Below are 144,179 nucleotides of genomic sequence, written 5' to 3' on the forward strand. Positions count from 1 at the left end.
ATCACGTTTATGTTACAAATACTGAAATATACAATATTATTAAAGTATAATGTTAGCACACTGAATAAATGTATGTATATAAATGTATCAAAAAGAGATCTATTATGTTTAAACGTAATCTCTCTTTTGGATGTATAGTAAATATAAAAAGTAAAGATGGGCTTTATAATCTTAAGCTCATATATAATAAAATGGCGAGCTACAGTAATAAATAAAAGATTGATAGTTTTTTTTTTTTTTTTAATATTTCCATTGAACTTTTCAGTAGAATAAGAGAGTGATTACACCTAGACTTCAGACAATTTTTGTCAAAATTATCTTATAAACTATCGCATAGAAATTTTTTGTATTGGATCCGATTTTTGAAATCGAAATTTTCAACATATCTTTATGGTAAGAACAAAGCACTAAGGCAAAAACACCAGATTGGAGAAGAAGCATGTGTGTGTGATATCAAAATGATATCCACTTCGTTGAGGTGTCGATCGAAGCGTTTTAAAGGCAATACGATCCGAAAAGAATTTCATAAGATTCAGTCGAGTCGGGCGAGTTTTATTAAAAATGTCGAGTTATTATTATTTTTAAATCTTTATAACTAGTTATTATGCTGGGCAGTTTTAAAACGTGTGAACCTCAAGGGTCGCACCAGACTCTATCCACGAGTTGTTTTTTTTATGAAGCCGTTCAAACTCCACTTAGACAAGCCTTAGGTATGGGCTTTCATCCTCGATTTTGTGGCAGCACCTATGGCGGTCTCATCAAGAGCTAGAATTGCTTGAGTTATTCTTCATTCTAGATCGATGCGATTTTTGTAACATTGTAACAGTCGATTAAAGTCGAGCCCGTTGATTATATTGGATCTTGTGTTCCTAATTACTTGCCTTGTATGCCTTCTCTACTAAAAATCTGGCGTGGGAGTCTAAGCCTAAAGCTTGCTTAAGCGTGGATGGAGCTCACTTTCTACTTAAACAGATTCTTTAAAAAATACGGAAATTTTGACAGTGAATATTTATTTATTTTCACATAAAACTCTATCACTCTATGAAACCCATCACTAAAGAAATCATTTCACGAACATTTAATATATAAAATCATCTCCGCTTAAAGGGTGGATGGGTTGAGGTATATTTGAACATTTTTAAAACTTATAGTGAGAATGAGTTAGGGTAGTTTTGAACATTTTGATGATTATTATTATTGTTATTGAACAGAATAAGGGTGGACATTTATTTCGATATATCATTATGCAATAGCACCCTTTTTTAACCATCACTATATATGCAACAATAATAATACTAACATTGTTTGCATTTATATTCTTACCAGTTTTTTGTGTTACGTTGATAGTCTAACATGTAGGAGGAGGAATATCAGGAGGTAACTTACAGTATGTTACAAAATTAAGTTAATATGACAGAAGTTTAAATTTTCGTTAAGTATCGACTCAATCAATATAAAAATTAATAACAGTATGTTTCAAAGTCATCTTTCTTTTTTCTCCCTTTCATTCCGGTCGCAAAATGACGGTGGCCGTAAGCTCACAAATGTAGTTTAACAATGGTCGCGGTTAGACAAGGACGCTCTCTTCGACGTTTAGCCCAGAAATATATCAAAAATTTATTTTACTACAATCTAAGCAGTGGATTCTAAATTTCTGACAAAGCCTAACTACCTCATCAAAATCACCTTTTCTATCACCTAACAATGATTTGTCATTGATAATATGTTCATCAGTCAGTAATCTGTCAACGATATGAATTAATTTTGAATATTCATTTTTTTTTTTATTTGAAGCATCGTTAAAATCATTTTTTAGTAGTTCTATGAAAGTCTGATCACTTAAGTTTCAAGATCAACGAGTTTTTTTCCTAGTTATAGGTGTATGGATACAATTTAGAAATTGGGAGAGTAATTTGATTTTCTGTCAGGCCAATGTTTAAAGAGGTTGTTTCCTAGCGCTGTCATAATATAATACATTTTAAAATAAGACGCGCAAACCTTTGTTATTAAATAAGGGTAAAATTAGGTTAGTAAAAAATTTTTGTTGTTTGGTAAATTTACCAAACAACGTTTTGTTATTTTTCAAATTTTTACTTTGGTAACGTGTATTGATTCAAAGTCTATAATTATCTCTTAAATCAAAAACCAATCATGAAAATACCAGATAGTTTCCAAATCTAGACCAAACCTATAGTTATCTTAGTCTTGGTTTTGATTTTGAATCTTGGTATTGGTCTAAGTCTTTGTCTTGTAAAAATATGTCTGGGTCTTACAGAATCGAGTCTTAGTCTTGCAGAGTTGAATCTGAGTTTTGCAAAACTAATCTCAGTCTTGGTCTTGGTCAATCACATCTTATTTTTAATCTTGCATGAATCATGTTTTGAGCTTTTAAATTTCGATTGAGTCCGTATTATTTTTGCAGTCTTCCTTTTAATTAATGCAGGACCAGACGGAATTTGCAAGACCAAGACCAATAAGTAAGACAAAGATGCTCTTGGCCTTGGTCTCTTTCATCACTAAAAATGATAAAAACCGATAATAAAAGCCTGTTAGGTGACTATGCCGAAATAAAAGATTTTTCTTGATTTCTCTGGTTTTACTTAAAATGCGAAAAGAAAATTTACTCAGGTATAATAAAAACAATCAAAAAATTCTCTTGGGGGTTCATGAATTATTTTCAACAGTAAGCTTGGTAAAAGTCTTGCTGGTCTTGCAGAGTTTGGTCTTGGTCTTGATCTTAATTCAAATGGTTAGGATCTTATGGTTAGGTATTGGTCTTTTCGAAGTGGTATTATATTGATCTTGGTCTTGAAAAATTTGATAGAACAAGAGCAATATTTCAAGACCGAGACTAATTTTGCTCATCACTAATAGAAAATATGAAATTATTTCTGTAATTAGTGATTTTTCTTAAACACTGTTGATTATTATTATTTTGGGTGGTTTTAAATACTGTAGGACTCTGTACATATATGAATGGTAGTGTGTATTCCCTGCTGAGGCTTTGTTCTCTATATAGTATACATGTATATAAAAACACGGGGATCATTATCTACTTTGTAAATGATATCTATATAATAGTTGTTACGTTCAATAAACAAACACACACTAGTTGATTTAAAACGAAACAAACATAGGAAAAATAAAAAAAAATTTACACATACTAAATGAAAAATTAAATGTGGAAAATTTATTTACTAATCTAGATAATGTACATTTTATTTATTATAATTGGGTTTACGCTTTTAACACACGAACATTTATCTTACTTTACATAATTTTTAATTTAGGGTTTCTTATTTCATAAAATATTATGATATTTTTTACACGTATTTTTAATCATATTTACCGGTATCGATACTTTGTTTTTAGTCCCCAAACTAAAAAAGAGTGGTGTTATAAGTTTAATGGCTATGTGTGTGTGTCTGTCTGTGGCATCGTAGCTCCTAAACGCATGCATCGATTTTGATTTTTTTGGGTTTTGTCTGAAAGGTAATTTAATGGAGAGTATTCTTAACTATGTTTCAAGTGAAATCTACAGTTCCGTACACGAAAAAATTCAAAATTGCCGGTGATCTGCTAAATCGGCTCATTTCGAAAAAGGCTTTAAGGAAAAAGGAAATTTAATTGAGAGCGGGTTCTTAAATTTTGTAAATTTTACTTGTGGAATAATAAGACCAAAAATGTAGGCTGCCTCTCAATATGGTTTGAATGAAAATCCAATTAAAAGTACGAAATGATCTGCCAAAGGACGGGATCTAATACCATACTTATCGGATTTCGAATTATTGAAATTTTCCAAATAAAGTATATATTCCAAAAATGAAATCACAGACCAATCTCAATGTCTGTACAGGGTGGCTTTTTTAAGTTGACATATGCTTGAAACTCGAAAATAACTTTTATCGAACATAGCCTAGGTTTTCAAGCTCAATGAAAAGCTTACCCTACTCCATAACTGGTAATCGATAAATGAACACTTTAAATTAGAAAGTTGTAATTGATTAAAAAAGTAACATTTTTTGTACGAAACATTTTTCCTCAAACCGCACAGTTTAGGCAAAAAACGTACTGAAGATTTTACTCAAAATTGTTTTTTGATATAATTGTTTCTGCGAAAACTAGGCACTAGGCGAAAAAAAGTTCCTAATGTATCCAATAAAAGTTGTTTGTTTTTTGTTTAATTAAAAACCATTTTTGTTCAAATTGAATGAAAAACGCACAAAAGGTGCAAAACAAAGAATTTTACAATGGTTTGTGTATTTATAAAGACTAACTTTCCAATTTAAAGCCAGGTACTTATCTTAGTACCTATCTATTACATATAGAGCGAGTATTTAACCTCTAAGCTACACATACCATTTTCCTAGATAATAATTAATATTACAGGGTTTTAGGCAGTTAGGAAAAGTTATTTTCATCATTTGGGAGGTTAAATGTGAGGACCATAAGGGTCACACTTAAATGAACATTTTGTTTTATTTCTATAATAATAATTACTTTTCAGTTGAATTTTCTTCTAGCTCTAAGATTTACTATAACTTCAAAAGAAATTGGATTGATAAAGAAATTATATTCAAGTTCACTTAAACCTCATATGTTTTCTATTTTTTATCAAAAACGTTACCACTTAAAGTAGAAGTTTGTCTTTGGATTTAGTGCAATAGAAAAATTCAATATAATTATTATATAACAATATAGACCAACAACATGGAATGTAAACAAACAATATATTTGGCTTACATATGTGCACAGGTTCTTATGTACAGAATGCCACATAATAGATATTTTTAAAGAAACTATTTGCAAGATTAAAAACCTCGCCCACAAAATAAAACCAAACCTTTAAAAACAAAAAAATACGATTTGATGAATGTTTATATTTATTTTTGAAAGTATATTGCTTATTTAAAATTTATAATAGTAATGCTTAGAATGGCTTAGCAGACAAAAGACTACGAGCAACTCGACATCGAATTTTCATGGAAAAGTTCCAGTGTAACGAGATGCGGAGTTATCGTTTGTTATTTAAAAAAAGCCTCGATAAATATTGGTTAAGGTACAATAAAAATTGAATCAGAAAATAAAATAGAATTTTATGAAAGTTGGAAACCAGAAAGTCGAACCTTTCGGAGCTGCAGACCAAAGAATTTTTTTTATTTGTAGCGAATGTGTTACTTTTCCGAAAAAATGCTTCGAACAAAATTTGTTGGAATTTTTATGAGATTGATTTTTATATCTTAAAATTTTGCTTTATTTCTAACCGTTTAATAAGGATAGATAATTAAAATACCAACAACTTTTGTTCAAACATTTTTTGTTCAAAACACTCAGTTAATACAGACCCGGTATTAACTGAGGTTCTGGCGGTCCCCTTTGGAGATAGAAATCATCTCCGAAGGAGAAGGTTTCCGGACACATGATTACTTTACCAAAATAGTTTTTTGACATACCGACCCTATTAGCCCCTCGAATATTGTTTACAGTTACGATTGACATCATTCTATAGGTTTTTTTAATGGTTGCAACTTTTGTTTCAAAGATTTAAATAATGGTTTTAGGTTTAGTGCTTACAACTTTTTTTTGTCACTTCAATCGCTTGCCATTACGTTTCTGGAATAATTTAAAAGAAGGAAAAACATCTATTTGATTATATTTTAATTTATTTTAATCTTTTGATCATAATTTTCCAGGATTGAAATTGATTTCTGTTATACGATGTAAAATAATATTTTTGAGATGATAATATTTAATTCTCCAATGTACACAAATAATAATTCATGTTTTACTTAGTGATGATATTATTCATACATTGAATAAAATAGAGATTGTATATACAGGATGATTTTTTAAATAATTATCAGCTAATTTTTTTTTTTACACGAATTGGAATATCAAAAAACGATAAAATACAGCTCTCCTTATTTTTGTGAGGAATGAAAATGCCTAGTTTTGTTTTTTGAGGTTGCCTTTCAGGTCAAACGATGGTCTAATTTGTTTTTTTAAATGGAACAATTTAATTTTTGTTCTATTTTTTGTAGTAGATTCTGATTTTTGCCTCAAATAAATTAGCTTTTATTTGAAAAATTTATTTGTCAGAACTCAATTTTCGGTATCTGTTTTTAAAAAATGACTTGTTTGATAAAAAATACATATCTGTACAAAAAAAAAAAAAAAAAAAAAAATATTATGAGAATTTGATTGTTAAAAATTTTGTAATAGGAAACTTTTTAACTTGATAATACTTGAAATCAGGTGCCAAAAATTGATGTTTAAGAAACAAATTTTCACGTAAAACTTTCCTTTCGTAGGAAAGAATCAGAATCTGTTACAAAAACATTTTAATTAATTAAAAATAAAAAACGAGGTTTTCTTAGGTTTGACCCGGAATATGTCGTCAGAAAAAAAAGACACATTTCTTTAATTCTCCCCGAAAAAGGAAAGGGCCACATTTTACCGTTTTTTTGATAATCCAATCCATTTTTGAAAAAATTAGGTAGAAAATCACCTATATACTATATGTTGTAAGTATATAATAAATAATAATATACATATTTATAACAAATAACTTTGATGTGTAAATAACTACATAAAACCTCCTTCTGTACTGTATACTACTTATATGCTTGGTACATATACAGAGCTATAGAACAATATAGAAGAGCTATACATACAAAGTGAAGCGTAAGTGGATATACAGTTTTAAAAAATATGAATTTTTCTATTATTTATCATTTGTAACGTGTCTCAGTTCTTTCGATTTATAAACTCAATATACTATTGTGTAAGTATTCTATGTTTGTCTTCCTTGTACCAACACTAAAAATGCGTATTATATCTGCAATCCCAGGAAAAAATTTGTTTTTAATATTAATTTATTATCGTTATGAACATCCATTGGGCCATATTTAGATAATTTACAAATTAATGAAGCCAACACATTTTTCAAACCAAAGACCAAAAAAAATGTAAATACTTTTTATTAAAATATATCCACTTTTGCCTCTCTTCGTGTGTAGCATATCGTGTATCAAGACCGAAACTTACTCTTTTGTATGTAAATATTACATAAACTTTAGTCATATACAATATTATCTGTCTTATATTTAAATATTGTTATACATTATTTCTTCTTAGATATACCAAGTGTGTACATTTTAATTTTTGAACGTTAAAATTTCATTAAGCATGGAAATATCCAACTTAAAATCACCTCTGTAAAATATTCTCGTTTAGTCTTGAATATTTACAAGTTCTTGACTTTATCTATTTCATTTTTACCTCGAATTGAATATTTTTTTAAAAGTTTGTCTCCATCTCTCCCCGTTTGACAGTTTAAGCCCTTACAACATTATCAACATACTCAAATAAGTTGTAATATTTACGATGTACTTTATATCGTTGGAAGATTGGTGAAAATTTATTTGAAAATGACACTAACTACAATTGAAGAAGTATTAAGGGAACAAAACAATACAGAAATAAGAACACTTTTGAGAAATAATATATAAATATTTTTAGATTTCTTGAACAAAAAGTGAACCCTCGTAGCTCAGTTGGTTAAAAGATAACCAATTTCGTTCGCGGTATGCCTAGGGTAACGGATTCGATTCCCGACGTCACAACAAGAATTAGTTTAATTAATAGTTGTGATGGGCTAGTGTAGTGCATGGTATATGCAAGAAGGAGGTGCACTCAGCCTCTCTAAATAATTGAGGAGCAGATAAATGAAAATATCAGCGAAGGGTGATAAAACACATAAAAGTCACAATGGGTTTTATTGACTAAATGTGTCTATAGTGCTCTTCGTGGACAGCCATTATAACCTAACCTAACCTTTTGCACAAAAAAAATTCAAAATTACTTTTGGACGGGAATGCTTCTTTATGATGGCGTAAATTGTTTCTAGGGAAAAAATTACTTCCGTTTTTACATGCACATAGACTCGAAACGAAATATAAGGTAGAAAAATTTAAATTTTTTCGTAAATAAAGAGTGTTGGTAAATTCAAATTGGGCGCAACGAGGAAATGAACTGCTACTTTATGAAGATATAAATTGTATCAAGAAAAAAAACCAATTTGTCCGGTGTTACTTCGCATATAAGGAGAAAAAGAATTTTTCTATATCAAATGTCCCGTATCCCGTATCTTGGGTCTAATTTCTCGAAAGTGTAATGTGGTAGAGCAATTTTAAGTTCACAATCAAATTTAGCCCGTTTTCTTTTCGAAAAATATACTTACGCCTATTGGCAAAACAAAAATCAAATTTGTTATTCAGTGTTATTTAAAAAAAAAATCACTTAAATCATTACTTTATTAGAACCACTCTGTATATTTATTTAAATAATATTGTACATGGGGTAAAAGTTTATAAGCAATATAATATTCATTTCTCGTATAATATTAAGACTATATAATATAGTAATAAGTCTTTGATAAAACATATAAGCAGGCTACTGCTACTGTTACTGCCAGTTAATTTACAAGTTTATTAAATTTATAATATTTTTATACCATGCATATATGTAATATCAAGGTATACTAAGTTTAGTCCCAAGTTTGTAACGCTTAAAAATATTGATGCTACGCATAAATTTTTGGTATAGGTGTTCATAAAATCACCTAATTAGTCCTTTTTCGGTTGTCCGTCTGTGGACAAGCTAACTCAAAAACAAAAAAAGATATCAAGCTGAATTTTTTACAGCGTAGTCAGGACGTAAAAAGAGAGGTCGAGATCGTAAATGAGGAACATAGGTTAATTGGGTCTTGGGTCCGTAGGACCAATCTTGTAAACCGTTAGAGATAGAACAAAAGTTTAGACGTAAAAAATGTTCCTTATAAAAAAATAATCAACTTTTGTTTGAAACATTTTTTCGTAAACATCACTGTTTAGCCGCGAGGGCGAAAATTAGGCGTAAATTTTATAGTATGTATTAGATGGGAATATTAGATATGTATGTGTGACATGTATGTAGGTATGTGTAATGCGATAGAATAATCATCACTGTCTATGCATGGTATTTCAACAATTAACTCCGTCAATTGTTTGTTTTTACTTGTTTTTTAAATAATTGTTTTATTAAATAAACATAGCTAACATTTTTAATTCATTTTATTTTTCTTACCCTAATAGACAGTATCTTTTTGCATGGCTACGTGTTTTACATAAATTAACAATAACTATTCCACCATATTGTAGCATAGACTTTAGTAGTACATCAGTATTACTACATTAAAATGGTAAATATAGATTTTTATAGACGATTTACGAATTGCAAAACATTAATATTTTATCTAAACAATGTTTTTTAACACTAGTTACTTGTCCAAAAGTATGTTTTGTCTATATTGCCTGTATTGTCAGTTCTCACTGGTAATTAATTATCAATCTATTAAAGATATTTTTGTGTTAATTAGATATTCAGAAAAATATTTCATCGCATTTTTTGTGTAATATAACTTCCTTCTATTCATAGAATTCTTTCAATATATCACCCTAATGTTAGTACCGTGACATGACATGTCCATTTCTAGAATTTTCCTACAAATTGTTTTTTTTTTCGAAATCAATTCAGATAAATAATCACACAAATTTTAATGTATATGATTAATAATAACTCAATAACTTAAAAATATGAACAATTTTGTTTGTCAATGTATTAAGTTAACATTGAATTGCGATTAAATAACTTTTGTCTTTAAATTTAAAAGAGTTTTTGAATTTTAATTTTAATCATTCGGCGGCCATCTAGCTCGAGATTAATGAAAATATTTCTAAAGTCATGTTAAAAGTACCTACGTCAACTGAACGATGTTTACAAACATCCATTCCAAAAAAGTCTTTGAACTTTTCCCAACCCAAATATTGAGAGTACAAAAAAATTTTATTCGCCAAAATACCGAAAGGTACTTCAAGAGACTGAATTGAACCAAAACCTAAACCCAATTTCCGTCCGCTGTGCGAGATATCAATGGTCAAAAAAAATAGTCCTACAATGGCCGTTATCTCAGAGAGTCGTACAGAAAATAAAAAAATATGAAGCTTAAAAAATTGAGTCCATGAGTTCTTTTTTTAGAGCCCATGAACACTTAACTTCGCGCTATTTTATTTGGTTGCACCGAACATAATCTTCAAACTAATTATTCTTTATGTTAAAACTTGATATTTCATGCTTGAAAGTGCCTTTGATTTCTTCTCGATAAGATCGTTATTATCGAAGGTGCAGTTTTTAAAAAATCTAAAAAATAAATTAAGAAAATTCCCTCCTTTAATGCACTGAGTGAGTGTCTCAAAAGGCGAATTGCTGATGAACTAAATTATTTTTTAGTTTTTGAGATTGTTTAAAGACAAGCTTTTATATAATAATTAAAAGCCTCAGGCACAAGGGATCAGATATTAAACGAAAAATTCAATTTTAAACCTGAACCTTTTTTTATGATCACATGAATGATAAAATTAATTGAAATCAAAAGAAATTTTAAATGAGAAATAGTATTATTAATATTCAATCAAACATTTTGTTATTTCACTTGAATTTTTCTTTCTGGGATAGTATGTAATCAAAATTTGCTCAAGAGGAATTCGAAAATGTACTATTAGGTATCCATTTCTATAATGGCTATATTTGCTATCAAATGAGGTTCATCAATTTTTACTTGTATTTTTAAGGTTGATATTTTACATTTCAAAAATCAATTATATCAGAATCTATCAAAAGAATTTGCATATAAAAGAATGATATATTATTCAATTTTGATAAAACTTTTCATTCTTCATCAAAGAAGTAATTGACCCCTTACTTTTTCACGTTCATAATAAGATCCAAGGAATATATTTTATTCTGCATCATTATTATACTCCTTGAGACATCAAACAGAACTTTAAAAATATATTTATATATAAAGACTTGTTGTCATACAATAAAAATAATTAAAATATCAAATTACCATAAAAATAAAATAAAAACACAATTTTTTTTTAAAACAAAATGATAAAATAATTTGTAATAAGAGAATATAATAAATATAATAAATAAAAGGTATAAAATAATAATAAATAGAGTAAGTAAATTGATAAAATTACATTCGGAAATTTGATTAAAATGAAAACAAAAATATTATATAGATTGAATTACACAATACATATTAGATACTATTATTATAGCATAGAGCTCTGATGATATGATGATGATAACTTTGTGTACAGAATGTAACAGGGAGTTTTTAAAATCGATCAAACTGGATTTCATTTTTAGAAAATTTCGTTTTATCCATGTTTTCAGGAAAAACTGAAACAAACTGCAAAATACGACTATTCCTGACATCTGTTGATGTTTATTGTAGTTTACGAAATAAAATACATAAGCGCGACATTCAATTTGGTATTTGTTTTGAGACATTTTAAACGGATCTTACATTAGTGATAAAATTTGTGTCTTTTTAGCTCATAAAATACCTAGCAAAACTCGTCATCCAGGTACTATTTGATTATTAAACAGATTTTTTTAAATTTGATATAATATGAATATAATATATAAAGGTCTTTAAAGTTCTTAGCTGATATGGACGCTTTCTCTATAACGGACGGTTTCTCCATAACTTGTGTTGTATATATTGGAGTTTTACAAAAGTAATGATTAGACTGAATTTTCAGTTGTTATTGAAATTTTCTAACGTATTAAATTGAGAATTCGGTCTGTTTTGAACCTTATTTTGACATTAAACCGAGGAAAAGTTTTTAGTGGAAACATTACTTTTGTAAAACTTGTGTGCACACAACGATCTGTTAAAAGAAAATAACCTATAACAACTGAAACTGTAAAAGCTGCGTAATCGATCTATATACGTCATCTGTTTCTCAAGTACATGATGTAAGCGCAGGGAAGCAATAAATTTTAATCCTTTTTTAACAGGATTTAATTTAAAAACTCACTGTACATAATTGTTAATTGTGCTTTAGCCTTAGATATCTTTCTTAATTTCTTGATGGTAGATGAAGGTAGACGTTATTCATTGTAAAACTTTCTTTCTTATTTTTACCTTTCTTTAAGTTTTATGGAAATAATTCGTCTGTTCATCATGATCATCTGTCAAATAGTTTTATATTTTTGAATATTTTTCTTGCGGGTTTTGTAGAAATAATGTGTGATGGTGTTGGTGCTGGGAAGTAAAGAAATTTTTTAATAATTCGGGGTGTACAGAACAGTTATTCTACCGATTCACTCTGTATAAATATAACTTTAATTCTATTTTATATTATATATAAAATATTAAATGAAAATGTTTTTTATTGTACATTGTTTGAATCGTTGCCAGAATATATAATATTTTTGCGCTTAAGAATTTTATAATGAGCTCAAAAACTAACCAAACCAACATTTGCTATTATAGGTCTAATATTGGATGTACACGAATAACACACCACATTTCAAAAAACATAAAAGTGTTATTTTATAACGAATAAAGTTACAACTTTATAATTTTACGAACTCTCAATACATTGGAAAATTTACATGTATGTTTTTTAAAACAATAGCTCTTAAAATGATAATAATGAATATAATTTTGTTATTGTTGTAAAACTTCATTATTTGAAATACATTAAATTCATACATATATAAAGTACATTAATTAATATTATTTGAAAACTGTAATTATGATTAATGATTATCACCATCATAAAATTAGTATATACTATAATATACAAAATGATTCAACTATGTAGTTGTGTCAGGCATGCGTCTATATTATTGGAAGTGCAAGATTTTACTAATGGATCAATGCAGTTTAATTCGATTTTGAGGAATGTGTTTCTCAAGCGCTGATTTAATTTTGAGGAATATGTTTCTAAAATCAAAAACGGTATTATTATATTTCGAGACGTCAGCTTATGTATAAAATACACGTACAAAATACTGTTTACTTAGTATTAACATTAATTCACTTGGTTCAAACAGTAAAATTAGACTTGATACCATAACAAATCTTCCAGGAAGCATCGTTGTAAATAATAACAAACCTTTAAGGACTAAATGACGTTAAATATTGTTATTTAAAGGAATATTTTTCTTATTAATTGATAAAATCTAGATCTCTAGATATATTCATGAAAGAAAGAGAGTATTTATCGATCTTAAAAGATCGAAAATGGCTATCATATATTACCTTATTTTCTTTCTTTGTTCAATTTACTATAATAAAACGTTGTAAAATCATACCAGCACCCAAATACAAATATTCCTTTATAACATCCTGTAATAATTAATTCATTTATTGTAATTATCAACAAAGTTTTTGGAATTTGGTTTACAAATACGCATCTGCTTGCTTTCTAAAATTATTCTTATTTAAAAAAAGGGCAATTACAATTTTTATGTAGAAAGTTAGCATTTATTTGAAGTTTGCACAAAAGAATTTTTAACTGATTTATTATTAAAAGGAAGGTTTATTTATTTAACTCATTTGTCTGAATGTAAATTCAAGCCCGAAGATCGCTAGATAGAAGTTACTTATCAGCTATATAAATGGGCTATAACTCCGACGTGATAACCTAGTAAGAGTTTTCAAATACTTACTCAGGGAGTTCTCACTCAGCAAATTTGTGGTTCACACCATAGGTAAAAGATGGTTTACATAGACGCTTTGACGAAAGATGGTTCACATAGATCAGAGGTTCTCAAACTTATTTCGTCAATCGCCCACTTCTAAAAACTATTGGATTTCATATTTTGGACAATTTTCAGCATTTTTTTTACCCACGAAATTTTTTACCAAACTTCACCGTTTTCGATATATAAGAATTTGTAAAACAAAAATGCAGATTTTTGCCAAGATTTGATTTTGCTCACATCTACCTAAATTTGTCGTTATGCCATGAAAATTTGTGACCTTAAACCAGGAAATGAACAAATGAAATAAATAAAAGAGTAAGTATTTTAAGAGATTCGTTATTCAGAGTCACTTAAAAAAACTATGTCCTAAACCTCGATGGTCGTAGCAATCTCTTTTATATTTTTAATTTTTGAATAGATACTAGTATATTGTCTATTGTAAAAAGTGTTTTTTTATCCATTTCTAATTTCTCCGTACATAAAACTTTTCTAAATGTATGCAACATATATGTATAACTAACTACAATACTATCATTCTATAAATAACCACACCGATTTTCTTGTTTTTGCACGGTCATCAAATTGTACGCAACATCAATAAAATAGTAAAATGCACTTTTGTTAAATATACTACACACCCTGGTATAATATCTATAGTGTACTATAAAAAGTTGTATGGAGGGAAGAGGATGATGCAAGCATTAGGGATTATTTAAAACCACCGTTATATTATGCACAGGATATTAAATGTATTAAAAATATACAGTGTGTTTTTTTAAAGTACAAAAGAAGAAGTAAGTAGCAGCGACGGATTTACGTTGAGTGCAAAAAAAAAAATTGCTAACTTCTAACCGAGGAAATTTTTTAATTAAACGCAGTGTGAGCCTTTCGCCAGGTGTTTTTTAATTCAACTTCTGGCGAATCTACAACATAACCTCATTGTACAAATCGATTTCAAAAAATCAATCAGATATGTTTAGAATAACATGCAAGTAATTCATATACACTCCGTTTTTGTACCATCTAGGCATACCAATATCATTAGTATGACAGAATACATACCTTAAGCCATGCATCTAAGTGAGAGGTATTATATACTTGTGTATATCAATTAATAATATTTGTATGCAACAAAACTCCCACTCTCTCCATGCACACAACCGAATATCTGTCGTATCGTATTTGTAGAGGCAATTACATGCTAAACATATATATATATAATACCTCTCACTTAGATGCATGGCTTAAGGCATGTATTCTGTCATACTAATGGTATGCCTAGATCGTACAAAAACGGCCTGTATACCATTCAATCTCCGTCTCAGATGTTGAGATATATCTCAAACTTAGCTGTTTATACTAAAGAAGGTGTTTTTTTTAATCCCTTCCAGAGATTTTTTATGGGCTGCATTGTGAGTGGCGTGCAATTTTCTATTAAAACATATAATTTTCCTAAACATAACAATTTTTTCAAGAAAAGGTCTACTCTCTAATATACCGTAATTTAAATTGATTAAAAATTTCGGAAAAAGAAACATTTAATTTCTGGTTCACTAGTAAAAAAACACATTTAACGGATAGGTATCAAAAAAAATTTTACTAGGGATTTCCTGGAATAACTTTACCTATAACCAGTTTATTAAATAAAGAATAAGGGTAAATATTTTCTTTAAAACATCCCGTATGAAAAAGTATATATCTAGCATATTTGATTGTATATCCAGACTATATCCTGGAGTATTCATCTATACTCTAGTACTGAGATAGACACATACATATACCCTTAGTAAGTTAAAATTCATGAATGAATGATCCCGTTGGAAGTTCTCAATACTTTGATGTAAATCTGTTATATATATGTAGCTTATAGGAAATGTATTCTGTGTCCAATTTTCATTTAATTAACAATTTTTTAAATTATAAGGACATAAATCGATCGCATCGCTGTCGTCTTAAAAAATTAACAATAAATCATGCGTTTCATTTAAAATGTGACTACTTACATGTAAATAGTATAGAAAATACCAAATTAAAACAAGTGAAAACAAACAATTGACTGAGTTAATTGTTGAAATACCATGCATAGTCAGTGTTAAATTCTTTATCACATTGCACATACAAACATGTGACACATACATAACTAATAAAGTATAGTACATATGTAAATGACTTTATAGGTTTCTGCATTACCGACCGACATTTAGTGTATAGTTTGTACACATAAAATTTCCGCCTAATTGGCGCCCTCACGGGTAAACAGTCATGTTTACGAAAAAATGTTTCAAACAAAAGTTGTTTAATTTTTGATAAGGAACATTTTTTACATTTAAACTTTTGTTCTATCTCTAACGGTTTATAAGATGGGTCCTACGGACCCAAGACCCAATTGACCTATGATGCTCATTTACGAACTTGACCTCACTTTTTACGTCCTGAGTACGCTGTAAAAATTTCAGCTCGATATCTTTTTTCGTTTTTGAGTTATCGTGTCCACAGACGGACGGACGGACGGACGGACGGACAACCGTAAATGGACTAATTAGGTGATTCTATGAACACCTATGGCAAAATTTTTTTCCTAGCATCATTATTTTTAAGCGTTACAAACTTGGGACTAAACTTAATATACTATGTATATTTCATATATGCATGGTATAATTATTGAAAAATAACAATTAATTAAAGTTGTTGCATTAGAAATTGTGAAAATAAGAGACGAAATTGCTTAAATATTATTGTTTAATGTAAATTAACAAAATTACTTACTTTAATTTGTTTAAAAATGTTATTAAATTTTCAATGTAAACCTTATATGCAATCTACAGAATTATATATCCATCCATACAATTATATTAAGAAAGTAGTATATCGTAACCATGGAAATCTCCTGATATAAAAGTCATGTACGCTATCAATAGTAACTTGTTGTTAGTTTATTTTTCCCACACTATAGAGAAAATATTTCTAAAAACTTTTGCAGCATTAGGGACGACTTGTTTCGAGTCCCGTTTTGGCAATCCAGAGAGAAATGACCATTGAAATTGAGTGACTTCTTGAAGATTATTTTTTCTGTCAATGGGAAATATTTGTTTGCAATATATCAAATACTATACAGTAATAGAAACAGTTCGACTTTCAGTGGGAATCTCAATTTCAAATCAATTTTCATTTTTTGGAATTTTGAATGATCCTTAAAATTGGACACATAGTGGTGGTTATAATATTACAATGTTATAAACCAAAGTATATAAAAGTTTCAGTATGAAAGGAGTTCATTAGAGCATTGCGGTTTAAAGTGAATGATATTACTGATATATTTATGGGGTACATATACTACGTCGACCCACCGTGAAATGCGGTTTTCACTACTACGAACGACTCCCTTTGCATATCTATATCAGTGACTTACTGTTGTTAAACCTTTCCTTCTACACTGATGCTACCAAGTATATAAATAAAGTTACAAAATAAAATTCTTTTACATAACACAACAAACTATTAGTTTATAAAACTGGATATATAGATATGAAAAGAAAATTACAGTGAAAATTGTTTACAACAATTCAAGAAGGTGAAAATGCGATCGCTTTTTCTGCAAAGGTTTTCAAGATATGTTCTTTATTACACGGATATCTGAACTGTTTATATCGACTGAAAACATAATATTACAAGCTTTTATTTATTACAATCAGATGACAATACATCGGATACCATGGAAAGCAATTACAGAAATATGATGGAATTATTGAAAAATTTAAATAATTTCACAATTTTGTTTTAGTGCATTTAGATTTTAAGTAATTAAATACTTTTTCAGGTAAATTTATTGAATAAAACTAAAGTACTAAAAACTACTGCCGAATAACATATTAACGCAACTTAAAGAATTGAACCTTAAGAAATTTTTAATAATCAAAATTCCTCCGACGTAAAAATTTAACCTTTTAAAACCAAGAAATACTCTTACATTTTTAAATAATATATGTATTAAAAAAATTTAATTAAAAAATACTTTTTAAGGACATGCATGAATTGAAGCGCTCAATATAAAATTGAGTTGCAAGATTCCACCCGAACAATCATAGTTACATACATATATTGGGGCATGGTAGAATTAGTCAAGGTAGGTATGCCCTTGCGCAGGTAAGGGTCGGGTGGAGGCATTCTCTCACTCTCGGTGATCTATCTCCCACGATACCCAGTCACAGTCATATTGATTACTTATTAAACCGTGGGGTGCTAAATTTCAACTATTGTTAATATTTTATAGACAGATATTGGTAAAAGTAAAGTCATTATAAAATATCTTAAAAAGCACTCCACGGTTTTTTACGATAAAATGATTTTGTTTAAATCAAAGAAAATATTTTTAGGCTATTATTTATTTATAAAAAATTCAGTATAAATATAGTGTGAGAGCAAATAAATGTATATATTTTAAGATATGGAAATCCTTATTCCTGAAAATCCGGATAAGGATAATCAAATAAACTTATTAGGATAAATTATTGTATTGGCATTAATCCTTGATGAGTACACCAAATTTCGACGAATTTTCTCGTTTTAAAGGAGAACAAAATCGTGTTAAAGCTAACAAAAGCGTGTTAAAAATATTAAGAAATCATTTACTCTCCTGGGTCACAATAAAAAAATAATTGATAATCTATTAATTACGAGTATCACAAATAATTTTTATCAGAAAATTGAAATCATTTGCATTATCATTGAAATTAGTATAGCAGCTTTGAAATTGTGGAAAAAATTTCGAAGTGTCAAAGAGTTGCTATTGTCGTTAAGTTAAGTATAAGAACGTTATATAAATAGGGTACACTGTATACACGTATATTATTTTATATATAATGCCCTTAAAACATTTTATTGTGGAAAATTTTAACAAGCAGCCCAACAACAAAGTTTTTTGAGGCATTATTTTTTGTTATCAATATAGAAAAATAATTGTATTTTTTTTTGTCATTTTAAACCGCAAAAAAATGTTTGCTATTTTTATTTTGTTTTCATAGGTAAGTTTATTTCTGAGAAAGAATTTAAGTATGTGATTATTTGATAAAAAAGGAAACAGTTCTGTTGCTATTAAATTTAATGTCTTCTTCAAAAGCTTTACAAACTTTACATAATACTATTTTAAATTTACAGTATGTGCACTTTTGCCAAAAACAACTAAATTTTGGAAAGTTCTACTATAGATATAGAGCTGGATTGTGGCAAAATTGATTTATTATATATAGTTATTTTAAGATGATACTCTTTTTTGTTAATGTAAGCTTTACATAAATTAATAATCAAAAATTTTATATAAGATAAGCTTTTGAAATATTCAATGCTTGCTTTTCAGTTGAAGTTAAGATTTTCTTTATCCATTAGACTCAATATTGATTTTTACAGCGTGCTTAGGACGTAAAAAGTAAGGTTGAGTTCGTAAATGAGCAACATAGGTAAAGTGGGTTTTGGGTCCGTAGGACCCCTCTTGTAAACCGTTAGAGATAGAACAAAAGTTAAATTGTAAAAAATGTTCCTAAAAAAATAAACAACTGTTGTTTGAAACATTTTTTTGTAAACATCACTGTTTACCCGCGAGGGTGCAAATTAATTGTAAATTGTTTAGTATATATTATATGGGAATATAAGTTGCATGTGTGTTCCTATCTAAAAGTGGATATCATTCTTTATTTACATGACGTAAAAAAAAAACAAACGATTTGATCATTAACACTGTCTATATATGGTATTTCAAAAAATAACTCAGTCAATTGTTTGTTTTCACTTGTTTTTAAATTAATTTTTTGATTTCCATTGTAAATTATTCAACATAATAACTCCTTGTTAAGCACCTATTGCAGTGTAAGAAGACTGAAAAGCCTGTAAATGACATAAACCAACTAAAAATTATTTACAATAATCATTCATTATGTCACAAAAGAACGAAATTTATGGGAAAAAAACAGTGTTTCCGCACAGTCTAACGACCAAAATTGATATATAAACAGTTTCTTTTAGTCGCAAAAGTATCTGTGAATTTATAAAAGAAGTGCTATTTATACAAATTTCTAGAGGGTGTAATTTTATAAATTGAACATGAACAGTTCCTAAATTGCTTTCTTGCCTTCTTTATTTAATGTTTTACAGGCAGGCGATTCAAATAACTAATAAGTAACTTCTAAAACTTTTAGTTGATATGTAAAACGAAAAAAAAAATTCATCTAAGGTTGATTAATAAAAAAATTTCCCCATATTTCTACGCTCTAGTAGTTTTAGAATCAAAAGCAGAACAATACGATTTCAAGTTAAAATAAATCATACTTACACATATTACAATATTTTTCATTTGTTCCGAGTCATAAAATTTGTTTTTATATTCTATATAGGAAAAATAAAATGATATGTTTAAGGGTTCTGTATCAAAAAAAAGGTACAAGAATACAATAGTAATAGTGGGAAAAATTCCTTAAAATATGTTAAAGAGACGCATAGGACAGACGCAAAGACGAATATACCTCAGTATTTGCGTGAGAAAAGGGAGCGAAGAATTTTTATCAAAGCGTCGGACATAGTAAATTCAAACGTGGCGTATTTATAGTGAAAGGATAAAAAATGTATTTTTCCAAATTCTCAATTGTCTAAAAATGACATACAAGCGGAGTTTGGTCCAAAAATTAAAATTTTGTATATGATTTTTCTATATTATACAGCATGGCTACGCTAAGGCTAGTATCTAATTCAGCAGAAATTATAATAATCCCCCAAAACCTCGCAAGCCTCCAACAGCAAAGATGTCATACTGTACATCAAGTTTACAATCAATAATGTCGAAAGCTTTCTAAAACTTTTTTTTGACGAAACTTAAATATTTACTACCAACAACAGAGTTATTTCTAGTTTATCAGTTTAGTTTTCGAGAAAGTCATTCCCTCATTCAGCAATGTCATAAACTAGTTAATTATATTATAAAATTCTTAGAACATTTGGGCTTTAGTAAACCTCAATATGCAGTAAGACAAAGTGTGACTAGAGGGAGTGCTGTATAAAATAAAAAGAAACTTTTCGATTCAATCATGCCTCCTACTTTAACCTTATTAAATCTGAAGTTTCACAAGGCAGCGTATTAAGTTCTTTTTTTACTTTATTTACACATACGACATGCATGTCAACCAATTATAGTCACAATTACATCAATATAGTCACATTTGAAAATAATCCTACAATCTGTTCAGTAAATGAAGACCCAATTCCGAAACTCAATCTTGACTCACTTCTGAATTGGCATAAACAATACTGAATATAAATCAAGTGGGAAAAGTCATCTCAAGTTACCTTTGCTACCCGACATGACAGGTGCCTTCAAAGATCAATAATAAAACCGGGGGCCTATATAAGGTGAACAATTTATAATAATATAAAAGCGTCACTGTAATTTCAATAGATCTTATATCTCATAGTTTGAAATTTTTTTGTTTTGCCTCTATTTAGGGCTTTTTTCGTTCTTCGAATGTCCAAAAAGCATCTTAGCTCAACTAGTGGACTATTATATTTCATAATCATTGGAATTACAGTAAATATATGAAAAATTTTTATGATGACATAATAACCAAGTTTTTCTAGAAGTGTTTATTTTCAATATTTTTTTCATGGAGACTTCTATAGATACATATAGTATTCATGCTCGTCAGAATATTTTTATTTCACACATATCTGTAGTTAGCTCTCATATATTAAGGAAATAATGCTATATATAAAACGGTAATCATTTCTAAACGGACAAAGTATAATATGGGTTGGTAGAGAAATAGACAAACTGACAGAAAAACAGACAGACATTATGATCTGTTGTTTGTGCATTGTTCCGTTATAATGAGATATTATTATCTCACTCCCATATCGTCATGTGTGGAAAATATAGGAGTTTTTCCGTGTTGATTACATGTCGGAGGATATCTGGTTATTGTCGATAAGTCAGTTATACATTTTTTTGTATATAAATTTGTTCTAATTCATAGACATTGATTATTATGTTTTTAACGCCGTACTTCTAGAATCCAAGCTTATCCGAATTCTGTCATTGTAGTGAAGGGATTTGAATATTTTGTTTTTATTGAATTCTCATATGTCAGTCAAATTCTACAATAAAATCACAAAACGCGAAGTAAAGCTGCTTTTTTTGGAAAAAATATTTTCATGTATTACGCAGGCAGCACAACATTTTTTGTTTGCAAAACGTAGTTTTATTCTCCCAAAAAACATTTAAATAGCAGCTTTGCATTGTAAGTTTCAGCTCTCTAAAACTCTCTAAAATAACATACTAAAAAAAGCAGCTTTACATCGCGCTTTACGATTTTAGTTGTTTTCTGGCGTATCAAGGCATTATTGAGTTAAAGTATGTATTATGTCGATGTTCGAAGACAAAAATTGCTTTAAGTAGATAATTATGATACAAATTGAAGAAACTAAAATCAAACACTTTTTAATCATCGAAAACGATAAAAATGGACAAAACTTGCAATACTAGATATATGTGACTCTGTCAAGTAAATCATTTTTATTGAATTTGTTTAATACATAATTAATACATAAGGCTACTTTTTATATTAAACCCAAATACCATTTTTAAAATCCTATAAAATAAATAAAATAATTACAAAAATCAAAAACCTGACTGTGTTATTTATAATCTGAAAAGAAAGAAACAAGTTCAGAAGTTTGCATAGCGACTTTAACAGTCGGAGCCTTCTATTGGGAAGATTTGAGCCGGTCTAGTTTTCATTGGGCCCGAATGTGAAACTCGCTATATAAACTTACGTACTAAACTTGTATCTTTCTTTTCACATTTTATTTAACATAGTCGGGTTTATAATTATTTATTTTATTTTAGATTTTTGAGTGCTCCGGCTTTTAAAAAACGCTATTATTAAACTATATTAAAACTTTTTATACCAATTTAATATTTCTTTAACATATAACCTATTATTTTTGTAGTCCCCTTTTAATTTCTTTTATTTTGATATCCTACTCGATAGGTTTGGTAAAGTTTTTTTATTAACGCAATACTATTTCGCGTCAAAAATCCGCCATTTTCTCTTATTTTTTAAACATCTATCTAAAACAGGGTAATCCATTGGACCTCTGACTCATCTGGTTTCCGAGTAATTTTCGACTTTTCTGAACCAGCTCTTAAATCAACGTACCTACAATAATTTAACGCACAGTTATCTTCTATTTTTACTAAATTACTATACTAAAGATTAAGAAATATAAAATTTAATTTGTAAATAACAAATTTAATTTACCTAATAACTCATAAATTTTATCTTTTTTTACAGGTGGTTCAAGTAACAAAATTATGGAACCATATTATGGTCGTTTAATTGGTAACTTTGAAGAATTTGCGCATGGTGTAAGTGGTATCGTGTATGCAGTGGATGAAACAACAATATTTATCAAAGGTTTCAAGTATGATGGTATGGGTCCAGATGCATATTTTTGGGTTGGTAACTCACCACGCCCGTCACCTGAAGGCTATATCATACCATATCCTGAAGATTACGTTGGAAGGTAAATTATTTTTATATGATACCGATTGCTAATGTCTATACGTAATTTCTTTAGTTTCTGTTACAATTCTTATAGTTTTACAAAAATTGATTTTTAATTATTTTGTAAACTAACGCGTATCAATTGTTAGTAAATAATTTCTACAATGTTCGATAGACTATAGTTCTTCTGTACTTCGTCATATCTACTGGCATTAATGTCAAAAATTCCATTTGGCTCCTTAACAACCACTTGAGAAAGACTAAAATCCCTTTAAAAATAAACTGTAAACTTTCCACTAACTTTCAGCCAACTTTGTTCAGAGAAAAATGGGAAATTCGTAAGGACTTCAAACATATTTGATAGAGTTTCGCCCATTTGAACTTTTGACAATATCAGCCTGTATTTAAAGTTTCATGACATTTTTTCCAATTTTCATAATTAATTTTCTTGAAAAGTTTTAAAACAAACGAAAGAAATTTTAATTAGATTCAAATTTTTTAATTTCTACTTCTACTATCTATTTATAATTTCTACTTTAACATACTCTGAGGAAAGGGGAAAACAAAATGGTAAAATAGTACAATAAACCGAAAGTTTAATATCGGATTTCAGAAATAACCAAATGTTTAACCATAAAATACTACTGTTTACTAAAATATATTGACATTAAAAGCAAACAATAATAATAAATAAAGACAAAAACATATTTAATAGCCACATCAAAAAGTTAGTGAACAGCAGCAACTCTAATCTGAACTATTTTCTCTTTCTAATATTAATTATAAAAATATATTTACAGTGCGTTTCAAAATAATCATTCATTCAAAATTTGGTGTGCAGTCCGCCACCAAATTAGCAGCGAGTAACATACATAATAAGAGTAATTATGATTAGCTAATTCATACTGATGATGACTACTTGGTAGTCGAAATAAGTATTTATAAAATACATAAAACTGATCTAGGAAATTGAGGCAAAAATCGAAATTGTTCTCATTTATTATCTTCGATAATATTTATATTTAGGTCGCTAATTAGCTTAATCAGTGCTGGATTTACACTAGGGTCAGTCGGGGCTAGCGCCCAGGGCGGCAAATTTTCTAGGGCGGCAAAATTTGGAAAGTGAGAAAACATTTTCTATACAATATATAAATAACTAATTCTTTTAAATAAACATTTGATCTTTCAAGAAATATAATTGCATTATGTATCAAATTAAAATTTTGTATATTATAATATATTAAATTTAAGGGAAAACTATATTAAAATAAAATTAATTTATTTCCATAAAGGTTTGAAAAAATAAAATTTGATATTTTTTTTTCTGGAATTGATAAATATAGTTTTTTTTTTGAAGAATTAAAAAAATTTTTTTTTCTCATGTTTATTGAGAACTTTGGACATAAAGCTGAAGATTTGCTAGTTGCTGTATTAACTGTTCAAGAGTTTTTTGATCTTGATCTCTCAGATTGTCAAAGTCAGTCATATGATAACGCGAATAATGTATCAGGGATTTATTCGGGCTTACAGGCAAGAATTCATGAAATTATATCTTGCAGAACATGCTCCTTGTGCTGCTCATTCTATGAATTTAGTTGGAGTTCACTCAGTAGAATGCGCCCCAGAAGCTGCTTCATTCTTTCATACAGTACAAACTTTATACAACTTTTTTACTGCATCGACGCATCGCTGGGAAGTCTTACAGTTTCATACTGAAAAAAGAATTGCGTTAAAATCTTTATCTGCAACCACATAGTCAGCTCGTTATGAAGCGGTTCTTTTTTCTGCAATTAATTAGTTATTCTAATTCTTAAAAAATAAGATATCAAAACTATTAAAATAAAATTTCAGTCATAGGGCGGCATTCTCTTCAGTGCCCCAGGGCGGCAGAAATTTAAATCCGGCCCTGAGCTTAATTAAAGTAATTTTGAGAAGGCTTGAAAGCACTCTGCAGTTTATATATTAAATTTTACATTGAAGTTTACAATTATTCGGTAACTTTTAGCCGATATTTTAAGAAAAACCTAATTACGTGCTTTTTTTAGTTTCAAATCAATTTAACTTTACAATTAATTTGCAACCCGATTTAAACCCCCATAAAACACTGTATACAATCATATACAACCGATTGGTAAAACAGTAGTAAACAATTTTTGTGATTTTGTGGCTGGAAAATACATCAATATTACATATATTACATATATCCGTATCCTGCCTGCCTTACATATACAGTATATTTCAGATGTCCTCATGGCACTTTAAATAGAAATTTGTAAGGATGACAGGTTACGGATAAATGTTTTAATTGAAAATTGGTGGGCTTAAAGTAAGTAATCTCAAAAATTTTTCAAATTGGAGTTTGAACTTCACGGTCATCTTAATTGACAAAAATAGACCGCCTTAAATTCTTAAATTAACTAACATTCTTTGTTAGTTTCTGCTGAATCTTCAGATCTTTTCATTTCAATTGCGATTCATTATTATTTCGGACAGACAGTAATAAGTTGGGCAAAGATACAAGATATTTGTTATTCATTTTATCTCATTAGTTTTTTAACAAACTGTCCGAAACAAAAGGTTATTACTTTTTAAAATGAAAAGGTCTATTTGATTTTAAGTTACAGTTGAATTTTAAGTGACTTTGGAGTTCAAAATCATGTCAAGTCGATCAAGATATTCCTCTTCACTTTATCGTATTTAATTTAGCCTACAAGAGATTTCTCATTAAAAAGTGGCCCATTAAAAAGGAATTCTGGAACATACCATGTAGAGGCAAACAAAATTCGAACTAAAATAATGTTTACTCTAATCTAACAATGTTAGGTCTGGCCTTAAGACAGCTTTTAGAATAATCATTTCAAAGATATTCTTAAAAATTTCAAATAATGGTCATAACAGTTTGGAAAAATCACAAATTTGGCTTCCTCTCAAACAAATTGTACCTATATTTTATTTTCCCTCTCACTTTCAAATGTTTACCTTTATATCATTTATTTACATATACATATAATATTATAATATTGTTACTATAGCAACGATAATATATAATCCGCTTACAAGCTGAAGTGAGCTATGTAGGTATAGTAAGGCCCATATACACTTACACATTTAATATTACTATTTTAACTAAATAGTAATATATACTATACCTTATCTAAAGTATAGAAAACATATATGCATACGACTCACTGTTTAGTGTGCTCACTAGAAACACTGGTATGCGTTTGTAACCATGGGAAAAGCTTCAAGCAACTAGTTAGAATTTCTCTGTGTCTTCGATATCAACAGCAAAACGTAAATTGTTTAATTCGTAAAGAAAAAAAATATAACAAATTGACCTGTGAAAATATGAAATTTTTGTAAGTCCTCGTTCTAATTTTTTTCCATATTCACTTTTGGAAGATGTCTCTGAATTATAAGAATGAAAAGTTTTCCCTTCGAAATTTTGTACGAATTTTCTTAAGACTAACTTGCCTTGGATCCTATTTTAGGTATTTTGGGTCATTCATTACACAGCAGAGATGTCTTGTAATTTTTTCTTGCATCGTGCTTGAGAAAATGGTTTATTTCAAGGTTGAAAAATATCAAAATTTTAATTTTTCCAAAATTTTAAAATAATCTTGAAGAGTATAAACAAAGTATTACTAATCACTTAAGGAAGAAGCTCAATAATCGGTATAATATTTTTGTATTAAACTTATCACAATTAAACTTTTGTATTAAACTTGACATCAAAAATATTACAACATTTTTGGTGTAACAAAAATTTAATAAGTGAATTTGACCGGCACATATGGAACATTTGGCGGATTTCAAAAATCAAAAAGTTTACAAGTTTTCCAGATCTACATCGGTATCGGTATTTAATATACCAGGTGACCGTTTTTTGACGCTTCACCCTTTTTTTTCTAAGGGTGTGAAATTTGGAAAAAATAAAGTATACGTACTTACTTTATCATTTTTAATATAATTCTGTTTAATGTCAATATTACTGTATTTTTTTAAACAATTTGTTCAAACTAAGCTCCATCCGCGTTTAGGCAAACTTAAAGTTTATATAACTTAAAAGTGCCATAAACACATGATTTTGCAATGCAACTTTTCATTGATCATTTCTTGCATCCAAATAAAAATAATCCCGGTGAAAAAGTTTCCCTTGGATTTTTTTAAGCAGATCGGCTGTTTTTTTTTTGTCTTATTTCTCTGTGTTAATAGTTATATTTCTAAAAGCATTATCTGCGGGTTATTTTCTGGGTAATTTTAGTTTTTTAAATAAATTCTTAATTAACATTCGTGTTGCACCAAGACAAGAAGATGCGAGAGTAACATGTGACTTACTCTGCCTTGGCTTGTAAATATTTTCTATAGCTTTATCTTATCTCTTTCCATCTTTGAGTGTTTTCTATCATCTCGTATCATTATTAATATTCGTCAAACCGTTTTTTAAGTTGAACATGAATTCTAATTCAAAAATTAGAAGAGCCTTATGAGTTATCTTCTGCTTATCCGATAATTATTAAAAAGCAGGATACTCAAAATTTGTCGTCTTTCATAGCATCACTTAATAACATTTAAATTAACCTTCTAGCTCAGCTTTTAAATCTATAACTTCACCACTTCTGTAGTGCTTAAAATTTATCTGTTTATATATGGATCGAAACATTCGTCAATTACAATTAATTCCTGATAAATAAAGTTCTAAATTTAATTGAATTCCTTCTATTACTTTTAGCTATTTTTAGTAGGACACAAAAATTTGTATTTACATTTCGATAAAAGGATTTAATGTCATAATAAATAAGAGATGACATCTTTATGTGTGTTAAACGGTTCAATGTTAAATTTATCCGGGCTGACAGGTTTGTGACAGTCAACTTTAGGATAATATAATATAATATAGGCTTTTATATTATATGTACATCAAAAAATTACAATCTGTACAAGAAATCGAGATATGAACATTTTAAAAAGAGAAACGAATTAAAAATTTTCAATATGTTATTATTCATAATGTAATTTGGCCAAATTTTGAATGCAACAATTACACAGATTCAATTCAGATTTTTCAAATCCTCAATGTTAAGAAATTTATAAAGTGAAAAAATTAGTTAGTTAAACTTGTCCATAAAAATTTGACAGCCAAACGGGTTGCAAATCCAGATCGGTTTAAATAAATTTTTGATCAGCTTTTTCTAAGGATTAGGCGTGAAAAAGAAATTTTTAGTGTGTCGTAGAGTTTTGGCCAAATTAATTTTCGTCGTAGAGTTTTTTATTTTTTATTATATAAACGCCCAATTTAAAATTTGGCACAGTTAATAATTTGAACTGCCACTTGTTATATGTTACCGGGATATCTAAAGACTACATATATGTTTAACTCGTTACAAATAATAGGCTTTTGTCCTAAATTTGAAAACGTTACGGTTTGTACGTTACGTTAGTATCTGATCTACATCAAAAATGTATTATTTAAGAAAAAAAATAAAAATAACACTATTTGCATTATGCATTTTGCATTATTAAAAATCGATTCATATTTACTTCGAAAACAACTTGAACGTCTTGAATGACATCACGACTTGACATACAATGATTTTTGTGTATGCAAGTTTAAGCAGTTGTAATCAAATAACCTCCTTCGTTCTATTAAAATGTAATGTTGTTTATATTGCGTTTATCATGTCGTGTCGTAATACTTTCAATAAATTCTGATTGGTGTTTGCTGTCACGTGACCGAATACCAAAATTTTTTTATAAAAATAATAATATTCCTTATTTTTTTTGAAAAATAATATTGTGTTTCGTTATCCACATATCATGATTAAATGATACTTTTTTCCAACCGATTTATTAGTGGACAAAAGCATGTTGCAAGAAATTTACACTAGTTTTATACCTGCGTATATATGCATGAAGCAGGTGCACTTGGCCTCTGAAAATAATTGAGTAGCTGATAAATGAAATTAGCATCGAAAAGGGTGGTAAAACACATATATGATATCACATTGGGCTCTATAGCCTAAGTGTGTCCTTCGTGGGCAGCCAATATACTTGACCTAACCTATACTTGCAAAATATATAGAGTTGAAAAAAACCACAACGGGTTGTGTATACACCTTAAAATAAAAATAAAAAGGCGGACTCTTATTTCTATTACACTATACAAAAATATACCCCTTGTGTTCTAAGCTATTTAAATGCAAATGTTAACAGCAATGAATAAACTGAACGATATCTTTAGCTCATTTATCTATTTTGTCTATGCCCTCTCTTTATGTATCGCTCTGTAAGCTATTCCCTCTCTGACACAAACGTGAACAAGTGACAACAAAACAACCCCATCCTTAAAATTTAGTGTAGCGTTTTTTTTTTTTTTTTTGGTGTATTAAATTCATGGGATGTCATTTCCTTAATTATTTTCTCTTATTTCACAAAAGCATTTTATTTTATTTTTTTGTGTATATTTTATTTAATGTAAAAGATAGCGTACGCTGCAATAAGTAAGGAAGCAACAATAAGGCATTAAGTTAATTGGAATTGTTAGTTTGTATGAGAAAAACTTACATCATGTACTAGTAATTTTGTTGTCTGTGCGATGTGTATCACATACTGCCTCGTCTTTTCTTATTAAACACCCAAGAAAACTCTAAAAGCAGGCCGATTTGATTTAATTTTCCTCAAAGGGGTACATCGCACACTGTATTAAAACTTCATCCTCGTGTTTAATTTAAATAGAGCAAAGGGCTGATACACATTTTTTAAAGAATATCTCGATAAATATTAGTTAAATTGACATTACAGTCAAACCTCGATAAGCGAGAGTTCAAGGGAGCACAATCGCATTCTCGCTTATAGAGAGTTCTCACTAACCCGAGTTTCTCGCTTATGCAGGTACATGGGTAGCGTTTCTCTCTTATAGAGGTACGCAGCAATAACAAGTCACAGAAGTAGGAATGTAGTAAATATGTAATATGATAAAATTATATTTCTCCTAAATAATATAAATAAATAAAGCTCGACTGTCGCTTATAGATAGAGGTTTGACTGTATTTATTATCCTACTTTAAAAAAAATTAGAGCTTCTTTTCTTTACACAACAAATTTTTAGTTTTGAACCATTGAAAGGGAAGTTAGTTTACTTTTGAATATTTTTTCAACGAGTTATCTCGTACATTCACATATCTTGAGATATGTATTCGTTTTATGTACATAAATTGTTTTGTACATTTAAACTCGTGTTTTCTTAAGACGTTAGAAAAAACACGAGGAAAAGTTAAATTGATTTAAAACGTTATTACATTTATATTTTTGTAAGGCAAGTACAGTTAATATACAGGATCCGTCAGTAAAGTTGAACCAACTAGAAATGTATGTGAGGAAATTTAATTTCATCCTTTTTTTCTTGCCTTTTATTTAACGATCATTGAAAGATTTTGTCCAATTGTCGCCTTTTTTGATGTGTTGTAGCTTGCAATTATTAATAGAGTATAGGCAATCTATTATTGAATTTTTAAATTGATAATAAAATATTACACATTTTTCTAAGAGACAGCTTCTTATCGATGAAAAAACAATATCGTTTTTCAAAATGAAAGGAGTATCATTCATTTATTTATATTAGGCTTCAATTTTTTATGGAATATATCTCGTATACTTTCGTGATAAGTTTCAATAAGTTAATCTCAAAGCTCATAAGACTGCTATGTCGAAAAAGTTAATTTTATGTTATTTTTAATATACACTACCTTTCATATTCAATAAAGATTTTCGATATTTCTTTACGAATTACCATTTTAGAAACCCAACAGTAAACTCTATAGTTAATTTTATCTATTTCGATTTATTGTTAATGAAGTCCTTAATAGATCAAATAATTACACAGTAAAAAGTGTACCTATATCTTCTTTGCCGTATATTTACACAAACTTGTCGACCCTAGTGGCTCAGTTGGTTGCAACGTAACTAACTCCGTACACGGTATGCCTAAAATAACGGGTTCGATTTCCGCCGTCACAATAAAAATTATTTTAATTAACAGATACGATGGGCTGGTGAAGAGCATGAAGGAGGTGTACTCAGCCTCTGAAAATAGTTGAGGAACTGATAAATGAAATTATCAGCGGAAAGGTGGTAAAACACATGATTTTATCACAAAGGGCCCTATGGCCCAAGTGTATCCTTCTGAGACAAGCAATATAATCTAACATAAGCTTGTATTTTAAGCTTGTAATTTAGTTTCCCAACACTTATACTTTCTTTCAGAAATTTATTGTTTTCTAATATTATCGATTTATAAAACCATATTTTTCTAGACCTTTAAGAACCATTTTATACGATTATTAAAATGTTTTTTAGAGTAAAATTTTTTGAGATTTGATACCAAACTCTATGTTTTCTATAATTAGATATCCTTTTTAGTCACCAGACTACAGGAGTTCGTTTGAATTTTTAAGTACGTAATTCTATATATAAATATAGAGAAAATTTAGAAATAAGTGGTTAAATTATTCAGCGTAAAAACTCATTTAAACTAGGGTTAACTTTATTCAGAATAGATTGAAGTTTTGTATTATTCTAAATATATTGATATATCATTGTGTTGGAATTTTATATTTTAAAATACAAGCTGGTTTGTGTTCAAACTTTCTTAATTAAAATCAGTATTAAAAACTTTTTATTTTGTCTTCACTTATGTCTTCAAACTGCGTACGAGTGCCTGAATTATTATATATGATTTCAAACAGAATGAATTGCTGCGCTGCGTATTTTCTGATCGAAGTAGGATAGTTGCCTTCTTTTCATTTTACTGGCTAAGGGTGTTTTTCCGTCAATTAATTTTAATACTTTTTCATCGTTTGTGTAGCCTACTTAACTTGCCTGATTTGTCGGTAACACCACATTTCAAATGCGTACAACAAAACCTCTGTAAATACAAAATTGTAATAAATTTTCTTTTAATTTTGGTTATCATCAAAATTTCAATATAAGTCGAAATATTTCCAAAATTACTACCAGCTTTGGGACATCCCTTCTACCAGTTTTGGGACATCCCATATTTAATAATAATAAGGCAATGTAAAACCAAATATGTTTTGCCTATACTTATTTGAGAATATAATCAGGATATATGTTGGCGCATCGATCAAATGAAATATCAATTTATGTTTATTAATATTTTCTATCACAAAATATCGCTATTTAAACGTCTGGAATAGAAATACCATTGAAAAAATAATCATAACTGAAATATCTCTCACTTTGTTCTATCCTAAATTTTTCAAGAGAGTTTTATGTCCTAATCTCAATTTGAAATATGTGCCACTCTTATATAGCGAGCTACCAAAAAAGACACATGTTTACCAGCTCAATTCATGCTAGATCAATCTTCGTTTTACGATGGTATATTGTCCGGTCATTTTACCCTTCCATCAGTTGTGCATGGATAATCTATCTCTTATTCATTATAAAATGGGAGATATAAAATGAGAAAAAATTGAGATGCACATAAAGAGAGTTGTTCGATATGACGGCATCAAAAAACATGAGTAAATTGATAGCCATAAATCTATGGTCAACATGACATCCATGCATGCAAAAATATAGCATATGCCAATCTAATTTACAAATACGTATATAATTATAAATTGTGGTATTTATAAAATTACTAAATAATCAACCAATCAATCAATAGAATTAATCAATACTAATATAATGAATATCCAATTTTGATAGCTAAAATTTTTATTAAAATATATTCAATAAAATTGTTTTAACAACTAAAACAAAAGCATAGAGATAGATAATTGAAATATGTTTTTTGTTTCGAACAACAAAATACAACAAAAAAAAACCTATATTTGCATATTTATAAAATAAAGTCATTATCTATTTTTAATATACAGGCTGTTTCAGAAATTATAATTAAAATCAGTTGTTATTATGACGAGTGAAGTCCCTCCTATACGAGGCAGCAATTTTTCATTTATTTCGCCCTTTTTATAAAAAAAAATATTGAACAATCTTTAAATTGAAAATAATAATTAATATTAAGATCTAAGCAGAAATTGATAATTTTTTATGTAATAATTGAAAATTATTTTAATTTATAATTGTTTACATTTTAATCCAAATTTTAATCATAGCTTGTTTGGTTTAAATAAGATAAGCTTAATTATTAACCATGCTTAACTCAGTTCGTATTTTTTTTAAGATATTAAGGAGATGCTATTGAATATGAGTTCGTTCTTATGTTCTTAATCTTTTGTAAATAGGCATGTTTATAGCGACTTATACCCTTATAGTTTCTTAAGCACTTAAAGACAGAACTACGCATGTTTCTAAAAATTCTCTTGAATGCACAGCAAATTTCCCTAATTTTTACAAAACCTTACAAGCCTTCGGTTAGTTAAAAAAGAAGAAAATGAGTATTACTGGGTTAAAAACTAAGTTAAAGAGTATAATTTGATAATACTACGGTAGCATTGACATTTTAATAATTAATTTCACCTAATACAGAAGTAAAAAATAATGTTTTAATAAACGCGCGAACATTTACAACAAAAAAACCTGTGTAAGCAGAAAAAAATCTACTATACACAAGGATTATAAACACAATGTTATACAAGGTGATTACTCAAAAGTTTCCACCTTAACATTTTGAAAACAAAATTGTATTAGATTTTCATTTTCGAAAACGATTCATGGTCAAAAAAGGTCAACTTTTTTTTTAATGGAACTACGTTTTTTCTTAGCAGATTACTTCTTATTGATAATAAAAAAGCTTTTGTTTGGAAATTTTTTTTTTCTTAGACCCCAATTTTCGATACATGATTTATTATATTTCCACAAAAAATAGTAAATTCTTATTTTAAGTATTCTCATGGTGGAAACTTTTCAACCTGAAAACAGGTCTCTACCAAAAATTGTGGTATAGGTATAATTTTTCCAAAGTTTGTTTTTTTTTACGACAAATAATCTGCTAAAAAAATATGTTGATCCATTTAAACATATATATACATAGTTGATTGATTCCTGTTTGACCACGAAGATCCCACATAAACATTAAATGCTGTATTTTCATTCCCTCCCAAAAAATAAATACACAAATGTTTTTCTGGTTTTTGATTTTCTAGTTCATTTTCCCATTATTTGAGTTGAAACTTTAGAAAAAGTCATCTTGTATATTCTATAATAAAAACAATTTCGTTTCATTCTGGAGAACAGGGAGAGGGTGACTGGTGTGTTAATGGGGATGTAGAATAGAATATAGTAGTATTTTGTTTACTAAATAATGTTGATCTAACTAACATTATTTTGCTTAATGGTGAAACATTGAATTCAATTTTAAATAGGGGAGTGACAATATTTAAGTATAGGAAAATATATATAATTAATATTAAATAATCATTATTTATCTTTAAGGATTATGTTATAATATGTTATAACCCTTCTGTATAAATCTTTAATAGCCCTTTAACTATTCAAATATTTTAGCTTAATTATTTTTGTAGAAGTTAAAAAAAACTAACCATTTGTCAATTTATCGCTTCTTTCGTATTCTTAAATATCGAGAGACTTATGTCAGAAACCCCCGCCAATTTGCCAATTTTGAAATATTTTATTTAAAAATTGTTTAATCGGCTTTTCTTATAAGTTTTGTTTTGGCGGATAAGCCCTTCTGGTATGAGGATCTTAATAATATCAAGTGGAAGTATGCGGTAAATTTTCTTCACGCCTATTCATAATTCGACTCACAATTGTGGAGAAAGATATCCCTGAGTTTCCCTTTGATGATTGAGTTACGGTTACGGATCGCTCATCGAGTTACAATACCAATATCTGTATCGTAGGTGGCAAAAGGATGATGGCAAATTTTTAAGATAAAATGGTGGAGGCGTAAGGAAGTAAAGAAAATAATATATATATATATATATATATATATATATATATATATATATATATATATATATATATATATAAATTTGAAAATTAATTTAATTTGACATTACCATTAATTACAGATTTCTGTAAAAATAGTTATTTGATATTACCATTAATTACAGATTTCAGTAAAAATAGTCATTTGACATTACCATTAATTACAGATTTCTGTAAAAATAGTTATTTGATATTACCATTAATTACAGATTTCAGTAAAAATAGTCATTTGACATTACCATTAATTACAGATTTCTGTAAAAACAGTCAATATAAAATGTTTCACGGCCATCTTCTCTGATATACTCAATGAATAATTACTATTATATATTTAACAAAATAGAAAACCAGACATATATTTTACCTGTGTAAAACAATCCTTACCATTATTTCGAGTGTTATAGAAAGGGGATAAGTGAGAGCAATCTTTATCAATCTGTACATTTAAGCCCAGCGAAGCGGGTGGACATCACTCTAGTAATATATATTTACTTACAAAATTAAATTCGCTGAATGTAAAGTAATAATTCGAGTTTGAATTTTTCCAAATAAGTACCTCTTATCTATGCAAGAGTAGGAGTATTTGGTAAAAATCACTCTCAAGCCCAAATCTTAAGCGCTAAAATGTTTCCAAATATTTTCTAGTCAAATATTTTTATTAAATTATTGAAAAAAAAAACTTTCAAGAAAAGTTGTTTGACCTCACCGTTTAAATGTTTTCAATTTTGCTCCTGTAAACTTCCTTCCCTCCTCTTGATTTTGCATTTAAAAAAAATTTTTAAAACTAGTATTATCTCTAACATACGATTTCAGCTCGAGTTCGAATTGTGGATGATTTTTCTTGACTATACATCGAAGTATTCAAAAAGAGTGGATAGTTTATAAAATTGGTAAAGGGTTAAACAAATATAACTGATAAATTTTGTGGGATAAAATCAAATACGAAAAATTAAAATTAAAATTTCTTTTTTTTAAAGTGATAACCTATTTCTGGTGTCTTGTGTTAAGTTGTCGATAATAACTACTCATAGTTAATTAAACCAATGTGCATTGTGAAAAAGTATTAATTGTGAAAAAGTAAAGTTCACCCAAATTTTTTAAATCTAAACAGAAGAAAAGGAATTTTAATCCGGTTTTTTTGAATACAATTTGTAATAAGTTTAAGTACATGTAAATACTTTCGTGAGACTATTTAAAGCGTATATACAAAAGATACATTAAATATCAACGAACCGAGCTAGCTGTGTGGTAGCGTGCTTGAATGTGATAACAGAGGACCTGAGTTCGAATCTGAGTGACGTTGTTAATAATAGTTATTTATTTTTATTTATTTATTTTTTTATTAATAATCGTGTGTTTGCTGTTGTGTTTGTACATTTATTTGAAGTATCAATCCAATATATAAACTATAATACGCATTTTTTTTTTTTTTTTTTTTAATCAACAATGGCCTCATCACTAAGTGAAAATAACCAAATTCTACTTGAAGCAATAACTAAATCTTTCAATGAAAGATTTGATAGCACTGAAAGTAAACTTATGCAGGAAATTCAGGAGTTGAAAAATATGAACCAGCACTTGCAAACCAGATGTAATGAACTAGAAATGGTTGTTCATTCTCAAAACGAATCTATCTTATTCTTAGAAAAAAAGCTAAATGTAAATAATATAATAATACATGGGCTGGAAGAATCAGGTGATGATCAAGAAGCAACCGAGGAATTTGTTTTGGATCTCTTTAACACCAAACTCCAACTGAACGTTAAAGAAAGCGATATCCAGCAAGTTTATAGAATTGGAAGAAGGCATACGAACACAAAAACTAGACCAATTAGAGTACAATTATCGAACTTTAAAATAAAAAAAGGCATTATGAAAGAAAAAGCGAAACTGAAGGGAACCGAGATCTATTTAAATGATGACTTGCCAAAAACTCTCAGAATAAGAGAAGCCGAAATGAGAAAAAAGAAACTAGAAATGTCAAGATCTAATAAACGTCCGATAACCCAATCCTCAGAAGAAGGTGATAGCTCACCTAATATTAAGATTATGCAGGATTTAAAGAGAAAAAATTTCAGAACGGTTATGAACTCAAAGGATTCATTAAAAAAGTATTAAGGGTAAATTTTTGGAATATTGAAGGGCTTAGAAATAAAATTAGTAATAACGAGATAGTGAAGTATTTAAAGCAATTTCATGTAATAGGATTAGTTGAAACATGGGCAAGTGAACATGAAACATTTTATATAGAAGGCTACGAGAGCATAACAAAGAACCACGAGAGGAAAGCCGAAAAAGGGAGATATCCTGGAGGTTTAGTAATATTTTATAAGTCGGATCTAAAAAATTCAATCTTCGTAATTCAAAATAAAATGAAGGAACTATTGTGTATATTGTGTACATTTGGAAGCAGGCAAACTTTAGTTGGATTAATATATCTACAACCAGAGTGTTCAACTTATACTAACAGCCGTTTTTTCGACTTATTAGAAGAAGAAATTGGAGAGATAATAGAAAAGTTCCCAGCTGCGGAAATTATGATTGGTGGTGACTTTAATTCTAGAATAGGGAATGAACAAGGGATAATCGATGGCGATAATAGGAAATTTAGCTGTGGTATGAGTACAGAAAAAGAAATCATCACTCCTAGACAAAGTAAGGACGTCAGTAAAAACAATTATGGCAAAAAATTTATTAAATTTATTCTACAAAATGAATTAATTGTTTTGAATGGTAGAACCCTTGGTGACTCAAATGGGGAATGGACATTTGTGGCTAAATCTGGGAGAAGTGTCATTGATTATGTCTGTGTTTCTACCGAGTTGTTCAATTGTGGGGTCGATATGAAAGTTGGCAATGTTATTGAATCCAGTCACTTCCCTCTAGAAGTCGAAATTGGTATTCCTACAATGGTTAGTCCAGGCCAAACCTCTCAAAACTCCTATGAAAACAATGACACACTTATTAAATACCGATGGTCTCACTCAAAAGTAAACAATATTATGAATAATATAAATGGTATTGAAACAGATTTATACCTAATGGGTATCGAACATATGTTGAACACAAACAGTATTGAAGAAGCGGCGGTAATTTTACAAAAGTGGCTAAGATTTATTTTTAGCGAAATGGAAGTAAAAAATATAAATAATAGCCAACAAAGTAAAACCTCTTGGTTTGATTATACTTGTAAACAAAAAAGGCGAGAAGTTAATATTAAACTAAGGAAAATGAGAAGACTTAAGAGTGAACAAAGTATGGCTATTTACCTAAAGTGTAAAAGGGAGTACAAATTATTGTGTTCAAACAAAAAAATTGCATGGGAAGATGAATATACTTCCAGAATTAATTTAGCACTAGAGAATAATGACTCTAACCAATTATGGAAGTTAATTAATAGTAGAAGGCGAAAATATAAACTAGTGGACTATATAGAGGAGAATGACTGGATCATGCATTATACCCAACTCTATGGTGAATTTATTGCCACAGAAAGTGGAACACTCGTAAGAGATGAGGCTGAGCTCCCAGAAATAACAGTCGAAGAAGTTCAACGAGCGATTGAATTAGCTAAAAATGGCAAAGCGGGTGGTTCCGATGGCATTCTAAATGAATGTATTAAGTTCACAGCTGTAGCATTGCAACCATTTGCGATAATTTTAACCAAATTATATAATCTAATGTTAAAAAACAAATTTTTTCCCAAAATTTGGTCGAATGGAGTCATTATCAATATTTATAAAGGTAAAGGACAGATGATTGATCCAAATAACTACCGAGGGTTAACCCTACAACCAAATATTAGTAAAATATACACCAAAATTCTTGCTGATCGTTTGCAACAATGGATTGTGGAAAATAATATCATAAACGAATTCCAGGCAGGCTTCCGCGAAAGTTACGAAACAGTCGATAATGTTCTAATAATTAAATCGATTATCGACAGAGCCCTAACAAAGAAGAGAAATAAAATTTATATTTGCTTTGTAGATTTTGAGAAGGCCTTCGATAAGATCGATCGTAGCCTTTTATGGAAGAAATTGGAAAACATAGGACTAAATGGGAATACTATTGATGTCCTAAAGTCAATTTATAAAGATACTTCGTGTTGCGTTCGTGTAGAATCTTGCTTCCTCTCCCGAACATTTCAAACCTACCAAGGATTACGGCAAGGTTGTCACTTATCCGCTCTTCTATTTTTATTATATATAAATGACTTCAGCGAATGGATGGAAAAAGTAAATTACACGGCACCCTGTATTCAAGGAAAAGAAATAAAAAACCTTTTATTTGCTGACGATTTAGTTATCATGTCTGAAACCGCTGGAAGTATGAGAAGAGCCTTGAAAGGATTAGAACAATATTGTAGCAATTGGAAATTATCAGTGAATACTAACAAAACTAAGATAATGGTAGTAAGCAACGGGTGTAAACGGTCAGTAAATGAGGTATGGTCTTATAATGATTGTGAAATTGAAAATGTGAAGTGTTTTGAATATTTGGGAGTTACATTAACATATAATGGCAAATGGGGAGCTCATGTCCAGAATATGATTGACAAAAGTAAAAGAGGCTTAATTAGTATTAAAAGATTCATGTATCAAAATCAGAATCTCCATACAAAAATTATCTTACAACTATTTAATACTTTAATTGAACCTATTTTAACGTATGGCTGCGAAATTTGGACACTAGATAGTAAAAACAAAGAACACTTTAAATCAGTGGATACAATTGCCTACAACTTTTATAAAGAGCTACTGTGTATTCCAAAATCATCCCCCAATAGTGCTGTTAATATTGAACTGGGTGTAACTGCCATCCGGTATAAGTGTATCAAAAAAGCGTGGAATTATTCCTACAGATTGAGTGACAGTACTAAAGAGCTTCAAATACGATGCTTCAAAGCATTTGAACAAGTATTTTTTAACAACTTTGGCGAATTTGGTCTATGTGACCCTATGAATAATACCCCAAGAACTATTAAAAAAGCTCTATATGAGCATTCACTTTCAATTTCTCTGCAAGATATAAGAGCAAAAGGCTCCTTAAGCTTCTACAGTGGCCTAAAACATTATGAAGCTGGTGCGCGTTACATAAATGTTGCTAATAGAAGTGACAGGCATGTATTTGCCAAATTCAGACTTTATACTTTCAAATGGAGAAGTATTAAAGTAGGTGATGTACGTATATGTGCCTTGTGTGGTGAAAGTGAAAGTATAAAACACCTCCTAGAAGATTGTCGGGGTACGAGTGGTAAAGAGCGAAATGTTGTGATCCATCAAAATATAGTCACTGCTGAGGACATGCTTAATACTACAGACAAAAAGACTATACATGATGTAGCCAATTACTTACGTTCCATTTTGAACAAAATTGAAAAATATTTAAATTAATTATCTAATGCTTTTAATATTTTGGTACCTGTTATTTGTAGTGTTGTAGATATGTCATTCATAGTTTTTCTGTATTACATTAATTTCCTATGTTAGAATATTTTTATTTTATTTATTAATTAATTAATTTTTTTTTTTTTTTTTTTATTTCTGATTATTTTGGTTATACCTTTTCATTTTTTAGTGTTGTTTTGGAAATACCATATAATGTGATATATAATATTTTTGTTATTGTTTCTTTTTGTAAGACGTTTGTAATATTGATTCTATGTATTGATTCGCTCAGTAGAGTACATCAATTAATTAATAAATTCATAAATTCAATTCAAAAAGTTTGCAGGAAATTTTACAAAAGAGCTCACCACCAACTATTTTTCAATATTTTGATTAATATTAAACGTTTATTTCGGACATTTTTATCTTCTTATAATCCAACCACCACTAACAATAGATATTCTCAATCTGAGATTTTTGTAGGTATGATATAGGTCACAACTTCCAATTTTACTGGGATTCAATTTATTTTAAAAATATATATATAACAATTTTGTAATAGTAATTTTAATTTGTTACAGAGAACCGCCAATTTTACGTGCGCATAACAGCACAGATGTGATTTTACGATTACCAATGGGCAAACGCATACGTGATATTCGATGGCTTTCTGTCTGGTGTCGGCGATTTACAGTAAGTAATATTTATCGCTTTTAATAAATTATATTTCTTGATTCTTATCAGCTATAGTCTAGTGATTCCTCAGATCCAGTGATTCAGCATCACTGATGGATAATATATTTTATCCATAAATTTTATTTAACCCGCACACCGCTCTATTTCTTCTAACGATACCTCATATGCCATATTATGATAAGTAGTTTAGAAGCTAGATGGGAACAGACGAAAATACATCCATTTTTAATTATTTGGAAGTTATAATTTCATAATTAAGTATAAGAATATGTATATTTTTGAAATTTGCTAATTACGCCGTTTAATTTAATGCGACGCCACATTCAATTTAAGCAAGACACTTCTAAAGATACCTCCCTCATTTGTCAAATTATGATAAGTATTTTAGAAGCTAGGTGGGAGCAGATTAAGATACATAATATGGGTCAAAAACATAACCCACTCCATTGTATAGTCGGGGTAAAAAATAATTTTGTCCGATACTCGATAGAAGTAAATGTCCGTTGCCCGACAACTAAAAAATTGCAATGTTCAAGGTGTCAAATGACGGACCCCTCTTGAACTTTTGCTGAAGACAAAATTGTTAGGTACGAACTTTACAAAGTCTCTAAAATGTTCAGAAAATCTGACTGTCGAATACACTGACCAAGGCTATACATCTTATTACTACTTCTTACTCGCATCAGAATTTGAGGTTAAATGGGGAGCTTATGTAAAAGGAAAACAGCTATTATTATCATTCATGTAACAATCTCATAAAATATATTTATTCATGGCGTAACATACGGTACATTTGGATAGTGTTTAAAGGGAATTAGATTGTAAATCATAAATGAAACCAGCCAATAATGGTTTCATACACGTACATATACATATACAGGTTGATATTTTTAAAGTATCCTGCTACATTTTTCTAAAATGAATTGGAATATTATAAAACTGTAAAATATAATAGGTTTTCTTTTTTTTGAGGTGAAAAAGTGTACCTAGTTTCATTATACGCCCGCGTCATCTGGGTCAAACGATGGTCTACTTGGCCTTTCTATATGGAGTTATCAACTTTTTTGTAGAAGTTTCTGATTTTTTACGTTAATATAATCAATTTGTTTGAAAGATTATTCCTATATCTCAATTTTCGGTACTTATATCTCAATTATACGCCATTTTATGAGTAAAACTGTAGGAATAATATTTTTTTTAAATTTTATGGATAAAAATTATTTGTTTTTCGAGAAAAAATAGGAATCTGTGCTAAAAAATTTAATTTTGAAAATTTGTAGGCTAGAAAATTTCCAACAAGAAATAACTGAAATCATATGCCAAACCTTGAGATCTAGGAAGAAAATTGCAGACAAAAATTGCTTTTTGCGGCAAAGAACCAGAATCTTCTACTAAACTGTATATAGTTCCATTTAAAATACCAAAAGTTGATCTCTGTTTAACCCGGAAGGCACCGTCGAAAAATCAAACTAGATACATTTTTTTCTTTCCCCCGAAAATAAGAAAACCCGTGTTTTATCTTTTTTGAACTGCTAATTTAAATTTTTTAAATAGCTGGAAACATTTTAAAATATCAGTCTGTATACATGTGTAACATACGTACATTGTTCATAGGCAATCATCATAGCTCTTCTTGTGTATGTATGTGTGTGCATGGAGCTATTATCATTTAATATAATGTGTTATGTGATATTATAAGTTATATGTCTAACATACCAAGGGGCAACTAAAGAGACATTCAATGAAGTATAGAATATATCTTAATATTATTAGCTAGGGATGGACTGGAAATACATATATACAAATTTGGCGATTAAGGAAAATTCATTAACGATGTTCCAGCATGGTATTTGCAGTTTCTATGTTAAAGCAATGGTACAATTTTTTTTTCGACAGAATTTAACGAAAAATTAAATTTAAGAATTTAATAATGCTTACTATTAATTCCCAAAGTTTCAGAAATTTTGACCGTTTAAAATGGGAAATAATTATGCCAACGTCCCAATTTCGATCAATTTACGTCAAAATTAATATCTCGAAAGTGAAAATTAATTTCTAAATTTTTTTTTTTAGAATTGTATTGTATAAACATTTTTTTCTACTTTTTCTTCAAAATATAATAATATCATAAAAAATAGTTGGAGAGACCGGACATTTTACATGCTTTAAATGGGACATGAACCTCAAAATCGCGAACTTTGTCTTTAAATATCTCGCGATCTACACGGTCAAAAATTATGAAATTTTAGGAATTCATAAATAAAGCTATTATAAACCCGAGAAAAAAAATTCGGCCAAATCTGTCGAAAAGTGATTTCATGCTGGTACTACCTTAACAAGATTTTAAAAAAATACGGTAATAAAAGTTTGGCGGCCTAAGGCTATTAGAAGCTGCCAAATTTGAATTTCTCTAATTTTAACATTTTACCTAGCATAGAGATGTTTTTCAAACGAACATTTTTCTAAAAGTATCATACATGACTAGCAAAACTTTTGTATGGGAAGCATACTTCTAATTTGTTATTTTCTGTCGAAAAATTACTAATTTTTGTACGAAACAAGGTTGTGTGCTCTCCCCCAATCTTTGAAATATGGGGCTAAAAGAGCATTTCATAAAACTGGGTGATTCGGGATGCATGAAAATTGCGTATGCAGACGATGTAGCGATAGGGGCGAGAAATTTCCTGAAACGTCATCAAGTATGATATAATTCATGTTAATAGATTTAGCACACCTTGAGGTGAGTCCGGATAAAACAGAGCGATTTTATTTCACAAGGAAATACAAGATCTCCTTCTTTATCTTCCAAAAAATTATCGGTCTTAACCTATTAGAAAAAGGTAAATAATATCTAAGCATTATAAAGAAAGCTTTTATGGGGACCCAAGATCACCATGCATGACTGTGCAACATTCAAATCGTTCACCTCAAAATATAGAGGTGCGTTCATCTTGAATGTAGCAAACTGAAAATCAAAAAGATTCTTCGATCTATATAATTAGTGTAAATATTAAACAACTCACCTAAATGAAGTCCTGATAATATCCAATAACAGTAATTATTAACCTGTTCCACTAACGTATTACATAATAAAAATATAGGGAAAATTATTGGATTTATTACAGGATATGAAAAATAGCTATTTTATATATATGGTGTTGTGAAGTACCTCGGCCAGATTTTATCTTGAATCACATTTCTACATTTTCTCAATAACTATAAGATAGCAACTACATGGACGCAAAGTTTATTAGTAAAGTTTTACAAGCAATCAAGAGAATGATTATCCATGTGTTCCAAGCAAAATAGAACAATATTTTTTAGTATTTCAAAGTATACAATTTTGCGTTCACTGTTCATTTGTACATTCTTAATTAGTCGGGCACAACGGGTTTTTTTTCAATACTTTATTAAAGTTTTAACTTTAATTTAATTAGTTATTATTTTATTTCCACATACAAGTTTTGGAGAAATCTATGAAAACATATCATCCATCTACCTTTGTCCCATAAGACCAATGTTAAATATGCCTAATTTTGAATTCATTTATTTATTTAAATAATCGGGCCACCTCGCCTCAAAAAGTTTCAGAATTGATTTAGACTTAATCCAACTTCATATAAAAAAAAATCAAGCCTTTTATTCAAAATTGACCTGCAATCGAACATTCTTAAATAGACGAGGTATCCTATTTTCTACTTTAGCATGGGTATCATTCACCCAAAAAAGAGGTGTCATTCACCCTGATACAAGAACGATTCGGGGAAGAGGATGTATACAAAAATTTAATTTATATAATTTTCAATGACTTAATAACGTGCATTTTATGACACCTTCAGGGGCAAAGTATGATCCATTATGATTATGATATTGTACCATGGGTCACAAGTTTTTATCGCTTAACGGTAAGGAATTTTTTTGTCATTTTAACTATGTAAGTATAAGCGTGAACGCAATACTGTACTAATACTGCTAATGTAAGTGGCGCAAAGATTTTTATACCATACAGTATTGTAATTAAAGCCATAGTTATGTATGCCATAGAGTATTATCCGATACTTTTTGAGGATACCATACTAGCATTTTAATAAGTGAAGTTGTTATTTGATTGGCGTGACACTTTATAATTTTTTTAAGGCTCCCATTAAACATTCGTTGGTGGAAAAAAATGTTTATATAGAAAAGCGAATTTCCAGATAAGAATGGTTAAAGTTACAATTGAATTTCAAGCACTGCGATTATACCCTTTACTTTACTCTATCAATTTGGATAGGTACTCATATTCTATCTGCCCTGGTTACTTTTTTTTTCGAAAATCCTGTTAATTTTCACAATTTTCTTTGTTCATACTTAGGTACTTCTTCGTATTCCACTATACCTGGATGTGAACAATGAAAATTGGGAAAAGTAACAGAATTTTCGAACAATAAAAGTAACCAGGCAGATAGAATATGAGATACCTATAACATATTCAAATTTCAAATCGATAGAGTAAAGGGTATAATCGCAGTGCTTGAAATTCAATTGTAACTTTAACCATTCTCAACTGGAAAACCGCTTTTCTTTATAAATATTTTTTTCCACCAATGAATATTTAAAAGGAGTCTTAAAAAAATTATAAATTTTTACGCCAATCAAGTAATGATAGTCTAAGATCCCAATTAGGATCGACCTTCACCCATCTGTTTACCGGATGAAAGTTATTTTTTATGAAATATAAAATGTTAACAAATATCCCTGCAATGGGTTGCCTAAAAAAATGTGGTCCAGACTACTTTTAGTGAAAATATCAAGAGTAAAATTTTTAGAAATTTTTCACTGACTTGCAAATCTTACGAATTTTGATCTACTCAAAAGTAAAAGCCATAAAGAATATGCAGCAGCTATGTTGTCTGCCTTTTTTCGTTCACTATAATCGCATTTATACAGGTTGTGAATAGTAATTACGTTCATCTGTTAATTCATTGACTCGCATATATAAATAAAGATAATTTTATTGCAAATACGGTGCTATATGATTGTCCACAAAATCAGTCAAAAAATAATGTTTACAAGCTTTCCCAGTTTTGATATTTTTATTAAAAGTTGTCTGGACCATATTTTTTAAGGCAACCCACAACAGGGATATTTGTAAATATTTTACATTTCATAAAAAATAACTTTCATTCGGTAAGCAGATAGGTGAAGGTCGACCTTAATTCGGATCTTGTACTATGATTTCACACCATTGAAAAATGTGTATAGAACCGTCAATGTAAATTTTTGTCTTTGGTACTACACTCACCCCTACTTCACCCTCCCCTGTAATATCATAGTCGATAGATATATAGCCTGTCGTTTTCTTTTTATATTGCAATGCAAAATAATTTTCCTTTTATGACATAATATAAATCTTTATATAAAAATTATTTATGGTACTTTTTTTTTACACTGAAAATTTAATTGGAAATTATATGAAGCGGATCTATATATGTGTTTTAAAATCTTTGACACTCGCAGTTTGAATGAATTCGATCCGATGTACAAGTATCAAGATGAGTCAAAGTTAGTTAGGCCATTTCAAAAATTTTTTATAAGCAAATGAAAATTCAAATTTTTATAAGAAGCAAAGTTGAAGAACATAAATTATAGATCCCTTATCTATCCCTATCCCTATCCTTATCCCTATATATTATAAATGTGAAAGTAAGCATGTTTGTTTGTTTGTTTGTTACGCTTTCTCGCTAAAACTAGTGAATGGTTTTTAATGAAACTGTACAGCAATATAGCTGATATATCAGAATAACACATGAACTATAATTTATAACAACATATTGAAAAAAAAAAAAAATTAAAAAATTAAATTTAATTTGACATTTACCATTTTATAAATTTTTACAGAAATCATTAATTTATGGTTCAAACTGATGAAATAAGAATTCTGTATAAAATTTAAAATAGTAAATGTCGAACAAATCATTTCCAACTATTCTGATATACTCAATGAATTATGACTATTTTACATTTAACAAAATTGAAAACTGTGTATATCTCGAGAGGGTGGAGGCTATAAAGCGGTGGTTTATACTTTTAAGCCCAGTGAAGCGGGCGGGTATCAATCTAGTTATCTAATAATTTTTCTCTTGCAGTTTGGTATATACATGACACTAAGATATTTACTTCGTAGTTTTAAAATGCATTTTAAATAAATCGAACAATTTTTAGATAGTCTGAACTTTTGAAAGCAAGGATAACAGATAAGGGCAAATATTGAAGGGAAGGACTTGTTTATTCTGTTTATTTATATTTTTTGGAAAAAAATTTAAAAAAAACAGAACAAAGCTAAAAAAATAAAGGAAATGACTCACAAATTAAATTCATTTCGAAATTTTGTTAAATAAACATTTCAAGTTACCTTTTATTTAATTAACATTCGTTTGGTATGAAAAAAGGGCGAACATAGGTATACGTAAACCTATAATAGAATACCTTTCGTGTAGAGGTAAAATTGATTTGTAAGCAATTTAGCACACAGTACGAACTGTGGTTTGATTTGTTGAAAGGATATGTTAAAATGTTTCATCGATTCACCTAGAAAGTGTATAGAGGTAATGTTTCTATACATGTGAATAGTAAATGTTTCTATAAATGACAATAACGATTCAAACCGATTACCTAAATGATTGATAACAAAATTATCGAATACTATTCAAAAGTACTTTGGATTCCAATACAAAGTTTTGCATACATACTACTTTACTTACGAATTTTTTTATTATAAACTTAACAAGTGAAATATCTAAACTACAAATGAACAATATTTGACAGAACTGGTATAGGTAAAAACATGTGCTAAATAAAAAATAATTTTTTATATTCTGAAATGCCATTTTCAGAGTGCTATTTTATTATCTTGCACGTACCTAAACTTAAGAGAAAGAAGACCTAAGTCTTGATGTAAAATTATTACTCTGCAACACTGCAATGGGAATAGAAATAGAAACTGCAGGAGACTCGGGCAAACTGTCTTATTAAGGAATTGTCGATTTTATCTCGACATTCAGGAAATTATATAATTTTGTAAGATTAAGACTAACTGCTCAAAACAATACTCGCTAGTTACTCAGGTATTATGACCACTGCAGTAATGGTTGAAATGACTACTGAAGCAGATTTGATAATTATTGCAGTTAAAGATACCACCGCCGATGATGATGTCATCGATCATATCAAATATCTAAATAGTTTAGTTAGAATCTCAGTAAAACTTTTGGTTGTACAAGAATATTAGATTACCTAACTACGCTTCTGGCTAAATCATGATCAATCTTGCTTATATCTTTGCAAGAGCAATTTCTATAATAAGGCTATCATTGACATCAAGATTAAGAGAAGAAGACTGTAAATATAAGTCAACATGTTTTAGGTGCCATAATCGCCTTTATAGTCTGGCACATTTCGATGCCTCCGTTATCCTTACCTATTAAACTTAACGTAACCTAGCATAACTTATTAAAACAAACGAGTGAAATTTTTATTTTGCTTCGAAGACGTTCCCATTCTGTTTTCTGGTATTTTTTTTTACAGTTCTCAGAATAAATGCAGTTAGACAACAAAACTAAATCAACTTTCTTGTTTTTAAAACTAATAAGTAATAACTTATAAGTATGTTTCAAAGTAACGTATAGTATTAGTTTAAATGAAAATTGTAACGTGGTTTAAACAATACCCCCTTGTCGTTTCCTGATTTCATTCTATTCGCACCATTGACCCTGTTGTACGTCCATCAACATGGCATAACATACAAATACATATAATATAAAGCTAACCATCTACCATCCCTTATGTAATATACCATGGTTAAAACTCTGATTATTCCCTATATATAACGCCGCGTACTAAAATTGTATTTCCTCTGTATAACACAAAAGCTTTCTGCCTATCAACACTTTCGTTGTTCTGCTATATTCCCAAAATATATATATAATATATATTATTCACGGTATTATTCGTTAATGTACAGAGTGTTCCAATAAATAGGCATAAAATTTTTAAACTATGTAATATATCAATGAATTTTAACTTAATAAAACTATATATGAACTTAATGAACTATATATTTAATAAAATGGAAAATTTTCGGCAACTCAAAAATGTGAGTGTGTCAAAAGTGTGAATATGTAAGGTATATGTGTGTTGTCAATCGGCAGCGAGGGTCAACTTATAAATTTTTTAGTTTGTTTAAATTTTCTTCGTAATGGCGTCTTAATTTTCTATTAAGAAATGGCTCCGATCCAGCCCAACGCACACTTTATCAGTTATCAATTTTTCAAGACTAAAATAGTATATTACACTACAAGGGCCGAAAGTTTGAGATTCCTGCACTGCGTTCGCCTAAGTTGGGGACATATGGGAAACTTTTTTATAAAGTTTACGAAAAAAAATCATTATTTTTAAAAATTTCTGCATCCAAAAATAGTAACAATCAGCTATTTACTTTTGACATTGAATATACAGGGTGTTCACAAATTGTAGACTATTTTAAACCGATAATAATGGAAATAGTTCAGGAAATCACTCCTGAGATATGTAGGAGTATATTTAAACAATTTTATAAAAGAACAATTAGATGTATGGAACGTGAAGGAGGATACGTTGAGCCAAAAACGAACTGAAGATAACTGTTTTTACTTTCATAATGTATGAAAAGTAATGTTCTGTATTAATTGATTTGTTATAAATGTTTCAAATTAGCGAATAAACATTTCAATTACGATGACTGAAAATTTGGAAAACCGAAAATGTGTTTTATAAGTAGGATCTGCAAAATTTAATTAGCAATTTAATTGGTCAAAACATTCCCTTTTTTAACAATTCATTCCTTAACAGTTATCTTCAGTTCGTTATTGCATCAACGTATCAACCTTCGTGTTCCATACATGAAATTTTTCAAATTCTTTAAATACACTCCTACATATCTCGGGATTGATTTTTTAAAACCATTTGTCTTATTAACTGTTAAAAATGGCCTACATTTCTAAACGATCATTAACATTCCTTTCGAACTTTCTCTATTTTTGGAGACCCTGTATATTCGATGTCAAAATTGAATAGCTGAAAGTTAATATTTTCGAAAGCAGAGATTTTTATAAAGAATAAGTTTTTTTCGTAAACCTTATAATAAAAAAGTTTTCCATATGTTGCCAACTTAGCTAGCATCCTGTATATCGAAGTTGTATGGCGTTCATACCAAAGTTTAGTAATCCACTGTTATGATCTAGATATAAAAAAGGGAAATTTACAAAAATATCAAATTGTAAATTAATAACTTTTTAATTCTAGCTTTATTATACAAATTCGAATTTTCAAATCCATCTCTTTGATACGCTTTATCGACGGGAGCATATTTAGTATATCATTATACAATTTTATATGATTCACTTTGTACTTATCCCAGACGTTGTCAGTTAATTTACATCATGAACGCTTCATTAGTCATATTTTCTTTCTTTATGGAAAAAAGAATTATTTTTCTACATTTATGTTCTACATTAATTAACGATTATAAAAATTGATAAAGTAGAATAGTAACTAACGATATAATCTGATCTATATAGGTACATGTTATACTATATTATGCTTTTATAATTAGTAACTAATGAACGGAATATCGTATATCTAGACCATAAAATACTGTTAAAATGTAGTAAATGACCAAATGGTTTTATTAGTTCATAATACACTCTCAATGTCCAATATAATATAGTGTATTTGTTAAGTCGATATAAATGTTGAAGGTCGTAATATTAGGACTTATTTGCAAGCCATGTTGGATCAATAAATCGGGATTCTTTGCAGTCGAATAATGTAATTTTTAACACGTGCTTACCTACTAAGAAAATGCGTGTAAAACTTATTATTTTATTATTTATTTATTTATGTATTATTTATTTATTTAAAGCCTCTTTTTAACGGCAAGGTCATTTACGGCTACTAAATTTAATTATTTATTATTACAATTTTTCATTTCCCAAATTAAAAGACTTAGGATATCTGTTTTGGTTTTTACGTAAACTTTAAATAAGACTCTTCATTTTGTATTTTGTCATGCCAATAACTTCGATGATAAGAGAGCAGAATTATCAATTTTCATAAATTTTTATTAAAATATCCCAAACTACCTATAAAAATTATAAATAAAACTAGCGACCCGCCTCGGCTTCGTACGGGTGCAACTTTTCTGTAGACCTTTTCAATGTGTACAATACTTAGTACATTATTTTCATAAAACTCGTAGGGTTCAGCCTGCGTTTGCAATGTATGCGGAAAAAATGTAATTATTTACGACATCACTTTAGAAACCTCAAAAATAGCAATACTTCTCCACTATTTAATGGATGTTATTATACATATAAACCTTCCTCTTGAATCACTCTATCTATTAAAAAAAACCGCATCAAAATCCGTTCTGTAGTTTCAAAGATTTAAGCATACAAAGGGACATAGGGACAGAGAAAGCGACTTTGTTTTATACTATGTAGTGATTCGTATTCCTCATTAGAAGCTCTTACAGCTGACATGTCACATAATACAATTTAAAAAATGTTTTACTCACGTTAATTATTCACTTTTTGATTTAAGTCTTATATTCTGTATTACTTCAAAATTTTATAAAAATAGATACCGAGTTAAAAAGTATGTACCTAAATGATTAATTTTCGGATATTTCGTCAAAAGTATACATTTAAAAAAATCAAAATTTATTTTCTCCATAGCCCTTTATACCATACGTCCGTGATTGGGTCAAGAAAACTCTATATAAGCAGACAGGCAGATACAGGTTTTTCTTTTATCATTTTTGAAGTCGGAACCCTAAAAACGAGTGTTGTCTTTAAGAAACTTAAAAAAAAAATCAAAATTTGTAGACTCGTAATTTCTATAGGACTCTAAAGTTCATATGCTTTATTTTTTAACCCGACTATTCTATAGAGAGGGTTATGTGTTTGATCGGTATGTATGTATGTTCATCTGTTCCCACCTAGCAAATGAGGTATCTTTAAAAGCCGCTAGTTATAGGTTAGGTATAAAATAAATATTTGGTATTAATATCCTATTCATATTCAAAATTTTTTTGTTTTTTTATTTGATCTCAAACTTTATTAGAGAATGAATAATAATAGATTTCTATTGAATTATTTTCAAATATATAGGTTGTCCATTTATTTCTCCGGGTCAGTATTTCTGCTTCGAAGCGTTTTTGAAAAAAATAGCCCTAGTAAAAATTGTTTAATGCCAAAGAATAGATAGCATCTCACCCAGTCCTCGAATTTAACGTGTTTATTAAGATAGCCAAAAAATTTAATCATGTTCGTAACCAATAAGAGACGTTATATCGTAAACCTAATAAATTCTACAAAAATCGAACGAAAAAATTATAGAAACTGAGATAAAGAGTTATACCTTATAAACAAACTAACAAATTTTACTCAAAACATTTTTTTCGAAAGTCACTAAGATTTTATTAAAGTTGAATGCAAAATGAAGTTCAGATAGATATTGGCATTCGATTTTACCATCGAAAATATTAGGGCTACGATAAAATGATGCGTACAATAATTGATGAAGGAAAACTTTCTAATTATAACTTTTCCTCAGCTACGAACATAAGTTGATTTTTCAGTCACCAAAAGAAACAAACGCTTCATTGAAGAAATACTTAGCTGGTTAACTAAAAATGAGCACCCTATACAATAATATTATAATTATTTTAATTACTCGTACCCCTGTAAAATACATAACACATCCTCCCCTCTTTATTCCCATTTAATTATCATCAATGATAATAATAATAATAGCTCTTCTGTTGTTTAATAAATAATTTAGTTATCACATTTATCACTATTTTATAAACGGTATATGTAAATAAACAACAATATTTAAATTTAAGTCTATTCGAGACAAGTCAATAGGTAACATACAGGTGATAAAACTATTAAAAATAACGTCAATCTAGGAGATATTATGAGAGTTAATCTAAAATTCGCTTAAAGGACCCTTATAATAAATAAATTTGCTTATAGGACCTTTTATATGAGTCTCCAAACTCGTTGTCTTCAAACTCCTGAAAAATCGGTACTGACGCTGTCGGTTGCTCGGCAGCATGGTTGTCTCAACAATAGCAGAAAAGGTTGTCTACGATCTATTCGATATGATAAACCACCCGCAAATGATTCGATACTTATTATAATTCGAATAATAATTGTTTCAGTCGGATTTTGATTCAACTCTCTTCTTACTAATCGAATAACCTTAATAACTTCATATTCACTCTATTTTCGAGCGTAAAGACTTTTTGAGTAAGAGTCAGTCAGTTACATTCACAAGTTAGTTAGTTATTTAGCATGTGAAATAGAGATGTCATTTAGAAGTGGATGATAGAAAAACCACTTTAAACTCCTGTTGACAAGCCCTTCGTATGTCACATTCCATACAAAACCATACCTTGTATGCTGAATTGAATTTGAATACACAAGGCAACAATGATTTTTACAATTGTTTTATGTGTTATTATTATCTCATGTGCGTATTTAACACATTTAGAAAGAGGGGGGGAGGTATATAATGAATAAATTATGACATTATAGGGTTTTTGTTATTTTACTGATGCGTTGGAAGTTAATCGCTAGGAAAAATATTCATAAAGAGATAATTTAACTGGAAGTACATTAAAAATTATTGATTACTTTTTTTAAAAGTAGGTATATATGTATATACAAATAAATTCGGATTAAAGTTAAAAAAATAATATCTCAGTTGGTCAAATTGAAACCGGTTCTATATGCAGTATCCCTTGAGTGGTAGGGTCTATCCACGCAATAGTTGTGATGGGCTGTTGCAACGAATGGATGGTATATGCATGAAGAAAGTGTACTCAGCCTCTCAAAGTAATTGAGAAATTAAAATTAGCAGAAAAAAGGTAGTCTCCCTGAGGTATAAGGTATAAGGTGATATCAAATTGGGCCCTTTGGCCAACTTGTAGCCTTCGTGGATAGCCAATAAAACTTAACTTAAGCCGTACTCGTATGAGTAACTGTGGATATTTCTCATCAAATTTCGAAATTGTTAGCTGTGTGTTATAAAGATTTCTTTTAATCAGCAAAAAAACATTTTTTTTGCATAAAAAAATTTTTTTTCTATATTTATATATTAAAAAGTTTCCAGCTAATTTTCCGTAATAACTCCGTAAACTGATTGGGATATCAAAAAGCGATAAAATTCGAATATCCTGAAAGTCAGGGGAAAAACACAAAATGCGTCTGGTCATCGTTTAACATTGATTTTAACTTGTTTATCTTTGTCGTAGAGCAATGAAAACTTTGTCTAATAACAATATCTATTTTTTTTTAAAGATTTTATATTTTCTAAAATTTGAGTTCAGAACCGTCTATAAACACTATATATCCAAAATACTGCTGCTAACATACTGATAAATTTGTATAAGTTTATTCAAATTCCGAAAGTTTAAGCAATATAAGAAGTCTCATTCAACCATTAGAAATACCAATTGAAACTATTTCTGAACGCTCAGAGTAATAGATGCCTGTAAGCGAAACGGGTAGTTTTGAAAGTTTCAACCACTTACATAGTTACATTCCATGTTGCTGTTCTCTAGAGTTAACTGTAGCTATAACATGTTGAAGAATAACTATTATGTTTATTTTAAAGGTTAAGTGAACCTCCGCTACGTAAATTTCTTAGTACTTTAGAAAATTTAGTACTAGAGAATATAAACTCATTTACATTCTCCTATAATGAAGGTGCTAAAATTTTACATAGTTTAACATGTGATAAAATAAGTTGAAAAAATCAAACCAGAGCTATATTTTTGCCAAAACAATTTTGCGTCTTTGTTTTCAATACTTTTAGTAAAGAACCAGTATCAATAAGCGGGTTTTCTAGTCGTAAAAAAGAAAAAAAATGTCAAGTTAGTCGCGGCTAGAACATATGTGTTTTAAGTTTTCATCAATATTTGTTACATTAGTCTAGTACCTGTATGAAAGTCATACTTGACTCGGAGTGAAAATCTATAAAATTTTAACTTGGTATATCTCGGGTCCAAATTCATGTCTTGACATATTTTTAAATATTAGGTACGAAAAAAAATTACGAAAATTTACAATACTTTTATGGTAAAATTACATAATGAAAGATTTTGGAAATTTTAGCAGTAAAGAAAAATATTCGTACTAACTTTTTATAGAAAAAAAATTTTTGGTTAAATCAAAAACCGGGATTGTATTTAACGCTTAAAATTATTGATGCTACGAACAAAATGTTGGTGTAGGTATCCATAAAATCACCCCATTTCGTAAACCGTTAGAGAGATCGTTAGAGAACAAAAGTTTAAGTGTACAAAATGTTTCTTATAAAAAAATACACAACTTTTGTTTGAAGCATTTTTTCGTAAACGTCACTGTGTGGTATATCAATGAAAATCTCTTCCATCCAATTTTTATGGTACCATGATGCAAATCAGGGTAGTAGATGCGAAAATTTTAACGTATTAAGACCGAACGGCGTAATTCTATATAACTTTTATTTAATTAATTGACTCATGAATATCAATTCAAATTTTGTAAAGATTATTTACTTTCAAAATTCACGGATTTTTCAACTTTCGATTTTCGAAAACCAAAAATTTTGTAATAATCAAAATTTCTATTATTCTTTTACTACGATCTTCTTACTGTTTCCTTTACGGTTCAAATATTTTGAATAGTGATATGTGTGGCGACTAGAAATATTCACATTAATATTTTTCTAATAATAAAATAACAAAGATTAAAAAGAAAATTGACACAATTTTTCAATTTTCTTGTACATATAACATATAGACATGCATATAATAGGACACATATTTCATGCACACCACGTTCGAAAATATATCTTCATTTTGGTTCAGTGCATTGAGTTTAAGTTATGTACCAAAACCACACCAAGTCAGGAAAACATGGTACCTAATGGATACAAGAATTTTAACAAACATCGTCATACCATGCGGACCGGGCTAGAAAAAAAAATTTTTTTTTTTTCATTTGGTGTCAAATACTCACTTGGAGTCTATATACAAACTTAATGGCCGGACTGGCATATAATCCTCCAACCTTTTAACACGGTGGAAATTATTGTTTAAGTAAAATTAAAGTAGCTAGTGGAGCTTTCACATGAATTGCAAAAATACTATTTTTCATTAAAAATTATTAATTTTTATTTTGCGTAGGATATTTTGGTAAATTATTTCTTTATTTAATAAAATTTTGAATCCAAAAATAATACATTTCTGTTTTATTGCAAAACTTAAAGGGGCTAGTAAGTAGAGATGATACTTACTCCTGAAATAGAATTGGATAATCCTCTTGATCTGTCAGTTTACCCTTTTTTTTTGCCACATTTTTAACACATCCTTGATGCTTCTCCGAAACTTATCACGAAGTAGTCGTTAATTTGTTGGGATATCAAACTCATATTCAACTGACAATTTTCAATACTCCTCCTTGAGTCAGTATCACTCCTGTTATCCCCCGACTTCCTCGAATTTTCCATTTTTCAAATAAGTTTTGCAAGAAAACCTGATAGGCTAATGGAGTTAGGTTTTGAGATAAATTAATTAATAACAGTCAGCGACTTGGCGGAAATATAAGTTTGGAGTGTAAGTAACATAGTAAAAAACAATTAAACTTGAGTCCCTTTGAAATGGTGAAATGGGGGTTGATTTGAGGGGTTGAAATAATTTTTTTGGGAATAAAGGCGAAAAATCTCCTAGCAAAAATGTTCATCAGAAAAGTTCTAGATAATAAAAAATTGCAAAACTTTTGTACGGGACTTTTTTCAACATTCCATGAGAAAATCTCAAAAATCTTTTTTTCGGTTTTATTTTTAATGGATAATTAGAAAAATCACAATTAAACTTTTTTTTTTTGGTTTCATAATATTTCATGCTTATTCTGTAATAAAAAAGAAACATTTTCACCAAGTTTCATGACAATTCAATTGTTTATCTCCGAATAAGGTTCAAATATCGCAATATCCATGATTTCCTCATGAAATTTGCGGCTATTTTAAAAAAGTCCCTAACAAAAGCTTTTCAATTTTTTATTATCTAGAACTTTGCGACTGAACATGTTTTTCTAGGAGGTCATTTCACGCCTTTAATCGCAAATAAACAGTTTCAACCCCTAAAATCAACCCCCACTTCACCATTTCTAAGGTCTTGAATTTAATTGTTTTTTAGTATGTTACTTACACTCCAAACTAACATTTCCTACAAGTTGGTGCCTGTTTTTTTAATATTTTATCCAGTTTCAGTGTGTAAAAATCAATAAGAAGCAGTCAAAAATCCTGTACTCGAGAAAGCAAAGCCTTCATCGTCCAGCATCCTATAAATTGCATATACTTGCAATTTTCTTCGACCGCTGGACAAAATAATACGAACGCTAAAATATTGAAGTTATATAAAACAAATTGGACAGCGTGTATGCGAAATATAATTTATCATTGTCTTGACTGCATAGATAGATCGTACAATTTAAGACATCTATATAGCCCATTTCGAAAGTCTTTTGTAAGATGTGGGACGAAATGAAATTTTTAGCCGATTCACTTCATGATGCACTCATTCTCGTGTCGTCTCGTTGCATCACTAATCCTAATCTATATATAGAGGTACAAAAAATACCCGTTACACAGAGTAAGTTAGTACAACAACGATAAGGATACACATTACGAGTAACTAACTCGTCTTACTCTGGTGCTCATAAGATTGGTGCAATGCGACGGGGTTTACATTATATATAATACTATATGGAAGCATATAGCTCTCATAACAAATATACATACATGCATAGCTCCATTTCAAATTTTCGAACATAGAGATGGTGGCGGGATAGTTATATTCAAGTACCGCCTTCGGCCCGGGGCCTTGTTGTATCGATTCATGTTACACTATTTATTACGCAAGCGCATTACAAACAAACATACATATTGCTACTATTATTATTATTATTATTATTATTATATGTAAAAAGCTCCTGGAAAAACGTTATTATCCTCTTGTGTTACATTGTCGATTGTATTATATACGTACCTACTGTGTTTATGTGTGAGTCGTCCTTCGAAGCCACACGACACACGATAATGCCACACAACGCACGGAACACGAACAATGTTGTTTGTCTTCGATGAAGATTGAAGCAGGCCAAAAACACTTATAGCCATAGTACTACGAAAAATTTGTCCTTGTTACCTTGGAATACATTAACTGAATATAATAAATTATTATAATTTTTTTTAAAAAGGATGTTTTAATAGGCTTTAAATATCATTTTCCTTATTAAAGGATTGGAGTTTTCTTACAAATATTTAATTTGGTTCTTGTTAAGGTATTACGAGCGCCAAGGCAAGTTAAGATTTGTGCTTGAAATTATTTGTACCTTGTTTTCAACTTTGATGATGAATTTTGTTTTAACTTCATGAATTCAAACAAAAAATAAGTAGAAAAAAATTCTTTTGTTTCGTTTTTTATTGTCAAGTTATAACATATTTCATTATCAAAATTGAAAATATATCTATTTTTTTTTTAAATTTGTGTCCCTACTTCCGTGCTCATACATTCTTAATTAGTCGGGCACAACGGGTTTTTTTTTGTTTTCAATAATTTATTATAGCTTAATCTTTAATTTTAATAGTTTCTTTTTAATTTCCACCGGCTAGTTTTGGAGAAATCTACGAAAACATATCATCCATCTACCGTTATCCCATAAGACCAATGTTGAATATGCCTACTTTTGAAATCATTTATTTATTTACATAATCGGGCAACCCCTCCCGAAATTTTCAGAATTGATTGAGACTTAGCCCAACTTCATATAAAAAAAAACAAGCCTTTTATCCAAAATTGTTCTGGCGCTCGTACTTCCTTAATCAATAATTTTTTTTTTTTCAAATATGAACTTATAAATATCCTTGTACTTAATTCCCTACCTCTTATTAGATTTCTTTGACCCAAAAATGTGTTTTTTAATTAAGAAAGGACAAGCTTTTATTTTACTAAAAGATAAAAAGCAATTATTTCTATGAGTCACTAATATTTCACTATTTGTAAAAATTGGCGACGCTCAATTTAAAATATAAGGATATTTCAGAGCACCTCAAGTTTTTACAAATAGTCATATGTGAGTAATTCGTAGAAATAATTATTTTCTACTTTTTAGTATAGTAAAAGCTTGGAAGAAGTCTACTGTTTAGTATAAAATCAAATATGGTGGAAGCGACGGAGAAATCAGGCCATAATTACTATAAAAATGCTTTGTATTCTTGTCAGCAAATCCTTCCATTTGATACCCTTATCGTGGGAGTGCTTAAAAAAACCACTAGTCCGCCGTATTGGATTTAGAATGACGTCACTTAACTAACCGTGCATATCATCCAAACTAAACATGTAACCAAAATTTCAGCATAATCCGTTGAGGGTAACTGCTTAAAGAATATTTAGTTTCAAGATTTAACCAGCCACAAAAACTAATCTTTTTCTTTCGTTTGAAAATGGTTCATATTAAACTTTACACAAACTTAACAAGGTGTTAGCTTTATTATGAAGCCTTTCCAATTTAAAGTATGCCACTATCTCTTATCTGTAATAAGCAATGGTTGACTTTTAAGAGATGTTGTAAGTCTAGATTTTGGTTAAACACTTTTTAAGTAAAAAAGGACACCCTATACATTTTTAGGAGAAGATTTTTATTTGTAAAGAGTATTTTATCTCAGCACATCCAAAATAAATTAACCGCCAAAAAGCTTGCTCTTTAAAGCTGCGTGTTTTTAAAATTTTGCAAAATTCACTTATTATTCTGGCCTATAAACAAAATAAACTTTTATGAAATTCGTACATAAAATTTTACATTTCAACAAATTACCGGTTAAAATTGACCTTTCATTTCAGGTTGATTTTGGTGAAGTATTTATTCCACCAAGTTTAGAAGCACCAAAACCACGCGTGTTACCAGAATTTAAACGTTTAGCACATGGTCTTCGCTCTGGTAACATAAGTATACTGGATGCGAAAACATTTTATATACCAAATTTACATTACGATGGTGCCGGCCCCGATGCATATTTTTGGGTTGGTAATGGCTCTGAACCAAGTCAATTTGGTATCAAAGTTGCTAATGAAATGGGTAGTTTAGAGCCATTACGTGGTTATCAAGGTGAAGATATTGAAATCCAACTTCCAGGAAATTTGACTGTCTATGATATTGACTGGTTGGCAATGTGGTGTGTTAAATACCGTCATAATTTTGGACATATTATTATACCTAAAGATTTGGATGTACCGCCAGCATTAGGACAAACAAAAATAACGGTACGTACCATGGAAATTTTATTTTTAATACAAATCATTTCACTGTTTAACACAGAAATATTTGAGTTTTTCTTAATTACACTGCTCTGATTTTTTAAACATTCAACATACTTTTTATTTAATTTTATACTGATTTTCTTATGAAAAATTAAAAAATATACATTGCTTATGGACAACTTACTTTTTACCATCTTTTCCATCAACAAAAATTTACTTTCTGGACTGCTTTCATAACCAATAAAAGAAAGTCGAAGTTTTTTTAATTAAAAAGATCAAGCAAATCTTTTCTTTATAAAATTAAAAAAAACTTTTGTTTGAAATATTTGTTTTTTGGCAGATGTAAAAACAATTGGAAAACTCAAATAATTTCTTCATTTACACAAAAATGCTTTTTTGCTAACTATCGCCTATTTTTGTTTAAAATTCATGAATAACATTTTCAGAAGAAAAAACGACCGACACGACCAAAACCGAAACCTAAACCAAAGCCACAAAGACCACAATCATTTTTTGAATTATTCTTTTAAATTATTTATCATGAAAATTGCTTTCTACATTTTTTGTTAATTAATATTTTTAATATTTTAAAATAAAAATATATATATTTTTAAATCATATTTTTCTTATTTTAATCCTTAATTTTTAATGCATGCAAAATTTAATATTTTACAGGAAATGCATGTCAAATTGAATGTTGGCCGGATTGTGGGTTTAGAATTTTACCTATTTTTCGCAATTTTCTTTGTCTTAGCTGTCATTTTCTTAGGCTTAAAAATTTACAGTAAAAACAATAAAACTGAATTATATGATGATTGTTAATTTCTTTACTTTTCTGTTGCTTCGCACTTTCTATTTTATTGTATTAATTTTCCATTAATTTATCACAAATATCGATTATCCAAAATAAAAGAAGATTTTGCAAACGTTTTTATTCTTTTATAAAAGAATGGGAAAAAACTAATAATTTGTATAAAACGAAAGGGAAAAATGCTATGCTTTTTTTTTTCTTTTCTTTATTAAAAACGGCTCAAGCATAAATAATACTATCAGAGTTTTTACGCTTTGTTATGATATAACATTAGAAGAATATCCCCATTTCTCAAACTCCTTTATGGTTGTTTTCATACAAGTGTCGATTTTAATGCATTTAAAATTGTAAAAATATGCTTTGTACCGCGGCAAATATTTTACTTTTCCATATAAAATTGTATTTGTGAATTCTTAAAGTAGGTTTCTTTTATATTTTTATCTATGAATTGAATGAATTGACGAATTTAGCGACCAAAGTTTTTTTATATACCAGAGAGACTCTCGAAATATGGCCACGCATAATGTTCAGTTCTACTCATTCGACCCGTTTTTGGTTTCAATAATTTTTTTATTTTATTTTAAAGAATGTAAAGATGCCTGCTTTCAAATTACATTCGAATCGAACAAATAGAACAACAATATTGAATCAAAAATCATGGTAATAAATAAAAAAGTGTTGCTCTTTGAAATTTTCCAGTGTTTTTTATTATTTTGTAAGAATTTTGTATCAAAAAATTGGCCTATCAGAGCCTCTCGGCCTGCTCAATCCCCTTTTTGGGGAATAGTTGGGAGTAGTAGTAAAACTATGCAGCAAATAAAAAAAAAGGTCGAAAATTTTGAGTGTTTTCTAGAATTTTTTTTCGTTTCCAAAAGTCCCCAACTGAAGTTACATACAAATTTTCAACTTCCTATCTTTTATAGTTTTGGAAAAAATAGACACCAAAATTTCGTCATAATTTGCGCCCTCGCGGGTTTATAAAAAAATATTCCAATTAAAAGTTCTTTTGTTCTATATGGTTTACAAGATGGGTACTTCTTATTTGATTGTATGAGCAAAAATACACCATTTTAAAATAAGCATAACTCGGCCAATTTTGAAGCTTGGACTTCGAAAAAAAATGTGCAAAATTAAATCAGCTAGAATTTGAACTTTTTGTTATTTGATCCATGTAAAAAACTGATTAAAGGAAGTTGAGCACCCCTCTGAGTGGCCGATTTTTTGGTACAAATTTTTTACAACCTAATAAACAACTGTTGAAAATTTCAAAACAATTTTTTACTTTTAGATATTTATTTTCATTGTACTATTAAAGCTTCAACTTTATGTTTTTTGATTCAAGTATAATACATTTAGAACGTTAAAGTCCAAATACTTACAGAGATGAACTACATATACATTTGAATTTAATCCAGCACTGATAATTTCACACTTTAAGAAAAAGAATATCGGAGGACAAAAGTTTACTACTGTATCTTTGCAACCAATTTTCTCTCCTTAAAATGAATACACCGAAAATTCTTTGCAAATTTGTAAATTCCAAATACATAGATTAAAATCACATAAAAATAAATAACTTATTATATTAGAAAATTTAAAAGTCTGAAAAATTAAAAATGGTAATCGATATTTGAACGATTTTACTCCAAAAAATAATTAACATTTATGAATGCCAACAAAATTATTTTACTTCTTTTTTTCCTAATTTGCTTACCATCTTTGAAATAATGGAAAATGTATAGCCTCCTTGGTGGTACAACCCTGTAAGTACACAAATTTTATGAACAAATCGAAGGGAATTTGATTAGCCAAAAAAAACTTTCTAATGACACCAAATAATAAACTTTAAAAAACAGAAAAACTGGAAATTTAAATGTGTTATTGTGGTTATTTTATGGCTAGTTAATATCCTTCTACTTAATATTATATTTTTTAAACTTTTCTTTTTCCTAAACTCTTAAAGACCAGTGCAAAACCTCCGTCACCGATGATAACCAATTGTAAAGAAATGTTGAATCGACGACTTCAAATAAGATGGGAAATGCAAGGGGATCTAGTTCGTATTACATTATCAGCACGTATCCGTGAAGATCAATATATGGCATTTGGGTTATCTGGTGCTCAAGGCCGTCCACAAATGATTGGTGGTGATGTGACAGTGGCATTTTACGATGCAGAACTAAATTCTTTTCATGCTGTCGACTATTACATGTCACATACTGCACAATGTGATGGCACTTCTGGCGTGTGTCCGGATGAACGAATCGGTGGTCGCAATGACGTTGTTTTAATATCTGGCGAACGTAAAAATAATATCACAACAATTGTATATACTCGCCCACTACAAACAAATGAACCGGTGAAAGATCTGACTATACCACGTAAAGGGGAAGTGAATGTTATTGCAGCATTTGGACCACTAAATTCCCGTAAAGAAGCTAACGCCCATTCAATCACTGACAAAACCACAGATGATATTCGAATTGATTTTAGTACGACCAACGATGGTAATTGTGAGAACAGTCTTTATGAAAATAAAGAAGATGATAAAATTAAACCATGGCCAATACAAAAAATTATTGGTGAAACTGTTTTCTCAGCCAGAATAGGGCCCACTGGTGGCAAACGTGGATATACACCCATAACTGGTCATCCATCTTGGGGTATTGCTTGGTGGATCAATGATTTGCTTATTCCAGAATTATATGTAGAACGTGGCCAAACATACACTTTTATTGTGGAGGGGGGTGAAGATACCACTAATCCGGCACATTACCATCCTCTTTATATATGTGATTCTTCAGAGGGAGGTTTTGGACAAAAATCCGAGGCTGACCAAAAAAAGCAAAAAGTTTACGCTGGTGTAGAATATAATGAAGATGGTTATCCATATCCAACAGCCGCGGGACGTTATTGCGAATGGGAACATAAAACAGTAGATCGATCAGCTGAAACTGAAACGTTTACAGAATATGTGGAAACTTTACGATTAAATTGTGATTCCGGTGAAGCAGCAATCATGAATTGGACTGTGCCTATGGACGCCCCAGATTTATTATACTATCAGGTAAATCTCTTATGAATTCTGTCTCTAATAGAACTAAACTTTATGTTTCCTACTTACTTACCATTACAAAACTCATTTAATAGCACCCCTTCATATATCAAAAAGCACGCTCCACTCGCTATATTTATTTATACCAATAAAGAATATATGTGAACAATACATTATGGACGAAAGTTTCATTCCATCAAAACGTATTCCGTTTACATATTAGTTATTTTCTGCAAATACACCTTAACCGACCCTCTACATAGCTGGCGTTAAGTCCTCGTTCCTAACGTCGTATAATCCAGTGCATGTTACGGGCTGTCCCAAACTCATTTCTGCAAAAGTACACGCTATATACGATTGATAGAAAAGTTATTCGTATTCAAAGTCAAACAATTTTTCGTGAGTTTCTTTTTGTAACGGTTTGTGGTTCTAACCTAATTTGCGCGCTCACGGGTAAACAGTGATGTTTACGAAAAATGCTTCAACCAAAAATTGTTTATCTTTTTAGAGGGAACATTTTTAACATTTAAACTTTTGTTCTACCTCTAACGGTTTAAAGGATGGATTTTACGGACCCAAGACCCAATTAATCTATGTTGCTCATTTACGACCTCACTTTCAACTCGACCTCACTTTTTATGTCCTAAGCATGCTATAAAATATCAGCTTGATATCTCTTGAAGAACATTTCTTCTTATTTTCTTCATTTCTAGAAGAAGGAATTTGATAAAAAATTAGTCTTGTGTGCTCACCATTATTCGTTCTATCATATATTTGTTGCAAAAAATAGAAGAGATCAGGACCTGATTTTTTTCACCGTTTTATCAGTGATTTCGAGCAACACACAAAGCATTTTTATTCTCAAAATTGGTAAATATAAGTGCTTTTATCATCAGTATAACCTTAACTCTTCATTAACCCGTTTTACTCGGCAAGTTCCAAGATCAAAGCTAAACCCAAAAATACATAAATTATCAAATTTAATAATTTGTAAATTAATAAAGTTGAATATTTGTATAATTAAATCATGTTTTTAGTGTTACACCCACAACAATCTTGGATGGAAAATACGTGTCGTCGAGCCTGGATACATAGCGCCACGAGACGGATACAATTCAGCATCCATATTAGGACCGTCCCTGTTAACTGTTTTAGTATCTACGTTTTTTATTTTTTAAATTATTTTTAAAATTAAGTGCATTTAATAAGGACAACAATAATTACAAACTTTTTGACAATAAAAAAAAATTATATTGATTATAAGACATTTTAAGGAAACGAAAACGTTTTGGTATTTTAAAATCTTGATGTGATGGAAAAATTTTCGACAATAATCCACAGAAATATTTATATGACAAAAATGACAATAATATAAATGTGTCCATTTAATTAGCTTAGAATTTGTTGACAAATAAAACACAAAACCTCAAACTTAAATATAAATAATAAGTCACAAAGATATTATGTCAGTAACTTTCATAATAAAAGTCTCTAATTGCTCAAAAATATAACTTTTTGTCAGAAATTAAAACCAAATGTAGTAAATAAATGCTACAATTATTATAGTACCTGTCGTTGTATGCGTAGTCATGGTAGGGACAATAAAATTGATGCCAGGAGGCTGTTATGCCTAATTTGCAATTTTTTACATGTAAATGTTACAGAAAATGTCAAATTAAAATTATTGAAAAACACTAATTAATTAAACTTATAATGCATTAAAAAATGTGAAAATAAGAAATCAAATTGCACAAATATTATTTTTCAAATATAAGTTATCATAATTATTTATTTAAATTTGTGAGACAATAATATTAAATTTTCAATGTAAGTCATAAATGCAACCCATACAATTATATGTGCATCCATACAATTCTATAATTAAAGTAGTGTATCGTTACTATGGAAACGCCTCCAAAAAAACTCACGCACGATGCGAATTGGTGTCCCTAATTTAAATACATATATAGATGGCAAAATGTTCAATGCTGTCTTAGAAGAAATTTTAAAAGCATTAATCTCCCAAGGAATCGTAAGGAAGTTAGGCCTATTCATAAGAATATTCATTTATTAATTTAATTAATTTCATTTCTCTTGAGTGTACAAAACATCTCAAAAATAGACGATAATATAAAAAATACCTGTTTTATTAAAGTTACTAATATAATATTGCCTAGTATCACATCTTAAAACTGATTACTAAATATTTCTGTAAAAATTATTTGAAATTAATAAAAAAAAAATGAAGAAATTTCAAGACAATAAATAATATTAAGAAGGACTGATGTTTATAAAAAAAATGGCAAATTTTTTACACTATTAGTTGATAATTTTTAAGTTTTGATGAAAAATTTTTAAGAAAAATAAATTATATAATAAAAAAAGTAATTAATACAATTAAAAAAAACACTAATGCATATCTTTATTGTAAAAAAAAAAATATTTCTACTGAAAAAATAAAAATAGACAATAAAAAAAAATGGTTCGCAGGTTCCAAAATTTGTAATAAGAAGCTTCACACACACTGACAATAAAAATGGTCTTGTATAATATTTAATTATTTATTAATAATAGTTTTAACAAAAAAAAATTATTTTTTTTCCTGAACTGCTATAGCTAATTATTAAGCCTTAAGACTAAAATAATTAATTTCAAAAATTTCACACTCAAAATAGATAGTCAATGGACCAATACGAAAAATACAAAGACAGATGACGTAATGTGATTATCTTTTTGTGTGTGACTAGGAAGTGGTTTGACAATAAAAATTTATAAGAAAAAACCTCTGTACCTTATTTTAGTAAAAAAGTGATTGAGAATTATTAAAAAAGAATTCTTACCTCTAATTTTATGGGCTTTATACAAAACGTAGGATACAAGCAAGCTTTTTTTGATGGGACAATAAGAAAACAATTTGAACATAAAATATTTGCACAAACTTATTGACAATAATCAATATTAATATCTAGTTAAGGATTTAATTTAAGTATTGTAAAACTTTAAGGCTGTCAGTTGTCGACAATAAAAAAATATTACAATAAAATTCTATTAAAAAAATATTTACTTATACCAAATAATTAAAAATTAACCGTTTTTTGAAGAAGAATATGAGACACTATTGTTAGAGAATATTTTAGATTTTATATATTTAATTTATAATTTTGTTAACTTGTTAAAATATTTTAAGTTTTATTTTATAGCCGAACTGCAAAAAAAATAAAAAGCTATCCTGCCTAAAATATTTGTTGTTCTTTTTGCCGTCATTCCTTATGGAAGGGATATTTTAATTTCTATTATAACAATCGTATATTTTAAATTCTAGTTTTTCTTAATTTGTACTCAAATGAAAAATATACCGAACTACTATAAATCATTAAAATTAGGAACTCAATAAAAGGATACGGAATTTAAAAAACTGAAATTATATAAACTCTTCCAGATGCTAGAAAAATATTAATAGGATTTAAATATTTTATTTTTGAATTCTCGAAGGTTTTTATGAATTCAAAACTTTTCCAACATAACACAATAAAATGCATTTCAATTATTAGTGAGACTTAATATTGTAAATTTATTTTTCAAACTTAAAATCACTTTTCATGGAATGACCTTTGAGATATTTTCAAATCTACTCAAATCAATTTTAAAAACTACATTAACCACGCTTAAACTTTTATTTTGTCAAAATTGATTTGGGTAGTTTGAAAATGCAACATCATGTAGATTTCTTAATACAATTATCGGAAATTGTTTAATTTAAAACAAAGTCAATTTCCAAAACGAAAAACAAAAATATTTTTTAAGAAATTTGTATATTAACATTAACATACATTTAATATTTTTCTATAATGCAGTTCGTTTTTTTAAAATTATAAATAAAATAAAATAAATGTTTTATCAAAAAAAAAAAAAGTTTTAATTAAAAAATTTTTATACAAATTAGTTATGTTTAGCTTTTAAAAACTTAGAGAAAAGTAACACTAATAACACAAAACACACACAAAACTATTGTAAAATACAATAAATTTTAAGCACTAATAAAAACATTCATTGGTACTTAATTTTTGGGTTTTTGTTTTTATTTTTTAATTAAAAATAATTAAACTTTTGATATTTATTGTAAATATTTGTAAACAAGAGACAATATTTTTAATATAAATATTATCAAAGATAATAAATGAGAAGTCTAGGATATTTCGAAATAAATTTCGATTATTGCCCCAATTTCCTAGATCAGTTTTTGGTATTTTATAAATACGTATTTCGGCTACCAAGTAGTCATCATCAGTATGAATTAGCTAATCGTAATTACTCTTATGTTACTCGTTGCTAATTTGGTGGCGGACTGCACTTTGGTAGTCGAAAAACGTATTTATAAAAATACAAAAAACTGATCTAGGAAATTGGATCAAAAATCGAAATTTAGTATTTTTAATAATAATTAAAATTATTTCATAATTTAAACCTGTCTACCTTACGTAATATAAATGCTGTCTCCTCATAGTCTTCTCAACTAAGTTGCCACGGGCGTGACTCAATCAAGACTAATGAGTCCTTGAATTTGCACGATGAAATATAGTGTTAAATACGTATTAAAAATTATAAAATATTATTTTTAAATATATTTCTCAGAAATTAATATTTAAAAAAAAGTTATTTTTGTAAACATCTTAACATAAACTCTAACTTATTAAGTAAGCAAGAGAAGATCCATGGAATTCGGCTAATTTAGCAATTTCAATTAATACCACTTCATCAAAGTTCTTTTGATAAGAGTTCGTTTCTTATTTTAAATGATGACATCACATTAAATTGAAAATTTTTACTTTTATCAAACCATGTCACAAATATCAACCAACCATTATCGTCATAGATCACAAGTACCTAAGATCAACCGCGCTGATTTTTATTCACTCAAAGTGAATGATTTTTGTACCTACACTTGTATCTACTACGAAAATCATATAAATAATTATCAAATTTAGTGTATATCTATTATCGTGTATCAAGGTACATGACTGTTCAAGGTTCAAGGTACAAAACAGTGTGGGATTGCAAACGCTGTTGCTCCAAAGCATGAAATATTGTACAATATCCCAAAGTAGTGATTTAGGAATGCAATTCAAAGTTCAATAGCCAACTTATATGCACGTGGATATGTGCATTATCATTCTTTCATTCTTTTCATTTTTTTTTTACTTCCTTCTAAGTTATTTTATCGAGAGCTAACTTTTAAAAAAACAAAGTACATTTTAAAGTACACAGCTTAATTTAAGTAGTTCGAACTTTTAATTTTGATTTAAAATAACTTATTAGCAATTAGGCGCGAAAACACACTTTAAAGTTCAACTCGATAAAACAGCTCAAGTATATTAAGTAAATTTCTAGCGTTCATATAGATTCTATTTTCTATCTTAATATTTATCAAAATTATATCATGGGTACTACACTCGACAGTTACCCTATCCTTTAACATATTTTAACGTTGAAAGAAAAAGCACGGGTTTATGTATCAAAACAAATTCAACATTCTTTTTAGTCCTAGATTTAAGGGACAGACGTAAAAGGTACGAAAACAACAGCATATTACATAAAAAACATATCTTTTTAAAACTGAGGCTTCGGTTTCACAAATAATAATTGTTTAATTTTTCTTGCACATCAATTTCATGTCAGCAATTGAAATGATGGTGAACACTACTAAAAATATTGTCTTATTTAAATGATATTTTAGCAAAAGAAATATTGAAAAAATGTTGTCAACTTGATATTTTTTTAATACGAATATTTAATAATAAAAGTATTTAATGTAAATTATTATTAATGAATTAATTATTTGTGTCGAAAATCGAAAGAACAACAGTGAGTGCCTTTCGTATATTTGTGTATGTATAATTAAATTTTAAATTAACCAATATCACACCCCAAATATTTAACATTGATTTTCAAATTCTATGACATACAATTTAGATCATCTCAGAAGAGAAATTAAGTACATAGTTGTATTCAACTCGGAAAGGAATAAAGAGATTAAACTATACTAAAATCAACCTAACGAGGCCGATTTAATTTTAAATTTATTTCAAACGGGAATAATTTAACTAAGAGGATTCGACGTTATCTCACTCCAACTGCTTTTCCTTCAATGCATTGCAAACAGCAACAGAAGTAGTATAGTACTGGTTATTATAGGACCACGATCAAAACCAGAGCCCATCATTGCCCAGAGCCCAAAATCAGGACTCACCATTGATTATGCTGCAGTCTAGAGCAGCGAATTTTAAGAGATGCCAATTTCAGACAAATTTTTATATATATAGCCCAGGCAGTAAGAACATTGAGAAGACGTGTATTGTCTGTTTACTATCTGGTGTTTTTCAGAAAGAAGTTTAAAAATATCTTAATAAGGACCTTTCATCATTATTCTGCACTTTCTAGCATTCGAACTTAACTCACTTTATAAAGCAGCAACTTTTAGTCACTCAAACATTTCCAGAATTTTTAAGCAATATCTCAGGTTTTTTAAATTTTTCGGTTCGAAATCCTACCTCTGTGAGTAGGGCAGCATCAATTAATTATCAGCCTAGGGACTACAAAAATCTAAGCCCGGTCTACCTACGCGAAAAAACTATTTTTCTTTAAACTTAACACTAAGAACGTGGTATAGGCAAATGCAGGTAAACTCTTTAATTTACTTCAAATTTGATGTCTAGTGAAAATCACTGCTTGTGATTTGTGATCTTTTATAATTGGATTTAGTTTACCTGGAGTAAAGGTCAGAAAAATAAATCGAAAAGAGTGGAAAATGTATTTTATTGTAACAGAACTAGCTGAAGAGACTTTTTTAGGCAAGAAACGGGACATTTTTGTCATTGCCCGAAGAACGGTGCTTTGTAAATCTGACCCTGGCCACCACCATAACAACAATATGGCAAAACAATTACATGGCCTATCAGATTAATTTACTATTTAGTTTACTCCTCTTGACCACTATCTTTGAGGACATAATAGTGCAAATAAGTTTTAACTATTGGATTTTGAACAAAAGAATATAAGGTATACTTTCGACTTAATTGTCCAAAAAATACGCTTTTAAAGCCATGTCCACCGAGTCACAAGCACCGTATCTGATTGAATATGTTCTAAACCATGCTAGTAACGAGAGGGCAACTTCCCCTAGCAAAAAATTTTGATTTTCTTCCTCTAGACATTTTTGATAATCTTTTCAAAAGTTAAATAGTGGATTGATTTTTATTGTAAGTGAAAAATTGATAAATGGCAGCGAATACTGAAAATTTTTGGCGTTGCATGCATAGTTGGAATTATAGGATTCCTAACGAATATGGTTTGTGTTTTTTAACATTCAATTTTAGATTTAATTTCTTCAGTTTTTCAGCACAGAGTATAAAAATGAACATTAATGTATCACTAAATTAATAGAAATTTCCGTAGCTAATCTGACACCTAACAAAATTCTCTGGGGTGTTTATTACGTTCATATCAGTATTACTATTTCAAATTTAGGACGGATCCATTCGAATACTCTACATTGTTATAAAAATTCACTGCAATTTGAACACCTTACTTATTTCATGAATTTTAGAGAAAATTTATTGTAGTTAAAATTTTTCTACATCCTTATAAATAAAACCTTTAAATTATAATTTATTAAGAAATGTCTGTCTCTTCACATACTACCATGATGAAATAAATAAATAAGTTTCGATGTAATAATGCTTAATTTTCGCGTGAGAGAATCAGTTAATAAGATACAACCGTGAGAAAAATGAAGCATTATCGTAGTATATGATCAGACATATTTTACACAAACACTAAGAAGTGTCTAAAGACCTAAATAAGAGTTTTTAAGCGTGGATCCTTACACTCATACTGCAATCAGTATGGATATGTTATATATTATATTATTGCACAATGAGTCATATACAATCAAAAATCTGCAATTAGATCTGAACTGGTTTTTTACAATATAAAGTACTAACATTGTTCTAAGAATTAGTTTTACGACCCTGGGCCAGAATGTTGGATTCCCTGGCTAAGTGATATTCATCCCAAGCGTCTTAGATTTCCAACCTTCTGACTCTTATATGGTTTTCTTATATGGAAAAAACTTATATGGTTACAAACATAATCAATCTTCTACTATCATAATCTAGATGATCTAGAATATGCTTCATCATTATTTTTATACTCAAATACTATTAAAATACAGCGTCTAAGGGTCTGTTTCCATGCTTAAAGAAATTTGTCTGCGTTCTTGATCCTAGAAAATACAACCAGAACTTCAATCGTTTTCATTGGCAACTTTGCTACCAAACGAGATGCAAAGCCAGATAAAAAATGGATAATATACTTTCATTTTAGTTGTGGAGCTGAATCCTCTTCTGGATTGAAAAATTTAAAATTTTTTTTTAAAGCTGTATCCAGATTTCAAGTTTCGCCGACTTATTTTTTTTTAATTTTTAAATTACACTAAACATGCAAAAATGGAATAATATGATTTTTTAAAAGCTCATATAGTAACAACAATTTCTTTCTAGGACCAATCGCTAGAATTAAGTATTGATTCTAGACTCTAAAAAGTGTAAAAATAGAATTTAATCGGTCCGAAAATATATAAAATTAAGAATATGTCTTCAAACATCTTTGCAATAAATTAATAATGTTAGTACTTTAAAAATTGCATGTTTTTCAGTGGTGGTTCCATAGTTATATTTGGGGGCTGCATTTAAAAAAATTGTAGGCATCCATAAAGGGTCAGAAATAAAAAATAAAAAAAAACACTGGTCAAAAATCTTTTTTCAAATTCATTTCATAGTAAAAAAATTTTCTTCATTATTTTAAGAGAAACAATTGCACTTGCTGTACCCCATCAATGGATCCGCCACTGATTTTTTTTATCGTTTGGTAGAATAAAATTTAAAAGTATATTTAATCGAAATTGAATTTAATGAAAAAGAGTTAAAAATATATGACAATAAAATTTGTGGTTTTTGGGAAAATTAAGACAATAATTTTTTTTCTAGGCAATTTAATAAAATTTTGTGAATAAAAAAATATCATCTCACTGTAAATGAAAATTTGAAATTTTTATGATTAAAAAATAATTTAAGATAAAATAAAAAAATATTGAATTTAAATGTAAATGTATAAAAGAAATTTGAAGAGTACCATTAAATGTGTATATAAATTTAAAGGTTTGTTATTTTATAACTCCAAAAATTTCCTGCTTTACAAGTCTAAACTTTCTTGAATAAATTTTTTGTTTACCGTTCAAGGGGAATCATCATTTGTTCATTTCATACACTCTCGGGAAGAATTAAAGAAACGCACAAATTGAACACGTTTTTTAAAAGCTCGTCATTCAGTCAACTTTTGAATTATTTAAAAAAATTTATTTTTGAGGTTTTTCGTTAAAGAAGAATGCTTGGCATAGGTATTTTCTATAAATTGACCAGTTGTTTAGAAAACAATTATCAATGAATAACTGAATACAAACGTTAGCAAATACGATACTTTCGAGTACCAAATGAACATATAAAAGCACACGAACTGACAAAAATTTTAATTTGACTTCTTCCAGCAATTCGTCTTTCAATAATAATTTTAATTCCAAAAAAGGCTTTAAAATTTTTGCTCTACTGGGTGGTAATAATTCATTTCGTAACAGATAACAACCGATTAAATGGTCAAATAAAAATTTTTATTTTGACCCTTTTCGGCAGTTTACAGCCGAAGGAAACAAAAGTCTTGCCTTAATTATCACCAACTATCAACCTATCCACCATCCATCGATTAAGATTTTTACATAAAAATGCATGTCAGCTCCTATCTATATGAATTTATAATGATATTATAATAAACAAGTTGTTAAAAATTAGATTTTTGGGCTCGCCAAAATGTTTAAGTAATCCTTGAACGATAAATATGCTCTGAATGAACAAAAAGCCGCAAAATAATGTAATGTTAAAAGGATTAAGTTGAACAACAGTTTTGTGAAATCACGCAAACTAAATATCGTGATTCATCAAAAATTTACACAGATGGGTCTTAAAGTGAAGTGTCAAGTGCGTGTGCGGTAATAACAAGTGACAGTGAACTGAAATTTAAACTTAATCCAATACGTAGCGGATTTACCGCTGAAGCATTTGCTGTTTATGAGTCTCTAAGGTTTCTTCAAAACCAAGTTAAATCCAAAACAAATATGTAATCATCAGCGATTCAATGAGTGTCCTAAAAGCAATCGATAATAATAAAACACCAATGGTTATCACACAATAAATGTAAAATACTATTCATTCCATCTTAAAATTAAATATACATTTAGACTTTCTTTGGGTTCCCAGTCATATCGGAATCGAGGGCAATGAAAGGGCTGATATCGCGGCCTCTTCAGGCCACGAGGATGGTCGTGATGTAGACATAATAACCGCTGAAGACCTCCATATTAAAAATAAATTTCAGCAAAGGAGAAATGAAAGTTGGTTAAATATAGATGCAAACAATAACAAACTAAGTAAAATCAAAAGCACCACTAACCAGTGGGGAACATCGAACCAGACCAATAGAAAGTATAAAGTCGCCCTTGCTCGTTTAAAAAATGGTCATGCCAAGTTAACGCACACATATTTAATGAAGAAGAACCCGAGACCAAATTACTAATATTGCAACATACCAATAACAATTGAACATATTCTAATAAACTGTAGACAATTCCAAAACTAAAGACAGGCATCAAAACTACCCCCCTCAATTCAAGAAATTCTAGGCGATGACATATTCTAATAAACCGTAGACAATTCCAAAACTAAAGACAGACATCAAAACTACCCCCCTCAATTCAAGAAATTCTAGTGCGATGACCCCCACATAATAGAAAAACTTCCTAAAACCAACGAAGCTGCTCCAACAAATACAACAAATTTTAATCTACTTACTTTGAATTAACACTTATTGTATTCGCGATCGCAAGATACGGTGGCGCCGCACAGCGAGGACTAGTGAAACTATTATAGAGGATTTTGACAGCTACACAAGTGCTGAATGTTTTTGTTGTTGAGATGGAAATTATCAAAAATGAAAAACGTTGTGGTGTTCCCCAGTGTGGGAAAACAAGATCTACAGGCGTCAGTTGTCGCACAATGTCGCAAAAACATGCTTGCACTTGCTTCCCGCGCCCGCTTTGCAAGAACAATAGCATTCGATTTTTTTGTTGTCATTGGCTACAAACACTTTGATTTGGATCTCATGAGGTTTCTCGATGATGTTCGACGTTTGCAAACATGAAGATTTGATTAATAAACAATTATTTTGCTTCGATTGGATACCACAGAAAAACAAGTTTTTGGAACGAGAAAGCGCCTCTCCTTCCATCAACGGCCTTACTGATCCACCAAGTAATCCAGTAAATATGTATGAAAATATGGGGTTGCTGTGCAAAAGGTCGGGTAGTTTTGATTTTTGGATATGTTGTTAGTGTTGAGCCCATGACTTAAAATCCAAGTTTTCCACCTCGGGGTGCCAAGGCGCGCCGCGGGGCGCGCCACTTTCTAATGAAATACAAAGAGCATAGGATAGAGGAGAAGCAGCCCATATGAGCTAATGTAAAATCGTAGTATACGAGTTTCAGCGCCTCTACCGAGTCAGGCTTTCAAACTTAATAGTTAATAGTCACCCCCGCAAAGTAGTTAAACTTAATAGCCATACCCGCAAAGGCCGACAAACTTAATAGTTGATCGCCTCAGACTCCAGATGACACTTATAATTATACTTCTGCTTCTTGTCTATCCTATAGTCTTTGATGAAATATCGAAAATTTGACCATTCCTAAGTGAAATCTCGCGAACGGTTTATTTTAGAGAAAATATTATTTTAATAAATTAAAGGGTAATAAATTTGTGACAGTTTAAGCCCAACACCAGGTTTGTAGCGTAAATAATGGCTGAATTATAGATCTTCAAAATAAATTAACTAAGATAATTGGGATCAATGATATAGGTTGGTAAACCTGCATTATTAATTGATCAGCTGAGTGTTAGTAGTTTAGTTTAGTAAAAACAAATTAATTCTATTGTCATGTTATTGTCAGATTTGTTGTTTAAAATGATCTGAATGTTCGTGCATGGTTATTGCTTAAAAGTATCATTTTTAAGATACAGAAGTGGCTAGGTCAAGAGAAAAACCCTCTTGAATGGGGCTGGGTATCTACCAGATTTGGGCTCTCTCCCCTCAAAATGGACAGAGATGCAGCTCCTGAATCCCTTCTTAAAATGATATCTTGCAATTGTAAGAAAGCGTGCAAGAACTCATGTGGTTGCCGTAAAGCTGGTCTTATATGTTCTTCTCTATGCACCTGTTCTCTAGGAGAATCTTGCGAAAACGTTTCGGAAATAAATCCGTTTGAGGGGAGCTTTGAAGACGAAGACGACATGCTGGCGTCAATAAATAACTCTAAACATGAAGATATAGGAGAGTTAAATTTTCCACTGGATGAAGAGAACAAGGAGCATCAGGCAGAGCTTGAGCATTTCCATCCTGGCCCATCAAAAATGCGAAAACTTTAAATAGATACTGTTATCGTTATTTGTAACAAATACTTCCAAAGTGTACTGTATTGTTTTAACTAAATAGGACATTCATTGATAAAACAATGTTAATATATAACTCCTACAAACACACTTTTCATTCTTTCTTCCATAATTTTATTAATACTTTCTTTTATTCTTTTATAGCAAATAAACTAACATACACAATTAATTTATACGGCGTTTGATTTAAACAATTATATTGTGGAATAATTTTTAAAAAATCACGATTTTCACAAATCTTTGAAAAATTGGTTTATTTTGAAGGTTTGTATTTCAGCCATTATTTACGCTAGAAACCTGGTGTTGGGCTTAAACTGTCACAAATTTATTACCCTTTAATTTATTAAAATAATATTTTCTGTAAAATAAACCGTTCGCGAGATTTCACTTAGGAATGGTCAAATTTTCGATATTTCATTAAAAAGTGGCGCGCCCCGCGGCGCGCCTTGGCGCCCCGAGGTGGAAAACTTGGATTTTAAGTCATGGGCCTAACACTAACAACATAGGAAAAAATCAAAACTACCCGACCTTTTGCATACCACAATGTATAATTTTACTGAACTAAAGTAGATAAAATATATCACCAATATTAATATCCAGGGCTTTCTCCATGTTAAAAAAACAAATAAACAAAAAAAAATGCAAAAATTTATTTTGACAACTTGAACGAAAATCCTCTATATCGGCCATATTGCATTCACACCAGAGCCATCTCTAGGTAATTTCGTTCGCCAATTGCTTAGAGCTTAGATAATTTAAATTGTCTATGTAGTTGAAAAAGCAATATAATAAATCAATTTTAAAAAGAAAAAAAAAGTTATTTTATAATACATCTTTATTAACTCGCACAATATGTTTTTACTTTTTGCAATATTGTAGACAATTTTTCAGCTGGAAATAACAATACACGTCGATATGGTGTCATAGTTTCATCCTCTTCTAGCCAATGTCCGGCAACACCTGAATCGCTTTCATTTTTCACAGAGAATTCGAATTTTATATCAGTTTCTTCATCAAACAATTCCTCTTCTGGATTGGAAAAGTATACTTCAGCAGGTTTTGTTTTATTACCTTTCTTTGCATCTTGTTTATACAATTTACATATTAAAATATAGTAGCCGAAATTAAATTTTAAATTTTTGGAGTTTGCTTTATTTATTTCACTGATTAACGATTCAAACAAAGGATCAGCAATTTTTGCTGGAATATTTATAAATCGTTCATTTATTAATAATCCAACATGTTTAGCATCGTTTCCTAGAATGTTTCGTATTGTATTGGTTACATGATCGGTGCCATGTTTTTCAGCTAATTCAACCAACAAACTTCGAAGTTGTTGAATGCAATCAACATTCTGAAACAAATACAACTTCATAAATAAAAATAAACACACGTTAGTTGGAAAAGCATTAAACAAAGTGAAAGCTGTATGTTCAAAGGACAGCATCTTATGATGTTGATTAATTACTAGTGTAGTATTAAAATAAGATTTGCAAGGATTATTCCTAATGTTAATTTGTTTAAAAGATTTATTTATTATTTTTATATGTATGGGTTATTCTTATTTTCAACAAAAACGGGTGTGCGCAACCGGTAGTGATTGGTTATCGCATAGGTTATTTTTTTAAAATAAAATATCGATAAAGAACTTCCATTCAATGCACGTTTTATAAAAATTCACCGCAATTATTTTTTTTATTAAGCGAAAAACCATTAAAAAATATCACTTCCGTTGATGTGCTCACCTTGACTTTTGAGAAAAAAAATCATATCTCTATATTTATTAATAATAACGACTTTTAACGAAACCGCAATACATAATTCATTGAAAAAAAACATACAGATTTACATTAAATTCTTTATATCAAAGTGTGTGTGTCGTTTTTTTGTACTTTCATCAATGTGTGTCAAACAGGCCGAATTTGAAAAATTTTTGCGGGAAACGAAATCCTAGTGGATGTTAACACAGTTCCATCTTTTTAAATCAACTATTAATACCAGCGTAGTAATTTTGATTTTGTGTGTCCGTAGCGACAATCTAACCTTTATCAATAAATAAACTTTAGATATGATATTTATTTGCGTTTAACAAAAACAAATTGCTAAATCGTTATGTGCAAATCTTATTTAGAGATTATGATTATTTAAACTTTTATACAAAATGTAGCTTCCTTGTAAATATAGATCAAAATTAGCCCAACACAACCCCATCAATCGGGGCTGCACTGCTATGTCTAAGTTGAAATAATTCTCGATTATTTCTAGTTATCCAGAAATAAGAATTACCCATACACGAGTCTTCTATTATTAATTCTGTAATACTGCCTATATTTTTAATAAATGGAAATTATTTTTTATGATATTAATGCAGTTGGTAAAGAATCCTATACACATTAAATTCAAAAGACATTAAAACAAGCTGATAAAAAGTGTCAATGAGTTTAAAATTTTTAATTGAACTTTCTGTATAATTTAATAATATAGTATTCGCCTTCGGAGAAAAGACACTGGAAGTTGTGTTGTTATGGAGACACCCCACCCACGCATTCATTCATTTCTCAATTTAAAACACAGAATATCTTATTCATAAAATTGAAGCCTGAAAATTTATTTCTGTACATCCCACTTAAAAGTTTTATCGGATACATCTCAAAAATGGAATAAAGCCCTAAATATAATTTTCTCCTGAGACAAATATAAGGGTTCTATCGGTGTATATTATTGCCTATATCTCGCTACGTCTAGAACTAGCTCTGTTGCACTCAATGGAATTTGGTATTTATTTAGGACCACAAGCTTAATCTCCCGTTTGAACATTATTCTCAAAAGGATATAACAATTAATGAAATAATGCTTATAAACAAAATTTTGAGGTGCCAAAATTTTGGAATATAAAATATATAAACCTTTTTCTCCGTTAAATTTATAACAGTCGTAACTCCAAACACATCATTAATATCATCCATATCGTCATCTTCATCGCTATCTTCAACATCTCCAAGACTTTGTTTTAATACACTGCCAACATTTGATTGTGCAATAATCATATCACTTAACTGGGATAAATCGATATGTGCTTTCAAGAATAATTGTTGCATCAATTGTTTAATACCATGGAAATCACTTGAATCAGGATTGCGTCCTTCGAAATCCGCTTCAATTACTTCACCGCCATTGTATATATCAGGATTATCACTTTCATTACCACTTCCTGAATTTGAATCACCTTCTTCTGAGTCAACATTTCGTTTTTTTAGTGGACCTGCCATTATTACACAAAACGATGTAATTTTTAATACACGTGTTTTTATTAGTTGACAAACCGACAAGAACGATCATAACCTATAAAGGTTATTTTTAATATTCAAAATGTATAACCACACGCTAGCGCAACAATAGATTTTTCATTTCAAGCTTTAATAGACTTTTTTCATGAAAAACAGAAATGCTTTTTGATAATTTTTTAAGAAAATATAGGTCGAGTAGAGCCTGTAACTCGAAAATTACGCATTTTGAATAATAAAAACAATATGAAAAAAATTCACAATATTTGAAATAATTTAACACGATTTTTTTTTTGCTCCACCGCACACGTGATCTGTGATGTCAATCCGACAAGCAATGACAATAAAACAGTGTCAACAGTCGTATTAATATATCATTATTATCAAGTTTAAATGACGTCAAACCTACCTTCGTGTATCATCGTGTGTTTCCGGATCGTTTTCGCCGCTTTGAATGTGGCTCCAAAAAAAATCGGGGGAAAAAAATTAGCCCATTTATCAAGACATATACTTTCATTTAAAAAAATGTGAAAAAGGTCTATTGGTCCATTGCTATATTGAAGGATGGCCTAGAATTAACGCAAAAAAATTTTCGATAAAGAACATAGGTTGTTATATAAAAGTTAGGGAGCGTCCATAAATTATGTGGCTCAATTATACCTAAGGTATTTTAAGACTATCCTTTCCTAATTATACCGAGTGGTGAAATTGTAAAAAGTGTATGCAAAGAGAACATTTAAGAAACGTTGAACTGTGATTTGCATCAATCCATATAACGTGACGTAAATTCGCGTGAAAAATAAAAGATATTTTCTTGCTAGCATGTAAATGAATATACAATTTCATTTATCAGTACCATCTAATACGTTATTTTAGTACTAACCACGTACTAAAATTACTCCCGTAAGAAGTTTACGAAGTTTTCAAAAATCAGATTTTAAAGAGATTATGACAATAGATGGCGAGTAAAACTAAAATGTGGATGTATTCCATGTTGGTTCACGCACGAACTCTCCAAAATTATTGACATGTAATGGTTAACAAAAAGGAACAAGTTGGCAAATTCAAAACAGAGAAAAAAGCGAAGTACACAATTTTAAATTAACAATGTTAGAGTGTCGTTAGTAATTTTATGTAAAACACAAACCGAAAAATCACATAGTAATTTGTAGTGATTCGAAAATGTAGTAATTTAAGTATACACCATTATAAATTTTATAAATACTAGTATTTGTTATTATTGTCCTCCTGTAACCTCAAATCTCACCCTCGAAAGAACAAAAAAAAATAAGAGTAACTTAAAATGGATAACACACAATATGTTATTAATACCGTTAGAAAAGATATTATTGATAATAACTTAAAAGTCAAAGCAATAATTCAAGTAAGTTCATTTTATGTTAATTGTATGATAGACTTAGCCAAGTACTTACCTAAGGATTATTTTACAGGATATAAATAATTGTCAAGGTCCTCTGTCGGTTTTGGAAGAATTGAATAACGCTGGAAGGCAGAAAATTGCCTCTTTAAGAAAGCATATTGAACATTTAAATGAATTAGTGAGTGAATGTAATGATGAAGAATTGGACAATGAAATTGATACGCACCGTAAACAGTTAACTTCGTAAGTAATAATACTTTTTAATTTAATATGGTTTTCAAACATTTACTTTAATATGGTTTTTAAACATAAGGATGCCATTTGTAGCTTGTTTAAAGTATTTCATGAATATATTATATGTATTTTTCATTTTATTTTAAAATTTAGTCAGTCTCATTCGTTGTATCACCATTTCTATTTCCCGCAAATAAATAGACAATGTTAATGACTTAAGTATGATAATAGTTCAACCATACGCTCATAGATGGACCGACATGTACCACTAAAATATATAAATTGCAAGTAAATCGAATAGCATGGATGAGCACAACCTTTGAAAATTCTTTAAAATATATGATCTAAGAGCACAACATAGGCCACGAAATTCTCAATAAGTGATTTGCGACTTTGCGTTCGTTTACTTCATCAACTCGTTTACTTCTTTTTTTTCTTAGTTTGCTTCAACGAAATTCGTTCAATTTCGTTGATATGACGCACATTTTAATGCATATATGTATGATAACTTTCGTCATTTCAACGCAAATCATTGAATAGACCTTTTTCATGAAAAACAGAAATGCTGTTTGTTAATTTTTTATGAAAATACAGGTTTCGTAGAGCCTGTAACTCGAAAATTACGCATTTTTAACAATAAAAACAATATCAAAAAAATTGTTAATAAGTCGCAATATTTAAAATAATTTAAAACGATTTTTTTGGCTCCACCGCACACGTGATCTGTGATGTCAATCCGACAAGCAATGACAATAAAACAGTGTCAACAGTCGTATTAATATATCATTGGGTGCGTTTGGCAGAAAAAAGCGCTTGAGAGCGCTTACTAGCGCTGAAAAACAAACTGTACAGTTTTCGGCCAGGACATGTTTGCTAACATTCACAACATTATTTAATATATTATTTAATAATTATTGGTAATTTTTTAATATGAATAATTTACAAACATATATTTAAATTAGGTTAGGTTCCCCGGTTAAAGCTAACTTAGCGTCCTAGAGGAATATAGCTATTTACTATTTGACAGCGTTACTATTTGACAGCGGTTACCGCTTAACAATCGCCATTTTGTTTACAAGCACTTCCTAGCGCTTTTTTCTGCTAAACGCACCCATTATTATCAACTTTAAATGACGTGAAATCGACCTTCGTGTAACTTCGTGTGTTTCCGTAACGTTTTCGCCAATTTGATTTTTAATGATTTTCATTGTCTGTTTTCTCGGTCATATGGCTCCAAAAAAATCGAGGAAAAAAATTAACCCATTTATCAAGACTTTTACCTTCATTTAAAAAAAAGAAAAAAATGTGAAAAAGGTCTATTGAGGAAGCAGTAGAACACGGCTATGCTTTTAAAAATACAGCTGTATAATAATGTTTCGCAAATAAAAGTCGGTAAAACGCCAATTTTTTGATCTGGATTCTTAGATAACTTTCAAACTCAAAGAAATAGAAAATTACAGTATAGACAATAAGTACAAGCTTTTTGAACACGAAATTGAGGTTTTTTCTCGCAGTGTACAGAGAAATTAGATTTATGTATAACAAAACTCGTCAGATTGATACATAGCGCTTACTTGCCTGACTTTAGCCACCATGTGTTAAATTTTACAGTTATTTTCAGCCACTTAGATTTCGGTATATTACTTCAAACGTTTTCCTTTAAGAAAATTATATTCCTCTATAAGGAAAACTCGTACTTTGGAAGCCATTGCATGTACGCCCATGGCTTCTTAACAAATAAATTTTTTTTATTCAATAAAGGTGTATTAGATTAACTAATTGACTAAAGTTATACGGGAAGCTTCATATTTACTTTATTTACTTCAAATTTAAAAAAAATGGAAATAGTGCACCCTTAAATTACTAATCCGTTAAGTTGGATTTTCACAATTAACCAAGCTCTTAAATATTTGATTTCTTTGAACATTTAAACATTTATATATGTATAAATTTTATTATTTTAGTACTTTAGCAGCATTTCGTAAAGCTAACATGAATGCAATGCTTACAATCGAAAAAGCAAACTCAACTGATTTATTTGATACAAATAAAGATGAAGACACATCATCAACCGTCCGTAAACGTACAGCAGCAAATGCTGGTAAAGCTGGCCTATTAAAAGTAAGCTCAAATGTCACTGATCAATTGCTATCAATTAGTCGACAATTAGCTGATACAACACAACGTAGTGCTGATACTCTTGATTCATTAGTTAGTTCGTCTTCAAGCGTACAGGTATGTATCATATGACTCTTTTTACCCTATAATTAAATTTCGAGTAATTTGTATGCATTGTAAATTCGTTATATTTGATTTTTCAAATAGTTTAAAGAGACTTAAATAAACAAGATCAAATTAACTTATTAAGCTGTTGTGAGTTGTACCAGTGCTTCTTAATAGAATCTGCGCTTTCTTTTTGAGAAGTTGACTTTCTTAAAAACTTTCTGAAACAATAAATTTGGCAATGCTAAGTGCACTCTCAAGCAATCCAGTCAAAATTGTTTTTCAAGTTTCTATAATTTGTCATTGGCCACTACCAGATGTGGTGAAATTTCTTTACCAAAAAAAATTTCGATTTTAATAATACGTGTAGCAATTTTAATCAACCAGTTACTAATTATTTTAATATAGTTAGTTTTAATGAGTTATATCGAAGCAACTGGTAATCGAAAAAACGAAAAAAATAGATCGAAAATTTTATAGACTCGGAGTATTGTAGCCTATGAAGGAGTTGGTTGGGTTCTATCTGGATCTATTTTTTCCGGACGGTTTTTTTCTGAATCCAGTTCTATATTAAAATTATTCTAAACACAATATCGAAATGGAATTTTTTTTTACGTGAGTTTGCAGATTTTTATTTTTAGTGCATAGATTTTGATACATTTTAGCATAACGGCACTTTCACTAAATATTTAATATAGTTCTATGGTTAAAATATATCGAATTTACATAAAAAGATACCTTATTTTATTTTCAAAAAAGTAGGTAGTTTAAAAAAACTAAATTTATTTTTCTTTATTTTTCTTTAGGGAACGAATGACGAATTAATAAACACAAAGGGTACTATAGGACAAAGTGAAAAATTACTTGCTAAATACGGACGTAGAGAATTTACAGATAAAGTTCTGTTATTTTTTGCGTTCTCATTTTTTCTTGCCTGCGTACTTTATATCGTCCAAAAAAGATTGTTGTAAATAATTTATTAAAATAAAAAATATCACTTTCAAAAGCAAAATGCAGAAAAACACGACTACAACACACAAATAAAAACATCAACAATATCTCTTTAATTATTTATATAAAATACGTACAGAGTTATACAAAATATTGATTATTGATTGATTAATTATTATTATTGATTATTATTATGAATATTGTTATGTATGAAATAGATTTTGAATAACTTTGTATATTGTTATTTTTATTCGATTCTTATTGAAAAAAAAAAAACACTTTATTGTAATTTATTTTTTATTCAAAAAATACAAATGTTTTAAAAATCATTTGCTTAATAAAAGAAAATGCTTAGTAACTTTCGGTGTTGTTTTTAATATTATTAGCATATTATATTTCAAAAAACTCATATATCAAAATAGAAAATACCCTTAGTTGGTTACAATAATATGCCAGTGACCAATTTTAGGTGGTCATTTCAAAAGTCACGAAACTTTTCATAAAAAAACCTCAATACCTACAGATACTGAAAAGCCACTTCTGGCAGCCATGTGTGGCCGGGGTGGACTACCCTAAATTTTTAAAAAGGGTAAAGAATAAGGCTTATTTTAGTTAAAGCATAAGTCATAAAATTTTAGGAAATACTTAAACTTAAACTTTCGACAATATTTTTACTTACTAGAATAAATAAAATAAATTAATGATTCATAATATCTAATGCCAGAACGAAATTCCATCACCAACAATCTGCCAGAGCGAAAAACGTGTCCGTGATAGTGCGAGCAATGCATATGGAAACCTGTGAGTTAGAGTGAGAGCGCTTATTGGGCATTGTTGCATACGATTCAACATCTCAGTAGTCGTTTATGAACATTTACGAATGTTCGTAAACGACTTCTGAGATGTAATAATTAAAATATTACATTAAAAAAAAATAAATAAATATTAAATAAAATATTGCATTATTATTTTAATACTAATAATTTAAAACATGTATTAATATCAGGCAATGAGCTTATAATGATGTTAGCTCTAAACTGGCCTTTAGAGTTCATGTTCAAGGCAACGTCAAGGTGGTTCACTCAGTTTACCCTTTAAAGTCCTAACCGTGTTTGTTAAGTTTAATTCTTTAAATTTTTGACCTCTGTTCTAAGAAAATAGACCTGCTTGCACTTATATTAGATGCTTTGTTTATTCTCTTAACAGCATTTACATATTTATTTTAGTGAATTGATAATTTATAGTTTTAAATATTTGGAGTTTCATTCTAGTATGTTTGAAACTCCTCCGATTAAGCTATAGGTCACAATTAATTTTCTAAACGTTTCATATTAAAATTATTTTATTTAAAAAAATTAAATATTTAAACAAAAATATTTTAGGTTTTAATTTTATAAATATTTGATGTCGTGTTAACATTTTGATCTGATTGTAATGTCAATGCACATCCATTTTGTTGCCATACTTCAATTGCCTTATTTACAATGACTTCAGCTGTTTCTTCTGTTATCTTTAGAAAAAAAAAAGTTTAAAAAAAAATTTAATATTAGGATATAGTGAAGTGCCTGGTAGTTTTGACCTCGGATTTCCGTAATAGTGAATGAATTTGTATGGTTGAAGTGTGATTGTGTTTTTATAGCATAAATTGCAAAGTTTACCACTTTTTTTTGTGCTCTTGATTTTTATCTTAAAAAAAAATATAACAAGCAGAAGTTTTTATAGCGTGCTCAGGACGTATAAAGTGGGTTTGCGTTCGTAAAGTTCAATTAAGTATGTTTTAAACCGTTATAGATAGAACAAAAGTTTAAATGTAAAAAATCTTTCTTATAAAAAAATGAACAACTTTTGTTTGAAACGTTTTTTCGTAAAAAAAACTTTGGTGTTAATTTTTTACAAAACTATAAAAGATAGGGAGTTGAAAATTTGCAGGTATCCGTTTAGGATCAACGATGCCACAGAAAGGTAAACATAGTGGCCAAACTTATAACACTCCTCTTCGGGGGTTAAAAATCGAGAGCACAAGTTTTTAAGAGATAACTTTTGCATATATATTATTAGCTTAACATTCTATATATGTTTTTAATTTTTCATTCACTATCTCGGATATCCGAGCGTTTTACAGGAGCTCCACTAATAATAATGATTTCAAACCTTTTCAATACATTCAAGTATTGCAACAGCATTTGTACAACGAATTAAAACTCGTCTTAATGTTGTTAATAACACAACCCCTACGAATACTAGAATTTTAAAGGATCCTGCGCATAATTTATCCCATATTCTGTAACAAATAAAGACGTTTATACCACCTATATAATAGATACAATAAATGGAAAAAATGTCACTAAGCCAGCGCTATTTCTATATCGCTTATCATGGAGACTGCACAAAGAGATCAAACTTAAGCCAGAAAATTGAGAACATTTGTCAACAAAATGGTAGAAGTTATCACTAGCGTCGCTAGTGTTTCTTTTGCACCGAAGTGCATTGCACGAAATAAATGCAAACACATACGAATGAAATACATAAATTCGTCATATTCTTCTTAAAGTGAAACTCGCGCCTTACGCTTGCTCCACTATCACGGTACAAAAGGAACACTACTGAAATCTTATTTATGACAGAAATTTGGTTACATGATGTTCGGTCTCCTTGTCGCTTATCTACAGAACACTTTAGTTTCTGCGCAAGTGTGAATTGTTTCGCATACATGCGCACACTTTATGAATAGTAATAGAATATTTAGAATGAATATTAAGAAATTCAAATTATTATTTTTTCACTCAATCCCATTATCCCATTCCAAGTTTTTAACTGCGTTTCATTCGGAATAAATTGAAAAATTAAATTATTTTTTCAATTAAAACAGTAAATGGGTTTTGATAGGATTGAACCGAAAACTAAATTTCGGGATTGATTTTGAATTAATTTGAATGGGATATCAATTGCTGTATTTTGCTCAGAAGCATTAGTAAAGTTAATTCACCGTTCTGACAAATAACATAAAATAATGTTCAAACGATTCCATATAATGGGGCAGGATATTAATGGGGGTTAAAGCAAGCAAATATTATATAAACAAATTTGTATACTTGGCTAATGAAGTTTCGTTGATCACACCAGCAAAACAACATAAATACCAATTTGTGAATGGTAAGACCTTAAATGCATCCAATTTCTCCAAACATTTATATAATTCTGCATCCTCTTTCTCCAATAACGTGATCATACGCTCAATACATATCGGTATATCATTATAATATTGTATTACAATAGTGTTAAAACCTTTTGTTAACCAGTATATATCAATGTTATTCATTTGACTCTGCTGTTCTGCAAACATTTCTATCAAACATTGTGCAATAGCTATAAAACTGTTTTCATATTGAGTAATATAATTGATTTTATTTGTATATTCTAATGACCACATTGCATAATACTGAGCAGATTTGGTAGTGTTAGAATCGATGAAACGCATCACTTTTAATGCATGCTCAAGATCTTTGTATTGCTGTTCACGTTGTTGCATTACAAACGGATGGGCATCGACATAAACTGGTATCACATCTAAAAATTATCGTTAATTATTATTTTAGAATAAACATCACATTGGATGGAAATAAATTTAATGAATGCATTAATATTTGCGTATCTGATTGTGCCGTACAAATATTTTAAAATTTTTCTTAATTACTAAATTTTGCTTTTATGACTGGGGCGAAAGTTATTTGAGTAGGTATGGCGTATCAAATAGAAAAAACAGTTTCAGTGGAATTTAAATTTACTTTGTGTTTGTAATCAATCTTTAGGAATGTTTCCATAAGTTTAAATGTTAAAATGGATGAAAGAAGCTGTATAAAAGCAAGAATTGATTGTGATGACTAATGAATTTACGGCCGGCATTCGAATTAAATAATGCCCTGTAAGAAAGTGTTAAAGTCAAGTTGACATTGTATAGATATCTGAGTATTAATTAGTTCATTTTATTTGTTCCAAAATATCAACCAATTTTAATTTCAAAATCAGTTCAGTTGTTTATAAAACAAGCAATGGTATTACAATTAAGTATTATTGTATCTTATTAATTTGTTCAATTTTGCTAAAATTTGAAGCATCACATTGGATATATTATCCCATTTTTCAAATAAGATGGATTATGTTACTATAATTAAAATGCTTCATTAATAATGATCTTAACTCTTAATTAATCTATTATTATTATTCATTATTAACCTAATAAAATTTTCCATAATAAATTTCTATATATAGCTGGTACAGTAAAACGTAAACAAAATTGTTTTAATTTTACTTTATCTAATGGTTTTTCTTTTAATAATATTTCTAATGATTTTTTTTCTTCAACGCCTTTAAAACCAACTTTTTCATAATACGTTGATCGAAAATTTCGTTCATCAGTAGTCATCTTTTTCTTTATGTCAAACTGACATTTAAAACGACTCTTTTACAATGGTTGCTTTTCGTCTAATAATAGCCATCACATTAAAAAAATGTAAAACCACAAGACGTAACCACTCATATTTAGAGCTCTATTCGCTTCGTGCGTGAATTTCGTTTCCATGACAACGATACACTACTTTAATTATAGAATTGTATGGATGCATATATAATTGTGTGGATTGCATTGAAAACTTATATTTAAAATTTAATATTCTTGTTTCACAAATTTAAATAAATAATTATGATAATTTACATTTGAAAAATAATATTTGTACAATTTGATTTCTTATTTTCACAATTTTTAATGCATTAAGTTTAATTAATTAGTGTTTTTCAATCATTTTAATTTGACAGTTTCTATATCATTAACATGTAAAGAATTGCAAATTAGTCATAACAGCCTCCTTTATCTCCAAAATTTTTCACTTAAAGCGCTGGCATCGATTTTATTATCCCTACCATGACTACGCACACAACGAATACATGTATATGTCTATGTATATGTCTTACATTTTGACAGTTACAGTTAGTGCAAAATTGTGGAAAGTTATGGATTCAAGATTCAACGCGCGACAAAATGATAACATACATTGTAGGTAGAGCGTCAACTCGTTTCTTTTTCATATATTGAATCGGTGTGTGTCCGGGCTATTACTTCATTAAACTGATCCTAGAGAGCATAGCTTGAATAGAAGTATTTATAATAAAAAAAAATATTATTACCATAGAGATAATACCATAGAGCTGCAAATTCACCACCAAACGGTTGATCATTTTAAAGAGAGAAGATAAAGTAGATACGTATAACTGTAGAGAGACAGCTGTCTGTTTCTACCTCTCTCACTTCGGTCGAGAATTGTTATTATGTTTCTCATGGCTATACAGCTCTTAGGTTATTATACCTCACAAATAATTCTTTTCACTCTTATTTCAAAACACCCTCATGCTAACAACCAATCGAACTCAAATTGTCGAAAGTTAAAAACCATTGAACTAATGATCAACACAGATCAACCAAAAAAATTTGCATCTTGTAATCATTTGGATACTGTCTTCTATCTTAATAAAGTTTTTAATGAAAGATGTTACAAGGTTTTGAAAACATGAAATATCTATATAATAGAACGGTACGGGGTCTGGAAAGTTGACACCTTCGAAAGAAACTTCGAAACATTGACGCCTTCGAAAGAAAAACATTAACATTAACCCAAATTATATACCAACTTTCAATATTCTAACTTAATTTGGAGAGAGTGTACAGAAGTTCAAAGCTATAAAAACCGCGATAAAACATAAAATTTGACATAAAAAGTGAAAAGGGGTTAGGAGGTTGATCAACCAAAATGACGCATCCTTAAAACTCTCCCAACCTCCATACCGATTTTCAACCCTCCAGCTCAATTTTGAGTCTGGAAGTTCAAATCCATAAAAACTTTTCATAAAAGCGACTTTCTCTTGGAAATCTTCCCAAAAATGCTGAAATAAGTCCTCAATTTTATAACATCGATCTGCCATTGATATAGAGTTGTTTACTAGAGGTTGGGCTCTAAATCCATTTCATGACCACCAGAACACAATTTATAGGTTTTATATACCCAAAAACCCATAAATTGTCTTCTGGTGTACATGAAACGGATGTGCAACTTAACTCCATCTTCTCCCGTTGATCAGTGAAAAAGTTTGTATTTTCAGGGACAATATGACTAAACAAATCGAATTGATGAGAAACCATCGATTTTGATCCGGTGTTACCGAATTTTTTATGATATTGTAACATGTAGAGTTCCAATTTACAGTAGATACAATTGTTCGACAAATAATTTATGATCGCATGGTAAAATGAACTTGTACTAATACCGCTATATATGTATACAGGGTGGGCTATTTTAATCTATTTTGGCTTATAGCTCGTTGTGAAGTTAACGGAACAAAATATAACTTAAACAAAAGTTGCAGAGTTTGGTGGAGGGCATCATGCTCTGACATCTGATTGGACCTAGTTTTTCGGGTTGCTTTAATAGTCAATTTATTATTAGATCCTAAAAAATAAGAGATATAATAACAATTTAAATTAGAAGGTTGATCCTCATAAAAAAATGTACGATTTTTTATTTAAAACATTTTTTTGAAAATCGTTAGCTTTCGGAGAAAATGTGGCTTAAAACTATGTAATTATTGCATTTAATCAAAAGAAAATACGCTAGCTTTAGAAATATGTTTAGAAAAAAGTTATCAAGAACAATAAAGGTCATTCGTCTGTGCTAATAACTTTTAAGCCCAAATCAATTTCAAGATGATTTGAAGATGAAGGTCAAATGATCTTGAAGCTAGAATTTCAGGCCAAAGTCGTGGACATTGTCAATTGTCCTTGAAAACTTTTTCCTAAAACATTTTTTTGTAGCCAGCGTGTTTTCTTTCGATTAAATGCAATAATGATGTATTTTTAAGTCGAATTTAATCCGAAAGCTAACGATTTTCGAAAAAATGTTATAATAAAAATGTCAACTTTTTTATGAGGACGAATTTTCTAATTTAAAGTGCTATTCTATCTCTTACCTGTATGGATGTAAATTGACTATTAAAGCAACCTGAAGAACTAGGTCGAATCTGACGTCAGAACGTGATGTCCACCATCAAACGTTATTTTTTGATCGATTAACTACAAAACGAGCTATTAGCCATAATAGATTAAAATGTTCCACCCTGTATAGTTTATTTGAAAAACAAGATATCTCAAATTTGTTATTTTGTTTTCAAGGTGTTTTTTTTTATTCCAATTCCTTTGTTTTTCGTAACATATGCGGTTCTATCTTTTTTTTCGCATTTCAAGTGGTTTATTTAATACCATATACACACATATTTTTTAACACGCAAATTTTTCCTCAACCCATTTCCTTTTCAAATGGCACATATCACAACACAATTTAACATGTGTTTTATGATCTTTAAAGCTATTTGTTTCTTTTTTTAGTTCGTAAAATAAATCAGTTTTTAGAAAAAATTATAGGTTTTTTTTCTCGAATAAAATACCTATACCTGATATTAAAAAAAATGTTTATACATGCGAAACGCATATTTATGTTTTACGTAGTATACAGGATTGGATTCTAAATTTTTTAATAAATTGGAGAAATGTATAAATGACGTTATTTAAAATTTTTATTAATTAAAAATATTTAATTGTAGACGTATAGCTTATGATTTACATTTATTACCCGGTGCAAGAATAATTTCGGGGCCCTATTTTTCTATTAGGTTTGTTAACTCATTTTTTCCCAATTAAAAAAAAAAAGAAACAAGGCATTATTATTTCTATTCATAAATGATTTGTATTATTTGTCTCACTCATTTTAAACGTTGTATTACATATTAATTTGTAAGTTAAAAGATCAGACATTATAACATCATCAATCATGTAAAGTATTAATATATTCTTAGCTATAAGATTATACGACACTTTCATCCCTTACATAACACAATTATGAATTACATAAAGTAGGGTGAGATATTCGGGTAGTCATTATAAATCATCTTTAATTCGCTAATATTCAGAAGTTGTTCGAAAAGATTTTAGTAGTTCCATAAGTTTTTCCGTTTTTGTTCTTCGCTCAGGGAGCCCTCCGAACTCGGAGGCTCCAGGCATTGTACCGGTTGCTCTATCGTAGTTCCGGCCCTGTATATATGGTCCTCATTTTAATTACCGTCAACATTTTATTACAGCAGTCCTAAGTCCAAAAATGATCTAAATGGAACAGTTTTGTATGAAAAATTGTTTTGAAAACTGAATTTTAAAAGTGTGATTTTTAACACAGTACTTTATGGAAGAACTCACAATAATGTTAATTGTACAAAAATTAATCGGTGAATGAGCTTCAAAAAAGTTTTCGAAAGTTTTCATCATGAAGAAAATTTATCACAGATTCTGTTGATGCAAAAAAAAAACAACATTACCTTACGCCGCTTTCCAAAATAAGACATAAAAAACTTCGGTTTTTGACGCTTATACGATATTTTTAGAGCATTTTATTACATTTACGCCATACCAATTGTTTATTTTACGTAATTTTTTGAACTTTTTTATTACATTTACGTCATACAAATTGCCTAGTTGACTACACAACAGCTGGACTACCTTCATTCCATTTTCATAGAGCTCTCTTATTAAAATGGCTACTACCTATCTTTTGGAATTGGTGAATTTAGAAAATAAGTATCCCATACAATGATACCTTCCATACCGTGTGAAAATAGTTATTTAAGTAGTGGCTATTAGTTTGGAAGTATTTATTTCAAGTTCAATGACAAAATAGCCAAATAAATAAAAAGACGCTAATTAACATTTAAACATATTAGATCCGGTATATCGTACTAATAAATAACACATTATTTGTCGTTCCTGCTATGGTGAAAGTGATTAGTATCGCTTTATTCATAATACTTATTCAAAAATGGTAAGTAATTTGAAAACAATTACAATAAATATCAAATATTCTATATCTTATTGATTAGATGTTAGTAAAGTAAATCGCACCTTATTTTTCATACAATATCAATTTAATTTTGTTAGGTATAAGAATTGTTTTTTCTTCTCAAAATTGTTAGAAAAAAAATTGATATTGATGATTCCTCTGAAGTCATTAGAAAGCTGGAATTATATATAACGCGACCTTGCATGTATTCGATTTTAACGTTAAGATGTCAGTGCCACGAGTAAAAAAAATATAAACCATACTTAAACAACTCTGCGGATTTTTTCATTGAATGAAAAGGCAAAGGATCCCTACTTTATATATATTATACATTTTATTGTATACTTAAAATCATATTGTATACTTCATTACAAGAGTATTTACAAAGTTAAATTTAATAAGTTAAATTTACAAAATTTAGGAAACCGCCGACAAATTTTTCGGGTACGGAGCCCTAAATTCGCATGTGAAACATATTTAAGAACACTCTCCACTAAATTACCTTTTTTCTTAAAGCCTTTTCCAAACTGAGCCGATAAGGAAGATCATCGACAATTTTTTGTTTTTTCGAGTTGGAATTCTAAATTTGCACTTGAAACATAGCTAAGAACCGGATTTAGGCTTGCTGCCGCCCTAGGCCCCGTTCGATGCGCCGCCCTTTTTGATAGAATGAATTTCATTAATTTTGATTCAGTTTTTTATTTTAAAGTAACTTAATTTATTGAAATATAATTTTTTAAATATTACTGATAAACAAGACAGATAAATATATATATATAAACTTATAAACAGATAAATAATTCATATTTCTTTTAATATTAATCAATTTGAAAATTTCTTTTTCCTGGCTTTGGTCCGTGCAAAAACGTCAATTATGTCATCGTAATTAATTTCTTGGACTAGTTGGGCTTCAATAGACAGTAATGCAAGTGCATTAAGTCTATCTTGGCCCATGATTGCGCGTAAATAAGTTTTTACCCTTTTAAGAGTAGAAAAAGATCTTTCTCTTGAACAACTTGTAGCCGGAATACTCAAAAAATATGGAGAGCAATGTCCACATTCGGATAAACATCTCGAAGATTCCGTGAATGCAATACATTGCATATTTTTTGTGCTGAGCGTACATCTTCCATATTTGCCAAGGAATGTTTGAGTTGACAATGTAAATGAATGCAATCATTGCCTAACGTCTCTTCCAAATCATCAGGATACTTACTGATTAGTTTATTGGCAAGATTTTTTAATTCATTCGTGTCTATTTCAGATAAATTATCAAAAAAATTGAAATTTTCATAAAGTTTTTCATATGCACTTTTACGCTTGGCCAATTGTACACTCAGAGTATCTAGAATAGGATAATACACATTTGTACGAAAACTTTCTTGTCCAGAAGAAGGTGTTCTTTCATTTACCCGCGACTCATCTGGCTGAATTCTTCTGGTTTTTTTCTTCAAAATTTTGGCATTTCATAAATTTTGCCGCCCTTCAAATTCTGCCGCCCTAGGCCCGGGCCTCACGGGCGTAGGCCTAAATCCATCACTGCTAAGAACACTCTCCATTAAATTACCTTTCAAAAAATCAAAATCGGTTCATCCGCTAAGGCGCTACGGCAGACACACACACACCACACACAGGGATCAAACTTATAATACCCCTTTTTTAGTTCGAGTATTATTATAACATTAGAAGAGAATTGAATTCTAATAATAAAAGAATAATTATTGAATAAACTTAAAGCTTTGTATTTAATTTTTTTTACTTGACAAAGTCAAAACAAACCATTTCTCCAAAAACGTGATGGGCTTATTAAAAAAAATGTTGTTTATAATGCCTACTTTCATAATCATAATTATATTTAAATGTATTCTAAAATTGTTTTAGTTATAATTACTAGGGTGTTATCGATTACAAATATCTTATAATAAACTTAACACTATCATATTGTCATTAGAAGGTAATTAGGATTACGATAGGTTGATGACCCTATTCCATTGTTTTTCTATGTCTGCAGTTTGATTCACCATCTGTCACATAATATTATTATGGAGTATGTTAGACATAATAGTGAAAATTATTTAATTTTATGCTATCAAATTTATAATGAAACCATCTTAGATTTTTTTGCAGGATATGTTTTCAAAACGTTTTAATTTTATAATGTTGACTTAATTATTTATCTCTATCTCTTTTCCATCTCTATATATTATAAATGCGAAAGTAAGCATGTTGGTTTGTTTGTTTGTTACGCTTTCACGCTAAAACTAGTGAATGGATTTTAATGAAACTGTACTGCAATATAGCTCATACCTCAGAATAACACATAAGATATAATTTATAAAGATATATTTAAAAAAAAATAAAAAAAATTAATTTAATTTAATTTAACATTACCATAAATTACAGATTTCTGTAAAAATAGTCAATATAAAATATTTCACGGCCATCTTTTCTGATATATTCAAGGAATAATTACGACTATTATACATTTAAAAAAATAGAAAGCCATACATATATTTTACCTGTGTAAAACAATCCTTAACGTTATTTCGAGTGTTATAGAAAGGGGATAAGCTAGAGCAATCTTTATCAATTTTTACTTTTAAACCCAGCGAAGCGGGTGGGTATCACTCTAGTTATAGATAAATGTCAATTTTATAATTTATTTACTAAGAACGAAATTTGCCGTTTGGTACACTATAGCGACAAAAATATGTATTCATGATTTTTATTTTTAAAAATGGAATAATTTTCAAAATAATTAATAAGGTTATTTTTTATCGCATTTATATTAAGTTATAAGTTGGATGATGAAAGATTCTCAGTTTGTCTTAGGTGCCGTGCCATCCATAAATTACGTCAGGTAAATAGAGAATGGGAGGACGGTCTATTGCTTAGCGACACTAAGTGTGACAATCGAGGAGGAGCGTGTCTAAGAAAACATGTTGTTCGCAGTTGACCGAAAATTTCAATAATTCTTCTTTTTTTTGGATTATTTATAGCAATTGAGACTTTATATATGTAGGATGTTACAGCAAATGTAACACAGCATGGTGAAGAAAGAAGGTGGTGTTCAAAATAAGTAAACTTACGGTTAAGTAGGTTTTTTATTTCATATTTTTGTTTTTTATTTATAAATGAAAACAATTTTTGATGTTCAAAAGCAATAGAAGCGCATGTTACTTAAAGTGCGTATGTAATTAATAATATCCTAGTTGATTTCCCGTCGCTCCCACCATAATCTCTATAGCAAAAATTGCATACAGATCATTAGAACTTGCGATAGTTAACTTTTCTTAAAACAGTGAATATAAATTTTAAAAGACTTTAGGTACGGAGGAAGATACGCGACATTAGACATCACTCTCTTCCAAATATCTAGAAAATGACAAACATTAAAATTACTCAATGGTTGCGAAATAAGTGGCGTAAAGTTTAAAAAAGGTGAAGGTTTAAAAAATTAGAATTATTGCTGTAGTAAATGTTATACATTATTTTTTATTATGTTGATTATCGATAAAATATTCAAATAATAGTATCAGGAAAGTACATTATAATATCTCCATGCAATTGGCCTTTTTGAAATTGTTATATTTATGTACCTAAATATAAAAACTGTAAAATAAAATAAAATTGTACTTGCAGCTTTAGTTTTATCATGAACTAAATTACACCCATTCATGAGCTAAGTGTAAATATTTAGGCGAACCAGATTGTCACCTTTTAATTTTTATGGCTGCCTATAACATTTCGCTCTAACTGTAGGTCTCTTCTTAAAAGAACTTAATTTCATTTTTTACATTATTTGGACTTACGCAAATCAATCGTAAAATGTATCTAATCCATACAGGCGCGAATCCGAGATTTTGTCCAGGGAGGGGAATTTTAATGTAGCCCTATACTACATAAACCGATAATTATAATTAAAATTATTTAAAACCTAAACTTTTGTATATCTAATATATTATTTCTTTAACCTGTTTTTCCGTTGGGCCGTGAGATCTTCCTTTTTTTTTTAAATTCCATGATTTATTCCTCATTTAAAAGCTTTTCCTGCCGGCTAATGAATAAAAGATAATCCCCCATTGCATATTATACAAATTATTCCACTCTATATAATAAACCGTACTACTAAAACACTGTCTAAAATAAGTCTAAAATATAAATTTGGGAAATGCTGACGCTTTATACTTACTTTTTTTAAGTTCTTACAAATTCAAAAATAAACAATAAAAATAAGAGAATATAGCTTTATACACCTAGATTGAACTCATTGACTGACGTCAAAATTTGTCAGATACTTGGAAAATATAAATTGTGCGCACTCCAAAACACCAGTGTGCAAATCGTCACCAACCGTCGTCTTCTGTACTTAAACCGTGAAATAATTTTTTTAAGTATTTAGAGAACAAAAATTCTTTTTGTTTTATCATATAAACGTATTAATAGTCAGATAAAATTAAATGAATAATTCAATAAAAAGCCATCCCTGTAATTTTAGATATTGAAATATACCTATATCTACTATATTTTTAATAATGTAAAAACTTTATAGACAAAAACATTCTATTTCATATTTTAATAATAAATAACTTTTATAAATATGTCTATCCTTCCGCACTTCCTGTGTTGATAGGAAAAAAACTTTTTTATTTTCATTTTAGTTAAGATTTTAGAGCGTTAAAATGTAGTTCACATACACATAGAATTATAATAAGCCACTTAATATTAAAAATTAGTTAAAGAAAATCAAATTATATATTTTTTTAATTATTAAAAAGGATAGTTTAATTTTAATTATGGATTTTGATATACAAAATTATGCATTTTTGGTGGCCGATGATGAGGAAGTTGATGATGGTAAAAAACGTGAACGGCGAGTTGGTATAACATCCGGCAGTAGTCGATCATCATTTGATACAGAAGGTATGATTAAAAAATTGTTCCAAATCTGTGTGAAGTGTAAAAGAGGTGGGGGAGGGTTTGTCAAAAACAATAGCCTACTCCCATAATTTGGATTTACGTTTACTTTGAAATGCAACAATCTGATTCATTTTTGAAATTTGCTTGTCATTTATGTCAATAAAAACATAGAGCTGGAAAAGATGCGCAAAACTTAGTGGCAAAGGAGGCTGGAAATTTGATATCTCCAAAAGGCATATTTATGAAACTAGCTTAACTTTTATACACCTTTTTATCCTTATAACGCAATTTGGAGATACTGTAAGGATGTGCAAAGCCTTAAAAACCTTGAAAATAATGAAATTTGTTGTTAAAAAAAACGGGATTTAAGGGCTGGTCAAATCCCCAAAAGGCACACTTACATGCATACCAATCCACGAAAGCATTTATTTAATAGGTCATCTAGTCCTAAATTATGTAAAAATGTGGCCGCTGAAAATCAATTTGTATCAGATTTTTATTCGTTATTCTTGCTATATAAATGACGATCAGATCCAATTTACGAATAAGAAAAATGGTTAAATCGCTAAATAATTTACGAAGTAAACATGAATAGAAATAATCGGAATTGGTTCAAATTGTTGTTTGACTCACCAATTTATGTGAATTGCGCTTGGGTGAGATTTCTTTTTTCGGGCTTATTAAAAAAAAGGATATTTTCAAACCGAATACACACAATTAGAGCCATGCATGAAAAAACACACGACGACAAAGAAATTTTGACTTTGAATTTGGCTTTTTTCCGTAAAGTAGCAATTCTTATAGATTTTCACTAAAATTAAAGACGAATTTCTCCATCGCAGATTTACCTACTGCATTATAGCACAGATTTTTGAGACGAGATACACATACATAGTACTTCTTAAGATATAGAAATATCATTTTCTCACCACCAGAAATTATGTAATTTATAAATTTACTGTAGTATAGAGTATTAGCTGTGAACTACCTGCTTCGCTGGGCAACTTCAATTTTAAATATAAAGATTGCTGTGTTATAATAATAGCCTTCATTTCATATGCCGTCACTTACCCACTTTTTGTTCACAATTTCTTCGACATCACATTAACCTTTAAAATTATCGGTGATAGGAACAGACAGCGAGAAGCGACTTTGTTTTATATTATGTATTGATATTGATATTGATTGATATGTATTATAAAGTGTTCAAGAATGAAGTTTACAAGATTACAAAATATAATTTTATTAAATTTTATGGCAAAATGTCATTTGTCATATAAATCCCTGTAATTCTGAAAACCTACAACCCTTGACTATTGACTACAGGGTGCTCCGAAAATAATACTAATAATGGGAATTTAGCGGCGTTCTTCAGATACAGCAATCTGTAAGAAAATGGTTTATTACCCAATTTTCTAGGGAAAATGTTTTGATCGCTGACTAGTTTTACATTTGATTAAAGCTTATGAAAGTGATACCAAACCGAGACTTGATTAATTACTCTTTTCCAGACTTGAGCAAAAGTACATGAAATTTGATTGAGGTTTGAGCGACTGAAAAACCAGAACTGCATTTATTAGGCTTGAAATGAAAAGTGATTTTTACAAAAAATCGCCAACAATATTGATAAATGTCAAATTCATCGGACGAAAGTCAAAATCCGCAGCTGTAAACTATCGAATAACAAAAAAATAATCTATTTGATTTGTAGAAACTTTTTTTGTCATGTTAAAAAATGCTAGCTAGGTTCCATTAATGAAGTTTGTATAATAGATATCAATACAAGTTACGATTGTTACACCTATTATGATGTCGAGCGTGATTTAAAAACATGGATGCAGACAAAAATATTAACTCATATTTAATTACAAAACATTTTCTAATAGACACAATATGTCAGATCAAATATGAGAAGCTAGTAATAATTTTGAAAAAAACTTGTTAAAGTGATAATTATGCAGTTAAATTGATTTTAAATTAAAGCCCGATTTACATTGAACACCTAATACTTTGCATGTACTAGTTTAAAAACTATTATTAATTATTTAATTAATAATTGTATTTTTTGCATTGTCATTGCTGTATATCTAAGTTCCGTTATACATGGTTTGAGAAAATAATGGTAATCGGGCTATGATCCAGTAGATATGTACTTCTTACCTGGAAAGTAATGAAATTTTTACAGGCTATTAGTACTCTAGGATGTCCATCCTTAGTTTTCGACCATGAGGGCTCTGTGCTTTCTTGAGGTTGAAAACTTAGGGGAGACATCCTAAAGTAAAATTTCATTAACTTCGAAATACTTTCCAGCTATCTCCCCCCTATTTTTTATATATCGACTGGATTATACTTTGTACATTTGTGAATACTAGCCGATAGACGTAGATAGTATTTTTCCTATGCTCTCTGCCCTATGCATCCTGTGTAGAAGTTTCAATATGTTACCTTTGTCTTGTTTAGCAGGTTTGGCCGAGTATAACGTTCAAATCCAAATTGACACTTTTGACTTGAACTTGTTGTATACCCTGTAATAATAATTGCCTTAAAATCTGCCTGGTATCCCTTAAAAGCTGAAACTGCCTTCTTTTATTCAGTTTTTGTGAAACTAGGTGGCAAAAAGTGAAACTAGATTTCAATAACTAGAGTATGTAAGTAGTTAAACGGTGTCGATCAAAGTCTTTTGCCTAGCTGTTTGATTGAATGGTTGAAAACCATTCAGGCAGCTAGTTAAACGGCGCCCTTTAGTAAAAAAGCTTGAATGTACTTTGGACTTCTAATTAAGCTACTTAACTGCGACATATATAACAAATAGACTAACATAAATGAGCTATTAATTTTAATTTGGACTTTATTGTGGTTAATGTAGGGATTAGCATCAATTAATATTTAATATTTGCTATTTTCGTCAAAATATTTTTAAATTGTGTTTTAAATTCTTGAACTAATGGCATTATTCTTATTACCAACACTACCATTTTTCAACTCGGTAATTCGAAGCTTTTAAGAAAGAGTAAGGTTTTATTGAATAGGGTTTTTAACGATTTATTTCAATAGACATTCGTACCTATTACGAAAAAATGAAAGGGAAAATGTAACCGTCTCGAAGTTTTTCAGTTAGTCTATTAATTATTTCTTAATTCGGCAGGAAAAGTTAATAAATATATACTAAAATAGTTTGAATAACTTTTTAATTACGCAATAAAATACTTAAAATAATGCAAATATAACGCCCTTAAATACTCACTACTTATAAAGAATACTTATTTTAATTAAGTAATAAAAACTATAAATGACTTTTGTAACACCATGTAGTTTTTGAATACAATGATTATTTGATTGTGTGTTAAAAGTATATGTTATTGGGTATCACCATCGCCGTTTTGAACCAAAGAGGTTGTTATGTTTCTGTTTTTTTTTTTTTTTTTTTTTTTACGATTATTATTATACCTAAACTTTACTTATTGCAAATATAATAAATGTATGTATAATAGAAACTATCACGAAATTTCACATTTCACATATAAAAACGATCACGAAAATATTTTAAGTTATCATAATATCATAACAACAGAATATAGCGAAGAATATGACGTGACTCTAGTCATAATGATCAAAAGTTTTAGTTATAGTGTTGTATTCTTGTGCTATACTTTTTTTTTGTCAATATACAAAATGTTCTGACAATGATGTTCCAAAAATAAAAAACAGTCGTGTATTAACCCAGTGCGACACAATTTTGATTCCTTGAATAATAATCCACTGAACAAGAAAATCTAAAATAAAAATTAACTGTCACATCTCGTCATGTACAGCAATTACCAGGGCCGGATTTACATATAACGCTACCCTTGGGCAATGACAAAAAATACCGCCCTCTTAGTTTCTTATGCTAGTTCTGTTTCAATAAAATACATATGCTCCACGCAAATCTTTTTAATCGATGCTGTATGCTTAAGAATTCGTCATTATTTCAGACACCGTATGAATCAGGTATAAAATTTTTCCAATATTTTGACCCTTCGATCAATTTGCCACCCCCGAAATTTGCCGCATAGGGACATGGCCCATGTGGCCCCATATGTAAATCTAGCCCTGGCAATTACACAATCCTTGTGAGTAAAGTCGCGCCTCTTCTCTCAAATTTCCGTAACACTTGATTTTTATTATAAATATTTAATTTGACTATGAGAATAGCTCACGAGTACAAACAGGGTAGGAAATTATGAAATTCAAACACATAAAACTTCATTCATCCCGAAAAGTCTCAAATTGAAAATTCCTAGTTTCTTATTTTAGCTTTCATACGCTGTACCGAACTCAATGCGAGCCCCAACTCGCAACCAAATAGTTTTCAATTAAGACCTAAAAAAGGGGTTGGTTGTGATTGAATGAGACGCAATATTCAACCGGTGAACCAAAAAATTTTCAATTTACGACTTCGACTGAACGAAAAATTTGTCTTGGTGTTTCAGATTAGCAATGATTATGAGATCATTGCCTGTCATCGTAATTGTTGTGTCAACGTAAAAGAATTGGGGCTTATGTGAACAGTTCATGGCCTTGGATTGGCCACAAATATTATCTTGAATTCGTTTACTTTGCAGGCCATCATATCCCTCACTATAACCTTCCATTTATCCAAATTGAGCAACCGTTTACCTTTGAAACATTCTGTATAGGCTATGATATCATAATATTTCGCTTTTGGGTTGTAACATCTAAGTAGAGGATATAATGAAAGTGGTTACAAAACATAAATCATAAAAACAAATATTTTGCTTACTTTTTGATTTACTTAAAGTTAATATTAAAATACAACACGTCTTCTCTTTCCAATTAATGTATTCCCTCATATCCTTATACTTTTTTATGGAGTTCAATTAATATAAAGCACTATTTACAATGAACTAGGTATTAATTACAACTGAAATTTAATAGTATTTTATCTATCTGTAATACGCTGTATATACTTTTTCCGATTTAGTGGACGAGCGAGTGAAGGCGCAATGGCCTTTAACCGTTTGACAACTGACTCGGAGATTGCGGGTTCGAATCCAGGTAGCGGCAGTCTGATTAATTATAATTAATGGAGGGGTAGATCGATCACACTGTCGTCGCGTCGCTTAAATAAGAATGAAGTAGTCGACTCCACTCATATCATTGATTTAATGGTTCGAATGTAGTTTAAAATAAATAAAAGATTAAAAATAATGTTGTGGGTGGTCTCTGTTATAGATGAATGTGTGAGAAACGAAGGTTAAACCTCATTATTATTATTATTGTTATTATACTTTTCAGCCTTACCATCCAAGGAATTCAGAGTTGAAGTGGTGTAAAATGACCCCTCAAACCAGATAAAGGAATGCCAAGTTTTATGGAAAACATTGTCTTTATTACACAAGCATATGTTGTCTTTGTGAACTGTAGGTAGATATTATTAATACTCTGCAAATTACTCATAGGATAGCTCTATCGAAGCTCTATAGAAAACTGTTCTACATAGAGCAAATTCAGTGTAATACTTGGATAATACAGTGGAGACTTCAGTGTAATACAGTGGAAAATTTAAAGCAACTTTGACTGCTATGTACATAATCATGTATAGTTCTAAAAGTAAAAGTGGCTCATGACTGTGTGAACCGTCTTTTTGTCTTCATAGTGGCTAGATTATCTAAGAAAAGGACAAAAACGTCCCATGGAAAAATGAGATTATCTATACCTATACAATATGCAACGAATAAAAAGGGATGATACGTTCGATTTTTTATGCCTTTCTAATCATGCGAAACATTTGGCTTAAAATGATTAAATATGATTGTGTTTGTAATATAGACTTCAAGCCCATGCTAAAATTTTTTGGGTGAAATGACCAACCAGGAATCATGTTTAAAAAGATGCTCATATAAAAGTAAGTTTAAGCACCATAGCGTCAGTTTTGCACGGTACAAGTGAGAATATGAATGTCTCATCCCTTGGATAGTAACTTTGCATAAGTATTCGGTACCGAATTTAAATTCGAAATTTATTTCTGTACGGCATTTATGTAATTCGCTGCGAATACTTATGGAAAGCAACTGAACTAATACTTAATATCCGGTAAGGCCTTACATATTGTTGATAGAGGGGTAAGACACCAAGGGAAGTGACATTCATATTCTCACCTGTTCGATTCCACGCAAAACTGACGCCATAGTGCTTAAACTTATTTTTACATATAGAAGCATACTTTCAACATGATTCCTGGTGGGCAATTTCTCCCGAAAATTTTCGCATGAACTCGTAGTCTAATATTAAAATATAAAAAATCATTTCGTAGAAACTAAAATTATGGATTAATGTACCTTCGAATCAAAACAGATTCTAGCATTATACTAACAAGAAAATCGAATTCGATTATAAACGATGATAAATTGTATATGGTTCACTTTTTATTTAAATATTGCTATTGCATAAATATTTATTGCATATACAATCTATTATTATTTGTGATTGTATCCAAAAATTGCAACCTAAAATAATATTTAAAAAAAACCATATATTATTGAGTTTTATTTATTTATTTATTGAATCCGGGTATCAATAAAAATACAATTCACAACAATGATATTTACACATGACACAACAATAACAAGTAAAGTGATATTACACCCTGGTACCTGAAAATCATACAGGATATCCAATTTCAATATTTTAAAATAGGGTTCCGTAGACGTACTGATAGGTCACGGCTGTCCTCTTTGCCGAATGAAGTTCGATTATTTTCTTTCTATATATTCCTTCACGTCTTTTTTGTTATGGCTCGACATATACAATTATAGTAACAATATTGTAAAAACATTTTTCCTTAGAATAATTTTGTTAATACAAAGGCCATAAAATAACTTTGTTAAACCAAAAAGCGAAAGTTCTTATTTTATGATATCTGTATGATTTGAGCTATTTACAATGTATTAATTAACAATTTAAGACTCTGTACAAAAAGTATGTGTGTGAATGTTCATTTGACTGACGCCAAACATTTGGCAAGTGGTAACTTCTAAACAATTGATTTGGTAAAATTGACGAACTCTATATGGAGATTTGTTTCCACTGCAATCAAATTACTAATAGAAACAAGCGAAAACAAACAATTGACTATTGAGTTGACTAATTTTCGAAACTTTTTTATACAATTTTTTTAGATTTTCGAGTATCTATCAGAATACCACTAGTTGAAGCTACCTGCAAATTTTCAACTCTCCATCTTTTATAGTTTTGAAGAAAATGGACACCAAAGTTTTGTCCTAATTTGCACCCTCACGGGTAAACATTGATGTTTACGACAAAATGTTTCAAACGCCAATACTCCATTGACTTATGTGGTGTTTACAGACAGGTGGCAGACAGCCGGAAGTGGAAATTTTTCTGTCTATTTTTTCCGGGTCTATTTTTCAAGTCTATTTTTTCCTAAATCCAATTAAACTAGACACGTTGCCCTTGGGCCAGCGTCATAATTAAATTTTAATACAAAAAACGTAAAATTAGCTTTCCAATGTACTCAATATAACATTTTTATGTGTTTAATTCGGCTTAAAGTTCATTCTCTTTAAAAACACCTTTATAACAATTCAATATAGCTCAATAGCTGTACCATCATTTAGGTGTGAATCATTCTTCCAAGAGTAGGTGTTAAGAAAAATTTCTTAAAATTTTACGGTAATATTTTCACAGTCCAAAAAAATTAATGAAAAAGTAAAATACGTATAAACATTAGTTCCAAAAGGAATCATAAAGAAATTGTGGTACCGACAAGCAAATAATAAAATACTAAAAATGAAAAAGTTAATATATTTCAAAAAGTGAATGCTTACTTACTTCTTGCATGACACCTTTTTGACTTGCAAGATAGGATGAAGAATCAAGTCAATTAATTTTGTCTTTCACCTTTCTTCTTCAGCCTAGCCGGTATTTGAGTAAAGTATACAGAGCTATATGAATATAATATTTATATATAAAATTTTAATATGATATACCTTCTCCAATCAACCAAAGAACCAGATTTCAATTACTATTGGATAAATAGTCACTCTTACAATTGTGTTTGGTTAGGATTTTGTACCAAGTTGTGAAACGGGTTAAACTACACGAATATTGCGTTCATTAATATTTACGGTAATGGTTCCCATTTCTTTTTAAGGTGATTAAAAACTCGAGTGACGGTCGAAATCATGGAACTACTATTTGCAAGAATTTATCATGATTTATTACAGTTCTAATGCTTATCGGTTACCGCTTACCGTCCGTCGCTCTGGATATTTGATTATTTAACTTTAATAGAACTAGGAACAAACGAATTTCAAGAAATTGCGAAAATAATCGTTAATGTCCTGCAAATTTTCATACCGATGCTTGGAGGTTCAAAATATTTATGGGGGTGGATGTTCCATGTGAAATTTGAAGAAGGTGTAACTTTCAAACAAAGCATTTTGCTATCTTTTCAAATATCGTCTTGCCCTTAAATGACAAATTTTGTTTGAAAAATTCTTTATAATTCGAATTAACATCCAATAATAATACCGTTTCAAGCTTGTGTATTAGAATTAGATATTGGCCCAAGCTCGGGTGCAAGTAACAAAAATTTATTTTCAACTGTTGGCTGGCTTTATGTTTAGTTTTTACCTGGATCGACTCCTTTGATAATATGGTTTGATAGTATGACGTAATGTCTTATGATTATGCTTGTAGTAATCAGTTTATAGATTTGTACAAAATCGATAGTTTATTTAATTTGTGATTGCTGTAAGCTGCACGGCTTTACTTTCACGATCATTAACAGCAAAATCTACTAACCTAACAGCAAAAACAAAAACATACATTAACAAAAAACAAGGGCTTGCAAACCAAATTTGAGACTTGAGTCAGCACTAAAAAAAGAAGACTGGATTGTCCAACGGTGGCTAATTTTAGATTTCATCATCAAACTTAACTTTCCTACGCCGTCTACAGTAGTTGCTGTTTGTGATATTCCATTTTTGAAGAATTAATGCAACTGTACCGTTTTCTGTAATTACATCGTTGGCTACTTCCAAGATATTTTTTGAAGCATAGTTGTGCCTAAATTTGTATCGGGTCACATTAAACCAGTCATCTATTTTTAATCACTATCAGAAAATGTTTAAGACTCAAATTACTATTTAGTAACTAACAAACCTTTTTTAGTCTTATATTTGTTCGTACTTAATCAAATATGTTATTTATACAACTTAATAAATCGAAAAGTGAAATTATATTCACAATATCATTGGTGAGGATATTGTTGGCATATGACCTATATGAATCGAGAATGTTTGCTGTAAATTATAATATCTATACGAATAGGGGAAATCCGTCAAGGTAGATCCTTAACAAAGGAACAAACAACTTTGAAGGTGTCTTGAAATTGTTTAATTTTATTGTTAATTTATGGAGAAATTTGTTTGTTCATTTATTTTTCCTCGAGACAATGCCTTTCATTTCATTACAAGTATGTAGTCTAAACAAAGCATGCGTATAAATTATTTAAAAAAATTTCGTGTTAATGAGCAGGGTTGGATTAAACATATCAGGGTCCCTGGGCCGAAAATCATAGGCCCCCTTCTGTAAGGGGCCCCTTCTTATTTTAAAGAAAAAAATATAATCATCACTTGTAATATGAAAAATTATTTAAATTATATTGAAATAATTTAAACGTCTTTAATTATTTTGACTGTCTGATTTTTACAGTAAATTTTGCTTTGTATTTATTATAAGCAGAGTTATGTAGTTTTGGAGATCTACAATTGAAGATCGTATGCTCTCTTATTCCATCAGCCTTTTGCTGATAGATTTTTTTTACATTTGTTTTTATTTGATTGTTCTGGGCCCCTAGAAACTCGGGGGTCCCAGTCAAATCCTGTATATGAGTTACACAGAAGCTTGGGACAACAGACAATGTATGCTAAATATGAGTGAGGCAATACGATTGTCATTTAGGTTGGAATATTTGTGTTCTTTAGATTTTGATGCTACAAAACGTACCCAGTGTGATGACATAGGGCTTTTAATTTAAAAAATGATTCTATTTTGTTTCGGGCAGATGTCAATGTCGAAAAGCGCTGTTTGATAATGGTAAAATATACGAGATTTTCCTTAGTTGAATAGTTTTTTGACAACTGCCTGAAATGGATTACACTGGTACATTTTAGGGTGATCGATCAGACTGTAAGAAATTTAGAGAAGTCTTATGTTGCTGGTTCCATAAGACATACAAGATGTTGGGAGCCATGAAAAAATCATTTGATTTGAACAACTTTGCGGAAATATTTGGGGAAAGTTATATTAGAAATAACTAAATATTAGAAATGGCGAATTATTTTAGTTCTCGAATTGTTATTCCCAATAGCAAAGCAGATTATTTCATGAAATTTGACATTTTATATCATTCAATTAATTTTCCAAACCACTTTCATTAACTCCCGAACAAAAAAAGGGGTGTTATAAGTTTGACCGCAATATGTGTGTGTGTATGCCTGTGGTGTTGTAGCGCCTAAACGGATGAACCGATTTTAATTTTTTTAGTTTCGTTTAGAAGGTAATTTAACGGAGAGTGTTCTTAGCTATGTGCGAGTTTAGGGTTCCGTACTCAAAAAAATTGTCGGTTTTTAAATTTTTGTAAATTTCACTTGTTCATTTTCAGGGATTGTATGACTTATTTTTCAAGGCAAAGAACAACACATTGAACACATTTTTTTTAAATTTTTTAATTCTTACTTTTTCAATTTTTATCAAAGCAAAGCAATAGTAAGCAAAATACTTCGCTTCATTTGGAAAACTATTTGTTTGGATTGTCTAAATTGTTTTTTGGCCACGATGCCAGGTTAAGGAATGTTAAGGGCACGCCTTATACGGATGGAAGGGAAATGAATCCTTAGTAACGAATGTTACGGATAACAGTCAAAAAAAGGGTCGATTTTGATGTCATTCCCATACCATGATGAACATTATACATATATTGCTTGATATTGGCCAATTAAACAAATATCAATCATATGAAAATATACGTTTGTGTTTGTGTCATATTATGCAAATGAAATATGAATATTTCTCATCAAATGTTTAATTTATTTGTATTTTAACGATGCTATGTAAAAAAAATTTGTTCATGCAATGTCAAGTGCATGTGCATGCACTGTAAAATGAAAATGATTGACGATAGTTCTCTTTCGAATAAATAAATAATGTTTAAAATTCTTGGATTCTGTTATTTTTTGCGTTGAAGGGTAATGCTCTATACTACCGTTTTATAGAAATATATTTACTAGAATTTTATAGTTTTACTCCAGATGCAATAGAATTTTTCGAAAAGATATGAAAGGGACGCGAAATGTTTTCATAGAAAGGTAGTTTAGGGGGAAACTAATGAAGTAATCGATAGCGCTCTAAAAATTTTGTCGGAGTAATATCATACATAAACATCAGTCGATTATATTTAAAAATGCTAGTTTCACAATTAAATTTCGTAAAAAATGATTGACGACTATACATTAAAAATTGTTAGCACTTTTTCTTCAAAATTCTTAAAAACCATCATTATATTAATAAATTAGCAACTATAAGATGTCGAGTGCGTATATTAGGAGAGGAAATTTTATCCATGTTGGCAAAAGCGCAGGAAACAAATCTGTATTTATACCAAGGTTCCAAGTTGTTTTAGAAAATCTCTTGTTATCAATTAACCTCTTAGTAACTGATTTTACTTAAACTGGAACGTTTTCCATTTAATATGGCTTGCATACTTAAAGTATTAGATAATATGTTCACAAAAACTTGCAATATATTTTTGATATTGATTTTATATTTCGAATAAGTCATAAACCTACTTTTATCAATAATTTCAAATAAAATATGTTATTTTATTTTGCTGTTTATGACACCAATTTCACAAAATATTAAAAAGATATAATAATTATGTTTATCTATTGTCATTTTGACATTTTGTCATGTTGGAATAGAAAATTATTTAAAAAAAAACTTGTGAGCAGTAGAACTCCATCAATTAAAGTCAAATTTCCCTCTCATTAGAGAAAAGCACTACATAATGATCGAACAGGGTAAAATGATCGCTCATTGTTTTAAGTGAACCATTAACTATAAAGTGAAGCCATTTAATATATTTATCGCTAAATGGCTTCCACGTGATCAAATTAATCGTTGAACTTATGGCGATGTATATAAGCTATTTGGTTTTACGTAGCAAAAATATTAATTTTACTGCTTTTGATCTATATGGTAAGATCCATTTCAACGTAAAATTTCTTTTTTTGTTTTAATTTTTGCCTGCTGGTTGTTTTACTCTTGACTTTTGCTGATTTTAAATAATATTTTAAGATATTTTGATACGCGTCTAATAAATTTTAATTTCAGTTTTTTTGACAATATTCAAATATGTCTCAAATAATAAATGCTCCACTTTATATGAGTTATAATGATCCCTATTTTGGGTGTAAAATTATAATAGGTAAAATGATCCCCCATCCTTTGGCGGGTCTTGATTGTGTTGATTTTAATGCTTTTACCAGTGATTTTTTGTTCATACTAATCGTTGATGCAATGTAAAGAACAATTAATATTTTATGTGACTTGTTTGGTGAAAAATGCAATTAGATCATTTTACCCACTATTCTTACAAGGTAGGTAAAATGATTCCTTTTGAGAAACATTGAATAGTTCTAAAAATATTTGAACACTTGAATAAACAAACCAAAATTATTTAGATTTTATACATATCTCTAACAGTTTGGCTATATAAATTAAATTATTTCTTCGGGGGATCAATATGGGACAACTTTCCCTATATATACTTATTATTTATGATATGTTCAGGAGTCATTACTCAAGTTATTGAATTTATGTCATTTCCATTTTTTGAAAACATTCATTTCTTACAACAAAAAAAAGCGGTAAGGAGGACTGAACAGTTGACTTCCCCAAAAGGCGCATCCATGAAACTAATACAACCTAAATGCCGATTTTTAAGCCTTTAGCAGAATTTGAGGAGTCTGTACTCAAGTTTAAAGTCATAAAAACGTCGAAAAGGGCGGTTTTCTTTCTGGAAATCCCTCAAATTTATGAAATCAAAATAATTTTTGAAAGGGGGATCATTTAATGGGTTTATAATACACGCCTATCCCTTAGTTAAAAAAAGCTGAAACCCGGCTGTGCAGAAAGAGAAACCCGGCTGTGCTATTTACTAGGCCGAAGGTTTAACAAAAGCGGTGGCTGATTAGAAAAATTTGGGGAGATTCCCAGGGATAAAATTGCATTTTCGACGTTTTTCTAAACCAGTTTCATAAAACCCATAAAATGTGTTCTGGAAGTCATAAAACGGATATACAACACACGCCTATCCCTCTCCGATAACCATCGATAGAGTGTATAAGTCTATATTTTTATGGAAAATATGATTAAAAAAATATGTATCCCTGTAAATATAAAAAGGTAATACAAATTAATAATAAATAATCATCATAAGATTTATTTACACAATATCTACATATACTTACTCATTAATTGTCTTATTCTAAGTAGGTATGCATACTTATAGTTTATTTTTTGTATTCATAGCATAAATATTCCATGGCTTTTCTTTCTAATCTTTGCTTAAATAATTAAGAAATGATTAAGAAAAGGCGTTTAATTTAGTTCTTTTCTTAGTTTAATATGTTAAAACGAGTGGAAATCGTTTAACTTTTAGTGATTTATACTTTTTTAGCACCTAATTGAATTGTAGCGAGTCTAGATTATTTCGATTTTCATATAAGATATACCAAACATCTGAGCATCGAGCCAAGATTGGAAATCTTTGCCCAAATCTGGGTGCAAGTATGAAAACAAATAATATAATTTCACGTATATTCATAAGTTTGCAGAAGGATGTATGTAAATCGCCTTTGGTTATCTCGTGTGTAGCATAATAAAGCATTGCATTGATATAAATTTACAAGTAACTTGGTTCATTGGTATTGGTTCATAATACTTGGGCAGGGACTGCCATATCAAGGCTTTGGATATCAATGCTGATCCAATCTCGAACAAGGGTTGGCAAATCAAAGCCCGATTTATAAGCCTTGACCAAAACTGAAGCAACTGCAAAGGGTATCATTGCAGGGATAGAATGGGATTTTTACTTTCAGAAAAGCTACATTAATTTTTTAAGGTCATAAAAAATGAACATATTTTGAGCTATATTTTCAAAAAGATGAAAGTGCATACTATTTGATCAATATACATTATACATTAAAATCAGTCCATTTATGTTGATTCTATTACGACGAAATTTTGTGCCGATGGAATAATGCCGTTTATACAGCAATACCTGTGTCGGGTTGTGCGATTCACTTTTTTATAAACAGTTCAAATAATGATATCTATCTTTGTATATATTGGATACTTAAACAGTTAACTCCGTTCAGCTGTTTCACTTGTAATAATATTTGAAATAACGTTACATTAGAATATCATCAATATAAAAATAGAATACATTATTTAATTATTCCTTATTAATATTAATTCAATGATAATTGTGATGTATAAATAATAATCATATGTTTACGCAATCAGTAAAAAAACATAAAATGCCTATTTATAAAGAATTATTATCATTGAAATGTCAAATTTAATAATAAGTGCATTTTATTAATATGTAATATTTAATTTTTATTTAATAAACGAGTATAATAATATAACCGCAGCTTTACTGTGAGAATTTTATAGTTGAACTTAAATTAAATAACGAGTAAAAGTCTTTTAATCGGTCTAGATCAAAATTCTAAAATATTTTTTACCATTTATATTTGACCGAGTAGTAGGTGATTACCACCATACTGTAACGATTTCTATAACAAAGAAGGTAGACGATTATATTTACTATTAACTCGAAGAACCTGCAATTTTTACTAAATCGTTATTAAAACTGCATAATTGTAAATTTATATATTAATCGGTAGAAAAATATAAGTAAAAATTTTTTATATACAAATACAGATTCTTAGTGTATTCAAGTTCTACAGATTCTTATTCTTTCTCAAAAAAAAAAAAAATTCTAGAATATGACACGTAAAGAAATCCATGAACCCTAACTTTCTGCCGCTTCGTAAATAAGCTCCTGAGTCCATGTGGAGTATTTTCTCTTATAGGACATATATATATAGCAGAGTGGCCATTTTCAAAATAGCGGGGAGATAAAATTAGTAAAAATTGAGAAACATTTTTGCCCCTTACCAAATAAGCTTTCTAATGATCGTACAAACGTTGCAAACTGCTAGTAGACATTTCCCATCGCTCCCTTCTCCCAAACCCTCGAAAAAAGGCAACATGGTATGATTTATATTAGTCTGGAAGGGGTGATATGTCTGCTAGCATTATGTAATATCTTTGTGGTCGTTAGAGAACTTATTAAGTAAGGAGCAGAAACTTATTTCAATTTTTTTCATTTTATTTCCCCCTTTCCCCTTATCTCGAAAATGGTCGCTCTTCCATATATATGTCTCATGAGAGAAAATGCTCCACATCGACTAAGGTACTTTTTTACCACGTGGCAGAAAGTCAGAGTTCATGGATTTTTTATTTAAAAAAAAAAAAAAAAAAAAACACAGCAAAGATATGCATGTTTTTAAGCTAAAATTTTGCTCATAACCATCTAAAAAACTATTACAACATTTATTTGCCTACAATATTGAATTTGAACTTATTACCAAAAAGAAATTTGATAGAAGCGCTAGGAAGAACATATGATTTTTAATCTTAATCCTTCATATGATGGAGTATTGTGGTTCATCACCTTAGTTTTTTATTGCTTATAATTTTATGGACAAATAAAAGTTTTACTGCATTCAACAAATAGCCGAATGCACTCTTTTATTTTAGTTATTTTTCTAATAAACTGCATTAACTATCATAAACCCTTTTTTTTTCCAAACTTTATAAAACATGAAAAATTTGTAAAGTGCATTGGCATTAGCTATATGTAAATGCAAAGAAGACAAAAGGAACATAAAATTGTTCTCTTCAATTTTTCTAAAGAAATAAATAAAGGAAAAATTGATTATACAAAAATAGTATTGCTATGACAACCGCATTGATAAGAGTGGTGGATGAATGAATGGAAGAAGGGAATAAAAAGGTGCTACAACCACTATACAATAACTATTTTTAAAGGTGGTGAATTTTCACACTCACTTATAACCTATTATTTGAGAAAGAAACATGCAATCAAATTTTATAATACAATCGAATCAAATGCACGCAAACAATATTAAAATAATCACGGAAACAATGATTTGATTATTTAAAAAAAAAAAATTCTAATCTAAAATTCTTTAAGTTTCGGGAAAAAGTTTTAATTTTTTACAACGCGAGTGTTTGTGCCTGACGTATAAAAACCTATCGGTTGAAAGTGAACAGTAAATCATATAAACCCAACCACAACATTTTGCAAACTTGATTTTTATATAAATTCACTTAATTTGCTTAAATAAAGTTTCAAAAGCCAAAGTTCAAATTTCCAATCAATTATGTCGGGTTTCCACAACATCTTAGGCGGCGGTGGCATGACCGAATTACTACAAAGTTTTGTACGTGTTGATGCCTCGGATGATGAACAATCTGAACCAGATGAGAAACAAAAAAATGTTGGAAAAGGTCTGAATCATGCTCGAGGAGGAGGTGTTGGTATACATACAAAAGTACCCTTAATTGGATCACTTATGTCAGCACCAAAACGTGATATTTATAGTCCACAACGTAAAGAATCAAATAATGATGAACCAGAAAAACCATTAGTTATACCAGAACTTATTCAACCTAAAAAAAGCAAAAAATCAAAAGGTGCAAAAGGTATATTTCTAATTTTGTAATTATATAATCAAGACGCTTTTATTAATTAGCTTAGTCTGTTAAAGACTAAGCTAAAAAAATCATGTTACATGGCAAACTGAAATAATTGAGTTTGACTGACCCTTTATAGTATTACAAAAAAATCTTACAACTTATTTATGACCTGGGAAAATTTGAAAATATGTAAAAATCGGATGGCAAACCAATATTATGACCATTCACTTGAGATCGTAATAGTATTCATATTGAAAAGTAGGTATCTACGCTCAGAAAAAGAAATTATATTTTGGTGGAATCAATGACAAAAATGAATCAAATGGAAGTTCTAGAAAAAACATTTATTTTCCATTCTCAATTTTAAAAAATGCTTTCTGTTTACATTTATGCATAAAATTTAAAACTATATTTTGAAAAATAGTACCTACCTGCTTTTATAAAATACAAAAATTCCAAACTTAAGCCATTATTTACTTTGAAATCTTTGCAAAACCAATATAAGCTTTTTAAAAAAGATAGAAATTGAAAGGAAAATTAGTAATAATAACCCGTTTTATAATTAGTTTAGTCTTGTTTTTTTTTATACCATGTTTATATGAAATATATCAAGGTATACTAAGTTTAGTCCCAAGTTTGTTACGCTTAAAAATATTGATGATACCAACAAAATTTTGCTATATGTATTCATAAAATCACCTAATTAGTCCATTTCCGATTGTCCGTCTGTTTGTCTGTCTGTCATCACGATAACTCAAAAACGAAAAGATATATCGAGCTGAAATTTTTATAGCGTGCTTAGGACGAATGTGAGGTCGAGTTCGTAAATGAGCAACATAGGTCAAGTGGGTCTTGGGTCCGTAGGACCCATTTTGTAAACCGTTAGAGATAAAACAAATGCTTTAATGTATAAAATTGTTTTTTCATTAACATCACTGTTTACCCGTGAAGGCGCAAATTAAGTTAGGAACATGTAGTATGGATACACGTATTGTATTTGTGTGTAAGAGATCTTTCTTTACCTACAAAAAGCGTGGTACTAGTATTTCGATCTTATGTTTAAAATAGCTTTAAGGTTGGAGAAAAAATCTTTGTAAATATAGAGTACCTAAAATGTGCACATACAACTTTTTTAAAACTACTTCCTGTGTAGGCTATGAAAACCTTAGAATAAATTCTGTCAACATTTTTATATTTTTGCTATTTCGCAGATTTTGCGGGATAAACAAGGCATTTTTTTCTTTTTAATTGAAAAGTAAATAATATTTTTGTGTCACTAGGTTCAAATAATGTAAGAATCAAACGTTCAAGGAAAAAAGGTCGCCGGCGTAAAAAACGTGTCCCACGTTGCGAAGAACTTTACACAGATAAAGATCGTGCTGCAGCAGTTAATATGGGATCTCGTGATATTAAACAATCGTTATCGTTAAAATTGAAACAAGATCGTTCCAAGGCATTACAAATCCCTGAGGAAGCTGATCCTGCTACATTTCTTGCACTGGGCGTTCATGAAATGAAATGTGGAGATGTTAAAATAGCTAGACAATTTTTAGATAAAGTAAATACACTTGAATTTAATAAAAAGTATTTCTAATTTCAAATTTATTTGGTAATATTTTTATGAATTATTTATTACATGGATACATTTTTAACCCCCGAACCAAAAAAGGGCTGTTATAAGTTTGACCGCTATGGGTATGTGTGTGTCTGTCTGTCTGTCTGCTGTCAGTCTGTGTCATCGTAGCGCCTAAATGGATGAACCAATTTTTAATTTTTTTATTTCGTTTAAAAGGTAATTATAATTAATACTGAACAATGAAATTATTTTTAAATTTGTTCGAGCTTTACTTTGTGGAAGTCCATTTTAATAAAACGATAATATATCACTGTATATTTTAAATAAAATTATTTTTTGTTTTTGCTTTCAGGCAATCGATTTTAATGAAAAAGATAAAAATGCATTAATAGCACGTAGCAAATGTCACATAATAATGGGTAACGCTGAAAAAGCTTTAGAAGATGCCACACGTGCTGCAAATTTAGCAAAAACTGATAATGACGCGATCTATCAAAAAGCTGAAGCATTATATTTTTTGGGACATTTTGAGCATAGTTTAATGTATTATCATCGTGGCTTACGTTTACGACCAGAACAATTTAAATTTCGTCAAGGTATACAAAAAGCACAAAAAGCTATTGTTAATACAATTGGACCTGCGGTGAAATTAACACCAATGTTATATACCGATGATGTAAATAATAACGTAACAAGGTATGCATATATTTTTTGATCGTGAAATCATTCGTTGATTGACGTGAAACTTTATAATTATCTTATAATAATACTCTTAAACATTCATTGGTGAAAAAAAAAATTTATAAAGAAAAGTGGTTTTCCAAATAAGAATGGTTACAATTGAATTTCAGAAGTTACAAAGAAGAAGAAGAAGTTACAATTGAATTTCAGCACTGCGATTATACCATTTACTCTATCGATTGTTATAGGTATCCAGTTAGTGTAGAAAGTCCAGTTAATTTCCCCAATTTTCATTGTTCACACCCTATTACTTTTTCTTATTACACTGTACCTGGTTGTGAACAATGAAAATTTGGAAAACTAACAGAATTTTCGAGAAATAAAAGAACCTAGGGCAGGTAGAATATGAACAATAATTATATCCAAATTTCAAATCGATAGAGTAAAGGGTATAACCGCAAATTCAATTGTTCAACTTTAACCATTTTTATCTGGAAAATCGCTTTTCTTCTTGTCGAAACAGTGTCTTTGATTTAACATTCAGTAAGCGTAAAAAAAATCGTTGAAATACGAAAAACGATTTTGTTTAGTCTCCAAGGTTGAATTTTTAAAGAAATATAATTATTTGAAATGAGAAATGAGCCAGTCTAAATTTCTAAATATTTTAATAATCATTTAAATTTCGAAGCTCTCATTATTCTTGGTAGCTATTGAGCATTCCATTATTTAACTGTGACAGTTTTCTACACCACAAATATTAAAACTTTCTTTAAAACTAATTTTTTTTTAGCAAAATTAAGTTATAAAACAGTATTACTATACGGATTATACGGAAGCTATTTCTAATCATAAAAAGTTAAAACTTTTTTATTTTATTTTAGTAATATTGAATATCCCATTCATCCAGCATTATCAAGACGAGCGTCAAGTTGTAATCCAACATCAAAAATTCGAAAAGCCAGTCTATCACCGTCATGTCGCGTGAATTCAGCGTCACAAGTTTCATCAAATAAATCTTCAACGTCAAGTTTCCTACAAAATAAAAGTAAACGTAAAACTTCTACGGGCACCCCTCCTCAACGACAATGTTTAGGAGCTTTATCAGTAGATAAAAAATATTTAGAAAAACTATTAAAAGACCCGCATATTAAATGTTTAAACAAAGAAAATAAAGATGTGATAAATAAAGCTGAAGAAGCTTTAACGTATTTAAATAATCGTGAAAAATTTTGGATACAACAATTTCCACCGATTATTAGTAATTCTAATTATAATTTTAATAGTCGCAATTCAACTAAAAGATCAATTTCTATTCCCAAATGAAATTTGAAGCGAGTTTTATTAATTTAAATTAGTAAAAATTTCTGGTTAAATTTTTGTAAAGTTTATATAAATGTTGGTAGAAAAATTTATAAATTTTGCTTTAACTATGTTATTTAGTTTGAAAATAGTTTAGACCGAAAAATATTGAATAAATTCTTTCAAAATAATTACTAAATTTTTCATTTCATCTAAAGTTGCCCCAAAATCAAAGGAAGAAATAATTTTGATAACTCATTTGACCATTGAAGGAATAGTAACAATATTAATATAGTGATGGCGGACGAGTCAATGCAGTATGGGCGTCTAGCCCCTCGACTACTGGTTGGCAATATCACAATACTCCTGGTGGATAGCCCTATTCAATACTGTAGTGTTACTTATTCTAAAATAGATACTATATGTATCTGTGTCTCTATACCATATCAGCATTGTAGTAAACGACATACATTTCTTACTGCCTGGGAATTGCTCCCAACAAACATTTCTCCTATCGGTCAGAAATCTGAATACTTTTTTCTGTAAGTAGGTATATTGTTTAATTGAATCGTGACTGAACGCAAGTCATAATAATTAAATGAATGTAGTTTTTAATTAAAAATTAATAAATTAATTTGCAAATAAACTTAAACAAACAGGTAGAATGTATACATAAACATTATTTGCTACACCTCCATACAATAAATTTGTGTCTGTTGACTGTCAATGACCTTTAATAATAATTTGTTCGTCATTTGCAGCAAGAATTGCCACATAGATTTCTATAATTTTCTTAGATATCTAACTATGGCCGGAATATCGTAAATGTCAAATCGCGTTATAAAGAGACTTTTTGAATTTAATGTAATCGAAATACGAAAATAAAAAATTGAATTCATATTTCATGCTCAAATGCTATGGTTTTAAGGGCACAAATACAATAAATAAGTTATCTATATCGTGCCGACTTATCTGGACGGACACAATGTGTATGCTACATAGTAAATCACACGTCTGCAAATGTAATTTTCAGTTAAGATGTGCAAAGATTGAATAACACTAGGGATTTCAAAACTTTTAAAATACATTTTTTGATTAATAAAGTATCCTAAATTCACAAAAAATTCCTAGGTCATCGGGCTTTTTATTATTATTTTATCGTTCAAAGTTGGCTTGACAAAATGATGAATCCTATAGGTTATCCTTTTCAATTGGATATTTCTATATCAAAAAATCTAGAGATTGTGATAAAAAAAACCATCTAAAATATTTACAGAATCTAGTAAATTATAATAATACCGTAAAAATATAAGGTTGTCGATGATATAAAAACAAAATTTTAATTTAATTATGAGTTCATCGCAGATCCATCATTTGATGAACAGAGACGATTATAGTTAGAGTATTGATGATTCAAGAGAGATATCTATATTATCAAATTTATAAGCAGCATTTGCACACAATATATTATATATTTCTGTAGTTGCGTGGTATTGTAAAGCTAAAAGGAACACATTATTTAACTACAAAGCATGTATTTGGTTTAAATGTATGTACCGTGCAATAAACCAAATCTTGTTTACAATACTGTAGGGAAACAAACTTCGAAATATTAATAAAAAATTAAAATTACCCTCCTTGTTAGCTCATTCTTGTCTCTAGAATTGGAAAACCTTTTTAATATGAGTAGTTATTAGCTATCATCCATCTAGTTTAAGTACAGTCATCCGTGAATATTGTCACCAGGTAAGTAAATTGTTTCAATTGCAATACCTTCTTACTATACTGTACAATATATAATGTGCATACATATACATATACATTCATTCTCAATAATCATTATTTATTACAATAACTTTCGGATGTCATAATAGAAAGTTTTTCATTTGCAAGTTAATATTCAAAATACGCACAATAAAAATATTCAATAAATAACGTTTTAATAGGAAATAACATAAATAAATTTAAAAACCATTATTTTTCCATTATACCTTTTTTGGAGTTCTTATATTTATAACAAATTTCCTAAACTTTGTCGGAATTAGACATTTTCTATTTAAGATTATTAATTAATTATCTTAAGACTAAACTTACATTAGTATTGTAGCTGCACATATTACTCAGATAATTTGAATAAAATATGGTGAAAAACAGTAGGTTAGGTTAGGTAAGAGTAGCTGTCCTGGGGTGGGATACACTTAGACCATAGGGTCCCTTGTGATACCAAAAAGGGTTGGCCCATCCCCAGCTACTACTCCATGAGCCCTTTGGAGCTGTTTAATAACAGCAGGAGAGCTTTGACGTCGACGTACTCCAGGTCGGAGAGGTCGTTAAAGAGAGGCTGCCTCAAGTAAGTTCATCTCCTCATGACAAGAGCTGGGCATTGACAGAGAAGATGAGACATTGTCTCCTCCTCCTCACCACTGTGACAGCTCCTGCAGTAGTCGTGATACACTGCCAGGCCCAGTTGTTCAGCATGCCTGCCACCCAACCAGTGTCCTGTAATAGCCGCAACAACTTTGCGAAAAGCGGCCCTTGGAAGTGATATAAGATCTTCGGAACGCCTGCGATTGTACTCATACCATATCTGTCTTGTAGTATCACAAGTACGTTCCCCCTCCATCTAAGATTGGCAATTTTTAAGATATCCTTTTTAAGGAGCAACTTGCAGTACGCAAATGGAACTCTCTGATATTTATTGATGCTTATGGAGTTGTAAAACTTAAGGATAAGTTTTTATTCAATTTCGCAATGAATCTTTTTGAAACTATATTGGGTTTCTCTGGACTGCGTGGATATAATATAGCGAAAAAATTATTTAGACTTTCCTTTTTTCATATTTTTTATGAATCGCACAGTATTCGCATTCATACTTGACAGAACTGCTTGCTTCTAAAAATAGGCTCAAAAGTAAAATCTGGTTCTTATTAATTCTAAAACGAACAGTCTTCTTTCATCTTTTGATCCGATGCACTTACACTCGTACCTTCGTAGACAGTCACAAACTTGCACACATACACGCCAGCGTAACGTTGAAGTTTTCACGTCTCACTCTCTCAATTTCTTACTACTCCCCCCCCCCCCCGGTATTGCCGCTGATGGGCCCTTTTAATTGGCTGTTTATTTTAATAAATAGCTAATTATCCGTGCATTGGACCAAAAAATGGAAGAGGACTTTTCGTCTTAAAAGTTTATTTTCTACCTGATGCAATAAGCGCGTCCTTTTTTCCTGCGACACCCTTTATAGTGTTGAAGAATAACAGGAATATTTCCCCATTGGGATATTTCAAAAATTGGCTTTAAAAAACAACATAAATGTAAATTGTTTTTTCCTGGCACCACACCTTCCCTTACTATATATAATACTTTAATTGTGTTTAATTCAAAATATCTATATAAAATAATTATAAAAACAATTAATCAAAAAAAGGTATTTTTATGTGTAGGTAGAGGTATGTGAATATACGCATTTTATTAGCGTATTTTTTTAATGGATGTATTTTATAGGTTGTTAGAAATAACTTTCACGAATTTTTTTTCAGCAAAGCAATAATAATAATATTATTTCTTTTATTTCCGACAACAGTTAAAATTAAAATGTAATTTTTTTATTTATTTTTTTTAAATAATTGACCTTCAATAAATTTAATGAATAGTTTTTATTTTGGGATTTTTAATATAAAGAAAGAAATGTAGAAGAAATTTTAAAAAAAAAAAGAAATAATACATTTAAAAAGATCGATCATTTTTAGTCAGTGGCGTAATTTTTTTTGCTCTATAAAGGTATATAATGTAATTTTCTTGATTCAATTAAATAGTATCTTTCAAATATAATTATTTCTAGAATATTTTTGAAGTGAAAACTTCTTTAGCGACGTTGGGCACTTTTGGTAAGGGAAAATGTTATGGGTTCGCGTCACCGACATGCTAATGACTAGCGTATGCGCAGCGGCCTCGTGATGTGTGCATGAGACGTTTCTAGGATGAGTGAAATCTCGTGCGTTCGCGTCACCAAATGATTGAATATTAATTGTTATTTCAATTGAATTATATTTGTATTTTGTCATAATCTTGTACACCCCGTAATTTATTTAAATTATAAAAAATCATATAAACATGCATATAACTGTTGCTCTGAGTGTCAATAGATGTGAATACCAGATTGATGTTGAAGATTTCAATTCAAAAATTATGAAATTTCAAATTTTTATACTAAAAGTTCTAAGTTTTCACTTCTAGCAGTAGTCCCATTGCCTCCAGTGTCACAGGCTCCCGCTTAAACGTAGTAAAAGTACGCCACAGTTAAAAAAAATAAAGTAATTCATCATCTAAGCAAAAAAACAAAATGAAGCAAAAAAATTGAAATGAATGTATGGGATTCAAAACAATAAAGATTTTATATTGTTTTATTATAGCCGAAAAGAACCACACCTAATATAATATTACACTGTGACAATACACATTCCATACTCTTAATAATGCGTTTAATTAACGTTTGTCAATAAATAATAATAAATATTAAAAATATTTCTTTATTATGTTTGTGAATTACTTTCTTTACCAGGGTTATAGTAGATTACTTACATTATTTCTCAATAAGAACTAAATAAGTATTTTATTTTTTTGCTATTTTATTTTAAAAACTTTCATTTATTCTGAGTAAAATTTAAATAATAAATATTTAAATAATAATTGTATTTATATTTGTATTTTATTTATTTATTTATTCAATTTTTTTTGTAAATTTATTTATTTATTTTTTTAATTATTTTTAATTAGTTGGAGAATCATTTAAAGATCAATAAATATTTTGAATATAATTTCTTTTTATTTTCCATTCTTAAATACACAAGTTGGTTTTTATAGTAACTTCATTGAGAGTTTTCTGTGGAGTAAAATAAAATTGACAGATCATTTGGCTTACTCATTTAAATTCATTAAATCTTCCTAAAAATGGATTTTTTTTTATCTTAGTGACGTCATTAGTATATACAATAAAATAAAAGTTAAAAAGTAAGTCGAAATCAATTAAATGAATTAGATCTACAAAGAAATATCCATAGACACACACAAACATTGTAAAATCCTTAGCCCTTTAAGTTTTTGTTTTGGTAGTCTAGTAAAAAATTTTTTTTGCTTTTTGACATTTACCGAATTTTACAACGAAATTATGTAATTTGGGTAAAATTTTTATATAAATTTACAATCGAATTATATTTAACTAGATATCAGACCTAACTTACAAAAAAATAAATAAATTTAAAAAAAAATAAAAAACACGCTTCTGTAACTAGCTGAACTAAAACGTAGAAAATAATTTCTTTGAATTCAGAAAAATGATTTTATCGTAAAAAAGCGTGAGGTGCGAAATTTCAATTATTGTAAATATTTTATACACAGATATTGGTAAAAGTAAAGTCATTATAAAATATCTTAATAATCACCCCACGGTTTTTTTACGATAAAATAAAATGATTTTTTCGAGTTTAAAGAAATATTTTCTACCTTTTAGTTCATCAAGTAACAAAAGCGTGTTTTTTAGTTTTTCTAAACTACTTATTATTTACTTTGTGTTTTTAAGACTATTATTTATTTATTAAAAATTCAGTATAAGCATGGTGGGAGCGCAAATAAATGTATATATTTTCAGATATGGAAATCGTTAATCAAGAAAATCCCGATCAGGATAATCAAATAAACTTATTAAATTATTATGTTGTCATCGGTCCTTGATACCGAAAATTGAGTTAATCCGACGTTTTGAAGGAGAGCAAAATCATGTTCAAAATTAACCTAGCGAAAATTTACCTAGAAGCTAATAAAAACGATTTTTTACTTGGTGACGTGAATCAACTAAATGTTGGACAAAAACAATTACCCAGTCTAATTTGATAACAGGATAGTCCGAACTATAATTAAAAAAATCCTACTTATAGAAGCGACGTGAAAAGTACAACCTCGGAAAACTGTAAAAAATAAGGCAATTCCAATAAACATGAACAGAAATAATTTTCTAAATGAATTTTCAATAATTTTTTGTTTTAAATTTATTGTTCTTTTATCTTCCATAATATATTTTCAAGTTTTTTAAATTGTCTGCAATAAATAAACACTTATAAAAAACCTACCTTTTATTTCTGTTTTATTAATGAATTGAAATACAAAATTTTTGCTCGCTATTAAAATATAATAACAGCAAAATCTCTAGCAGATATCTCATCAGAGCAGAGCAGTTAGGTTATTGAGTTGTTAACAAATAAAAATTGTAGTATATATATTATGATGATCCAAGCAATGAGATATTATAGTGGCCAGCGGTGATATAATCTGGGTCACCTTAACCCACTTTTATTGTAATAATTCTGACAGTAATAATATTAACTTTTTTGTTTGTTTTTAAAATCAGTACAATAAAATGTATGTATATGTAGATGATATGGCAATGTTTTTGCTTTTTAAAAATCTCTTTAATCGAAAATGGAAATTAACAGCAAATTTTGAATGAAATGGCTGAATTGTAGATACAATCAATGGAAGCGGATGTACTGAAATAACTAAACTCCAGACTAGATTTAAAATATATTTGAAAAATACTGTATAAATTATGTATATCCTTTTTAGAATTTTTGATTAAACATATGGGTACAAAGGGGACACATTTTTATGGGAGCCTGCACGCAAGTCGGATTTTTGTAAAAAAGAGATATATATCATCATATTAGTCTGATTTTCGTTTTTGGGTACACCTTATATTTAATAAAGATGTGTTACTTTATAAAACTATAGCATTTGGAAATTTCTTCGATAAGACCTTAGATCCTTCTCCAAACTGAGCAGTTTTCGAGGATCACCGCTTTTTTTTAGATGTACTGGGTATGGGACCCTAACTCGCCCGTGAAACATAGCTAGGAACATTCTCCATTAAATTACCTTTCAAATGAAATTTTAAAAAATCAAAATCGGTTCATCCATTTAGGCGCCACGATGGCACAGCATGACAGACACACATAGCGGTCAAATACACACTCACACATAGCGGTCAAACCTTGAACGCCCTTTTTTTGGTTCGGTGGTTAAAAAAATTTGCATCAAGGTCGTAACTTAGATACAACATACGCTAATCAAATCGTAAATTGTTAATTACAAACAAACTAATATTTTTGACTAAAAGCATTTTTCGGAAATAGAATAGATTACGCAGAAACTGAATACAAAATTCTACGTATAAGTAAGTAACTGTTTTTGTATTAGATTTGACTGGAGTTAAGTTCAATTTAGAAGTAAATTTTACCAGCAAAATTTATTAATTTATAACATGTAATTATGTATGTAAATATTTTTTATCAGTTATGAATCTAAACTGACTCAATCAGTTATGAATCTAAATGATCCTGAAGATCAAAAAGCGATATTCAAATAACACCATAAGATGAATTTTGCAAAAACTTTACTTGTATCATTTTTTTTTCTAAACTGCTTCATTGAAGTATATTTAACTGGATTTCTTTGTTATGATATATGTTCTTGAAGCAATTGCAAAAACGTAAATTTTTGACAAAAAATGGGTTATTCTAAGTTTGACAGCTATGTGTGTCTGTCTGTCTGTGGCATCGTAGAGCCTAAAGGGATGCACCTATTTGGATTATTTTTTTTGTTTTGTTTGAAAGTTAATTTATTGGAGAGTCTTAGATACGTTTCAAATGGTAGTTTAAGGTTCCGTAATCGAAAAATTTCTCAGCGGTTTTTTATATTTTGTAAATTTCATTTGTCTTTGATAACATTTGTATTAAAAATACAAAAATCTTGTACCTACTGTGAGTTCCATCTATTACAATTCACTCAAGATCTTAAAATATGTAAATATTTTGCAAATGCAGGAGGTACAAAAGCAATGGGAGTAATTGTCCAGCATCTCCCCTTACGATTTTTCTCATAATTAGACCATACTCTTAAAAAGAGCACCGAAAATTTTTATATGCATCACAAGCTTTAATTAGACAATTATAAAATTTTTTTTTGTTATTGTAGGAAGAACATAACTGAATAGCAATTATTGGCATTTTTAATACCCGTTAAAAAAAAGAAAATATTCGTCAATTAATTAAGTATGTGAAATAATCAAGTTTTTTAAAAGGAGAAAAACGTCTATAATATATGTAAAGAAAATAAATCGTATCGTCTCGAGAATATTGCCTTTTTGTTCGTTTGGCTTCTCAATAATTTTATTTCATTTTGCTATGACATAATTTTTTTTCGCGGCACCACTAGCTTAGGAGATGAGTAATCGAAAAGATACTTTCAATTAGATACTTATTTTTGGAAATATTTAGAAGCTAAAACAAATCTATTGAGTATAAGATGAAACTAGTGAATAAAGTAAGTGAATACTTCTGAAATCGTCTTTTAAGTACAAAAGAGTCACGATTTTATATACCAAAAATCACGATTAATAAATTTATTTACATTTGCAAATAGTGAAAGATATTGAGAAAAACCAATAGTTATTATTTTAAAAGTTCGTTTATATAAAATCAATAAAAAAAATTGAATAAAGTGTTTTTTATAGCCAAATTAATTCCTTGATATATAAATGGCATCGAGATAAGTGCTTTTTAAAAATCGTGCACTTGAAAAAAATTAAATTTAAAATTAGTTTTAAATTTATTTTCTTGTATAGTAGACCGGATTTAATAAATTCCGGATTTAAATATTAAAAAAAAAAAAAAATCTTAATATTTAATTGCATTTGTATACATATAAGATATAGATATAGGTGGATTTATTTATAATAACACTTAAATTAAAAATTTTAAGAAACCCCCGACACAAAATCAGGTGGGATCGATTCGTATTAGCTATGTTCTAAAGAAACTGCTCAGCCGTTTGAATATGAATACCTCCTTTCTATTTGTTTCGGGTATGGAACCCTAAACTCGCACTGGAAACAAACCTAAGTACACATTCAATTAAATTTTATAAAAAATAAAAATGAAAATCCGTTCATCCGTTTAGAAGTTACGATGCCATAGACAAACAGGCAGGTTAAACTTATAATTTCCTCTCCATAATGGTGGGAGGGGGATTAAAGGCAATTTTAACAGGTTACCAACGCTATTACATTATTCTTAATCGTTAACTCAAGCAAAAATCTCTACAAATATTATTAGACTTCTCTACAAATCTCTACAAATATTATGATATTAGAAAATAGTTCAGGAGATAAATTATGGAAATATATATTTCTTTTATAGTACAAAAGCAATAGCTCCATTTCCTTCGGCAATCGCTAATGATAATAATAATAACGGATAAAGTAGCAATAAAGCTTTTTTTAATGACAATAATTGATACTCTTCGATTTTATTCATACTAATTGCATTTCATTTTCGATTTTATTCAAAACTTTATTGAATTTCATACAGATCGAAATAAATTCTACTGAAACCAAAGTTGTAGAATGTTTCGATTACTTTAATAAGAGATACTTTGATAAAAAAATTTTTGAATTAAAATAAATACATTTTTTTCCTAAGGGGCTTAAGGGGAAGTCTGAGATACCAAAATAAGCATATGTGATTTTGTATTTATTTTTAAGTACCTTATTTATTAATAATGCTTAACTTATTGCACATTATTAAGCATTATTCTAAGAGTATTCTGCTATGTTTTCATTAAAAAAATTATAGCAAATTCAGCCAGTGGTATCGGTGAGAACCGAGTCACCTCAAAAAGAAATTTTCCATTTGGCAGTCAGGATAACTCATGGTTGCTTTTTCTGAAATTAAAAAACCAAAAGGATTTTTTATCATATTTTTATCTTGAATTTTTAGAGTAAGTGCAATAAAAAAACTCTCTTCTGCCAAAAACTGCTCTCTTTGTTAATTGAAAAATAAGTTTTAGGTGAAAAAAAAATCATTCGTTCAAAAATTCCTAGCATTTAGTATGCTAATGAAGTGAGATGAGTTTAGACGAAATTGGTCAGAAATTCGAGAAATTTTGACTACCGAGATACATGAATAAAATAGAGAGAAAAATACATTAATATAACTCTGAAATTTTTGCTCCAAAATGATTTCAAATTTCAAATAATATCAGAAAATAAAAAAACTTAGATATTTTGAGACCCATACTTCCCCTGCCCCCCATAAAATGATATTTAACTTATTCGAATGGTATTTACGGCACTTGAAACATATTGAAATATATTATATTTAAGGATAATGAAATTATTGTTAACGATTTAAAAGAAAAAAAAAACTTTCAATAACTGTATTTATTTAAAAAAAAAAAAAAAATTTACTCTCAAACTTTCATTGACAAACGTCATATAAATAAAGATATGTATTTAAACAACAATACAAATTACGATGAAGAAAAAAAAATAGCGAAAAATTTCAATAATGCATACATAAAATTCTGCACATCGCATACAATGTAAAAGTACTTTCAATTTTTTTAAATGTAATGTTTATTTTTATTTTACCTCAATATACAAACAAGATATTATCGTTAGTCAAAAATAAGTCATGAAATTTGAAAAAAGTTAAAATTTATGTAAAAATATACTTAAATATTCTGATTTCGAGTCATAAAAGCACATTTTTCTTTTAAAATATTAAAATTAAAAATCGTAATTTTTAAACTGAATATCACGTGATGACATAGCGGTATGAGTCATAGACCATCAGTTAGTTCAGTGTAGACAGTTGGGTATAATATATACATAGCGATAATAAGTATTTATACTTATTATAATCAGATGTCTATCAATATATCTGTCAAAGTTATTTGTGTTATTTCGTATAGTGATACCCATATTACGTCATCAAATTGGATGCCCGCGTTTTTGACAGTTTAAAAAAGGTTTCAAACTTAATTTAAGTTTTTGGCATGAAAGCGTGTATATTTTTCCGAAATAAATTATGGGTGGCTTTTTATTAGCAAAATCAACATTTGGAAGTACTTTTTCAAAAATAGTGGAATACCCTATTATAACAAAATTTAATAGAAAGATAATGTTTTCAACATAGCTTCTACCAACTAAAGTTGTAAATAAAGTAATAATAGATCTTTTCACCAATTCGCTTTTCTTTCGGTTAGTTGTCAAGTTTTAAAAAACTAAAAAAGGACAAAATAATATTAATTTAATTAAATTGAACTTAAGACTGCTATGGACATTAAGAAAGGAAACGATTCCAGCAACCTGCCACTTTAAAAAACTTTTTGATACAGTACCTATCAACTACAACCAAAAAAATAGGTAAACCATATAAATAAAAAACTTTTTGATTTGGCATGTTTTGAAAATGAAAAGTGGAAGAAGAAAAGGAAAATACAATGATTTCAAAACGATTCACCTTTCCAATAAATTCAGAAATTTCTGAACAATCATTAATGTAGGAGATACAGCAGATTATTGTAAAGAATCAATATTGTCCTGACTGTGAAGTTACTCGGCCAAAAAATTTCGAACTAAAACATTGAAAGAGCATTTTTAACCAAAATAGGTACTTTAAATTATTTTATTGGATGTATTACAAAAAATATTTGGATTTTACTACGCTGTCGAATTTCACAAAATAAATTAAGAGATAACTTTTCAAGACTGTTTCAGGTCTTGATACAAAACGACAAGCAAAATTTTTGAATTTTCTTAAAGTATAAGCTTTCGAACGAACATTTGTGTAGATGAATTAATTGTGAGGGTGCAGGGATATTCCCTAACTGAGTAGCCGTCATGAAAACCTATATATGGAAGTCGTGCAGAGGTAAAACCAAAGATTTTTAATGTATTATTATTTTTTTTTCAAGAAACTTCTTCTTTACATTCGCTGCTATTATTTGCAAATTAAATATAAAATTTCTTTTATTAGAATACACAAACAAATAAAATAAAATATTAAAAATGACATTGAATTTTGTTTGATACATAAAAATTTACATTTTTTAACATAAATTTTTTGCTTCCTATACATGTTTAAAATAAATTGTATAAATATATAAATTGCGCGGGACTATCACTTATTATAATAGTCGTTAAACAAATAATAATGAAATTAATTTTATTAAAAAAAAATATGCAGAGCAATGAATGAATATATAATAATTAATATTGAATAATATTAATGTTGTAGATATAAGTTGATATATTTGGTTTAGTAATAATTTTTCCCAAAAATGTGATCCACTTGTTAATGTTTTTAATAATTAAAAGGAATCCCACCCATATCATAAGCAATGGCGCATGTTAGCATATCTGTCTTTAAACAATAAAATATTATTTCAAAAATTATGCCAACCCTTGATTATATATATATCATAGTTAAGTACTTACTCTTGTAAGTTAAAAGTACTTTTCACTGAAAAAGACAGGCAAAAGTAATTTTGACTTCACAGTTTGGTCAATAGTAGTTTTACCTGAAAATCATTGGTTAATTGTGGTTTCGAGTGTAAATTTGCGGTCAAAAGTAGTTTTGACTGACGGTCCTGGTCAAAACTGGCTTTAATAAGTAGAAGGAAACCACCATGAACAAAAACAACCCGGTGCTAAAAGGGGCCATTCATTAATTACATAAGCATAATTTTGATTTTTTTTTGAACGGCCCCGCTAACCCCACATAAACATGCATATAATACACCCCCCCCCCCAGACATATACACATGAATAAATTTTTTTGGTATCACCATAGATTACATATAAAACTTTGATAAAAGGAAATGGGCAACAATCTTTGAATGTTTATAACTTCTTCTTTTTTAATCAATTTTTATTTCACTTTCAAATTTTGTTATGGTATCAAGTCTAGTTATCCATTTTTATGGGTAATATGGCAAAAATTCGACACTTTAACCTATTCCTATATGAAGACAATATTGTCTTCATATAGGAATAGGTATTTTTGAAAACAGTATATCATTCTTATCCTAATAATGTCATAAAAATAAAAAATCAATAAATATCTATAATAAATATAATTACATTAATTTTTATTTTCTTTATAACTTCCTTTTGCTCTAAATAACTATAATATGTATCAATTAGTTTGACTCGTATCGAAGAGGATATTTATCAATTAAGAAATATTATCATTTTTTAAATTTAAAAGTTTTTATTTTATTTTATATATTTTAATACATGTTTTTTTTTTCTTTTATTAAACGAAAGTTATATGAGTAACTTTCAAGTATTTAATTCAATTTATTTAAATGCTCTTAATAGGTATTAACACATTTCTTTGAATTGATCTTTTTATACTCAAATATTTGTATTATTTTTATTTATACTTATTTTATATTATTTATATATTCATCTTGAATATCGAAGGCCTCCATTCCAGAATGTATCCGCCAATTTGAAGATTTTGAGATATTTTTTAAATGTATTTTAAATGTAATGTAGGATTTGCCCATATGACAAGAGGCACTCGATATTATAAAATTAATTTGAATAACTTACACTTTATTCAATAGTGCTACTCGCGATAGTTATTAGCATCCGTAAGTCTCATCCTTAAAGTAAACTTAATACTTACTTAACGTCATCAATAAGATAAGCAATTGAATTTTGCAATATCTTATTCTGCTCTAGTTATTTTTCAATTAAACATAATAAAATAGATTTTCTACCGAAATAAAAATTATCAAACTGAAAAATTCCCAACGTAAAAAATTAAATTTTGAACTAGTCTATGTTATATGAACTGGTCATATTAGTTTTAAATTGTAATCTACCACTCGTTTCAATGTTAAGGCATTATCTATTGTAAACAGGGATCGGAAATATCCGATATTTATTATAAATATCAAAATATCGGATATTTTTGATATATATCCGATATATATCAAAATTTTGATATTTAAAAAAAACTAAAATGTTTTAATGTTTCATTTACTTATGCACTTCAAATCAGATAAATGAAACCAAAATATAAAATATTCTTCTAGATCAGGCAAAATCAATTAAAAATAATAAAATTTTTATAAATAAAAATCAACTTTAAAACAAAAAACAATTTTATAAATTGTTATCAGTCAATGGTCATACCTACACTTAGGCAACAAAACAATAAACATTACAAATAATAACTCTAGAGTATAATCAGTCTTTTAATTATCAAATCAGTCATCAGTCATTAACTGTTAATTATCAAATAAAAAATAAAAAAATGTCGTTTCATAATTGTGCTTGGTTTGACTGCAAGGAAGATAAAGCTAGATCATCTTCCGATTCTGAATCTTACTTAAACTTACTCTTTAGTAACGAGCTTTTTCTGATACGACCCGATTTGAGCTTAGTATTAGTAGGTTTTAACTCTATTCCAATGCCATCAAAATTTGGGAAGTAGAAATACGGTAACAAACGCCAAAAATTACTAAATAATATAAAATTTTGTTAAATCATTTTTGTATTGATATATATAATAAAAATTCGCGTGATATATATCATGGTATATCATGGTATATATCCATTGATTTATATCCTCGAACCCTGATTGTAAATTGCATTTGTTTTGTCCATTTTTATGGCAGATTTACAATAAGCGTGCATATTTTTTTGCATGCTAATGGAAGTTATTCAATTACCTTTGCAAGTTGTATGGGTTCCTGTGCAATGCTATGGGCTCCTAGCATTGCGGTACTTTTATACAGTACCTACCTATAGAAATAAAATGTATAAAAATAAAATTAGATTTATTTATAATTAAATAAATAATATTTATTTAAAAGTAAATAAATAAATTAAATAAATACAAATTCAAAAGTAGTAATTAACTATTACAAAATTAATATTTTAATTATGTAGATGCAGTCAAAGTTTATGGCTTAATTATGATTATTAAAAATTATCTTCAATGGATATCTTTTGAATTGTGTAAACTATAAATCGTAAATGCAAAGAAACTCATCGACTACGTCTGTCTATAAGTGTAGGTAGTTTTTATTGTAATTATAAAGTCCATTCAACTTTAAACTTTCATTTTTCCTGGATTTCAAACATTTTCAAATAATAATTACCGCATTATTAGTTTTTGTGGCAATATCATGTGTTTTTTGTAATGTTACAACTGTTTTTATTATGAATAACTTCTAACATTGATATTCATTCTAAACTTAGATCGTTTAAAATATTAAAATCTAAATCAGATTTAAATAATTTAAAAGTAATTCAAAGTTAACAGAAAATCTGAGAAATCATAAATATGATTTTGTTGACACAGTTTTGACACAAACTAATATAAAGTTATAAACAAGTTTTAAAATTTAACGATACTACTCTATCGCAAATAATTTTCAGTTGCCGTAGATCAAAGGCATAATACAGATATATAAAAAAAAAAATTTTTTTAAATACAAAAGTTAAATCGAGATATTTTTTAAAATTTTAATTCTCATATGAAGATGGTGATTTTTCTCTCCATGAAGAAGATGAAAATCAAAAAACGTTTTCGGTGTTGATTTGTGCGTATATAATTGTGCCATCCATCCACACGTATTTAGAAAGAAATTTTCTCCAAGTTTTGGTTGCAAGACAAAAAAACATGGTTCCACAATTTTTGACACATAAACACTTTTATTTATTGCCATAAATTTGTATCAAAATATGCCCATTACTTTTTCGCGCATATCGTGTCTTCTAATACAGACTACTTCATTATTTAGCGAATTTGAAGCAAATAATTGACTATAGCGAAGAAAAAGCGAAAAAAATGTGTCGATTTAACTCAATATAATTGTTTATGAGTTCCAACGTACCTTAATTATTCTTTTTTATAATATGTGTGTGACATGTATGCATGTGTGGCAGAGTAATCACTCACTGTCTATACATGGTATTTCAAAAATTTACTCAGTCAATTGTTTGTTTTCATTTGTTTAATTATAAAATTGACAACATTGTTTTCCGTAATTTCCCCCCATTTACCTATAAAATATCCATTTTAGTATAACAATGTTTGTCTAAGAAGGACATAGGACATTTGGAGAGTAATTTCACCTAAAATTCCAAAATTTTGCTAGTTAAACCCTACCTTTAGCCATAAACTTCACTTATAAATAAAATCAAGTATAAGGTTTATGATTTAAATCCTTCGTATTATCTTCTTCATAATTTTTAATTTATTTCATTAATTTCAATAGGTCAAATGTAAGCATAATTAGTAAAAATTAAACATAAATTATTGTTCCACTTATGAATGAGTGTATAATTAATAAATATTATTAATTACACTTGATACACTTAATTTATTTTTGATAAATAACCTTTAGGCATTAAACTAACTAACTATAACTAAATAAGTTTTATAGTTAACCATAATCTAACATAACAGCATAGAAATCAAATAATACAGGATGTCTCTAAAAGATTGGAATAACGTTCTACCACGGTTACTGCACCTCACAATAAGCTGATTATAGTTAAACTTACCTTAGTACAAAAGTACAGCGTTTGTTAAGTTGTTTTTTTTTTAATTTTAAATCTCATTTTAAATTCCACCAGACACAAAAAGCCCATATGATAATCAGGGTTCATATTAATTCAATTGTGGTAAAATATGGGAGCTCTTTGTACCAAAACAACAAAATTTCTACGCCACTAGAGACAAAGTATGAAATTAAGATTAAGTATATTGTTTACTAATAAAAAACTGAATAGAACTCGAATTACTCTCACGGTATACTTGAAAAATTATTGAAAGCAGTTTCAAAAATTACACTTAATTTTTTTATTTATAAAAACCGTAAATAGGGAAAGAAAAAACCACACTATGTCCATACATGTGCTTCGACTTTTACGAATTTGTTATGATACCAAATGGAAGGAATTTAAACTTCATTATGAACGAGGGATGATCTCTCATACCTACAAACGATATCTTCAGATTTAAAGAATGCTTAAAATTGCTGCTTCGAATGCTTAAAATTGCAATTTTCGAGTAAGCCACGTGAGTAAAATAAGTCATACCAAGTACGTTTTGTTAGTAAACAACTTAATCTAAATTTTGTAATCCCGTTATCCCTTTTCTCCAAGTGCATAGAAATTTGATAAGGGTCTTATCTCATAGGCCCCTAAATATTACGACGAATTATTACACTCTGTCTGGTAAAATAGTACCTCCAAGTTTAAGCAAAAACGTGAACTCCGCTTTCAAATATGTAAAGATAAATTTTTACAAATTTGAACATTAAATTGCTCAGCTACTCAACCGAGCAATTTTTATTTAGAAAATTTTAGCTAAATCGGTTTATTTTTAATTAATTTTTAATCGGTGTATTACGTAGTAGAGCGTTGTTCCAACCTTTTATGGGCATCCTGTATAATTGTAATTAAAATTCTGAAAACATTCAATATAAATTAATTTATGAACTAAATTTTGTTTCAACGGTCCGTAGGTTAAAAGGTTACAACAGTTTCAATGCGACGGTGTAAATACATTATTTTTCAAAGTTTTATTAGTCCGCTTTAGTTTCTGCCTTGTACAAATCTTGTATTGAAAAATTAAAGCACTCTCCGATGAACAAAATATAAATCGGAGTAAATACAATATTATTACATAAAAAACAATTCAAATATAGTGGAAGCGACGAAGAACAAAATATCTTTCTATTGCTTTCACCATTGTTGGCGGTATATATATAAAATTAAAGCTGTTGAACGATTTCTTCAAACAACTTTTAACGAGTACTTTTTGATTGGCAGGATTGAGCCGGTTATAAATCCAATTTTTAAACCATTAGGAGTATCAAAAAAATTAAATTGAACAGGGTTGTTCATTAAGATGTTACCATATAAATAAGAGACATTATACCTATTCAAGAAAATATTTTAACAAAATATTGTCGGTGTTCAACTCAAATTCTTTGAAGGCCGCAAATAAACTTTTCACTACGGAATCCATTTTAATATTATATTATGATGATATACCTACCTGTATCTTAATTGTAATAAATTTCAAAAATTTCATAATTTAGACATATTATTTGCATAAAATTAAACAATATTATTATTTATTCTTCCAATTATTAATTTCAGTTCAATTGAAACAAACATTCATTGCAAACTGGTTTTTATGATAAAACTATATTTTCAAATAATTAATTTAAAATATATCACATATAGGTATGGATATTTAATATTTATCTATCAATACAAGGACAAATTGAATCTTCTCATTAAAATATTACTAAAAAAATACATATCACATGATTTATAATTGATGGAATTTTGTATTGAAAGTGAACTGAATAAAATTTACTTTATGTCTAATTATATGATCATTTTCCAAATCAAGGCAAGAATAGTCTTAACGTTTGGTGCAGTAATAGAGTTTAAAGATTTAAAGATGATCTGATCAGGATTCAACCAACTTGGATTGCTTTAAAAGACAATTCTAACATATTCCAATAATTTTCTTTCCCGTTCACTTGAAGATGTAATAATTTGAAATATCGTATCGTAAGTTGAAATAAGAGAACTTGTAAATGGAATAATCCGACCAAAAATATTCTGTAAAAAACTAGTCCTCGATGGGGCTAAAAAGTAATGAATGGATGGTACGGTCTAGTAAAGGATGGTACGGCAGTGTTTGCTTCGCGATCGACTTGGCGGGGGCACTGCCGTTCCCCGATAATTAATCTAAAGTATATTTAGGTAGCTTTTTGAAATTAATAATTGCATTTTTAGTGAAGTATTTACAACCGTTCAGGCAGTAAGCCAATCGGAATCACGCTAAATTCACATTTTTCAACTTGTTTCTGCTCGTTACTGCACCTCGTATCTTCTAGTTTTGTTCTAGTATTTGACCAAGAATGATTTTTACGATGAATAAATTTTCATTTACATAATATCTAAATAAAGTAATCATTGCCACACAATTTATGAATGAAGTTTATTTTTAAAACAATTATGAAGAATCATAAATTGATTATTTAATGTTTATTGAATAAATTAAAAACAAATATTTATTAAACCTTCTAAAGTGTACAATTATCTTTAAAAGATCAAGGAAATTTTTTATTGCTACTTGGCTTATTACTATTTATTACTATTTAGATAGAACAACAATTGACTCTAATTAAATTTATTTTAATAACTCTTTTGAAAATAAATAAAAATTATTTATTTTACATAGACATAAAGGTGAATCGTGAAAGCTGGATTTTAAAAATCCATCAGAAATGAATTTTAATAAAGTCATAAAATAAAATTCCGATATAATTATATAATTCATAATGGCAGTCAAAGCTCTTCAAGCATTTTCAGATTTATTGAGCAATCTGATAAATAATTTTATAATTTTAAGTGTCACATCGCTCAAAAATCAAAAAGAAGAGACGTGGCACCAGTAAAGTAGATTATTCATAATTATAGCTCTGTAGCTGTAATTGTTCTTTACAATTTGTCGACGCTAGAAGCGTAGCAAGAAAAGTTACTATACAAAAACATCAGCCAATGCTTCTTAGTTTTGATAGATATTTTTACTTTGATGAAATAAAAGTACAAAATATTATTACCCTAAAATTTAAAAAAAAAATCATAAGCTTAATAATTCAGCACGTAAGCATTAAATAAAAAAATTATTAAAACAAATTTTTAAAATAACGATTTACAATTCTACTCGATTAGCAAAATTCGTTCAAACTTCATAGATATCAGCTAATATCTTTTTATACCGATATATTTATTTCTCAGTTTTTTGCAGGATGTTCTCCACCCTCTGAGGAAATTTTGTATGGTTACCGTCTTGACCAGAGTCCGATTTCTCATTTGAACGCATTTTTTATCCCAGAATAAAGTTTTTTTTACTGATTTTGTTTAACCACTTATTCATTTTGATTGTCACATTTTATATTTTGTGAGGCACATAAAGGGTGCTTACAAACGAAAATAATTCTTAGACGAAATTCTCAGCGCACACCATCAGAAAAACTTATCTTTCTTACAAGGTCAGTTTCAATTAACTTGAAAATTATTTTTCTTTTCAATTTACGTTATTTCTAAAAATTATTTTCTCTACTAAATCTTCAGAAAAGTTCAACGTTTTTTTTTTCGTACAAAAAGGGCCTTAATATATTTTTCGGGAATACTATTTATATTCAACGAGTCATTTTTACAAAAGGAAGAAAACCACAATATTTATTATTTATTGGTGTGTACAAATATCTTAAAGATCAAGGAAATTTTTTTATTGATACTTGAACCATTAAATAAGAATAGCTAATAAAGATGCAGTTAAACATTATTAAATTATTTTTAATATGATAATTATTTTGCAAATTACCTATCTATTAATTAATGCAAGCATATATACATAAAACTTCTAATGCTTAGGTTCAAGTTAATAATAAAGATTAACTTAAGTCAATATTATTACAAAAACTTGTATTTTCATATTGCATAACATTCAATTTATCGAAAACAAGTGAAAACAAACAATTGACAGAATTAATTGTTTAAATACCATGCATAGACAGTATTGATTACTCTATCACATTACACATACATACATGTCACACATATATAACTGATATTCCCATATACATAATAATACATACTATACAATTTACGCCCTCACGGGTAAACAGTGATGTTTACGAAAAAATGTATCAAACAAAAGTTGTTTTGTTTTTTATAAAGAACATTTTTTACATTTAAAACTTTTGTTCTATGTCTAACGGTTTTCAAGATCAAATTGACCTATGTTGCTCATTTACGAACTTGACCTTACTTTTTACGCCGTGAGTACGCTATACAAATTTCATCTTGATATCTCTTTTCGTTTTTGAGTTATCGTGTTGAAAGACAGGCGGACAGACAACCAGAAATGGATTAATTAGGTGATTCTATGAACACCTATACCAAAATTTTCTTCGTAGCATCAATTTTTTTAAGCGTTACAAACTTGGGACTAAGCTTAGTATACCTTGCATTTTACATATATGCATGGTATAAAAATCCATGGTGTAAAAAATTTAAAGCCGTGAAAGCAAGCTTTTAGAACAAATGTTAAAATACCAAATTTCCATAAGTTCTTTTTGAAAAAAAATCAGTATAAAAGCTATGATTTAAAAATGTGTAAAACTGGTACATTTCTTGCCAACTGGTACATTTAACTCATGCAAAAAATTTCAACTGAAATACTCATAAATTCACACTTTCTACATGTAACTCAGTGCATCTGCACGGTCCTGTGGCACATAGTTTCACAGTTATTTAAAGTAGTTGTCTTGCATGGGCATAGTTGCCGAAAATTCTAAATTTTTGTATACTTATTAGGGGCATTATAATACAATTACCTACCATCAAAACTTGAAATTAATCAACCCGAGATAAACTTAATTAAAGTTTGGATCATTGGAGAACATTGGAGAGGTTGTGTTTTTCAAATTTAAATTTTGCCCTTCTTGGGCTAAAAGCTACGCCGATGGTGGAAGGTATTGATTATTGGTTGAGCTTCATTTGGTCGTAGCTTGGGACACTTTTTTAATTAATCAATAAATAGAGTACTTACATAAGATCGTACCTTTAAACCCAGAACAATATATTTCAAAGCTGTTCCATCACAAGTAAAGAAACCAACAATGCTTATTTAAGCAGTAGCTTTTTTAAAACAACTTATGAGTGAACTAAAATAAAATATATCTAAATAAATGAGTATTGTCCTACTAATTCCAAACCTAAACTTTCTTTTTAGCACCCAAAAAAATCCAACAAAACTATATCGTTAATTCGTTTTACCTACCAACCAAAAAAAAGAGAAAAAATAGTTCATATATATTCTACAGTTTTTTGTCAATAATTTATAATAATTACATTACCAAACAGAAAGTGAAATGTTTTTTTTTTAATAAAAAAAGCCTATATAAAATATTTCTTCTATATGGTATAGAGTTGATATGCATTTTATTTGTATTTATTTAAGAAGATGAAACGATTTCTATTTCATCTTAAGGAGAGGGAACACAGCACTTATTAGTAGTAATAATGAAAGTGAACTTTAATTTAACGCTGTATTTGCAAATTATTAATATTATAAAAATATCCACTTATTTCCACTTAAGTCTATCCCTAGTCCGAACACATACCAAGAAAAATTATTGTTAAATATCACGTTTTTGTTAAAAGATGATTAAATCTGTTTAACAAAACGTAGCTAAATAAATTATTTGTTTAAATTCAAATTATTTGATTTGTTTATGAGCGTATCGAATAAAGTTTTTTGTATTAACTTTATCCTATTAATATTTATCTCTAATCAACAAATACCTATTAAAATGTGTCTTGTTAGAAAACGTTTTTTCCGAAATCGTGCATGATCAAAATATATTTAAAGCTTTTCAATCTCCCGCTTTCAAGTTGCAGTCTAAAAAACCAATGCAACTCGATCTATAACGGTTCTTTAATTCAAAAATACAAAAAATTGGAAAATTTTTTTTGCTCAAAACTGTTTTTATTACTCCATAAACATAATAAATTTCTTTAAAAACTAAAAAGTAAATTTGTGTCCTTCACCTTTATATGACTTAAATTCAATTAAGTTAGTAACAAATTTTATTAAGTAAACCCTCGACGACTATAAAATCAAAGTATCGTTGAAAGCGTCTCGATTGTCCGTTGATTATAGGCTAAGTCACATTTAATTGAATATGCCATTAACTTAAAACAAATTCCAATTTTACGTTAAGAAGTGCTAATTTCGCCCTTTCATTTCATATCCAACACGGTATCATTAAATTAAAATGTTTTTAGTTCATGACTTTATGTCCTCTAAAGGGCGCTATATTCAATTTAATGTGACTTCCCATAGCCTATAACCAGCGGAGTATCACGCAATTTCAACGATACCTAATTTGGCAAATTTTAATAAGTAGCTTAGAAGTTATGAGAGAACAGATGAACAAACATACGTGCATATCGGTCAAGCACATAAGCTTCGTAGTCGTCGGGGTAAAACGCTTGGATATACGTGTTTTAAATGTTCAGGTAAATGAAATAATTGTCTACTTATAATTTTTAATGCGGCCTTTATTACAGCTTTTATATAAGCATAATCATATCACATAAATGAAATTTTTTCATTTTAATTTTTCCACCTATTTTTTAATGCTTCCACCTGTGCATCATCGAAAATAACTATAATTTTCGAATACAAAAAATATAATAAATTCAGTTGTTAACGCTCACAAGAAATTTTTCTTACGAATTCGTCATAATATATTGCAATAAAAAAGTAGACTTAAATTTTAAAATAAAAGATACCAAAAAATAAACAGCCACCTACATACTCGAAACAATTGCTAATTAAAAATTTGTAAAAAGTATTATCACAATGGAAAATTCTTAGACGCAGTAATGTATTTTTTTCTCCAAAAAAATAAAATTTCTTCAAAAACATAGAGACCTTTTGTCTTAAATCAATAATTTTTTAATTAAATCAAGAATGTAACTTGATATTGTTTATAATGGATCATAAAATTTGATTATATCTTAATGGATCATATTTTTACCTCTGTATATAAAGATTCTAACAAGAGAATGAAATACAAATATACAAAATTGTTTTCATCTATTCTCGAAAACAGATATTAAAACTTGTAGAAAAACAACTCATTATTTTTCAAAGACTTAAATTTTTGAAAAATAGGAATCTGTGTCCTTCCCACTTGTCACACCCATAATTTATTTAATTATGAGATAAAATTCATATTTTCAATTAAAATAATTTTTTTTTTTCATTTCTGAGATATTTGATGTTTGATTCGAAAAATCTGTGTTAATGCTGTCCTGTTCATAAGTACCTACGTATATAGCTGTTATAACATTAATCAGGATAACAATCTTTGTGAGAAAAAATTATGATTTTGAAGGTGACCCAGCTTGTATCCACTTTAAGACTGCAGAAAAAGGCTGTACCCTAAAAGTAGATTATTCATTTTCCTCTGGTAAAACTTAAAAGTTTACTTATCAAATAACCTCTATTTATTGATCTTATGTCTCTATACAGAGGTTGGCATGCGCTCACAAAAACATTTTTTATACCACGCATATACATAATATATATCAAGGTATACTAAGTTTTGTCCCAAGTTTGTAACGCTTAAAAATATTGATGCTATGAACCAAATTTTGGTATAGGTGTTCATAAAATCACCTAATTAGTCCATTTTCGGTTGGCCGTCCGTTTTTGAACACGATAACTCGAAAACGAAAAAAGATATCAAGCTGAAATCGGAAGACGTATAAAGAAAGGTCTAGTTCGTAAATGAAGAACATAGGTCAATTGGGTCTTGATTCCTTAGAACCCATTTTGTAAACCGTTAGAGATAGAACAAAAGTTTAAATATAAAAAATGTTCCTAATAAAAAATAAACAACTTTTGTTTCAAACATTTTTTCGTAAACGCCACTGTTTGCCCGTAATTGCGCTAATTACACAGTATGTATTATATGGGAATATCAGTCATACGTGTGTGTGACATGAATGTACGTCTAGCTATCTAAGGGTGTCTATCTCTTTTGGCTTGCATGACGTGAAAAAACAAACGATTCCGTAATAAACACTGTGTATACATGGTATTTCAACAATTAACTCAGTCAATTGTTTGTTTTCACTTGTTTTAATAAAATATTTGAACCAGTTTAAAATGTTTTTTTTTTTTTTCAAAAATTTCAATGTCATCAAGTATAGATTATTAATTTTTTGAATCAGACATGAATTATAGATAGGTATTGAATGTTCAGATTGCATAACTTTCTTTTTTGGCAAATTATTTTTATTA

General features: G+C 29.1%; 5 protein-coding genes across 5 annotated transcripts; 3 read left to right on the plus strand and 2 right to left on the minus strand.

Annotated features, from left to right (window-relative positions):
* Positions 1-22,948: 22,948 nt before the first annotated feature.
* Positions 22,949-65,759, plus strand: LOC123305690 (protein Skeletor, isoforms B/C). Its single transcript, XM_044887478.1, has 6 exons — positions 22,949-23,175; positions 41,065-41,176; positions 60,156-60,575; positions 63,126-63,146; positions 63,347-64,450; positions 65,476-65,759. The coding sequence occupies exons 1-6, from the start codon at positions 22,964-22,966 to the stop codon at positions 65,614-65,616; spliced, it is 2,010 nt and encodes a 669-aa protein (XP_044743413.1). The 5' UTR covers positions 22,949-22,963; the 3' UTR covers positions 65,617-65,759.
* A 12,101-nt stretch (positions 65,760-77,860) lies between these two features.
* On the minus strand, positions 77,861-80,394 carry LOC123305703 (protein BCCIP homolog). Its single transcript, XM_044887494.1, has 2 exons — positions 79,950-80,394; positions 77,861-78,397 (listed from the first exon to the last, which is right to left on the minus strand). The coding sequence occupies exons 1-2, from the start codon at positions 80,310-80,312 to the stop codon at positions 77,882-77,884; spliced, it is 879 nt and encodes a 292-aa protein (XP_044743429.1). The 5' UTR covers positions 80,313-80,394; the 3' UTR covers positions 77,861-77,881.
* An 887-nt stretch (positions 80,395-81,281) lies between these two features.
* LOC123305709 (vesicle transport protein SEC20) lies at positions 81,282-85,220 on the plus strand. Its single transcript, XM_044887503.1, has 4 exons — positions 81,282-81,711; positions 81,779-81,951; positions 83,907-84,177; positions 84,972-85,220. The coding sequence occupies exons 1-4, from the start codon at positions 81,631-81,633 to the stop codon at positions 85,134-85,136; spliced, it is 690 nt and encodes a 229-aa protein (XP_044743438.1). The 5' UTR covers positions 81,282-81,630; the 3' UTR covers positions 85,137-85,220.
* A 1,280-nt stretch (positions 85,221-86,500) lies between these two features.
* On the minus strand, positions 86,501-89,597 carry LOC123291416 (TBC1 domain family member 7; the record flags this gene model as incomplete). Its single annotated transcript, XM_044871696.1, has 4 exons — positions 89,350-89,597; positions 88,209-88,683; positions 87,268-87,397; positions 86,501-86,626 (listed from the first exon to the last, which is right to left on the minus strand). Coding segments are annotated over exons 1-4 (921 nt in total), but the record flags the coding sequence as incomplete, so codon positions are not given.
* Positions 89,598-115,531: 25,934 nt separating this feature from the next.
* Positions 115,532-119,427, plus strand: LOC123291421. The gene is made up of 4 exons (XM_044871710.1): positions 115,532-115,853; positions 117,128-117,405; positions 117,776-118,119; positions 118,986-119,427. The coding sequence occupies exons 1-4, from the start codon at positions 115,532-115,534 to the stop codon at positions 119,425-119,427; spliced, it is 1,386 nt and encodes a 461-aa protein (XP_044727645.1).
* The last annotated feature ends 24,752 nt before the right edge of the window (positions 119,428-144,179 follow it).

The sequence above is a fragment of the Chrysoperla carnea genome, chromosome 1 (genome assembly GCF_905475395.1).
Source record: "Chrysoperla carnea chromosome 1, inChrCarn1.1, whole genome shotgun sequence".
NCBI lineage: Eukaryota > Metazoa > Arthropoda > Insecta > Neuroptera > Chrysopidae > Chrysoperla > Chrysoperla carnea.

Bases quoted from the DNA above. Each gene is read 5' to 3' on its own strand.
- LOC123305690 (XM_044887478.1), top strand. From the start codon at position 22,964: ATGGAACCATATTATGGTCGTTTAATTGGTAACTTTGAAGAATTTGCG. The intron at 41,177-60,155 runs GTAAGTAATATT...CTTTCATTTCAG, and splicing joins TCTGGTGTCGGCGATTTACA to GTTGATTTTGGTGAAGTATT. The intron at 63,147-63,346 runs GTAAGTACACAA...AAACTCTTAAAG, and splicing joins CTCCTTGGTGGTACAACCCT to ACCAGTGCAAAACCTCCGTC.
- LOC123305703 (XM_044887494.1), bottom strand. From the start codon at position 80,312: ATGGCAGGTCCACTAAAAAAACGAAATGTTGACTCAGAAGAAGGTGAT. The intron at 78,398-79,949 runs GTTTATATATTT...TATTTGTTTCAG, and splicing joins TAAATTTAACGGAGAAAAAG to AATGTTGATTGCATTCAACA.
- LOC123305709 (XM_044887503.1), top strand. From the start codon at position 81,631: ATGGATAACACACAATATGTTATTAATACCGTTAGAAAAGATATTATT. The intron at 81,712-81,778 runs GTAAGTTCATTT...ATTATTTTACAG, and splicing joins AAGTCAAAGCAATAATTCAA to GATATAAATAATTGTCAAGG. The intron at 81,952-83,906 runs GTAAGTAATAAT...TTATTATTTTAG, and splicing joins CACCGTAAACAGTTAACTTC to TACTTTAGCAGCATTTCGTA.
- LOC123291421 (XM_044871710.1), top strand. From the start codon at position 115,532: ATGTCGGGTTTCCACAACATCTTAGGCGGCGGTGGCATGACCGAATTA. The intron at 115,854-117,127 runs GTATATTTCTAA...TTGTGTCACTAG, and splicing joins AAAATCAAAAGGTGCAAAAG to GTTCAAATAATGTAAGAATC. The intron at 118,120-118,985 runs GTATGCATATAT...ATTTTATTTTAG, and splicing joins GTAAATAATAACGTAACAAG to TAATATTGAATATCCCATTC.